This window comes from Schistocerca piceifrons, chromosome 4, assembly GCF_021461385.2.
Source record: "Schistocerca piceifrons isolate TAMUIC-IGC-003096 chromosome 4, iqSchPice1.1, whole genome shotgun sequence".
In the NCBI taxonomy this organism is placed as follows: domain Eukaryota; kingdom Metazoa; phylum Arthropoda; class Insecta; order Orthoptera; family Acrididae; genus Schistocerca; species Schistocerca piceifrons.
The window spans coordinates 570,514,893-570,659,071 of record NC_060141.1 but is presented as its reverse complement, the minus strand read 5'-3'; positions in this window follow the sequence as shown (position 1 = coordinate 570,659,071).

The window sequence follows — 144,179 nt, the reverse complement described above, 5'->3', positions numbered from 1 at the left end:
AACTTATTTCAGCATCGCGAAAGTTTAAGATTGCTTTGTATTCATTCAAAAAGTCTACTCCCAGTATAATATCCGTCGACAATAATGGAACAATGAATTGGTTTGTTGGCGTACATGTACACTTTTTCCAACGATTGCACCTTCTAATTTATTCTTACGTAACCGAAGTGTGGGGCAATCGTTCGATTTGTTGCATTTGCTAAAGGCTGTTTCACTAATTACTGAAATGGGACTGCCAGAGTCAAGTACTGCTGTGAATTTTACGTCATTTACTGTAATGTGAATCACAGGATATGCAATGATGTTATGTTTTACGTCGTGTTCCTGGAGTAAGATGTCTTCCATTTTTACGTAATTACTAGCTACGGCAGCTGCGTCGTCAGTTTCATATGTATGTGTTGTGGCTGCCAGCGGTATGAGTCATTGCCTATTGTCTCTTTGTTGGCGCGCGTCGTTATTGGGATTTGGAGACCTAACTTCTACAAATTCACCTTGTCGAGAGGGCCCTGATCTGGTTGAATCCCGCCAGTTCTGAAGCAATTCAGGTCTGTCGTTACGATCATGTCGTGTGTCGTCATGTCGGTAGATTCCATAGTTTCTTTCTTGTCGGTCACTTGGTGGAGAATTTCTCCCTGAATCGTAACTGCGCGCTGGACCGTTGCGTCTAAAGTTATTCTGTCTCCCCTGATAATATTTATTTTGGTTCCTATATTGTCTGTTTCTCTGATTGTTTCTGTGATAGTCATTACCGTGGAGAGATGATCTTTCCCTGTAATTATTATTAATCTGCCAACGGTTGTCATACGGGTGGTGTCTGTTTTGGTCACGATTTGTGTTGTGAGAATAGCCTTGTCGCGTCCAGTTATTATTTCTTTCATCGCGGAATTGCGACGGATGTGACCTGTAATTGTTGTGTTCCTGTTTTCGCGTTCCGCGATTGTCAGTGTCAATTTCTAATTCTTGTAAGAGTCCCTGAAAAGCTTCAATGTCGTCTTTGCAACATCCTGCCAAAATAACATGTCGTAAATGTTCAGGCAATTTGATTAAGCAAATGCGGATGAGTTCTGAGGGGCTGTATGGGTTTGACAGGTACTGATTCTTGTGCAACATGTCTTCAAAATATTTCACAAGACTGGAAAATTCAGATTGTTCGAAATGTTTCATCATTATGATGCTATGTTTTACTCGGTCTTGTGTAGCTTGAGACCAATATGCTGAGAGGAAGGCATGATAAAATTCTCCTTCACTGTGACAATCGTGAATGACCAATCACATTCTTTCAGCTGGTTCATTCTCTAAATAGCCACACATAAATTCTAATCTGTGCTCTAATGACCAGTTGGGAGGAAAACAATGAGAGAATTGATGGAGCCACGCTTGTGGATGAATGTCGTTGCCAGAATTCTTAAACGTTTTGAATTTACGTGTAGTAATGAACAGCTTACAGTCAAAATCATCATGTCGGCGAGTCGCATGTCGGTCATTGTTACGTCGTGTCAGCGGTTCCACCTCAAAATTCGGTGCACATTGCCAATTTCATTCATAACTTCCGAAATGCCCTGTGTTATTATTTTGTGGCTGTTCTGTATTTCTATGTCCCTCTTCCCGTATTGGGAAGCGAATGTCCTCTGAAATACGTAATTCTTGTATTACCTGTGTCAGCTGATCTTGTACTTCCCGGATTTCTCTTTGGTGTTGCGTATTAATTTGATTCTGATTTTGTTTGAATTTCCTAATTTGTTCGCACTCTTCTGTGTCATTAAAGACTACCGGTTTTGTGTTGTTCAGATTATCATCTACCTTCGTAGATAAATTATTTAGCTGATCCGAAAGTTCAACTACTTTCTCTGATAATGAACTAATTTCCTCCATGTGTCTTTCTGAACCAATTTTCAGAGTATCTACTGTGTCCTTTAAGTTTTCCTGAGTTTTTGCAAGTTGCGTAACCAAATCGGTAGATGCAACTGAGTCAATTTTAGCTTGCAAGATCTCATGATTTTCATGAACAATAGTTTGCAGTTCTTTCATGTCTGCTTCGTGATTCTGTAATGCATTTTCATGCCGCGAAAAAATAGGTTGAAAATGCTCACAAATTTGTGTTTTTACGTCATTACAGACTTTTTGACATTTCGATTCAATGTTATGTAACTCAGTAGTTAAATCTTCACGTGTTTGTTCAAGTGTGGTGTCTAACTTCCGAAGATTTTGTTCCATTGTGTCTAACTTTTGAAGCTTTTGCTGTGTTTGTCTCTGGTGTTGTTCCATTGTGTCTAACTTTTGAAGCTTTTGTCCCATTTGTTGCATTAATTGTAATAACAATGCACTGGTGTCTGAAACATGTTCCTCAGTGCTTTTCGGCAGTGAATTTGCACCGGCAACATTCACATTTTGACAAGCGGAAAATGTGTCTTGACTCATTTGAGAAAACGGTGAGAACCCAAAACCTGAGTCTACAGTATTTGCAATATTGTGTTCTGTCATTCTCGATTCCTGAGGCGACCTGTTGCCGACCGATCGATCGATAATGCTTCCCTGTTCACTACCTGTTTCACTGTCTACACCATTATTTGACGCCCGCTCCATTTCCCTATGCACAGTTACCAAACTACTACTTTGAATATTAGTTAATTCATTACATGGTGGTGCTAACACACTGCTTTCGTCTTCACTGTCATTTCTCAGTTTACTTTGGAGCCTAGTATTACGTTTTTCACACGCCATTATTGTCACAATATTTCACACGACAACACAGAAAAACACAATTTGAAGAGCAAAAATAAGAGAACACATTAACATAGCACTGAAAATAATATCTAGTTAATTTCAGCTGCGAAATACTTGGTGCAAATCTACATGCGTGCCACACCTTTTTTACTGTACAACAATGAAAGGCTGCAACTACAAAGGAAATTCTCTCTATAATTACGCGCTAGCAATAAATAATAGCTACACTAATTACACAAACTACAAGAAGAAAATCAGAAGATTCCAGTGAGGTATCCTTGGCTAAGGGTCGACATATGAAACGTCCCCTTTGATAAATTATACATGACTGTGCTTAAACTGACACACAATATTTTTTAGCGCAACGCAATCTGACTTTCAAAAATCCCTACAAAAGAATGGCCCTGACTAACATTAACCTATACCTTTCACAAATCACTTACCTCACCAAAAATCTTCGTTATTCGAACTACTGCAATACAGCGAGCGCCACTACTGCTAGCTAAATAAAAGATTCAAACTACTGAAGGCACTAACTACTAATAGGCATAGTTAGCAAATGAAAGATTTTGATAGAGAACAAACAATGTATTTACCTCAATAGTGTTCAAAAGTCATAATGTATATAGCAGTTCATGACATCCAGTCTTACAAATTTCAAAACTCCGCCATCTCTCTCCCCACATCCACCACTGCTGGCGGCTCACCTCCAACTGCGCAACGCTACGCGCTGTTCACATCCAGCTGCCGCTGCCCAACACTACAATGGCAGACAACAATGCAAACTAGCCACAGACTGCACACAGCACAGCCAGTGATTTTCATACAGAGCGCTACGTAACGTTGCCAATAAGAAAACATAAACAGCCTACTTACACATGTATTACCATCGTTTGCGTGGCGATGCATTAACTTATACATACTGCCATCTACAATATGCCATTCTTTTATGGGGTAACTACCCAGGCGCCAAAAAAAATTTCACTTGGCAGAAAAAGCAATTAGACGTATTTATGGAATCACTGACAACAAGACCACATGTTCAAATGGTTCAAATGGCTCTGAGCACTATGGGACTTAACATCTGAGGCCAGGATTCGACCCTGCTACCGTAGCGGTCGCGCGGTTCCAGACTGTAGCGCCTAGAACCGCTCAGCCACAAAGGCCGGCAGACCTCATGTAGACCTTATTTTAAAGACTTAAAATTTCTCTCAGTCCCATCTCTTTACATGTATTGTTGGCTATTAAACATAAAAGAAAACTTAAACCACTACACTATAAGGAAATCTGTTCATCAACATAATACTCAACAAACAAATATGATTGATATACCCACAACCAGGTTTAAGAAAACCCAATCTAGCTATGAATTCGTACAGGCTCAATTGGTTTCGCTGGATACTTTCAAAACTAAAACCAAAGTGTGGATGAAGGAAAATACCTTTTGTAGTATGGAAGAATTTCAGAATAGTTGTAAAGATGACCTCATTTATCGATAAGTTAAGGCTTACTGTCATGTATAGATGTGGCTGTAGAGGCAACTGTAAGCTGATAAGATACAACACTGCTCTATTTTTTACCATCTAATATTTTGTTATATGAAACATAATGTACAAATAGCTATAATTCTTCTTACGACATCGATTGCAAGTTAATGCTGACAAATTAAAGGCTTACTGTTATGTATAGATATGGGCGCAGAGGCAGTTATAAGCTAATAGGGAACAACACTGCTATATTTTTATCATGTAATGTTTTGGTACGTAAAACATGATGTACAAAAGAAACTTCCTGGCAGATTAAAACTGTGTGCCGGACCGAGACTCGAACTCGGGACCTTTGCCTTTCGCGGGCAAGTGCTCTAATGTACGAAATTCTTCTGACGACATCGACTGCATGTTAATGCTGAAAGATGGATAGTAAATAAATAAATAAATATTCCAGTATAACGTATGAAGGACAGTGTTCAATGACCTCACTGCAGAGGCACAAATCAGTACCGCTCAAGACTCCCAGTTGATATCTACCGCTGACAACGTGTACCGCCCGCTTACTGTCAGACATTATGTTCACCCTTCAGGAAAAGAGTTACTGTGCGGCAAGGGAGGCCTAAAGCTGGCTCAAGGCGGTTACTCGCACTACGACACTTCTTCCCCATCTTGTGACGTCATAAATAGCTGAGCTCGAAAACAGTATGTTTGTTGACAGCGGCCGGGTTATCTTGAGCTTATTAATTCCTTCTGGTAGACTTCCACAGTGTCGGCTCCCGAGAGATGTTCGCCCTTCGAAACGTCTCCGCAAAGGAGAGGAGCTTTGTTTACCACGGCGAGAGGTCAGACAAGGACGAGCGCCGCTAGAGAGCTGTGTGGCAGCCCTACCCGGCGGCGTCTTTACCTGCTCTCCCCTCATCTCTAGCGGCCCGTAAGCTTCTTTTTAAGTGAGGCACCCTATCTGCTGTTCTTTGAGTATTTGTGAAACGCCCATATTGACAGTTCAGTCACCAACTGCATTAATACTTAGCAGATTACCGCGAAGTTAGGAACGACAGGTTCAAAAATGGCTCTGAGCACTATGGGACTCAACATCTGAGATCATCAGTCCCCTAGAACTTAGAACCACTTAAACCTAACTAACCTTACGACATCACACACATCCATGCCCGAGGCAGGATTCGAACCTGCGACCTCAGCGGTCACGCGGTTCCAGACTGAAGCGCCTGGAACCACTCGGCCACACTCGCCGGCGAACGACGGGTGCCCATTACTACACCAGCAGCATAAAATGTCTTTTCCCTGACAAAAATTTTTTATATAATTTCTAGATGGTGTTAAAGAACTGGTACATACAAGAGCTGCAGCTACATTTTCGCTAGCGCTGAGTGACATGTCTTCAGTAAATGAAAGACTTCATCTTTTACAAGTGTTCTCCAATTTAGATTGTAGAGAATTTTGGCAACAGTCTCCTGGACACTAGTGATCAGTTTAACTGTTCCCCGATAATATTACGTAGGGGCTTCAGAAAGTGAGGAAAGTAACGCATTTAGTCCCACGCTAAGATCACTGTGCAACAGGTTCAAATCGTTCAAATGGCTCTAAGCACTATGGGACTTAACATCTGAGGTCATCAGTCCCCTAGACTTAGAACTGCTTAAACCTAACTAACCTAAGGACATCACACACATCCATGCCCGAGGCAGGATTCGAACCTGAGACCGTAGCAGCAACGCGGTTCCGGACTGGAGGGCCTAGAACCGCTCGGCTACAGCGGCCGGCTGTGCAACAGGAGTAGCGCATTGTTAGAAGAGAGTACATTTTAGGAAGAGCGATTATCGCAGAAAAAATCGGTTTTCGGTTATACAGTTTCTTTAAACTCCAGTTTAATCGGACTGTTAAACCCGTTTAAAATAATCGCTTTCTGAAATAATCGATTTTCGATTTTTTATTCCTATTATTTCCTGTAATAACGTTAAAATCGAACAAACATTGAAATATTTTTACTACCTCAGTTCCATGACACATAGAATCAAAAGGCAAATAAAAGTAACAAATAAAAGAAAACTTAGAACGTCCACCATTCGCTGTTTTTTTTCTGAAACTTAAATGTGGTTGTCGCCTACAGAAAATCACTAGTAACCTTGTACTGATTCCAATTTTTTGACACTCTACTCAAAAATCATGTTGTAATCGGGAATCATACTACTATTTGGAAATTACGAATAGTCAGTGCTAAAGAGTTAAAACTGAGGTCCAATAACTCCATTTTTGGTGTTAATTTGTCCGTTTTCAAGCTCTTAAAGTAGATAAAGGCACGTTGTGTAGACGCAGGCTGCCTATCAGCAACTTTATTGTAAACTATGACTGAACTATTAAGTTTTGAGTTCTCTCCTTGTATTATGTCGCAAGTTTTTGTTGTGGCTCCTCCAGTTTCTGACCTTTTAAAGCAAATGAGGCATTGTACTTCACTGACACCGCACTTTTAAAATACTTCCAATCTAGAGATGGTGCCATTCTGTAATACAACTGATGTCTGTCGGCGACGGTGAGAAATTTCGATATAGACCAGATGGGGTGAGTCTTACACACTGCATGTGCACGCCGCACCATCCAATAGGCCACGCCACATCGTAAGAGGCACATTATGGTCTCAACAACGCTGTACCAGTTCTTATGCCACATGTTGTTTGCTCTTTTCTGTCGGCATTGTTACTAAAATAGCACTGGTCGCTTTTCCCATTGTCTATAATAACGCAATATTTCAAAGCAATGCTAATTTAAAGAATAAAAATTGCCTGTTCTTTAAAAATGTTTCTTTAAAAACCAAAAATGTTAGGACTGCTACTATGGATAATTTATAATTCTGTTTTTTACCCGGTTATTAGAAAAAAATAAAAACACTTGTTATAACCGAGATCGATTAAATAACGAAAAACAGCGGTTGTGCGGAACTAAAATACCGGTATCGGTTTTAGCCGGTCGGTTTTTCTTAACCCTAGCAGATGTACCGGGTTACCAGCAGACTCAGTCCTGCTGCGGTACGTATAATAGGTGCGTCACAACGTACTGGAGAGATAGCACAGCAATTGGAAACCCTTTGCGACTCACTCTGAGAATAGCCGGACGATACCAGACCGAAATATCAGTGGAAGAAATTTTATTTGCACGGCTGCATGCCCGAAATTTAATAGACTCTTCATTACGCGGCGAGAAGTTGTAAATGCACAACTGGGAACCTGTTGAAAAGTTGAAATACTAGCGCCAGCACCATTGTTGTAGGTGAAACAAAAAAACAATACTCCTGGAAAATTAAGCAAAGGCACGGTTCACCTGGGCGATGTTGCAAATCTTCACACGCCGCGCGCACAACGCAAGCTTTGTTTAATCGTTTTCTATGGCTGCTTAGGAAGCATCCACCGTACATTTCAGATCTTTCACAATGTGATTTCCATATTTTTGGCAAGCTGTGGTAGGAGAAATAGATACTTCCAATAGTGAGGACGTTACACAGCGTTTATCGAATGGCTCCGTAGAAAAGGAGAGGACGCTTATCGTCGAGGGATTACCGTTGTTTACAGAAAGTTGGTGAGTATGTTGAAAAGTAGTGTCATATATCTGTGTCACTTGGAAGTGTGGCGTAGCATTCTTGGTCTACCATCGGATTGTATTGTATTATACTGGGGATCTAGAAACGATGGAGAGGCTCAGTCCCACCATAGCCCTCAGTGGTTCACAACCCCACAACAGGCCACAGCAGTCCACCCACCCCACCGCCCTCCACACGGAACCCAGGGTTATTGTGCAGTTCGGCCCCCAGTGGACCCCCCCCCCCTTCCCTCCCGGGAACGTCTCATACCAGACGAGTGTAACCCCAAATGTTTGCGTGGTAGAGTAATGTTCGTGTGTGTGTGTGTGTACGTGGAAACGGTGTTTGCGCAGCAATCCCCAACACAGTGTAACTCAGGCGGAATAATGATAACCAGACCGCATTCGCCGATGCAGATGGAAAACCGCCTAAAACCCATCCACAGGCTGGCCGGCACACCGGACCTCGACACTAATCCGCCGGACAGATTCGTGCCGGGAACAGGCACGCCTCCCGCTCTGGAAGCAGCGTGTTAGGCCGCGCGGCTAGCAGGGTGGGCTGGTCTACCACAATAATAACATAATTTCCGAAGTCCCCTCGTACATGCTCGAACAGTACTCCATGCAAAACTTTTTAGCTGCTATTGACTACGCAGGCGAACTGCACTGGGAGTGTGCTGACAACGAACAGAGGCATGGTTTTCGGTTTGGATGCAACTTGATTACTGGCAGGCGACTCGTGTCAGCTGTCTTCCATTGACAGAGCACTCGAGATCTGCTACGTGTTTACATTTAGTCAGGTGTTCTGCTTTACACGTGTTAACTTTTAAGGCCAGTTAGCAATCGCAGGACCAGACTTACATCCGACAGAGGTAAAGCTATAGACCTCACCATACCTTTTTTAAATAATGCATTCACATAAAATAATTGGTCGTTCGGAAACAACCTAAAGTTTCAGTCTAAGCCTTTTCCCAAAAGAAATTATTATTATTTTTTTCTCGAAACTTAAGAATTTCTGTTTTTTTGAAGGTTTGAGATAAGGCTACAAACTCACTATGGCAGTTGGTGCAGTGCATCCTTCTGAAAAGCAACGGTAAAGAAGTAACAGATTCTACAAGTCGCTCTGTCTCTTGCAACGATTCTTGTCTTTTAACGCTATCGAGGCAGGTGCCGATTAATGGATGTATGGGTGGAATAGATTCAAATGGTTCAAATGGCTCTGAGCACTATGGGACTTAACTGCTGAGGTCATCAGTCCCCTAGAACTTAGAACTACTTAAACCTAACTAAACTAAGGACATCACACACATCCATGCCCGAGGCAGGATTCGAATCTGCGACCGTAGCGGTCGCTTGGTTACAGACTGTAGCGCCTAGAACCGCTCGGTCACCCCAGCCTTCGCTGAAATAGAACCTTACACAAATTTCCCCACTCCAGTTGGCGTATAGTAAAGACAGTTTGACAGTGTTGATAACAAACCTAAACAAGGCTTTGATTCCGAAGTATAAAACTTGATCGGAAGGGAGTACAATCAAAATTATTAGAAATATCAAAAATTTATCAGAAATGGAAAAAACAGAAATAATAACGAGCCCACACTGGAATAAAAACAATGATAGAAATGTAGACACAGTAGTACAATGATTCTACATAGTCCTGTCTACAGCACGATTTATTTATACTCCACATTAACTTTTGCCGAATCACACCCTCAGAATACGTGATAAGAATGGAAAAAATGAGGATAAGGTGCAAGAAACTGCATATACAAAACTTACGAGAGTACAATAACACATACCCAAAATAACATACATGTGCACGAATAGTACGTATCAATGCCATCTGCAAGCATTCACTTACTAATGACAATTCCGTGTGTCTCTATGACCTGACGCAATTCATTCACTTGGAAATCACTTCGGCGACTTCTGCGTCCCTAACTAATCCCAGCAATTATGCCGTGGAAAAGCGGCCCACAGTTTAATGTGGAAGCCAAACCACGTGTCGTTCCTGGGGAATCTTCACATCACTAGTTGGCTGTGAGGAGGTGGGGAGGGGGAGAACGCTGGGTTAGAAGCAGGCTGAAATATTCCGCTATCCGACCAGCGTGAGCTCTCACAACCTTTCGGTTTCCAGGCGCACGCTTAGCCAGTAAAAACCACCAGGCTTAAAAGAAGGCTTGATGTGACCCGCCACGAATTCCTCATCTGTGTCAACCTCTTCATCTTAGAGTAGCATTTGCAATGTACGTCCTCAGTTATTAGCTGGATGTATTCCAATCTCTGTTATCCACAAATTGATCTAGTAACAAGGAATTCTGAATTATCTATAAACTAGAAAATAATTTTTTCTTGCTCCAGCTGTTGTTAAGCGTATTAACGCTAAAATAAGAGTAAACTCAATTATTAAGGTGTGAAATGATGAATGACAAAATATAATCATGTGAAGTATGACACAAGAACATTCCACGGAACAGGCTAGCAAAAACAAAGATTCTCATCATGACTCTTGCCAAAACACAATGTTTAATTTGGAGTGATATAAACTGCGATCTAGACGTACCTGTGTATAATAAGTACATTTATTTTCCTCGCTGACTATTCGTGTTTTATGTCCTTCATTGAATAATGCAATCATTCGAAACCTGAGACGCAAAAGGGGAACGCTAATAACGCACGATGATCGTTCTAAAAGTAACAAAAGTTTTTGTTTCTCCAGATATTTTTATTCAAGATAATGAAAGAAAACTTATTTTACAACATATTTTGATATATAGCAATTTTTCTGGTAGTCACCGTTCAAATTGAAACAGATGTTGTAGCGCTCCACATGTTTTTGTACGCCTTCTACATTGTCAGTTGCCACCAAGTTGTTCAACCAGTCACGAACGTCATCTTTCAGTTTCTTTGTAAGCTGACTGCTATGTTTGCACATTTGCCAGCTTCCGTCGATTCAGTTTATTCCTTGTGGATTGCTTGTGACTAATTGTTGCTCTTATCTCTGTATCCGCTCATCAACTTTCGCTGCAGTGTCTGCTACAGTAGTGTAGTTGCTGAAGTTACGTGGAGCGTGAGCGACTTAAACCAATGAGTTGGCTAGGCACGCAGACGTTGGACATGCATTAAAAGTTTCGAAGAAGAACAAAGCTGAATCTTCTTCCCACTCCGTTCATGACTTTGGTAGAGCTAGGATGTACTTTCTTATAGTGTGAAACTGTGTGCTAGTTTTTTTTATTATTAATTTTATTGTACTTCAATTCCTCATCTGGGGCGGGCTGGCAGCAGCATATGCGCTGCTCTTCAGCTGAAAGACGTGAATTATACACTAGAAGACATTTAAAATTACAAAGGAGAAAATATGGCGTATAAGAAGGGGGAACATATTGGAAGAGAACAGACAAAAAATGTGTGACTGTAAAATGGAGATAAAAACCTTAAAATGTATTGCACACAAAAAAATTTCACACTGGGACAGTTAAAAAGAACACAAGGCGAATTATGGCTGGAGCATAAAAGTAGCGATGGACGGCGTAGCACATAACGATCACTGACAGTAACACTATGTACAAGTCGAGCACACAATTAAAATCACAGCTCTGGACGCACAGGAGTACAGCACCAAACACAACACTCACATAGCACACTGATGACGATGAGCAAACACAGGATCTGCCAGGGGCATGGAGATGAGGGAGAAGGGAAGGAGGGAGGGAGGGAGGGAAGGATGCAGGGGGGGCAGATGGGCAGGGGCGCATCGAAGTGGGATTGAGAGAGAAGGATGTGGGAGGGACACAGTTGAGGGAAGTTCAACATCTGGGAGGGAGAGGTGCTGGAAATTGCCCTGATGAAGGAGATGGAGGGTGTGGAGGTGGAGGGAGGGAGGGATACAGCGATAGAGGCGCGGCAATTGGCGGGGGGGGGGGGGAGGGGGGAGTGGAGAGAAAGGAGAAGACCAGGGGATGGGGGAGGGGATCAAGCCTGTGGACAGTGTAAAGCAGGAGGAGATGTTCTAGGGAAAGGAGGAGGTGGGGTAAGGGGATGACCTCATACAGGAGTCGTGTGGGAGAAGGAAGGTGGATACGGAAGGCAAGGTGGAGCGCATGGTGTTCAAGGATTTGGAGGGCCTTGTAAAGTGGGTTGGTGTAGAGACCCAAGCAATGCTGGCATAACAGAGGATAGGACAGATGAGGGATTTGTACATGTGGAGGATGGTGGAAGCATGCAATCCCCATGTCTGGCCAGACAGGGGTTTCAGGAGGCAGAGGTGGAAATGGGCTTTCTGCTGGATGGTCAGGAAGTGGGGGTCCAGGTGAGGTGACGGTCGAGGGTGAGGCCAAGGTATCTCAGGGTGGGATGTGAGCCAGATCGGACAATCATAAATAGTGAGGTAGAAATAATGGAGACGGAAGGAGCGGGTGGTGCGGCCTATAATGATTGTCTGGGTTTTGGAGTGGTTGAGACGCAGGAACCACTGGTTCCAAGTGGTGAACTGATCAAGGTGGGTTTGGAGGGTGCGTAGGGACAGTTGAAGGGTAGGTGTGCTAGTGAAAGTGGGTGCATTTACAAAGGCTGAGGAAGAGAGAGAGGTAGAGATATATGCAGAATGTAACGGCTGTAAGTGCAGATACACTGCCGAAAAAAATAATTAGACTTGAGAAGACGACATCGATTTTGTTCCGATAACGGCATAAGCCACCTGTGGGAGGTACTGATAATGGTTTCAATGTCGTTCGCCAGCAGACAGTGTAGTGGCATAGTTACCAGAGCGCCATCTGTGTCTGCCCTTTAATACGACATGCACACAGCCAGAATGCTCAGTGCATGAGAAGCACTTGTGCTTCCTACAGCCACCTGAGCGAGTTTGAAAGGAATCAAATTATGGCCTTCCTAGTCTCGGGACTGTACTTTCAGAGAATAGCCACATAGGTTGGACGTCTTTCAGTTATGCAATGACATTGGTATCAGTGGTCACGTGAACATGCTCACACCCAGAGGCGAGGTTCCGGACATCCACGCAGCACAGACGCCCGCCAGGATCGTCGTCTTGTAAGGGCAGCAGTGTCAGATCTTACAGCTACCACAGCACAGATAAGAGGGCTTGTGAGTCCAGTCGTGTCGACACTAACTGTTCCAAAGTGGTTATTACTGGGGGGACTACGGACACGCGCGCCTCTAGACCGTCGGCCAATCACGCCATAGCATCGACATGCACAACTTTACTGGTGCTATCAGGGGATCACTTGGAAGACGGAATGGCGTGCAGTGGTGGTAGCAGATTCTGCTTGCACGCAAGTCATGATGGTTTGCACATACAGCGTAAACCTGGGATGCACTCTCTCAAAGAGTTCATCTGTCCAAAACGCACAGGCCCCCTCCAGGCCTCATATTCTGGAGTATAATACGCTACAACTCTCGTTTACCTTTGGTGTTTATGGAGGTTAAACCAACCTGCGCTCCGAATATGCATAATGTTGTTAGACCTATTCTTTCGCCGTTTTTACAACAGGAAGATGATATGTTGTTCCAACAGGATAATGCTCGCCCATACACTGCCTGTGAAACTCACTGTGTTCTGCAAGAGATGCAGCAGCTTCCCTGGGCAGCGCGATCTTCGGACTTGTCTCCAATTGAGCATGTGTGGGACATGATGTGATGAGAAGTGACTCATGTGACTCATCAACCAACAACTCTTACAGAACTATGTGGACAGTTCGAGCAGGCGTGGCATAACATATCCCAGGACAGTATTCGCCATCTGAACAATCGAATGGCTGCCAGCATTAATGCCTGTATTGCCATCTGTGGGGGTACACCACATACTAATATGGGTATTTCAGCATGGGTTGATACTTGGTACCTTAGAAACGCTTATGCTATTGTTCTGTAAATGTATTCATTTTATGTACGGCAAGTGCAGTGTTGCATAGACAAAAATTGAGTGAATTGGAAACCACTAAATGGTAGTACTAATTTTTTTTTTTTTTTTGGCAGTGTGTTTTTATATAAGGTAACTTCATATGTACACACGTCTGTTGGTTGTTTTCTTCTCTGTGTCGAACAGTCTTGTCACAAATTTTAACCAGATGTTTTCTGTAAAGTAGTAACTGGACCACTAAGTGGACTACCCTTCTTAGTACAGACTAAACGTTATGGGGTCCACGCGTCCGCACTTGAAAACCTGACCTGCTGTGTGGGAGAAAAGAAACATTAATGACTTGCTCTTGCCGCATGTACTTGGAGTACTACATAACCTAAAAGCATGCGACTTGTAATAGCTGTAAGTATTAGTCCGCAAATGACGTAAATACTGATGTAATGGTGTTCAGTACATCGTCCTTAGTCTCCAATAGAAATATCTGAACTTATACCCGTTACGCAATGTATGTATATGAAAACAGCAATGGTTTGTATGTGTTAGATATTTTATTAAAATATAGAGCCACTAATGCGATGAACCTGGATAAAAAGGCAACATCTAAGCGTAAAAAATTGACGAGCGAGCCATGTTGGCTTGTCAAGAATTATCTGGCTCAAGCATTGAATGTTGTGGCACAGTGGCTCTCGCGAATGCGATTCACTGGGGCAGTTTCTGTTATGTTTATGAACTGCAGTTATTTCGTGATCGGTTTCAACAAGTCGGTATTTCATTTGCTAAACAGGTTCTGCATCTTAAGTGAATTTCAAATGTACGTTGAAGAACTGTTCAGTGTGAGGGTCTTTTGGTTCAAATGGCTCTGAGCACTATGGGACTTAACATCTATGGTCATCAGTCCCCTAGAACTTAGAACTACTTAAACCTAACTAACCTAACGACATCACACAACACCCAGCCATCACGAGGCAGAGAAAATCCCTGACTCCGCCGGGAATTGAACCCGGGAACCCGGGCGTGGGAAGCGAGAACGCTACCGCACGACCACGAGATGTGGGCGAGGGTCTTTTGAGGGCAATACGTGTTGCATGTAACTTTAATGTGTGGTCTATGTAAAACTCTTGTGTTATTGAGGAACAATAATAATTGCAACATTAACACTAATCTTATACGTTTGTTTCAGATTCATACCCTTCATAAATTCCATTAAAAGAGTGCAAGTTAGCCGCGCGGGTTAGCTGCGTGGTCTCAGACTCGTTGCTACGGTTCGTGCGGCTACCCCCGTCGGAGATTCGAGACCTCCCTCGGGCACGGGTGTGTGTGTGTGTTGTCCTTAGCGTAAGTTAGTTTAAGTTAGATTAAGTGGTGTGTAAGCCTAGGGACCGATGACCTCAGCAGTTTGGTTCCATAGGAACTTACCACAAATTTCCAAATTTCCAAGAAGTACAAGTTTCTTGAGAGAATAGATGGGAGCAATCACAAGGCGTTGCACAAATACTTTATGCGGAAGAAGCTTTACTAAATATATTCGTGTGTAATTCATCAATGTTTCAATCAGCATCACTTCTGCCCGTAATGAATATTCAGAGGTAAGCCGCCCTTTGCATAAATAGGTTACTTCCAGATCACTAAATATAACTTTGCCTCGAGATAGAATAGGCATTGTGTTTACATGTTTTGTGATGCTGTGATATTACAAGGTCACCATGGCGAAGTCTAACAACTTTATACAGTAAGTGAATGCACAATCTATAACTTTCTATTCACAGAAAGCTAAATGTTATTAGGAAGATTCAGTTTGGTTTCGGTAAAGAGAAAGTTAACTAGTGGACAATATTAAATTATTTCAGGTGTCAAATATAACGTCTGTTGCGCTATTTCAGTATCGTTGTCTGAAGATCCTGAATCGACGATAGTCATATTGCATTAAACAAATGTATGTAGGATTTATTAATTTTCATAAGAGCAATCTTATGTGGGACTTAGAATACTGGTACAACAGATATAAAACTTAAATTTTTTATTCATTTACGTAGCAAAGTGAACTAATACGTCATTTGTTCTAGTCTGATGGACATTCTCCCAGAGCAATAAAAGAACACACAGTTGTGGCCGAACGAGAGATATTTTGCATGGTCACACCATAAACGAAAATACAGTATTACGAGGCTTGTGGCAATAGTTTTACATTCGTAAGAACGTAATGAGACATTTTGCTAGAAAAACTTTGTAATATCTCTTTATATTCGATGAATTATTCTGATACAATTCTGCCCTTGAATGACATTTACTAATTTTCTATCTTCATACTCGCAGAATCCATGCGCAAAGTAGTTTCATATAATAGCTATGCCATGAGCGCATAATTATTCTTTGTAGTACTCTCTCTGGTGGTTGTTAGAAAAAAGCTTCGGAGATTGTCTTCGTGCCGATTAGCCTGAGCTTGGTTTGAAGAACTGTAATCTGATTATTGAGATTTATGACAGAAGATAACTGATACGAAATTGTACGATTAAAAGGGATATATATATATATATATATATTGCTCCTTCATACAAAAGGTGTGTATTTGACATTTGAGAATTAATGATATTCATCGATATATTGCGTAGTTATTAATCAGAAGGGAACTTCCGAAAGACTGGATACGAACCTGCATTTAATAATCCAAGAACTCCATTACTTCTTCGGAAGGTTAAACTTCATCAAAGCCAAATATCCGCTTGATCTGAGGTTTCCCGACTGATTATGCAACGCTCCCAAAATTACGAGGCATTTTATTTGTACAGATTAGCAGACTGCCGCAAAGCACGAGCCTGCAGAGAAGAAGAATCATCGCCTGATTTCATTCTAACAAGTAAAATTTCTGAATCATTTTGAGTGACTGAGCTATGACTGTGTTTCCTGTTATGAATGATTGATTGCTCGAACGAATTGAAAACTACATAATTACATAGATAGCAGGAAAAATTACAACTTCTCCTAATTTCTGACTGATCTTATGCGTAATAGATTTGCCGCTAGATTAGAGGAGGGAAAGTTGACCTGATAATTCAGCCTGAAAACCTGGGAGTAAAAAACCGCAGAAGATAACAGCAGTTCGAGCTGCGCAAGAAACACCAGCGGAAACAATGAACAGTGGGTAAACGCCCGATTGGTTTACGGAGGTGCGAGTGGTAAACAAATACCACTCACTCTTCTCCCTGCTGCCACTACAGCACGCTCCCAGCGGCTGTTTCTTTTAACTGTTTTTCTTTAGTGTCTGAGTTCCTCCGGCAGCGTCGTCATTACGGGCTAAGCCTTAGCTGAGTTTCGAAATCGCCTGATAATCACCCACCCAAGGTTTCCCTTAAATCATCATCGCAGCCTTCTGCAGTTAACGAGTTTACAGAAACTCAAGGCACAGTGGCGATTATCGTGGTTCAGCGCACAATGGCTGTCTTGTTTTATTCTCTCCCTTTTCTCGATTTCATTGTCATTTATTCTCTGTCCACACGTTAAGGACAACATAGTTTAACGCGTCACTTAGTCACAAAACTGTGGTTACTTCGGGGAGGATGTAGGAGGCAATGAAACCTGAAAGAAACTCTAAAATTATTAAAAGTATCAATAAGAAATGTTCACAGTTGCAGATGGACCTGTCTTCTGAGATCTCACGACAGAACCCCTCGTCAAGCTAATGGAAAGAAAAGCTGATGTAGACAATGTTATGTACACTGGTGATCAGCCAACTCAAAGAGATGTTCCCATTGATAATACGAGTACTGGAGCTAATGAAAATGAAATGTCGTCTGGCGACGGTCTCCCGTCGAGTAGACCGTTCACCTGGTTGCAAATCTTTGAGGTTGAAGTCACTTCGGCGACTTGCGCGTCGATGAGGATGATATGATGATGAAGACGGCACGACAGCCAGTTCCCGAGCAGAGAAAATCTGCGACCTAGCCAGGAATCGAACCCAGGCCCCTCGCATGTCATTCTGCTGCGCTGATCACTTTTTTATCTCATTTTGTTCGTTATTGCGCGTTGTATTTCTTCGGGGCCGGCGTCCTATGACGACACTCGTTCAAGTTCATCGTTGATCCTTTTTTTTTTAGGCGAACAGTGGACCCAATAAGAACTGGTAACAAGGCACACGAAATAGGCTTGAATCACTTACAAGTGCAGTCACCCGCCACCACTCACGTAAGTCAAATTACATGCGGAATACATTACTTGCGCACTGTCGAGAAAACTTAACGCTTAAGTTACGAAAGTTAAAAGATGTTTAACTTTATTGCATGATGTCGCTTCCCCCATTGTCACCTACGAGCTCCTGCAGTTGCCTCTAGATGGATCTGCTCTCATTCTGCTCTGGTTCGTTCGACAGCAGAAACCATCTATCGTCTGTTTATGTACTCGAAAATTTATCGACATGCCAAAATAAAGCGCTCAGCCTTCAACTAAATAAACAGTATGAAGTCATCCACATGAGTCCTACAATAAATTTCGATTACAGGACATACCACACAAATCTAAAGGCTGTAAGTTCAAGTCCGCAGCTCGTGGTCTCGCGGTCGCGTTCTCGCTTCCCGAGCACGGGGTCCCGGATTCGATTCCCGGCGGGGTCAGGATTTTCACCTGCCTCGAGATGATTGGGTGTTTGTATTGCCCTCATCATTTCATTATCATTCATGAAAGTGGCGAGATTGGACTGAGCAAAGGTTGGGAATTTGTACGGGCGCTGATAACCGCGCAGTTGAACGCTCCACAAACCAAACATCATCATATAAATTCAACGAAGTACTTACGGATTACAGTACGAATAACAAAACGGAAAGATCACATGGATAATGTTGCGGAGATGGCAAGCCAAAGACTGCGGTTTATTGTCAGAACACTTGGAAAATACACAGGCGTACTAAAGAGGCTGCTTACACCATCTTTGTCCGCCATCTTGTGCACTATTGCCGTGCGGTGTGGGATCCGCAGCAGATGGGACTGATACAGGATATCTAAAAGGTTCAATGAAGGGCAACTCGTTTTGTATTATCGTGGAAGAGGAGAGAGAGTCACACGGGCATGATGCGTGACTTGGGGTGCGTTTTTGTTGCGGCAGGATCTTCTTGTGAAATTTCAATCACCAACTTACTCCTCGAGTTGCGAAAATATTCTGTTGGCACCGACCTACTCAGGGACAAATGATTATCATGACAAAATAAGAGAAATCAGAGATCGCACAGAAAGATTTAAGTGCTCGGTTTTCCTGCGCACTGTTCGAAAGTGGAATGGTACAGAAATAGCTTGAAGGTGGTTCAATGAACAGCCTGCCAGGCACTTGCAGAGTCATCAAGTAGCCATAGAAGTAAAATACTTTGGAGTGGCCAAATGTTTTTAAACCATGTGATAGTAATGTAAGTCTATCATTAAGTAATTTCTTGTAATCACTTATTTATAAGTAAAGTAAGAAACTGTCATCGAACTGATGTAAGTGTGTGGTCTTGCTGACGTTCATATTACTGCAGTGCAGTCAATATTATAAGGGTAATTTTTATTTCACTATGACTATAATAATTTGGTGCTTTAGTCATTGGGTGTAAATATTACGGGGAAATGGAAATACAGAATTTATTTTTGCCTTTAGAGATTTAAAGCTGCTCTTGACCCTGACTAAAATCCTACGTAAATACAATAGTGTTCGTATTGGCGCAGTCACTAAGTAATGACTGCTCTGTACACTAGTACAATCATTCATGCAGAACTACGTATCGCACCGGTAATGGAAACGTTATATTTAACCTGTGATCTATCAGAGTCTTGACAACTGGTAAAAATAAAAAGGAGAACTGTTGAGACAAAAAGCTTACTTTCCAATTTACCTTCGGTGTGTTGTAGATGGCATCCAAGTGCTTAACATAAGAATTTAGAAATTGTACTCTTCGGAATGCGATACGTAAGTATTGTAATGATGGTACTGTCTCCAGTTACCAGATGTCGCAATGTTACTTGTAATTAAAAGCGAGCCGGCACGGCATATCAAATATGTCGAAGTTTTTTGTATAGAACCAGAAATGGGGCTCAAAAGTAATTAAAAATGATTTTAAATCCGAAAATGGTTTTAAATACAAAAATGATTTTAGTTGTCGGCAGACAGACCCTTGTTAGCGTACTGGGTGCACCCAAAAGATTACTACGAGATACTGAATTCCGTACCCAACACTTGTGGATCCGTTTTTTCTTCGCCAACGTCCGTATAAGCTCTTCAGCCAAAAAGCTATGCAACCGTGTTAACTCACGGAGAGAAGCGAATTTCACCCGAAACTTACTGGTAACTTTCCTTCGAAACTTACTGGAAAACTTCGGGTAACACTAGCTTTTCCCTACACATAAGTTCGCTTAACGCCATCTTGAAAGTCGCATAAGTAACAGTTCCAATTTCGGCATATGGTAAGCTAACTTGCATGTTCGGGTAGTGGCGGGAGTATGCACTTGCAAATAATTCTTTCCTGTGGAAACCCGGCTTAATGCTCATGTTAACCTGGATTAAGGGGCTGTATTCTGGTTTCCCGCAAGAAGCTGTCTCAGCTAGGGCTACCTCGGGACCCACGAGAAAGGCAGGCTGCAGCAAATACGTCACAGCACGTGACATGGGACCCAGAGAAATAGAGGACCCACACAACGCACTTGTGACGTCACACTAGTGTCGGACGTTCTGACAGAGCGGTTCTAGGCGCTTCAGTCCGGAACTGCGCTGCTGATACGGTCGCAGGTTCGAATGCTGCCTCGAGCATGGATGTGTGTGATGTCCTTAGGTTAGTTAGGTTTAAGTAGATCTAAGTCTAGGGGACTGATGACCTCAGATGTTAAGTTCCATAGTGCTTAGAGCCATTTGAACCATTTGAACGTCACACTAGTTCACGTTGCCCGCCATAATTCGAAAACAATAGGCTCCATGCAGGAGCCACTAGGAATCAGTATGTTAATGAAAAGTTACCCACTAAACGTCTTAACTTTGTTGTGTACTATCGAGAGCTCGCACGCGTTTAAACAAGCAGTAAAAAATTACTAAACTCGTGTTAAACTGTTACTCGCTACCCATGAGAGGTGACTGCTGGCACTCGTCAGACCTGCAATGTCACGTGCTGTGACGTATGTGCTGCAGCCTGTCTTCCTAGTCAGCTTCAGTGTGACACTATATATCTTACAAATACCAGAAGCTGTCTTTGGTGGGGAGCGAGAAACAATTTCAGATGAGTTTAATAATTTTTCGCTGTGCAATTAATTGGATGCAAGCTCTCGATTAGCACATGAAAAAGTTAATACCTATAGTGCATACATTTTCATTGACATATTGATTTCCTTTGGGGCCTGCACGAAGTTGTGGGTTCGTGAAGTATGGAGGGTAAGTCAACTAGTGTGATATCCCAAGTTCGTCTCAGGCCCTAGTGTGATATCCCATGTTCGTTTCAGGGCCCTTATTTCTTGTGAGCCCTGGGGCTACCATCTGTGATGTCACTTAGTAGACACAATGACAAACCTATCATGGTCACTAGTTGCATTCTCCAAGTGGAATTGGTTTCTTGCGCAGATAGTGGTGTGTTTTAGGTCCTTGTCTAGTGAATACTGAACTGCCTGTAAAATAAATAAGAGCAGGCATAATTCTATCATTTCTCGTTGCAACAAGATTGCCTATGAAACGCAGGATATTATGTACCATCGTTTCTCGAAAATCATTATCGTTCAGTACCCATGGGTATCTCGGTGTAAGCAAGTGGATAAAATAAATCTTTGTAGCATAAGGATATTCTCAGAAAATTTCCTCCTCAACGACTGCCTGTAAATAAGAAAAAAAAAAATGTTCAAATGTGTGTGAAATCTTATGGGACTTAACTGCTAAGGTCATCAGTCCCTAAGCTTACCCACTACTTAACCTAAATTATCCTAAGGACAAACATACACACCCATGCCCGAGGGAGGACTCGAACCTCCGCGGGACTAGCCGCACAGTCCATGTCTGCTGCGCCACGAGACCGCTCGGCTAACCCCGCGCGGCTGTAAATAAGACACAGGCATTGAAAGCTGTACTTTCTCAGAAAATACATAATTGCGAGATAACACGTAGAATTCTGTACGAGGTCGTAGCAATGCAGGACATAAGGCGAAAAATTAATTTCTCACCGATATTAAGGTGGCATTAACAAATAAAGAAACACTTTCCTAAGTTAAATCACTGTTTTTATTGTTACTTGTGTGTGCCTCATGAACATTAGTTATGCTGTTTTTGAACATGTTACTGATGTATATTAACGAGAATCCGTAAATAACTCATTGCCATTTACCTTTACTTTAGGTAATCACAGAAAGAGAACATCACTTGGATATTAGATCTGCGTAAAAAAAGAAAAGAAATGCCTGAACGACATTATATCATTATTTCCATTACGAATGAAAACACGCACAAGACTGGTGTAATATTCTACTATATTTATTACTTATTTCATAAGCCAGGTTTTTGGCTGTTACGCCATCATCAGGTACGAAGATAAAAATATCGTGCAATGAAATTTTGCTGGCTCAAAGATTTTAAACTAGTGCACCTACAGCTTAAGTCCATATCCAAAGATGAAAACTATTAATGTTAGATATTTCAGTGTAAATATGATGTAATATTATTTATCTAAGATAAAATACGTGACACATTAACTAATGAACTCTCTTACAAATTACAACAATAAAAAAATAAACAAATTTAGTTTGTATATCACAGCTGCTTCACTTAGCTGCTTAACCTCAATAGCATATCTTATGTGTTTGTAATTTAGGACCGCGCGACTGCTACGGTCGCAGGTTCGAATCCTGCCTCGGGCGTGGATGTATGTGATGTCCTCAGGTTAGTTAGGTTTAAGTAGTTCTAAGTTCTAGGGGACTGATGACCATAGATGTTAAGTCCCATAGTGCTCAGAGCCATTTTGTAATTTAGGACCTATTAAAGACAAGATTATTTTATTCAGCCTCACATTTGAAATAAGTCACCAAAGTTTACTGTTCAATTTATTTCCTTCTACGAACAACTGTTGTAATTTGTATAGATATTTCGTTAGTTAATGTGTCACATATTTTATCTTAGTTAAGTAATCTTACAGCGCATGTACACTGAAATAATACGTCTTGTTTTATTCCTACATCTAATGTTAAAATTTTTTATCTCTGGAAATGGAGATACTCTGCAGATTCACTAGTTTAAAATCTTTGATCCAACAAAATTTCACTGCACAACATAATTTATCTCTGCACCTGATAATGGCGTAACGGCCGAAAACTGGTTTGTCAAACAAATAGAAAATATTGTAGAATATTACACCAGTATTGTGTGTGTTTTCATTCATAATGTATAAAATATTCTACCTAGAACCGATGGAAGAGATAATCAATGCGACGTTATATTCGTTAAATATGGCAATTACCGCTTATGGTTGTCAATTTTCATTTATTGCAATTGCAATTTCAAGCATTCCTTATTTTCAAGTAAATATCACAAATGCATACCGGCATGATACAAATTCGAAATTGCAATCGGACATCAAATTAGCGTTCTAAAATGCTAGAAGATTTAGTTGTCTTGCTGCAATCATAACCAAACAAACTACCAAAAACGTTTTAAAATATTCTCCCGGTTTTTAAATTGAGATCGCATGCCGGCCGCGGTGGACGAGCGGTTCTAGGCGCTTCATTCCGGAACCGCGCGACTACTACGGTCGCAGGTTCGAATCCTGTATCGGGCATGGATGTGTGTGATGTCCTTAGGTTGTTTTCTTCACAGCTCGTGCAGAGTGGCGTAAAAGTAATTGTGCATTATTCTCACACATTGGTGTAAACCTCCACTAATATTCTGATACGTCTCTGAAATACGAAACTCAACAGAAGCCTCAGATCTTGTATTCCCTTTTCTTTTTCACGCCCATGGCGTCTGGCAAGACGAGTCCTTCGTCTAGTAATTGGTCTTTTAGCAGTTTCAACAACAGATGCATTACAGAATATCCATACTATTCCGTCACGATGTGCAGGGTTTGAGAAATATGTTTTATTTGAGGAAAGCTGAAACTACTTCAATGCATTAAATTCTTCGCTCTCATGTTTCAAGCAAGAGCTAAAGTGCGTAATTCAACTCCTTTCGATTTTTTTATGATTCTTCCTAAGTGCTCAGCAGTTATTGTGTCGTAATACCTTGGCTGCTTCCCCGTTCCAAATAAGATGAGGGCCATCGTCACCTAAGATATTACGCCAGCAGATGTAACTCACTCGACTACTAATATTCATTTCATCATAGTTAAGAACAGATACCTCATCGAAGATTTTAAACAGTTCTGCTCATGTTCTTATTAACGTTGTTATCTTTTTACTACATACAGATTGGATTGCTTTTCGTTGGGGTGTTGAATGGGACGGCAAAGGATACTTTTGTCTTCTCAAATAATTGTATGGTTTGGGAGAAACTGATCTTGGTGTAAGTACTTAATACCTTACCAGGAGATCAAACGCAGATTACGGTAACTTTCTCTTTTCATTCAGTTATGCGCCAATTTAATCTGTAATAATTGTAGAAACAGAAGCAAAGCGAACTAGGTTCCAAATACGGATTTCAACAGTTCAACATTTCTCACTGTAGATGTGGTACGAACTGATTGTCCTTGGCTTCAAATGCAAGAACATTGACAGTTCACTGGTAAGTCAAACAATAAACCGGCAGCCTGCTCCAAAGGAAACTGCGGTTCGGTACACAATTACGGTGATTTCATCACCTGACTGACTGACCATATTGCTACAGTTCGAGCATATTTTCGCAACTTTCCACGAAGAAAGAATTTCGAAGTCCAAAATGGTAATGGAAATATTCATACATTCTCAGTTCGATAAAATTCATATAAAAAAGTAATTTTCTATTATGCGGGGACAAGGACTATCATTCGTATCAGTCGTCTGAAAGCTAGTTGGGTGGCTATTAATAAGAAAGCAGGAAGGAGAATCCAGCTCTGTACTGCGTCTCTTTTAGCATTCACAAATTTAACATCTGGTGGTAATATGGTTGGAACCAACGACTTTTTTTCTGTAGGCATATCTAATGTGAAACATTACTGTGGTGGAAACGGTAGTTTGCTGATGTGATAATTGTTTTCATCAGAGAACATAGCAACTAAGTGGGACGTTAAGGCTGTATGTGCAACATTCTGCTGATTTGAGCAGTCTCACTGTTTCCTATCATACTCCCAGCGTCACTGATTATGACACAGTTTTTTTAAAATGTGGCAGGGCTAAAAGGTTTAACTCTTTATGATCAGTACGGGAAATACCCCAGGAAAAACATGGGCTACTGCTTAGCGCAACGGAAAACGCAAGTCTGCAGCACTACTATTTCCGTGGTGACGTCAGTGACCATTGGCCAAGGCAGAGTACCAGCCAAGAGTAGTCTACCTGTTCAATTTCTACCTGCCTTGCAACCGGACATCTACCGCAATCTTTGGGCTACTACCTTGTGCGATGGTGGCCTATCAGTGTGCTACATTCACATCGACAGTCACACGCGCGCACCAATAATTCGTTCAGCGTCAGAGAAATACTCTGCGTTGAGAATTGTGCTGGTGAGACTCTCTAGGGTGTAGGCAGACCATTGCAAACAATTCCAAGTACATAATTATGACAATATACCCAATACTCCAACTAAAACACCGTACAGTCGATACCTGACTGTAATCGCGGCATGCCGTCCGTAGTATGGGACGCATTCCAGCTTTAACATAACATGACCAGTATCCCACACATGTTAAAAGAACAGGCTACAGTTCAGGTAGAGAGTTGTTTGAAGTGTAAGGACAACTAAAATCTAGAGCAGGTAGCCTTAATTTGTGCGTTATTAGATCAATTTTGACAGAAGAATTCATGTCAGCTTGACCTATATAACAATTTAAGAGATTTCTAGAAGTGAAAAAATATACAAAGGGTGTTCAAGCATAGGTACAGATATTAAGATAATTACTACCTTAATTTGTACCCACTTCAGTGTGTTAGTTGTTTTCCCTCTGCATCTAACAGTCTTCCCGCAAATACATCACATAATTTACTCTCTGATGTTTTCTGCACAGTCGTAACTGAGTCACAAAGTGGACTACATCTATCGATAAGGACTCTACATTTTGTGTCTACACGTGCACACATCAACACCTGACCTGCTGCCCAGGGGAAATAAACATTAATGGCCACATGTACATGGAGGTACTAACCAGACTAAAAACGTACTACTTTTAATACCCATAATTATTAGTCTGCAGATGAAGTAAATTCTGATGTAACGTTCGCCATTACACTGACCTCAGTCGTCAACATAAATATCTGCACTTATACCTCTCTTCCTGAAGGCCCCTTGAATCCAGTGCATCGGTAAGGTGGTCTTCCACGTTTTCATCTGGAGTTCATTCGTAGCTTCTAATTGGCAATCGGTTATCATCCATTCGTTGGAGGTGACCATTGCAAGATAATATTTCGTTACCTATTGCATCGAGAATAGTACCTTTTTCTCCTATAATTTTCCGTATTCTTTCATTTCTGATGTGTTTCAGTCTGGAAATGCGATACGTTCTTCGCCAAAACTCCATTTCAAGAGACATCAGTTTACACTACTGGCCATTAAAATTGCTACACCACGAAGATGACGCGCTGCAGACGCGAAATTTAACCGACAGGAAGTAGATACTGTGATATGCAAATGATTAGCTTTTCAGAGCATTCACACAAGGTTGGCGCCGGTGGCGACACCTACAACGTGCTGACATGAGGAAAGTTTCCAATCGGTTTCTCATACACAAACAGCAGTTGACCGGTGTTGCCTGGAGAAACGTTGTTGTGATGCCTCGTGTAAGGAGGAGAAATGCGTACCATCATGTTTCCGACTTTGATAAAGGTCGGATCGTAGCCTATCGTGATTGCGGTTTATCGTATCGCGACATTGCTGCTCGCGTTGGTCGAGATCCAATGGCTGTTAGCAGAATATGGAATCGGTGGGTTCAGGAGGGTAATATGAAACGCCGTGCTGGATCCCAACGGCCTCGTATCACTAGCAGTCGAGATGACAGGAATCTTATCCGCATGGCTGTAGCGGATCGTGCAGCCACGTCTCGATCCCTGAGTCAACGGATGGGGACGTTTGCAAGGCAACAACCATCTGCACGAACAGTTCGACGACGTTTGCAGCAGCATGGACTATCAGCTCAGAGACCATGGCTGCGGTCACCCTTGACACTGCATCACAGACAGGAGCGCCTGCGATGGTGGACTCCACGACGAACCTGGGTGCACGAATGGCAAAACGTGATTTTTTCGGATGAATCCAGGCTCTGTTTACAGCATCATGATGGTCGCATCCGTGTTTGGCGTCATCGCGTTGAACGCACATTGGACGCGTGCATTCGTCATCGCCATACTGAGGTATCACCCGGAGTGATGGTATGGAGTGCCATTGGTTACACGTCTCGGTCACCTCTTGTTCGCATTGACGGCACTTTGAACAGTCGACGTTACATTTCAGATGTGTTAAGACCCGTGGCTCTACTCTTCATTAGATCCCTGCGAAACCCTACATTTCAGCAGGATAATGCACGACCGCATGTTGCAGGTCCTGTACGGGCCTTTCTGGATACAGAAAATGTTCGACTGCTGCCTTGGTCAGCACATTCTCCAGATCTCTCACCAACTGAAAACGTCTGGTCAATGGTGGCCGAGCAACTGGCTCGTCACAATACGCCAGTCGCTACTCTTGATGAACTGTGGTATCGTGTTGAAGCTGCATAGGCAGCTGTACCTGAACACGCCATCTAAGCTCTGTTTGACTCAATGCCCAGGCGTCGTATCAAGGCCGTTATTATGGCCAGAGGTGGCTGTTCTGGGTACTGGTTTCTCAGGATCTATGCACCCAAATTGCGTGAAAATGTAATCACATGGCAGTTCTAGTATAATATATTTGTCGAATGAATACGCGTTTTTCATCTGCATTTCTTCTTGGTGTAGCAATTTTAATGGCCAGTAGTGTATTTTGCGTGGAGAAGAGTTAACAACGCAACAAAGTAACGAAAAGGCGATGAGTAGGATATAAAGGTGCGCTTCCTACTGCGCAGCGTCTTACGAAACGAGGAGTAGGACCCGCCAAGTAGGCCGAGTGAAGCGGGAGCGCCAGGTAGAGGAAGTGAAGTGTTCAGAGGCGGGACCACGTATATGGAGCTCATGCCTCCGAAGTTTAGTGCTTACATAGTCGACAATGCATACATCACCAACATGGAGCAGAAGGACTGTTCCCATATCTCGTGACGACCAGCCGAATGTGGGTGTACAGTACTCAGGAGAAGACAACTGTTAGTGGTGGACTGGTGTTGTTCCCACACAGGCTTTTAGAGGCTGTGCAATGCAAGTGAGGATTGTTTCAGTATCAAATACCACTAATTATGTTTAGTAGATAGTGATCGATAGTTTTCAGAGATTAACGCCCTAATGTGAACACACGAGCTGCTTTGTAAAACTATCTTAATTATAAGACTTAGCCTTGATCTTTACTCATCATCGTCCGGCCGATCTAAGTAGACATCAAAGACAGTGTAGCCGGCTGAAGTGGCCGTGCGGTTCTAGGCGCTGCAGTCTGGAACCGCGTGACCGCTACGGTCGCAGGTTCGAATCCTGCCTCGGGCATGGATGTGTGTGATGTCCTTAGGTTAGTTAGGTTTAACTAGTTCTAAGTTCTAGGGGACTAATGACCTCAGAAGTTGAGTCCCATAGTGCTCAGAGCCATTTGAACAATTTGAACCAAAGACAGTGTAAACACATCGCACGTCTAAGAGTGCAGCGTATTTACGAGTGAAACAGTACTTTCAAAATTGTTGAGGCTTTCGCGGCCACTTGTTGACGTATAGTCTGTTGGCTTTGGTTGCCTAAATTTATAGGCTATTTGTGGTCTCACATGGCCCTGCACGGTGTGCTTCTCCTCGAACCATAAAAGGAAGGGGGGAGGGGGAAGAGGAGAGTACATAGAAATGGACGTTAACCGATTTACTCACATTCCTCTTCGACCGACGTTTGTTTCATGGCTTTCCTGGCGTCTCGCCAGTACGAGTGGCTGGCACCGTCAAGAGTTTGTCCTCCATTGCTGGTGGCGGATTGGAATGGAGTTCGCGGCTGCAGGTTATCTGTACTTATCGCGCCCATGTCTGAGGGCGTTTTCCTTGGTTGCGTTGGTCGTTGGCGCTGTAGTCCTCCCCATAGCTACCTGCAAGTGATGGATCGTCCAGCCATTCCAACAGTAGCAAAGTCTGTGTTGGAACGCCTGGACATATCATCAGAAGCAAGATCGTCAAAAGTAATAAAATTCGTCGACACGTAGTGTTCTCGTCGAGGAGAAAAGATACCACGTCCGCTCAAGGAAGCCATAGAAATCCACAAAAATGGCAATAGTACCAACAAGAAAGAAGAAACCCTCAAGGTAAACGGATCCTGGATTCCCGTGCTGCAGCGAACAGCTGTTGCAGGTAACAGAGGGAGATCCAGAGCGATAAGTATCATGGAAAAGCCCTCAGTAGTTGGAGCTATAGGAACACCTAACCTCCGGCCGCTAGCTCGACTGGAGCCCGCCAACAGCCGTGGAGGGTGAAGCTCTGACAATTCCAGCCACTCGTACTGGTGAAACGTCATAAAAGTAGCTCCCAAATAAGCTAATTAGCAATACGTTAACAATATACTGCAAGACCATCGTAACAGTATTTACTTACTAGAGTAACCTTGTGACATAAACGTTAATTCTAATGAAACATCACAAAAATATGGACCAACAACAGAAAATCGTTCAATTTTTTTTATGTACTTCTCCTCTTCTTTCAGATGTCTGTTCCATTTTTGTGGTGTTTCAAGGAGAAGCATACCCTGCAGCGCCATGTGGGAGAAGAAATAGCCTTGAAATTTAGGCATCTAGTTGTATGGCGAGACGTATATCCTGAGAGAAAACTGTGGCTGAAGGGAAAGAATCGCAGGTGCCGGCCTATATACCGGATGGTTATATGTAATTAAACTGACGGTGTTCAAGTGCTGCAGTGCGGGCTGTATACATTGCATGATGCACAAACATCGTCGGTATGTCTATTAATTGACGCGCTCGTGGAGTATGCTGAAAAAATAATGGTTCCACTTTCTGCCACCAGCTAAAATTATGGCGCTGTAAGGTCTCAGAACGTAGTGTGGATGCAGGAAAAGCAGAGGAACGATCAGATAACGGTGGCCCCGGCACATGTATTGGATTTGTTTACAAGGCATATGTATTTAGATATGGTTACAAGCCACATGTTTTCAATATCTCTTTAACTCCACTTTCATCTAGGATAGTTGCAGGACCTCGGCTGCTCATTTTAAAATGTCAAATCGGAAACATCTTCAGCCATCTATTTTTCCTACTTATATTTTATTTTGCTACCAGTTTCGGCATTACATTACGCCATCTTCAGGGCCCTTGACTGATGTGTAGGGAGAATCCCTCTTGCACAACTGAAACAGGGACGAGTGTACTGTCACTGGTATTCGTAGATTTTCTAACAACGCGATCCATTCGATGAGCGCTTCTAGCCCGTCTGCAAGTGATGATTGAAGGGATCGCATTGCTACAACATCTACAGATACCAGTGACAATATATTGGCCCCTATTTTGACTATATAAGACGTGGGATTCTTCCTACATGGGGGGCCTGACGATGGCGTAATGTAACGCCGAAGCTAGTAGCCAAATGAAATAAAATTCGAAATGTAGACGGCTGAAAGTTTTTTTTTTTATTTGACATTTTATACTGTCATTATGGTCACTGGACTCCGTCAGTTGCACGTAGCATATCCAGTGTATCCAAAGTGATATGTCAGTTGTACGCTATCCGTCAGATCAGGATGAGTCCGAATACATGGCTCATAGACATGATCTTACAGTTTTCCCCACAACCAGAAGTCACATGGATTTAGGTCAGAGGATCTGGAGGGCCACATATCTTGAAATTGCCTAGAGATGATGCTGTCATTAACGAAGGTTTCTGAAAGCAAAACTTTCACCTGCCAAGCGACGTGAGGTGTCGCCCGATCTTGCATGAACAGTGGTGTGGACATATTCTGAAAATCGCAGTGATACCAGTGTAAAATGCGCCGCAAAATCTTTTGAACTGTTGATCAGGGAAGAGACATTTCCCATGACACAGCTTGAGCACTGGCTGCAGTTTTGAGGCAAGTGCTGCATAGTCGGCTATAGCTACAGCAACTTCATCAAAAACTGCTATGGGAATGGGCCGCCTGCCTCTTCTTGTTGCACCAACCAATTCACCCATTTCTTGATCGTATACTTTACCCCATTTATTGATATGGGCCTCTTCGCAGCATTTTCTGTTGGCGGTATTCCCACAGTGCAGCGCTGCTATTGCTGCTGTTCTGATAAAACAACTTTACCAGCAGTGCACAGTCTTTCTTCTGAATAGCCAGTGCGTTCTATATGGAAAATTTCAACCCTCTTAACCCTTTACACAAATAGACCCTTTACAAAAGAGTGACAAACAGCGTACTGGCATCAAAACCGAAAACATTTCACATTCTGAAACTTCCTGGCAGATTAAAACTGTGTGCCCGACCGAGACTCGAACTCGGGACCTTTGCCTTTCGCGGGCAAGTGCTCTACCAACTGAGCTACCGAAGCACGACTCACACTCAGTACCCACAGCTTTACTTCTGCCAGTACCTCGTCTCCTACCTTCCAAACTTTACAGAAGCTCTCCTGCGAACCTTGCAGAACTAGCACTCCTGAAAGAAAGGATATTGCGGAGACATGGCTTAGCCACAGCCTGGGGGATGTTCCCAGAATGAGATTTTCACTCTGCAGCGGAGTGTGCGCTGATATGAAACTTCCTGGCAGATTAAAACTGTGTGCCCGACCCGACCGGAGTTCGAGTCTCGGTCGGGCACACAGTTTTAATCTGCCAGGAAGTTTCATATCAGCGCACACTCCGCTGCAGAGTGAAAATCTCATTCTGGATTTCACATTCTGACTGTTTACAGTGCCAATTTTCATCTGGTGGCAGAAAGTGGATTATAATTTTTTCCGAATGTTCCATGAGCGCACCGATTAATGGACATACTTCTGATGTTTCAGCGTCCTGTAATGTGTACAGTCCGCGTTGCAGGACTTGGAATGCTGTCAGGACAATTGTAAGTAAAGCTCGTGCAGAAGAACGTGTTACAGGCGCCCGTCCTGAGCGCTAGACGAGTCCACCCTTTGTTCTGAAGGGGTGGCCGCCTCAGTTGACTTTCGCCTGCCGATCTGCACACTTCGAGTTTTTCATTATTCTCTCTTTACCATATAGCAAGGCACCACAGTGTTCGTGCATCACAGGTGTAGGGAAAATGCTTCATTATCAGCCACTTGCAATTGTAAGCAATACCATTGAATTTATATTAGAAGAGGCAAACAGAAAGGCAAACATGAGAAAGTTGCAGGAACTGCCAGCTATTCCGCTTGTTAAATAAATAGAACAGGTGAGGAGGGGAAGGCATAGCTGCAAGTATTTCCTAAGACTTCACTACTTCCGAAAGACGCAGAAGAAGTAGAAAATTTTATTTGTAGATCATATTACTGAAAAGGTTGTCAGGAGACTGATACGTAACTGCCACATGAGCCATGTTCTTTACTTTACATATTCAGTATCGTAGTTAGCAATTTTGTTTGCAATATTAGATTTTTACCCCTTTTTGCTTCAGGAAATTTTCTTCTGCCAGCACATGCGGACATGATTTGCTTTGTTTATGAAGTTCAAACACAGTGTGGGAGCGAGAATCAGCAACTTGGGCTACTAAACTTTATTTTCTCTTCAGTTTCTGTCACAGTTACGTTCAAATATTTTTATTTTTGGTGACCACTTTCGCACTACATTGTCCATTCTCAAACCTACATTGTAAATGGCTGGTTCAAATGGCTCTGAGCACTATGGCACTTAACATCTGAGGTCATCAGTCGCCTAGAACTCAGAACTACTTAAACCTAACTAACCTAAAGACATCACACACATCCATGCCCGAGGCAGGATTCTAACCTGCGACCGTAGCGGTCACGCGGTTCCAGACTGAAGCGCCTAGAACCGCTCCGCCACACCGGCCGGCTCATTGTAAATGTTAACGGAAATTTCCACCAGTGCACACACATAAAATATCCATAAATGATGTTTTTATATGTACAGAATAGTAACGCTTATTCAGATCCAGTTACTGAACTAAAACAAGTAATGTAAACTCTCTCCATCCTCCAACACTTACAACGAAAGCTGTGGTTTGAGAAAGGACAATGTAGTCTGAAACTGGTCACAAATAAAAATCTTTGAATGCAATTGTGAAAAAATATAAAATTAGCAAAAAATAAATAAAATAAAATAGAATGATTGGCTTCAGTTTATTCTTTGTTTATAAACATTTCTTTTTCGTTGCTCTATTAAGATACTGGTGGCTTTGAACGTTTATTTTTGTCTAATTATTGATTGTACTGACGTATTCCATTCATATGGTCCTTTGCAGATTACCTAACTGTAGTTTACAAGTTGTAGAAACACACATTTGTGCAGTGGCTTCAACTGTTGCCTCTTCCATTCCACTTCGTCTGCACAGCTAGGGCCCAAGTTAGTTTGTACGCACTATAGTAAGGTAGGTCGTTGATAATGAGTGACACAGAAGAAACGATGATTTTAAGATGATCTCTGGCAGGCGACATGGCCGGAGGACGACATCAAACAAATCTGAAATTTGATGCTTGAAACAACAGCTCTTCGGTGGCAGTGATGTGTCACCAACCTCATATCCCCTCCTACCTTTCCTGCCTCCCTTAGCTTTTGATACCCTTTAATTAAATTCACATATTTTTACCGGTATTGATAACCTAACACTTGTTTCGACACAAATGAAAAATAACACTGCACATAACACTCTTTCAGTTTTACGCAACATTTATGTTAGATTTACGTGCTTATGAGTTGTATAATATAGCGACAGAGCTACAAGCGCCAAACCATGATTCCATATATTTATCTCTGATCCACGTCAGTAGCCAGATATCCTGTATTACAACTCCTGTAACAATAAATAAAATGATCGCACATTGCAAGCACTCACTTATGCTGAATCACTCAAGACGTGCTTCCTTCCGCCACACCCTCGCTTTAATTTAGAAAGTGGATGTGAGCGGCTTGGGTGAAAGGATGTACCTTGACGCCTTGGCAGCGTCATGGTCGTCGGAGTACAAAATTTGTCGGATGGAGATAAGGTGGCCTCATTGGAAGAATCGTTCCGGCAATTAAGGATAACCGCGTACAACTTAATCAGGATGGCCAAGGATACGTGTCTAATACCCACATCGCAGCATAACCTCACATAATTGGGGATGAGAATGGTAGGGGAATACTAGCGGAGAGAGGGGTGAGGGGAGGTTGGAGGATGGGCGATTTAGTAATTGTCATGAACAAATGGATCACGCAGTCTTTGTTCTACCTTCGATTAACGTATTTCTATACACGATGCTTAAATGGCGAGGCAGGTCGCTGTTCATCCAAATACGCCAAGAAAAGATCTGGAAAAACACATACTAACTAATCTACGTCTGCATGTACAAACATTATCCACAGTTACAATACGGATTATGGCGGTGGGTACCTTGTATCACTGCTCCTCATTTCCTTTTCTGTCCACTCACAAACGGAACGAGGAAAAAACGACTATCTATATGTTTCCGTGGGAGTCCTGATTTCTCTTGTCTTCGTGGTCCTTACGCAAAATGCAAGTTGGCGGAAGACTAATCGTTCTGCACCCTACGGCAGATGCTGGTTCTCCAAAATTTCTCAGGAGTGTTTCGCGACATAATCGACTTCCTCCGTCCAGGGATTCCAACTTGAGGTCACTGAGCATTTCCGTAAAGATGTCGGGTTGACTGGACCTACCGATAAGAAATCTAGCAGCGTTCCACTGAATTTGTTCGATGTCTCCCTTTATACCAACCTGGTAAGGATCCCAAACACTCGAACGGCACTCAAAAGTGGATCACACGTCGTCTACTTTATAGATGAGCTTCACTTTCCTAGAACCTTCCCAATAAACCAAGATTACAAGTCGCATTCCGTACTACAGACCTTATGTGCTCGTTCCACTTCATATCGCTCTAGAACCTTAGGCGAAGATGTTTAATCGACATGCAGCGGACTGGCAGTCGTTTATTCGGTGCCAGGATCGGATTCGGACCTGGCCCACTTCCGAATCACGTAAGCCTGAGAGATCCTCTACGAGACATTCCACTCATCCGTAACTGTAGCTGCAGCAGTTATCATGACGTAGTAACCAGAATTAACAGGTGCTACTGTCGACTACCGTATCCTGGCCATAACTACTCATAATTCTGTACGGTGTTTTGCTAATGACCTCGGCCTGTCGAGGCGCTGATCAGTGAAAATTGAACCCAGTTGCCATCTCGACAGTAGGTCAATGACAAAGTGTGTGCGTGCCAGGATTTCCTCGTCAGACAACTAAGTGACCTGATATGAAAATTGCCCCACAAGTCATATGGCCGCCGAAACGGCGTAGCGGCTAAAGACACAGCAGCTGCTGCGACAGATGTGTTCCACAGGCCGATACTTGCTTACGAAACCTCTTTTCTTATTCATTACATTTAAATTACAGATCCTGAACATTGCGTACTTGGTAATACGCATTACTGTGCCTCATCCAGCGGATATTTTGAAATTTGTGGTAAGTTTCTATGGGACCAAACTGCTGAGGTCATCGGTCCCCTGTCTTACATACTACTTAATCTAACTTAAACTAACTTATGTTAAGGATAACACATACATACACCCATGCCCGAGGGAGGACTTGAACCTCCGACGGGGGGCAGCCGCGCAAACCGTTGCTCCAGCGGATACTTCAGATCTAAATGGCAGAGTAGTGGAGCCCTTAGGGCCCATTTTCACACTATTTTTGGTCACGTTAAAAGTTAATGCAATGACCACAAGGCCGTTAATTTTTATTTTTAATTTTTTATTTACAGGATTGTTACTGAATCTTGTCCTGCATATTTGTAACAGGTTTCAATTAACTAACATAACTTGAGTAAATGCTTAGAACTTAAGCTAGTTTTAACAACAGAAATTGTGCGAGACGATATGTATCTATCACATCGTTCAACAAGAAGACATACTGAGCGCGACACGTACTACATGTGTGACAAAAGTAATGAGACTGATTTTTTATCTACCAAAGATTTTATTTCTTCAAACAACAATGTTGTCCCTTCAAAGTAGTTCCCTTCGGTAGCTATACACCGGCGGAGTCGTTCTCAGTCTAGGTAGTGGCTCTGAAAGTCTTCAACTGGTAGCGCCTTTAACATGTCGGTGACAGTGTTTTGGATGTTCTCCAGAGTCCCAAAATGGCGCCCTTTTAAGACAGCTTTCAATTTCTGGAAAAGAAAAATGTCACAAGGGCTCAGACCAGGTGAATAGAGGGACTGTGATACAACAGGAATGCCTTTTGAGGTCAAAAATTCCGTGAGGGAAATGGTCACGAGACATGGGGCAGCAGTGTCTGGTCTCATTCTATTCATCCTTCTCCTGAGCCTTTCAAGAACAGCTTTGTAAAACAATTGATTGACAGTTTGTTCTTGGGGAACCAATTCCTTACACACTAAATGCCTACTGCCAAAAAAGCAAATCAGCATTGATTTGATCTTTGATTTGCTGACAAGTCTTCAACGTGCTCTCGGCCTTCCAAAAACGATTGTGGATTCGCCAAGTTTAACACAAAACTTGACGGCATAAAGTTACTCTAAACTCCGCTGTTCCATTTTCGTAACACACACGGTAAACCAGTCAACACGGCTGTTGGATTTAAGCAGTAACCCCTCACCTTTACAGGTTAAGAAACACCTCACACAAACAGTTACAAACACGAAAATGTACAATATAAAAGTTGGCACGATTCCTAGACTAATTTCTTACACGAATTAGGATGAGACGACATGTGCAGCTTGCACATCTGCTGATGGATGAAGATAGTGGTAAATCCAGAAAGAGTACGAACCGCCATAAAACGGAAAGAAGGCAAAAAACGTCGATCTGGACAGCATCCTTAGTTTGGGCGTCCATCATTTCATTGTCGATGATTCTACTACGGGCTTTAATCCAAAGCTTAACCGCTTTTAATTTTCAGGCTGGTGTAGCCTGTAAGGTAAATGATTGTAAATATTATTACTGAAAACTTTCAAAGCAATGATGAAAATTATGAATCTACAAGTACCAATACTATTTCTCAGAGCACTTTTTCCCTTGTGTTAGTAGTAGTCAGTTGACATGGGAGTCTGACAGCTGCTCTGCATAGCGCATTGGACTTTGACAATATATATTAACTAAATTCAAGGCCAGGCAGGTGAACTTGGCATTTCCTTGGCGGTCCCGCGCCACAGCAGCATCATTAACAGTGGTACCGGGAACATGTAGGTAGTGTGGTACAGTCTCCGTCGGAGTCTGCAAGCTAGTTCATTCAGATCTCGCAGTTGAGTCATTCCAGTCGAAACCACGTCCGTGATGTTGCTACGTTGTGACTGCATTTATGAAACCTCAGATGAGTAGTCTGATGTCTTACAGAAGGCAACCATTTTTGTGATTGGGGGGGGGGGGGAGGAAGGCGGACTGAGCTAGTGACTGAGACTGAGTGAGGCGCTATGGCTAGCGGTAACGATCTAAATACTTGTGGATGGGTGGGTGTTGGCAGTGCGTTGCTTGCGAGTCTGTCTTTGGTCTCTCTCCTGATAAGCGCGCTTGATCCAGCGCCTACTATCGATTTGCTTGCTACATCTTTGCCGACCGGTATGGTGGCGACAGCAAACCAGCACAGTCCGTATGCAGTGTATGTCGCTATTTCAATGTCGTTATGACTTATATTGTGTGCTCTCCTCCCCCTTGTTTGCTTGTCAAGCTACTATATCGGCTCGAATTATTCAAAATTAAAGATTGTATGGTAAGAGCTTAGCTCTGCAGTGCTTAGAGCTGTTTATGAAATCAACACTGAGGTCTTACAGCATGCGAGTGATCGCCCATTATGCTTAAGAGACTGATTGGCAACCACTGCCATTTATAGGGGAAAAGTGATCCATATAAAGACAGAACATGATGGGGCATTGCAACTTGAACAACAATAATGCACTCTGGTGCCGTTATGTCACAGAGAATTGCAACTTTAATCATTTACATACCAGCCGATGGTGTGTACCTGTGCAAAGTTACATTCACATTCGACCACATCTTTCACGTGCTTCAATCTTTTTGTCAGGGATCGTAATTGTTTTTGTGGTCTCTATTCGGAGAAATTGATCTGGTGCGCAGCCATACCCCATTACATCCTCTGCAAGCCAGTTCATCTCTATGTAGCTACTCCAACCTATATGTACTCTAACCTCTATATCAAACATTTGTCTGCATCTATGCACAGAAAAATTACAGTGGACGCGAGCATTTCTTTACTTTCTACTGGCCTCAGAACACTACACTATACTTCACAGTACAGTAGGTCCTCTGTATCACCAAGGACTTCGATTCCTTTGAAGACACCGCAGTCAGTTGCATGCCTTATCCTCACCCAACGAAATGTGCTGCATGCCTCATCCATACCCAATGCAATGTGCTGAAAACTCTGACGACCTCGCCGTAGACAGGAGGATAAACTTTCATCAGTCCTCCTTCCCTAAATTCCTGTTACAAGTACAAACGCAGACGGAACACTGTTGCAAGAGCCCAACTCTGACCCATTCTTGTCGCTGTTTTTGTTCCCTATAGTCTGGTCGCGCTAACGACTGAAGCAGACAGAACGCCTCTGAGGACTGACACCACAAAAAGCTTGACAGGTGAGTCGCAGGCGAGAGCGGAAGTCGGCGTCGAAGGCCTCCTTCCTTGGAGTGGAAATCACGTCCGGCGAGTGTGGCAGTTAGCTGCCCGCCTACCCGCCTGTCATTGGATTCCAGGGGAGACGGAGCGGCCTCTCACTAGTCGGCGCGGCGATCTGCGTGGCACCAGAGAGCACACAGCACCGCTGTGCGCGCTGCACCGCGGCCTTGTACGACATTTCGTCGCGATCGCCGCGCTGGACACGGCAGAGGTCGCCGACAGCGTGGCAGAGATCTGTCATCCGTCCGTTAACACATCGAGGAACAGACTTTCCAGAGGTGCGGGCTACAGCTGATGAAACGAGTTTCTTGCTGTGCCGAACTCCAATATTAATTTGTAAATACGCGCTAAGTTAAAAAAAAAGGACACACCATGAAGGAAGTATCTGAATGGGAAGGAAATCGGTAGATGTGATGTATACAGGGTGTTACAAAAAGGTACGGCCAAACTTTCAGGAAACATTCCTCACACACAAATAATGAAAAGATGTTATGTGGACATGTGTCCGGAAACGCTTAATTTCCATGTTAGAGCTCATTTTAGTTTCGTCAGTATGTTCTTCCACCTACGCTCAATGGAGCACGTTATTATGATTTCACACGGGGTACTCCACCTGTGCTGCTAGAACATGTGCCTTTACAAGTACGACACAACATGTGGTTCATGCACGATGGAGCTTCTCAACAACAGATTCGGTGACCGATGGATTGGTAGAGGCGGACCAATTCCATGGCCTCCACGCTCTCCTGACCTCAACCCTCTTGACTTTCATTTATGGGGGCATTTGGAAGCTCTTGTCTACGCAACCCCGGTACCAAATGTAGAGACTCTTCGTGCTCGTATTGTGGACGGCTGTGATACAATACGCCATTCTCCAGGGCTGCATCAGCGCATCAGGGATTCCATGCGACGGAGGGTGGATGCATGTATCCTCGCTAACGGAGGATATTTTGAACATTTCCTGTAACAAAGTGTTTGAAGTCACGCTGGTACGTTCTGTTGCTGTGTGTTTCCATTCCATGATTAATGTGATTTGAAGAGAAGTAATAAAATGAGCTCTAGCATGGAAAGTAAGCGTTTCCGGACACATCTCCACATAACACATTTTCTTTCTTTGTGTGTGAGGAATGTTTCGTGAAAGTTTGGCCGTACCTTTTTGTAACACCCTGTATGTACAGGCAAACAGATGATTACAAATTTTAGGAACATTGGGTCATTTCTTCTAAAGAAAGAGCTTCAAAAAATTGAGCAATCGATAACACGCTGGTCCACCACTGGCCCTTACACAAATAGGGTTGGCATAGATTGATACAGTTCTTGGATGTCACCGCGAGGGATATAGTGCGAAATTCTGTTCAAGTAGAGAGTTCGATCGTCTAAATCCCAAGATGGTCAGACAGTCCTACTCATAATGCTCCAAATGGCCTCAATTTGGGAGAGATCCGGCGACCTTGCTGGCCAAAGTAGGGTTTGGCAAGCACGAAGATAAGCAGTAGAAACAACAGCCGTGTGCGGGCGGCAATTATCTTGCTTAAATGTAAGCCCAGCATGGCTTGCCAGGAAGAGCAACAAAACGGGGCGTAGAATATCATCGACGCACCGCTGTGCTGTAAGGGTGCCACGGATGACAATTAGAGGGATAGTATTATGAAATGAAATGGCATCCCAGAGCATCACTTACGTTTTTCGGACCGTATGGCAGGATATAGTCAGGTTGGTAACCCACCACTGTCCAGGGCTTCTTCACTGACGGCCTCGGTCCAGAATCTCATTAAGTGGAGTAGAACTATCTTTAGTAATCTGTTCCGCTTGAAAAAGAGCCACCATGACCAGTGATGACGTGTCTGGAGACGACCTGGACAGTGGTGGGATACCAAGCTGACTCTCACCCGCAATATGGCCCAGCAACTGGGAGTGATATTCTAGAGTGTCATTTCATTGCATAGAACGACCTCTTTGGTTGTCATCCGCTGCACTCTTACAACACAGCGGCACGTCGACGATATTTACACCTCGTTTTGTTGCCCCTCATGGCAAGCTATCCTGGGCTTACATTTCAGCAAGATAATGCTCACTCTCACACGGAGAGAGTTTTCATTGTTTGTCTTCGTGCTTCGCAAACCCTACCTTGGCCAGCAAGGTCGCTGGATCTCTCCGAGTTGAGAACATTTGGAGCATTATGGGCAGGACCCTCCAACCAGCTCGGGATTTTGACGATCCAACGCGCCAGCTGTATAAATTTACCACGATATCCCTCAGAAAGGCATCCAACAAATCTGTCAAACAATGCCTAGCCTAATAATAGCTTCCATATGGACCAGAGGTGGACCAATCCGTTTCTGGCTTGCTCAATACGTGAAACTCTTCCTCTTGAATAAATCATCCATTTTTTCTGAAATTGCAATAATTTGTTTGTCTGTACATGTACATCATGCCTGTCTATTTCCGCCCCATTCGGAGAATTCCTTCGTGGTGCGTCGTCTTTTTTATCTTAGAGTGTATTAAGATAGTAGGTGCACCTGGACTGGAAGAATCAGCCAGAACATACGTGCAGTCTCTGTCGATGCTCGGAGGGCACCATCAGTCACAATCTGTTGCCATGGACTCCCAAAGTGAGACATCTCAAGACATATAACTCACTCTCCAACGTGAAACAGAAATCAGCGCTTGACACAACATATTAAGAAAGTTAAGAAGCACAAACTGGGGAACTTCGTCACATGTTCGTAAAACCATTGCTTTGGCCATGTGCTGTTCTGCAGCCTCCTCTGTTTAATATTTATCAGCTCATGCCAAGACTATGGACCCTACTCTGAACGAAGCTTACAGGCTGATTACAGGGTGCTTCAAACCTACTCTTGCTAATAAAGGTTTTTCGATGGAAATCCTTAGAACAAGGTTTGATGAAATCGAGGAGTGGGGTGTTTTGGAGGTCCCTTAACCACCTAATAAATAGTGTTGGTAGGACGAATTTCTTCTTTAAACTGAGAGGGTTTTCATATTGTTGGATAGCAAGTGCATATGTGGAGAATAACAAACTCTGAAACAGACTAGCGCCTTCTTCATCCATTTACCTGTTCAATGTATGACCTTATGATTGCAAACTATAGTGCCCTAGATGTGGCTCAATTCTGGACAAACATCATTTGATTTGCAAATTTGGTCGATGGTATTTCTGAATGTTATTTTTTTCGTAAGTATGTATATACTATGTGTAGTGGCTGAGATAGGCTTCTGACATGGGTAAATATAATATAAGCTCCTGCATGTCTGGGGACACAACATCGAACGTACCAAATACCATGCTGAATTCTACCGCTGCCAAATATGTGTCATAGAAAACGGTCAACCGACCACCGATTGTCGAAACCCTTCAAACTGTTCGCATTATAAATCCAACTATTTTCTCAAGCTATGTCCAAATCTCATCAAATGGTTCAAATGGCTCTGAGCACTGTGGGACTTAATATCGGAGGTCATCAGTCCGCCGGAACTTAGAACTACTTAAACCTAACTAACCGAAGGACATCACACACATCCATGCCCGAGACAGGATTCGAACCTGCGACCGTAGCAGTAGCGCGGTTTCGGACTGAAGCGCCTAGAACCGCTCGGTCACCTTAGTCGGCCCAAATCTCATCCACTCGCCACCCCCGCTGCCCGTACATGTAACCTAGCCCAAGCCACCAATTCCTCAAAGCTCAAAGATCAACTTCCATTGTCAAAGTCAAAGTTAACAATTTCAATCAAGCCTGTAGATAACTCACTCTACCCTCAACAACTCCCTGCACCAGCCTCCCATAGCTGAAGACTCCATCATGTTCAAGACCATAACCTCAGAATGGCCACACAGACTACATGAAATTTCCCTTGCTGACTGCTCTTTTTTCCAACTAAACACCCAAGCCATGTATTCCTCTTACCAAGTCCACTTTGTTTTCACTTGCCTCGATACCGTAATTTAAATCCACACCAGAGAACCACCCACTGTAAACCCTTTTTATCCTGAAATCATGGTGCAACAAGGGTACAACACACGTATTCATAACATCTACAACTTACCAGATACCAAAACCCTGTTTATGCACACCCTCTCCCAACATGATATCGGTGGTTTAATACTGAATGAAATCTTCCTGCAATTCCATCATAACTAGCTCTTTACACTCATGAAGTAATGAGTCCTGTGGACAGGAGATATCAACATGATATCAACATGATATCGGTGGTTTAATACTGAATGAAATCTTCCTGCAATTCCATCATAACTAGCTCTTTACACTCATGAAGTAATGAGTCCTGTGGACAGGAGATATCAAATTGAGTCCATATTTTAGATTTGCAAAAGGCTTTCGACACCGTTCCTCCCAAGCGACTTCTAACCAAACTATAGGCCTATGGAATATCGCCTCACTCCTGCGACTGGATTCGTGATTTCATGTCAGAAAGGTCACAGTTCGTAGTAATAGGCGGAAAGTCATCTAGTAAAACAGAAGTAATATCCGGCGTTCGCCAAGGAAGTGTTATAGGCGCCCTATTGTTCCTGACCTACATTAACGACACAGTAGACAATCTGAGTAGCCGCCTTAGATTGTTTGCAGATGATGCTGTCATTTACCGTCTTGTAAAGTCATCATATGATCAAAACGACTTGCAAAACGATTTAGATAAGGTGTCTGTATGGTGCGGAGAGTGCCAATTGACCGTGAATAAAGAAAAGTGTGAAGTTATTCACGCGAGTACTAAAATAAACCCGATAAATTTCGATTACGCGATAAGTCACACAAATCTGAAGGCTGTAAATTCAACTAAATACTTAGGGATTACAATTCCAAATAACCTACATTGGAACAATCACATAGATAATGTTGTGGGTAGAGCAAACCAAAGACTGCGATTCATTGGCAGAACACTTAGAAGGTGCAACATGTCTACTAAAGAGACTGCTTACACCACGCTTGTCCGCCCTTTTCTCAGGGCTGACGAATGAAATCGAAAAAGTACAAGGAAGAGCAGCTTATTTTGTATTATCGCGAATTAGGCGAGATAGTGTCACAGACATGATACGTAAACTGGAGTGGCAATCATTAAAACAAAGGCGGTTTTCGTTATGATGGGATCTTCTCATGAAATTTCAGTCACCAGTTTTCTCCTCCGATTGTGAAAACATTCTGTTGGCACCCACCTGCATAGGAAGAAATGATCATCACAATAAAATAAGAGAAACTGGGGTCGCACAGAAAATTTTAAGTGCTCGTTTTTCCCGCGCGTCTTTCCGGAGTGGAACGGTAGAGAGACAGCTTGAAGGTGGTTCATTGAACCCTCTGCCAGGCACTTTCTTGTGAATTGCAGAGTAATCACGTAGATGTAGATGTAGACCCTTTCCAAACCTCATCTTATATCCTATACAATACACACAACCCATTCTCCATGGCAAGAGGTGGAGTTGCTCTTGGACACCACAAGAACTTCCCTGTAAAGGTACAAACCCTTTCGTAGTACTCTTGCCAAACACCATCTTTGTGAAAACCATAACTATTATCTGTGCCACCATATACACCCGACCCGATCACACCATCGTTTATGATTTCCTCACCCTTATAGACCAAAACTTTTCCACCTAAATTATTGCTGCTTCTAACACTACAATGAAAACCACCAAGTACTGCCATCCTGCAGCAGACTTTTTTCAAACACCACAGTTCAACAAATATCAACCAAACCCCTTTATACCCACTGCTCCACATCCTCTACCCCTCCTTCATGAACTTCTTAACTTATACCGGTTTTCCTGCAGACCCACCAGAGATTACAACAACACAGTGGAAAACTATTAAACGCAAAGAAAGGTCAAGATTGGCGCCGAAAATGGACCAACCTCAACACCATGCTACCCATCAAGAACTGCAAAGTCTTTTACCATACTCCCTCCTACCACCTCCTGCACCTCTTACCTGGCAAACTAAGCAAATACAACCAAATTCCAATCTATGTACGCGACGCCTTCACAAACCCTGATGACCCCACTCGACTACTTCTTATTCCCAACAGTCCATGACTATATCAATGCCTCTCTCCTACCTTTCGCTCCTAGATTCCAGTCTGTAAACAACATACTACAGTAGAGCTTAACACTCCAGTTACAATGTAAGACACCAAATTGGTACCCCCTGAAAAACATAACACCACTCTCAGTCACAACCACAGACATCTGAATGAATGTCCCCTCTCCTTCGTAGCATCTTAACCATCCGTCACACAGGTTTCTGTCCTGAACCGCGAAAAACGTCTCCACCTGCTTTTCCCTCAAACCTAACAAACCTAAAAGTGATGTCTTTTCCTGCTGTCCCATCGGCTTCACCTTAGTGTTTAGCTGGTTCCTCGAGAGCACTATTCGCAATGCATTCATAAACACCTATAAAAAGATGTACCCATCATTGTCAGACAATCTGGTTTCTGTCCCAACTTCTCTTCCAATGAGCAACTCCTGTACTTCACCCATCTCACATCCGAACAAATTAACAGTCGCGAATCCGCCATTTTTGTGTCCCTTGATCACAAAAAGCATCTCGTCGTGCATGCCATTACAAGCCCTTTTCGAACTCCAGTCTCTTGACTTGTCCTTTCTGTGTCGTCATCAACAGTACCAACTCCTGTATGCTCCTTCCCACTGCTGTTGTGCCCCAAGAATCTGTCCTCTCGTTACTCTTCTATGTTCCATACACAGCTTATACGCCAAGGGCACCTCCTTCCACAAATCTCCTCGAGTATGTCAGTGATAAGGCCTTCCTAGTCGTCTATCAACGGCCTTGCCTCACCAGTAACACCGGTTCCCGTCAGATCACCAAAGTTAAGCACTGTCGGACTGGGCTAGCTCTTGCATGGGTGACCATCCAGTATGCCGAGCACTTTTGGCAAGCGGGGTGCACTCAGCCCTTGTGAGGCAAACTGAGAAACCACTTGATTGAGAAGCAGCGGCTCTGGTCTCGTAAACTAACATATGGCTGAGAGAGCAGTGTGCTGACCACATGCCCCTCCATATCCGCATCCGGTGACACTTGTGGGCTGAGGATGACACGGCGCCTGGAGGGTACTGTTGGGACTTCATGACCTGTTTGGGCGGAGCTTAGTTTAACTCCTAACCCTGTGCCCTACCCTTCAGGAATTCCAACCATCCCTCCAGATCCGTATCAGCCAATTCATCTCCTAGTGTAATCAGTAGCTCCTCAAAATAGACCCTTCAAAAATCCAGACAATAATTACGGGACGAACCACCCACAGCTTCCGTCTCCATAACTTTCACCATACGATTTATGCCCATACTACACAATTAGCTAATACACTAAAATACCTTACACAAACGCTTGATCACCATCGACATGGAAATCCCATCTACTAACCACTCAGTAGAATGCCTGCAACAGGATAGACCTAATAACCAGTCGAAAGTGGGGTTGCACCTTACCACAGTCCTGCACAGTTACAAATCTCTGATCTGACCCATCCTGTGCTATTCAAAGGCAGAACAGATTTCCACCACTCCAAAATGCTATTAAGCGCTACAGATTTTGGATGCCAGCTCCATGCCTAGCCTTTCATATTCACTTACACCCGCCCCTTTACACGAATCCCCTTTCCATATTGAACAACTATGAATATTCTGCATTACCCACGATTTTGACACTAACCACACTATATTCCCCCCCCCCCCCTCCCCTTTGATCCTGGTACTCCCCTGCGATTGTAGCAACACATTCCGCCAACATGAGTACACTCACTACCAGCCCTACCAGAACCCGCCTCTCCTCCTAAGTCAGTGCTGCCGTCCTCACCATTGTGCTCCAGCCATATCCTAAGACTTGGTTCGCAACCTCTCTCTCATCACTCTCCCAAATCCCTCAACCAAAAGCCCACCCACATAAAAAACATACTACACACCAGCCAAAAGCTTACATGTCCTATAATACGCCTATCCTGGCTTGCTACATAAATTCATCACTTCATTCTTCTCTGTGTCATTGCTTTAAAAAATCAACAAATCATATTTTTATCTTGTGACCAATAAAGCTTACCATCTGCACTTTTTTTGCGAAAACATTCATTTCCTTTCAGAAAGCATTTTAAAAAATTACTGTGTTTAAAAATTTCTTAAATCGTTAAGCTGAAGAGCGGCATATTGTTGGATCAAGGACACAAAGTAACACTAAAGAAAAAAAGAAGAGAGAAGTTGATTACACAGGTAGCTAAAGGTTCAACATAAATGGCAAAGAGGAAATGTGACCAACGGCTGCAAGTAACTGTGAACATATTCCCACAAATCAGAATTGCACTTCTGTATAGAACGCTCTGTTTATACAGACACCATTGACAGTGGTCAATGTGAGTCCAGCTGCCAGATCCATTCTACAAAATGCCAACACCTGAGTTACGCAACCATGGAAGGCTAGTCTTCATTTTGCAATCTATCTTTTGTGGTAATTGCTGACAATCGGCACGTGTCTTCAAAGAATTACAGCGTTCATACTTCTGGAATGCAGCGCAGAGTGAGCTGCATACAGTGGAAGGTGAATACCGACTGACCTCAGGAGATCGGAGGTACAAAAAATTCACAGAAGTGGACCAATCACTGACCCCTGTGGTACTCCTGCATCGATATGGCAGACACTGGATACGCCCTCCTGCACACACACAGTATAGATGTCAGATATTTATAATTAAGGAGGCCACTGTACCTTCCTCCAGGGAGCAGGTGCTGAGGTTTGATTAGCATCAATGGCGTGGGAGGTGGGTGTGAAACTGTGCAGAAATCAAAACGAAAGTAGTTCGAAATACTGTATGTTCCATTAACCCACACCGAGCGAGGTGGCGCAGTGGTTAGCACACTGGACTCGCATTCGGGAGGACGACGGTTCAATCCCGTCTCCAGCCATCCTGATTTAGGTTTTCCGTGATTTCCCTAAATCGTTTCAGGCAAATGCCGGGATGGTTCCTTTGAAAGGGCACGGCCGATTTCCTTCATAATCCTTCCCTAACCCGAGCTTGCGCTCCGTCTCTAATGACCTCGTTGTCGACGGGACGTTAAACACTACCCACCACCACCACCATTAACCCACATTCCTTCTTCATTTTCCCACTTTAAGGATCTGAAAACTTCCTCCAGGATATCTATGAATAATTCTGCTGATCTGAGAACCTCCTCGCTTGACCACTGTTTCTATTCTGAATTAATCACTATCCTGATGAAGTCTGATGGAAGTTGCAGTATTAACATTAATACTCGTCAGCATATTACAGCACCCCCTGGTCAAGGGTGGGGCGGTGATGAATCAGGATGGTGTGAGCAGCTGATGGAGCCGAGATAGGAGCCCAGATGGCTCTGGAAAAAGGCAGGTGCAGATGTAACAAGTTCTTTTATTGACACATCTGCACTTCTCGGTACGGTGAGTCAGTGGTTGGCTGGCCGCTGAATTCTGCTGAGCTGGCTGTCCACACACACAGTGTTGCAGACATGGTACTACACCGCACTGGCAGCATCGTAAGCAGGCTGTGCGAACACATTACAAGCGGTGTGCGAACTCGACGCTGCTGTGCCCACTACGGCCCCTGGCGTCGTCAGGTGGCGTCACGGTGGGGAATGCCTACCATGGTGATACACCCATCCGGTGGTGGCAGATGGCAGTTGGTGCACATGAGAAGCAACCTTCTGCACATAACTGTTGACCTGCCATGGCGCTGCAGTCATGGACTGTGCAGCTGGTCCCGGCGGAGGTTCGAGTCCTCCCTCAGGCATGGGTGTGTGTGTTTGTCCTTATGATAATTTAGGTTAAGTAGTGTGTAAGCTTAGGGACTGATGACCTTAGCAGTTAAGCCCTATAAGATTTCACACACATTTGAACATTTTTTGAATCTGCCATGGCCTGGAATTGGTGACCTCTGCTGACAGGTCCATGTGGCATCCGCATCCAGCACAGACCAATCGTCCCGGTTAGGCTGTGAGGCTCGAAAGAATTCTATAACAAAAATGGCTATTGTTTACAGTCAGTAGCGACGTGCTTACAGTGTATATGCGCCGCTACAATTCATGTGTCCAACTTTGAACATGGCTGACGTTTGCAGCAACTGTATACACAAATTTGAAAAATATGTAAAAATCTGCCAACTGGTTGCATAGGTTTTCTGTATACCATGACCAGGTTTTGTCACCTCTAAGGATGACCTCATCAGAAGGTAAAATTACCTTACCTTGGTTTCGTCACCTCTAAGGGTGAATTCATCAGAAGGTAATTACCTTACCTTCTGATGAAGTCACCTGAGAGGTGACGAAACCTCGTCAAGGTATATAGAAAACCTATGCAACCGGTTGGCAGCTTTTTACATATTTTTCAAATTCACGTGTCCTAAAACAGCGCTGTGACTGTCAGTGTGGTTATCTGCCTTGCTCCTTGCTGCACTGGTCGTTCAAGTAGTTACAGTACCGCTGAGTTCGCTGCCTTGAAACATTACGCTGGCCTTGTTGAACTGTTACAGTGACAACATCCCGCACTTACCCGCCATCACTGCTGCTGCAATGCACTGCTCAGACTCATACTAATATGCCCATATACGGTCGTTACGCTGAGATGCCAAAATAGAATGAGTCAATGCCTCCATTAATTCATTCATTCATCGTGTTCCGTAGATCCCACCACAAGAACGAGAACCTCCTGGGTTGTGGAACGAGTCGAGGTATACGGTGACAAAAGACGAAGAATCACAGAAACTTAATCTGTATATTGTATCAACAATAAACTATCAATGTACTTCTTAATGCTATTCACACATAAGCCATCTGAATTTAATACAGTAAATCAGTAAGAAAGCTGCTACTTTGAAAAAAAAAAATGCTGCCTTCTTAGTTTTACTATACATCTGCTGTTTGTCTGCTATTAGTAGCTAAATACTTACTTCATTAAACTCATATTTATCAAATAAAATGTTTTTTTACATCTATAAATACTAAGTCATATTCTAGTACATGATTACTTGTCATGTCACGCAGCTTTATAACAAATATTGCTACTTGAAAAGAATTGTACATAAAATGAATTTTCAATCCCTGAATCTAGATATTTGGATAATTTGCGAAGAGTGGCTAATGAGGTATGATTTTAATTTTCTTTTGAATGCATAGGGGTTCTGTTTCATTTTCTGTTGAATAAATACTTCATGTATTTGAGGAGCACTGTCCCAGAGGATAACCCAAAATTCTTGTCTTTAGAGTGTGATGCTTCTAAGGGCTAAACTACGTCCTAAACTGAGCTTCTTAAATAGTTTATTCATGTTTTAACTCCAATTTAACTTGTTATCTAGCTGGATTCATAGGAATTTTATATAACTACCTTTCTGTCAGGATATGATCATCAATGTGCACTTCTGGTTCTAAAAGGTCTTTGTTTCAAACTGCATGATATGAGTCCTTGTGAGGTTAGGACTTAAACTGTTACCTGTGAACCACTTGAAGGTCTATTCAGCTACCACCTAAGCTGTTTCTGCTAGGATTCAGTTTCGATGCTTAGTTAGTCTAATGCTTTCTCCGGCTGTCTGAAACCCAGACAATGTCGTAATTCTTCATCATTGCTCTGTTTCACAGTTTTGCTCACGGCTTGCAGATGTTCCACTGTGCCACTTTCACTCTTAATGCCAGCTCGTCCCGTTACCTGTTCAAAACCCATGTTTATTCATGCTGTTGAGTATTATTTTGGTGAATATCTTGCACAATATAGAACAAAGGCTGATAGATCTGTATTTTTTATGCCTTGCCTACATCTTTTCTACTGAAACAGAACAGTTACACTATTGACACCGTTTTGAAGAACTGTCTTACTCTACACACAACCTGCAAACAGTTTCGCATATCCGTTTCGTATTAACCAGCCTCTAGTTCACTTAACTGATTAAATGTGGTCTCTAGCTAATACAAGTTTCTGTTTTGTCTTCTTTATACCCATGTTCTCTTAAATTATTTTTCTTATCAAAGGTGTCACGCATATTATCTCATCCTCTCTAAGATATGGAAACTCCCGTTCAGGATATGGACACGTTATTTCATAGATTTGCATGATTTCTATGGAAGGTTTATAGTTTATTTTTTAAATAAGTTTTGATATTCTGTCCAATATTCCATCAATATCTTGCAATTGTTTTTACTTCTATATTTACTTCTATATTTACCAGTCCGGAACCGCGAGGCTGCTACGGTCGCAGATTCGAATCCTGCCTCGGGCATGGATGTGTGTGATGTCCTTAGGTTAGTTAGGTTTGAGTAGTTCTAAGTTCTAGGGGACTAATGAAAGCCCCATAGTGCTCAGAGCCATTTGAACCATTTGTCTCAAGGAGCGCTTGATTTCAAAAATTTTTGGTGCTGCAAAGCACCTCTTCAACCGTACCAACACTCTAACACTCTAGCTCTCCACTCTCCCCCCCCCCCCTCCTTCCCCTCCCCCTCCCCCAACCAATCGCAATTTTAGATTTTCGAAAACCTGTGATAAAACTTACAATGAGGAATCATTTTTCATAAAATACTTTTCTGAAAATGAAAATTTAAAAATATTACGCCTTATAATCAAAATAATAAATACGCAAGATTTAACGTAAACAACAGCAGCTACCGCCTGTCCCCATGTCAGGATCACTTTGCTCGATAGTTCTGCTCTATGCATATCGGCACGAGTCAATAGTTTTTGTGACAATGACGTAATGTTTTCAACTATTGTCAGCCGCAGCGTTGAAAAATTTGCGTTGTAGCTGCTCGGTGAACATGTGTCCACTAGTAATAAATAATGCATTTAGGAATGAACGACGATGAAGCTTAACCTCTCATGAGTTTACTGTATACACACACACACACACACACACACACACACACACACACACACACACACACACACGCACGCACGCACGCATCACGTTGTTCACGCCTTCTCACGTTCACTGGCGCCGGCGCAGTGGCAAATAATAGCTACGTTGCGATTTAATACAGGTGTACTATTTTAAACCTACAGTGCCGATTTGTTTCAAAAAGTAACAAAAAAATCACTGGGAGGTGCCGGAATGTCATTTCGGCGCGTTCAAACAGAAACTAAGCTCTGCTACGAAGCCACAGTTAATTTAGTAATGAAAGTGAGTGTTGAGGATAAAATGCTTAATTACAGAACGCAGATTCAGATGAGTATAGGATGCAATAGAAATAAAGAGACTTCCTCAAGGTAGACTAAATTGGCGCGACATATTAAACCGTCTTCAGACTGAAGACCAAACAACAACAACAACATAACTCTTTTTTTGATAACATTGAAACCCTGCTGATAGTAAATACTGGTGAGCCAAAACATTATGACCACTGGTTTAATAGCTTGTATATCCTTCTCTGGAACGAAATACGTCACTGATTCTGCACATCAGAGATCCGACAGTTTGTTGGTAGGTTTGTGGAGTTATGTGGCATTAGATGTCTACGCATGGGTCATGTAATTCGAATAAATAAGGGTGCTGATTTGAATACGAGGTGATGGCGCCCGATAGCTAGCCAGATGGGTTTCCTAGGATTTACATCAGGCGAATTTGGTCGCTGAGACACCGACGTAAGTTCACCATAATGCTCCTCAAACCACGGTTCTGGCTCCGAGACACGGAAATTACATTTCTGAAAGATGACGCCGCCATCGAGGAAGAGATCAAGCGTGGAGGGATGCAGGTGGTTCGCAGGTGTTAGCGTGTCTTCGATTACTACCTCACGTCCCATGCACGCGCAGGAAAATATCTCCCACAGCATAACACTGCACCCACAAGTCTGCGTCCGTGGCGCGCTGCACGTTTCGAGCCGCCGTTTACCTCGATGACAACATTTGTGGAGACGGCCATCTACCTAGTGTAGCAAAAATTTGATTCACCTGAAGAGCCGACACGTTTCCATTGATTGACGGTCGAATGCCGATGGTCCCGTGCCCACTGAAGTCATAACAGACGAATGGGAACACGTAGGGGTAGTCTGCTGCAGAGCACCATGTTCAACAATGTATCATGAGTGGTGTGCTTTGAAACACTTGTGCGGACACCAACATTGTGTTCTTTTGACAAAGAGATGCCACAGATCACCATCTAGCTTACTTTACAGAGCAGACAAGCCTCAGAACTCCACGTTCTGTGAAGAGTCGAGGACGTCCAACCATCTGACGCCTAGTGGTAGTTTCACTGTCCTTCTACCTCTTTCCTTAGACGCTCACGATAGTAGCACGTGAACATTCGACCAGCTTCGTCGTTTTCGATATACTCGTTCACAGGCTTTGCGGCATAGTAATCTACCGTTTGGCAAAGTCCGTTATTTCAATTGATTTCACTATTTGCAGCCCATATCTTCACTAGGATGATCCCCCGTCTGTTTCTTCTCCGCTTATATACTTTTGCTGCAGCACCCAATGCTTTATCGCCACCAGGCGGCATCCAACGTCGCGGCGGCAGTGGTCATAAAGTTCTGGCTCATCAGTGTATTTTAACAGATTGAAAAGTTAACTGTTTCAGTCGCTCAGAAAAGGAAATTGTGTTCAGAAGTGTTGTTTTTGAGTACTGAAGATATTGTTCCTGAACGAAAGAAAATGCGTATGGCAACAATACTTTGTTGTCGATTACATTCTAATGGAACCTCTTTCAGTAAAGTGTTCACATATTATCTAACAATACGTTCATCACTCAAATGAACAATAAAGCAAATGTCGTGTGGCAGTCCCTCAGATTTGGCGGAACTTAGGCAACTTGTATGTATGTCAACTGTAGCTGTTTTTCCCATTGTTCCTAGTTTGAGCTCAAGAGACTGACTGCGTTACTTGTAGTCTGTACCATCCAATCCCCGTGCTATTGTTACCTGCTCTGCCACGCTGTCATCATAGTCGCAGCCAGAGGTGTTACTGACGGCGACTTTCAAGGGAGACCACACTCGGCTCCACTCTTTGCGCTGTTAGCAACGCCAGACAATTAGACGCCTTCACCAAGCTGTTCCGTATGTACTATGGCTGAGGGCCAGAACAAAGAAGTTAGTTAAACCTATCTACTGTCTTCCTGACGTCTCATTTCACTCTCCACAGGTGACAATCCGTGGGTCATCTAACTATAACATTCTGACACACAGGACTGATTTTTTAAAGTGTACGCTGTAGCACATGGTCCATACAAGTTCCCCTGCCTAGATCCGTATTACACAGGGTGATTCAAAAAGAATACCACAACTTTAGGAATTTAAAACTCTGCAACGACAAAAAGCAGAGCTAAGCACTATCTGTCGGCGAATTAAGGGAGCTATAAAGTTTCATTTAGTTGTACATTTGTTCGCCATTTCAGCCAATAAAGTTTTTGGTCCCTTTTTCTTCGAAGGTGCTACTGTAACTGGACTACAGTATCTGGAGATGTTAGAGAATTGGCTGTTCCCTCAGCTCGAACAAGAAGCACAACAATTCATATTTCAGCAGGATGGAGCGCCACCACATTGGCACTTATCTGTCCGTAACTACCTGAACGTCAACTACCCGAGGCGATGGATCGGCCGCCAGGGAGCCCGTGACAGAGCACTTCATCACTGGCCTCCAAGAAGCCCTGATCTTGCCCCTGCGATTTTTTCTTATGGGGGTATGTTAAGGATATGGTGTTTCGGCCACCTCTCCCAGCCACCATTGATGATTTGAAACGAGAAATAACAGCAGCTATCCAAACTGTTACGCCTGATATGCTACAGAGAGTGTGGAACGAGTTGGAGTATCGGGTTGATATTGCTCGTGTGTCTGGTGGGGGCCATGTTGAACATCTCTGAACTTGTTTTTCAGTGAAAAAAAAACCTTTTTAAATACTCTTTGTAATGGTGTATAACAGAAGGTTATATTATGTTTCTTTCATTAAATACACATTTTTAAAGTTGTGGTATTCTTTTTGAATCACCCTGTATTTGTTACCTGTGTGTGGTACTGTGTATTAAATTGAATTGAGTGACCGTGCACTACTTCTGCACCAGAACCTAATCTGAAACTATGAATATAGTGTGTAGCAGCAGTAAGAAGCGTATAAAACTGTGTGACATTGTTGTCTAGGGTACACCAACAGATATGTGCAGCCTTCTAACTTTTTCTTCATTGTCGTTGCCATTTTTCCCTTGCTGAGTGTTAGTGTTACACATCAGGCAAATTGTTTCTCACATGGGTGTCTGTGATGAGTACATACAGAAAATATCGTATTTGTTGATAACAATGAGGATCAAGGATAGCAAATAACCTGCTGTGAGGTGCCTTCAGATGGACCGTCAATTTTAACATAAAAAAAAAATTGGCTCCAAGCACTATGGGACTTAACATCTGAGATCATCAGTCCCCTAGACTTAGAACCAAGTAAACCTAACTAACGTAAGAACATCACACACATCCATGCCCGATGCAGGATTCGAACCTGGGACCGTAGCAGCCGCGTGGTTCTGGACTGAAGCGGCTAGAACCGCTCGGTCACCGCGGCCGGCTAACATCCACATTCATGTCGAAATTGATCACTAGAGGGAGAAAAGACCTGACTGTAGGGAACAGATATGTGGATACGACGAAAAATGACCAGAACATGCTGGATGGAAAGTGAAATTGTTTTAAAATTTCAACTGGAATAAATGTAGATGTGCAATGGTAGAAATAGACATAAAGACAATAAAATTTATGGGACACTAGCAACCTGCCCCACCTTTGAAGGGTAGCACTAAGTATGTGTAGCGAGACAATGTTTTTGGTGTAGTGTTAATTTTGTTTACAAGCCATTGCACAGAGTTATGATTAAAATTCGGAGAGCGACGTTAGGCAGCTGAATATCTTCATTTTCACATACACTCTTAGAAAAAAGAAAAACGACGCTCCACGCAGGAATTACCCGAATGAGACAGAAATCGCGTAAATATATACGTATAGACAAAAAATGATAACAGTTCCAGAAAAACTGGATGAATTATTTAAGAGAAACAGCTTCGAAAATTGAGCAAGTCAGTAACACGTTGGTCCACCTCTGTTCCTTAAGCAAGCAGCTATCGGCTGGTTCAAATGGCTTTGAACACTATGAGACTTAACATCTGAGGTCATCAGTCCCCTAGAACTTAGAACTACTTAAACCTAACTAACCTAAGGACATCACACACATCCATGCCCGAGGCAGGATTCGAACCTGCGACCGTAGCAGTCGTGCGGTTCCGGACTGAAGGGCCTAGAACCGCTCGGTCACCGCGGCCGGCCAAGCAGTTATTCGGAATGGCATTGCTTGATAGAATTGTTGGAAGTCCTGAGGGATATCGCGCCAAACTCGAAAAAATTGGGACTTTAGATAGTCGAAATCCGGTTCTGGTTGGAGGGTCCTGCCCATAATGCTCAAAACGTTCTCAATTGGAGAGAGATGTGGAGTCCTTGCTGGCCAGGGTAGGGTACAGCAAGCATGAAGACAAGCAGAAGCAGACCTCGCCGTATGTGGCCGGGCATTATCTTGCTGAAATGTGAACCCAGGATGGCTTGTCATGAAGGGCAACAAAACAGGACGTAGAATATCATTGGCGTATTGCTGTGCTTAAGCGTGCCACGAATGACAACCAATGGGGTAGCCCGTGGTTCTTGGGCAGTATGAGGGGCGACAGACAGGTTGGTATCTTACTGCTGGGGGTGGTGTCGTCAGAAACTTTTTTATTGGTCATCGGAGATCAGTTCGAATCTGGACTCATCACTGGATAAAATTCTACTCCAGTCAATGCAATTCCAGGCCGAACGCGTTTCTGGAGACGCACTAGACAGTGGTGGAATACCAACCTGCCATACCTCCCAACAACTAGGACTGCTGTCAGGCTGCCATTTCATTTAATGGCAGGACTCATCTAGTTGTCATATGCGGCACACTTCACAGCGGCACGTGGTCGATATTTTATGCTCAGTTTTGTTGCCATTCATGGCGACCCATCTTACGTTTGCATTTCAGCATATCGAGAGTTTTTACTGCTTGCCAAATACTATCTCAGCCGGGAAGGTCGCCAGATCTCTTCCCAGTTGTGAACGTTTGAAGCGTTATGGGCAGGGCCCTCCGACCAGATCTGGATTTCGACGATCTAACGCATCAATGAATATCTGTCCCATATTTAATTGCCATTTCGAGTGACGTCTCATGGTAATGATGGGAGCTCTGAGCTACTGTGACGTCTGGTCTACCTGACTGGAGCTCCAGTTCGGCACGAACTGTGGCCAATTCCCAGCGCCCGACAGCGGCGTCAGTACAGCGCAGTCTACCCCACTGCAGTGAGTTAGGCGATAGCTACTGCCACTTGCCGGCCACCGCACTCAAGGACCAGTCACATTTTAAGTGTGACCATTGCCCACTTTTTCCTTAACGCCCATTAAATATTAACTGTAGACTAAAAAATCTGTGGTTATCAATTTGATATCTGGAACATCGCTCATTGCAGGTCGTTTATGAGGTCAGCGACAGCTCCCTCCCAGTAGCAGTATCTTGCACCCGCCTGACACTGAGAACAGGTGGCCTCATGCATATCTCCTGTGCAGTATGCATGATTCCAAAGAGTTGTGCCATTCACTGCCAGATGCCAATGGCGTCATTTTTAGAGCTGTCGCTCACTTAAATTCATCGTAGTTGAAGCAATGTGCACAGAATATATGTAAATTACTTACACAAATCCTCCTCATGAATCCGCCTATCTATTAGTAGAGCTACTTGTCTGTGGCTGGACGACTTGTCTGGCTCAACAGTAATTTTGCCAACGGGGCACTGCGTAGAATTATGGTGAAAATACAGATATCAACGTTAGGTAACTGAATATCATCGCTACCATATAGCAAACAATCTGAGCAGCACACTCCAGGAAACTTCTCAGGAGGCAGGAATATTATCTATCCCATATTTAATTAGCATTTGCAATTACATCTCGCGGCAACGCTGAGACTAGGAGCTATTGCTCCATCTGGTCCGCCAACCGCAGCACGAGTTCAGTGCGAGCCACAGCCACTTGCCAGCCTCCCGAGTGCAGTGCCAGCCAGTGTGGTGCACTGGGTCCAACCGTAGCCGAGTTTCGTGCGAGTTATGGCGCCAGCGTGGCGTGGACTACATTTTCTGTGTGCCCTTTCCCCACATTTCCCAGCGTTGCAACGCTACAAAGCACCCTAAGCCACCTAACATCAGTAAGGTGCACCCTCTGCCAATAAACGTCGGTATGAAGCATCCTCTACCGCGCATCATTTGTATGAAACACTCTCTGTCACGCTCATTCGGTATGCAGCTGCCTCCTCCTTGCAACACGGTATAAAGCAGCCTCTGCCACGCAACACCGGTATGCAGCACAAACTGCCTCGCAAAATTAATAAGTATCGTCTCCCATGCAGCATTGGTACAAAGGATCCTTTACCACACAACATTGGTATGAAACAGCCTGTGTCACACATTAATGCGGAGAACCTTTTGCAACGTAAATTTGGTGGGACGCGACCTCTGCCATGCGACATTGGTATGAAGCACCTCCTGCCACCTCCACCACCACACAACACCGGCACGGTGCACCCTGTGCCATGTACCCGATATATAGCATCCTCCACAAACCCCCTGCAATTTGAAATCACTACTGAGAAGCACTTTCTGCCACGCACAGTCAGTGCGTAGTAACCTCCTACACGCAACATGGTAGGAACATGGTAGGAACACCAGTACGAAGCACCTTCTGCCACACAACATTGGCACGAAGTACCCTCTACCAGACAACACTCTTACAAAGCAACCTCAGCTACCGAAAACTGATAAGAAGCACCCTCTGCCACCCAACATCGGCACAAAGTATCCTTCATGACTGTAAGTACAAAGCCCTCTGTGCCATGTAATACAGACACTGAATACCGTACGAGCAACTGCGATTCCAAGAGTTCTGTCATTCGCACTAGAGGATCATGGCATCGTTTTCACAGCGAATTTGCACGAATTATTTATAATTATATACACAACCCTTCCACGTACATCATTCTATCTATTACTGAAAACCTTATCAAAATATTTGCAGTAGTTTCTGAGATTAGCCCGAACATACGGACAAGTTCGTTTCATTGCATTTCAATTAAAATATGCACTACTGCCCATTAAAAGTGCTACACCACGAAGATGACGTGCTACAGATGCGAAATTTAACCAACAGGAAGAAGATGCTGTGATATGGAAATGATTAGTTTTTCAGAGCATTCACACAAGGTTGGCACCGGTGGTGACACCTACAACATGTTGACACGAGGAAAGTTTCCAACCGATTTCTCATACACAAAAAGCAGTTGACCGTCGTTGCCTGGTGAAACGTCGTTGTGATGCCTCGTGTAAGGAGAAGAAATGCGTACCATCACGTTACCGACTTTGATAAAGGACGGATTGTAGCCTATCGCGATTGCTGTTCATCGTATCGCGACATTGCTGCTTGCGTTGGTCGAGATCCAATGACTGTTAGCATAATATGGAATCGGTGCTATCAGGAGTGTAATATGGAACGCCATGCTGGATCCCAACGGCCTCGTATCACTAGCAGTCGAGATGACAAAAAAATGGTTCAAATGGCTCTGAGCACTATGGGACTTAACTACTGAGGTCATCAGTCCCCTAGAACTTAGAACTACTTAAACCTAACTAACCTAAGGACATCACACACATCCATGCCTGAGGCAGGATTCGAACCTGCGACCGTAGCGGTCACGCGGTTCCAAACTGACGCGCTTAGAACCGCACGGCCACACCGGCCGGCAGTCGAGATGACAGGCGTCTTATCTGCATAGTTGTAACGGATCGTGCAGCCACGTCTCGATCCCTGAGTCAACAGATGGGGACGTTTGCAAGACAACAAACATCTGCACGAACAGTTGGACGACATTTGCAGCAGCATGGTCTATCAGCTCTGAGACCGTGGCTGCGGTTACCCTTGACGCTGCATCACAGACGGGAGCGCCTGCAACGGTGTACTGAACGACGAACCTGGGTGCAGGAATGGCAAAACGTCGTTTTTTTCGGATGAATCCAGGTTCTGTTTACAGCATCATGATGGTCGCATCCGTTTTGGTGACATCGCGGTGAACGCACATTGGAAGCGTGTATTCGTCATCGCCATACTGGCTATCACCCGGCGTGAAGGTATGGGGTGCCATTGGTTACACGTCTCGGTCACCTCCTGTTCGCATTGTCGGCACTTTGAACAGTGGACGTTACATTTCAGATGTGTTACGACCCGTGGCTCTACCCTTCATTCGATCCCTGCGAAACCCTACATTTCAGCAGGATAATGCACGACAGCATGTTGCAGGTCCTGCATGGGCCTTTCTGGATACAGAAAATGTTCTACTGCTGCCCTGGCCAGCACATTCACCAGATCTCTCACCAATTGAAAACGTCTGGTCAATGGTGGCCGAGCAACTGGCTCGTCACAAAACGCCAGTCACTACTCTTGATGAACTGTGGTATCGTGTTGAAACTGCATGGACAGCTGAACCTGTACACGCCATCCAAGCTCTGTTTGACTCAAGGCCCAGGCGTATCAAGGCCGTTATTACGGCCAGAGGTGGTTGTTCTGGGTACTGATTTCTCAGGATCTATTCACCCAAACTGCGTGAAAATGTAATCACATGTCAGTTCTAGTATAATATATTTGTCCAATGAGTATCCGTTTATCATCTGCATTTCTTCTTGGTGTAGCAATTTTAATGGCCAGTAGTGTAGATGTAGAAACACTTGTCCTCATCTATGTGTACACTATGTGATCAAAAGTATCCGGACACCTGGCTTGGCGCCTTCCATCAGTACTGCTGGAATTCAATTTGGTGTTGGCCCATTCTTATCGTTGATGACAGCTCCCACTCTCGCAGGCATACGTACAATCTGGTGCTGGAAGGTTTCTTGGGGAATGGCAGCTCATTCTTCACGGAGTGCTGCACTGAGCAGAGGAATCGATATCGGTCGGTGAGGCCCGGCACGAAGTCGGCGTTCCAAAACATCCCATGGTTTTCTATAGGATTCGGGTCAGGGCATTGTGCAGGCCGGTCTATTACAGGGATGTTACTGACATTTAACCACTCCGCCACAGGCTGTGCATTATGAACAGGTGCTCGATCGTGTTGGAAGATGCAATCGTCATCCCCGAACTGCTCTTCAACAGTGGGAAGCAAGAAGGTGGTTAAAACATCAATGGAGGCCTGTGGTGTGATAGTGCCACGCAAAAAAACAAGTGGTGCAAGCCCCCTTCAGGAAAAACATGACCACACCATAACACCACCGCCTCCAAATTTTACTGTTGCACTACACACGTGGCAGATGACGTTCTTCTGGCATTCGCCATACCCACACCGTGCCATCGGATCGCCACATTGTATACCGTGATTCGTCACTCCACACAGCGTTTTTCCACTGTTCAGTCGTCCAATGTTTACGCTCCTTACACGAAGCGTGGCGTCGTTTGACATTTACCAGCGTGATGTGCGGCTTATGAGGAGCCGCTCGGCCATGAAATACAAGTTTTCTCACCTCCCGCCTAACTGTCATAGTACTTGCAGTGGATCCTTATGCAGTTTGGAATTTCTGTGTAATGGTCTGGATAGATGCCTGCCTATTACACATTACGACCCTCTTCAACTGTCGGCGGTCTGTCAGTTAACAGACGAGGTCGGCCTGTTCGCTTTTGTGCTGCACGTGTCTCTTCACGTTCCCACTTCACTATCACATCGGAAGCAGTGGACCTAGGGATGTTTAGGAGTGTGGAAATCTCGCGTACAGACATATGTCACAAGTGACAACTAATCACCTGACCACGTTCGAAGTCCGTGAGTTCCGCGGAGCGCCCCATTCTGCTCTGTCAGGATGTCTAATGACTGGCAGTAGGTGTCAGCACAATGCAACTAATATAAAAAACGTATGTTTTTGGGGGTGTCCGGATACTTTTGATCACATAGTGTATCATGATGATGATCATCATTGGTTGTCAGTCGCTGACGAGTATAACGTCTTCTTTGGCAGCACAGGAGCAATTGGTTCTGCGTCCTTCTATGGGTACATAGATCAGTCGTTACTGGCAAACTCTTTCACTGTTTTGACGAACATTCACACCAACCGCAGGATGCTGCTTCTTCGAGTTATGCGTACTAGCTACTGAGGGAACCGCACATTTTGTTATATTGATTGATTATATGCAAACGCTCTGTACGTGTGATCTTTTTTTGGTACGTTTACAACGCGAGTGGATGTGTATCTCATTTGCTTACTTGTAGTTAGCGTGAAAAACAGCAATAAAAATCAGTGCGCTGTTAGGAGACCTCCGGAAGAACACGAGAATCGTTTGTTTGCACGCTGCCGCCTCGTCTGTTGACACCTTCCCGTGATATTGCTGGCGCGTACACAGTCTATTCCTGACTCTGCTCGTCCGTGGCCCACTTTCAGCGAGTTCCGTCCTCAGCGTAACGCACATAGTAGTATACACACGCAACAGATAAGACAACTGACCCTTGTGTAAATGACAAAGCAGTTACCACACACGAAACCAGATATGTGGTAGCACGTGGCTCCACAGCTATGTGCGGGTAGAGGTGCTTGAGACGGGTGGGAAGGGGGGGGGGGGGGGGGGAGACAGCCGAAGAGGACCTGACGACAGGCACGCTCCGGGATGAGCCGCTGACGTCAGCAGCAGCGAGCAAAACAGAGCAGCCCGGAGGGGCGAGCGTGAATTAGTGGCTAACGGAGCCAGATAAACAGCCCCTCGCGGCCCTGGTCGGGAGTTAGCTCTCGTCACCTCAAGGGCGCCTGTCGGAGCGTCACCGCACCGCGCTCCAAACAAGTGGATCCCACGCAACCGGCCACACGAGTGGTCACGTAGGCGCAAACACGTGGTTATCGCCGGCGCACGCGGGCCCGCGCCGTTTCGGCGGTGGGCGGGTCTTCTCAAGGAGCGCAAACACAGGAACCACTTCCGTAAACAGCGCCCCCGGTGGAGGGGCACTGACCTTACTGCAGGGAGGCACGAGCGGCTCTTTGCTGCGGCGCAACAACAAGTCGATACGCCCGCTTATCGGCTGTCTTACCAAACAGCGGGCTTCGCCGGCAGTAATTTCGCTCCTTGTGGGATGGCGCAACAGGTGGGGACACTTCCGTCCACGGCCAGGGCGCTAGCGAAGGAGCACCTTGTTTTTCCTGTTTACAGTTAAACACCTTATCCATATTAGTGTCAACACACGTAGACCTTCAACTTATAAAAAGAACTAGCCTCGTATTGGCAACCAAACGAAATTGCAGAAACGCCTGTCCCGACACATGTACGGCTGATACGTTTCAGTATCTGACTTGATTTGACAGTAGTTATGGCAAACACAAGTACCTAGGATGCGCTCTCCAGAATGTGAGAGAAATTTAAATTTCGAACACTTTCACGTCAAAGTGGAAGCGCTTCGTCGCTGGTGTCTTTAAGGGGACAACCGTGGTTCAGGTCGAAAAAAATCGATTTTCGGTTTTCATCATATTTCGATAGATTAAGGTTTTATTGAAGTATTCGGAAAAGGATTTTGCTGAAAACAATTTTTTTGAGCGTTTAAAGAGCATTTTCCTACCACGTGTGTTTATGTGCCACTCCCACTTTTCTGTCACTCATTTTTCTGCATATATTTTAAATCTTTATATCCCCTACATTGCACGTTAGGGATTTTTTTTTACTCCCGAGTGTGTTGGCTATCCTTGGAATGCAACGGTCGGTATCCTTTTGTTTCCGCTGTTTGTAAACAACACGCTTTCAAACACGCGGTTAGTTTTGTTCCAGTATGACTGAAAACTTGCAGGTATACTATGGGCAGGCAATTAGAAGAAATAAAGAAAATCTGGAGGCAATGAATAGAGATGTTTTGGCCATATTATTCCATAAGTCCCCTACTGATGATAAGCCATGTGATGGATTGTGTCCATCTGAAGAAAATTCGTGGTGAAAATACAATAGGGCTTAGGCAACTGGAGAATCTTATTCTCACCAGCATTCTCTTCCTGCTGCTGTTATTACAGCAATTAAAACTATTTTCAGAGACTTGGCTCTTCCTGACCTTCTAAGGAAATATCTGCATGGGCAGACACAGAACTCAAATGAATGTTTCAACAGCATAATTTGGAACCGCCTTCCTAAAACTGTATTTGTAGGCATGCATATAATGAAACTAGGAGTTCATGATGCTTTTATTACATTCAATTGTGGTAATATTAGAAAGCGTTGGGTACCGAAGAAGCTGGGAATTAATGCTGGTGAAAATATGATCATTGGGCTGCAACATTGCGATATAATGAGGATAGCCGATGCAGACAGGTCTGCATCTAATATGGCAAAGAAAGCAAGACAAACATCCAGGAAGGTGAAAAAGAAGCTAGAAGGCCTGCTAGAGGCCAAAGAAGGGCCATCAAATGCAGCAGGACAGTTTTAATTAACTGTAAGTAACAAATTTCAAAAGTTTTTTCTTTAAAGTCAGTTTACCGCAAATTAAAATTTTCAGTACATATGTCCCATTATATCAGAAACTATCATAGATACATGAATGACATTTTCAGAGACTCTACATAACAAAAAAGCCACCTCTGATACTACATTCATTAATATTCCCCCATTAGGAAGTTCACAAAAAAATATTTTCTGCAGAAAAAAACTTAATATTTTTTGTTAATAAATTAAAAAAAGTATTTCTTAAAACTTACAAAACGGATAAAGTAGATTTTAGTACAGTTGACTCTATTAGCATCATGAAACATACACTAAATATATTAAGGTCCTGCATCAAATAGTTTTTTCAGAAATGGGTAAAATTCTTGCCCAAATTAACATTGGTTAGATAGGCAGGGTGTGGTCCCCTTACTGACAATTAAGTGGAAAAAGGGCTATGAATATACAAAATGATTCAACTGCCTCCATGTGGGGCTTTATGCAACCCGTAACGCCTTCTGGTACCACACACAAGATTTTCATACTCCATCACTCTCTACGTTCAAACTATTAGTCGTAAAATAAATGAACAGGACCTTTTTGTAGGAAACTTAATGTAGTTAAATTTTTTACTGGCATATGTTTCCTCTAGAGACCCTATTTTTCGAATTACTCAAGAAAACATGCTTTTATTGAATATTTCGAAAAGCGTAGCCTCCAGTGAAAACGTATCTCAGTACATACTTTAACTACATTAAGTTTCCTACAAAAAGGTCCCGTTTCCCGTTCGTTTTTTTCTGAAGATGTAATGGTTTGCTTGTAGCTAGTGAGGGAATCTGAAAATCTCGAGTCTGGTTTTGAAGTTGTGAGTTGCATAAAACTCATAGGTAGGGGCACCTGAATTACCCTGTACATATTCAATAATTAATCTGTTCCAGCTCTTCTTCCAAAATTGTCTTTGTACATTCTTTTAACGGAATAGTCTACATGGACTCTGACACCAATATCATTAGAAGGGATCTAAGATAGTTTTCGGAAAACACATGCAGAACGTCCGAAATGCAGGCAGATGCCCAATTTCACACAACATCTCACTTTTAGATGCATGTTACCTCAAAATATCTTCTTAAGTTAGTGCCTACTCACCACTCAGAATGTCTTGTTAAGTTAGTGCCTACCCACCAAATCAGTCGTGGTCGAGATCTCACACAGGCTATATTTATTTTTATATAATGCGCTAATTTTAGGGTAATTAGAAAGAATATTTTCATCAATAACCACAAAAACGAACATGTTTGCTACTGTTGTTCGCTTTTATAAATCCAAGACAGCACATTTTGGTTTGTCGTAAGTTTTGTACCGCATTCTTTGCGTAATAGAGCATTAGGTGCCCGCAACATTCATTTTTTGTAGGGTGGTAATGGTACACGCCTCAAATTGGGAGAATAAGTTCCTCTTTAACAAACTTCCTACGACACTATAAGCAAATGCCTGATTGGTTCCCTACGTGGCCTCGAGAGGTTTCTCGCAAAACGTTATAAAAGATCAAGAACTATTAAAGAGTCACTCTGGTAATGAAGTTTATCACCTGAGAAAAAGATAACACGAAACATAGAATCCACAACAACAAACACAAAGAAAGAAATAGAAAATAAATAGTGACTTAAATAAGAGTCTGTTGAATACCTGAATGCTAACGCTAACTCTCATATGTTCTTTTTGATTAAAGCTTGTCTTGTTGCGCTCATAATCTATGTACTTGATTAAGATTTTCTTGTAATTAATTTGACAGGGTGATAGTTACACGACAGGTTCCTAACGTTACGATAGAACTCTCTACTCTGGACTAAGAGCTTCATACCAACATGAATTGATTCACGAAGAGGCCGAAAGTCTGGACGAATATTCTCTCAAGCTATTCCAATGTTTTTGGTGTGGAGGATCTCATCCCACGAAGAGATCCTCCTAACACGCCCCATAATGGACAGACTGGGTGAAGGAATTCGAAAGTAAAATTCTATGTACCGACTTGACAGAAAATCCTAGGAAGTTCTGGTCTTAAGTTAAATCAGTAAGTGGCTCGAAACAGCATATCCAGACACTACGGGATGATGATGGCATTGAAACAGAGGATGACACGCGTATAGCTGAAATACTAAACACCTTTTTCCAAAGCTGTTTCACAGAGGAAGACCGCACTGCAGTTCCTTCTCTAAATCCTCGCACAAACGAAAAAATGGCTGACATCGAAATAAGTGTCCAAGGAATAGAAAAGCAACTGGAATCACTCAATAGAGGAAAGTCCACTGGACCTGATGGGATACCAATTCGATTCTACACAGAGTACGCGAAAGAACTTGCCCCCCTTCTAACAGCCGTGTACCGCAAGTCTCTAGAGGAACGGAGGGTTGCAAATGATTGGAAAAGAGCACAGGTAGTCCCAGTCTTCAAGAAGGGTCGTCGAGCAGATGCGCAAAACTATAGACCTATACCTCTGACGTCGATCTCTTGTAGAATTTTAGAACATGTCTTTTGCTCGCGTATCATGTCATTTCTGGAAACCCAGAATCTACTATGTAGGAATCAACATGGATTCCGGAAACAGCGATCGTGTGAGACCCAACTCGCTTTATTTGTTCATGAGACCCAGAAAATATTAGATACAGGCTCCCAGGTAGATGCTATTTTTCTTGACTTCCGGAAGGCGTTCGATACAGTTCCGCACTGTCGCCTGATAAACAAAGTAAGAGCCTACGGAATATCAGACCAGCTGTGTGGCTGGATTGAAGAGTTTTTAGCAAACAGAACACAGCATGTTGTTATCAATGGGGAGACGTCTACAGACGTTAAAGTAACCTCTGGCGTGCCACAGGGGAGTGTTATGGGACCATTGCTTTTCACAATATATATAAATGACCTAGTAGATAGTGTCGGAAGTTCCATGCGGCTTTTCGCGGATGATGCTGTAGTATACAGAGAAGTTGCAGCATTAGAAAATTGTAGCGAAATGCAGGAAGATCTGCAGCGGATAGGCACTTGGTGCAGGGAGTGGCAACTGACCCTTAACATAGACAAATGTAATGTATTGCGAATACATAGAAAGAAGGATCCTTTATTGTACGATTATATGATAGCGGAACAAACACTGGTAGCAGTTACTTCTGTAAAATATCTGGGAGTATGCGTGCGGAACGATTTGAAGTGGAATGATCATATAAAATTAATTGTTGGTAAGGCGGGTACCAGGTTGAGATTCATTGGGAGAGTGCTTAGAAAATGTAGTCCATCAACAAAGGAGGTGGCTTACAAAACACTCGTTCGACCTATACTTGAGTATTGCTCATCAGTGTGGGATCCGTACCAGATCGGTCTGACGGAGGAGATAGAGAAGATCCAACGAACAGCGGCGCGTTTCGTCACAGGGTTATTTGGTAACCGTGATAGCGTTACGGAGATGTTTAATAAACTCAAGTGGCAGACTCTGCAAGAGAGGCGCTCTGCATCGCGGTGTAGCTTGCTCGCCAGGTTTCGAGAGGGTGCGTTTCTGGATGAGGTATCGAATATATTGCTTCCCCCTACTTATACCTCCCGAGGAGATCACGAATGTAAAATTAGAGAGATTAGAGCGCGCACGGAGGCTTTCAGACAGTCGTTCTTCCCGCGAACCATACGCGACTGGAACAGGAAAGGGAGGTAATGACAGTGGCACATAAAGTGCCCTCCGCCACACACCGTTGGGTGGCTTGCGGAGTATCAATGTAGATGTAGATGTAGATGTACCCTGTGTGCTCTCAAACGCTCGTCGAACTTTGCCTCCCATACGAGTCGGCTGGAATATTCCGACTGCACGAAGTTGACAAACTTGAATCCAAACAGCCCTTCACAGTTGACATTAAAAACTAGTTAAAGGAGAAAATCAGATAACTAATCCACGCCATAAAAGAAAGAAATGTACAAAAGGACTGCCTGCCTGAGCAGTGAATCTGTGGCTGGCGTGGCCTTTATAAGTGACCCGTCACTGAAACGAGTTAATTGTCCCAGGAGGCGCCGATAATAAGAATGGAGCTCACAGTCGCCTTACAAAACAAGTAACCGATTTTAAAATACGGAGACGTGTCTTTTCTGCATCCCCTCAAGGTCATTCATGTGTAACTGTTTGCATTTTTATAAATCGTTGTCATCGGTTAGACGTTATTTGGCAAAAAACGAAACATTTGCTTGAAACACTGTTCATTGCCTGACAAAAAAAGTAAAGCATCCACGTGGAGAGGGGAAAACGTAGTGGAACTTCATGGGTTGAGAAGGTACGTGATGTTATTTCACTATTTACAAAATCGAGTCAAATTTCAGAAGAATTTGGTAGTATGAGCGCTTTATGACGTTGGACCCTCTGCCCCCTCCCCCCGCCCCGCCCCTTTTGTACTGGATGGATGAATCCACTGATTCGGTTGCCAGTGGTGTTATGAAACTAATGTATCCCCTTCTGATGCAAACTGACCCACAGCTGTCGTAATTGGTCTGTCATATACCGTATACTGGTACTGGGAGGTAGTTGAGGTGGTCACACCAATGTTCTGCCGGAGACAGATCTGAGGATCTTGTTGAACACAGTGTAAGGTGTCAGATTTTAGCACCTTGCATGATATTTATTCAGAAAATAATACGTGACAAATACCACGCGGGCAGAGATAGCCATTTGACAGAAAGATACTAGTGTCAACATATCAAGATTAATACTGGTACGTAAGATTTTAGAACCGTGCATATTACCATTGGGAAGGTGGCTTGGACGGACACAGGAAAGAGTTGTTTGTGATGTCGAAAAGCGAGGTGGCCGGCAGCTGGCCGGTATTTCACACGGCGGCTGCTTTGTCGGTTGAGTGGCACTTGTGACCACAGGGTATATTGGGGGAGCCTGAGACCTCACAGGTGGAAGAAGAGAGAGAGGGCGTGCGTGCGGGACAGAGAGAGACTGGTTCCCGCCGAAGTGGCTAACGGGACACAAATACGGCGCGCCCATGAAAGGTGGGAGATCCGCGCGAAATTTTAGAGTCCTGACTGGCAGAAAAGCGTAGGAATACATGTGAGAGGAACGGCAAAATTTGGCGATAACAAGAACCACGCGAAAATTCAGAGTCCTGATTGGGCAAAAAACGCGTATGGATACATGTGCGAGGAGCGACAAAGTTTTGCGGCAACGAGATGGGGACTCTGGTGTCGGTGGTGGTGCGAGGCGTACGCTGAGGGTCTGCTCCGCAAGAGCTCGCACAGGGGAACGGCGACATGAGGCTGGTGCCTGGGACGACTGTCGTAATCTACGTGCGGAATTATGGTGATATTAGGAGCAAACAGCTGGCAAAGTAGGCCATTGTAATTTAAAGTGCGTACGCGTTCCGCTAGCTCTTTGCTTGAGCTCTCTGACACTGTGTCCGTCTAGGTGAAACTTCAGTAAAACCACTTGCTTGGCCAGTATTAACCTATGAAAGTTAAGGAAAGGCACGATTGGCGATAGAGCCTCCATTGTGCCAATAGTAGGATAGTTAGTTTAGGGAATTAATTTGATTCTAATGTTTTAGGTTAGGAAAATTGCTCATACTGTTTTTAATGAATAAATATAAGATTTAATAACAGGCCATAATCAAAGCGTTATCACTTCCGTAGGTACCAAATTACTGATAGCATAAGAGTTTTATTAATAAAATAAATTATCATATTAATTCGATGCAAACGACACTGCGGGTATATTCGCTGCGTTAAACAGAGCCAATAAGTCAGATAGCAGTAATGAACTCTTAAAGTTTCATTGACATTATACCCCCCTACGTTGCAACAGGAGTACCTCGACATGACGCTTCTCAAATAACGATGCCAGCAGTCACACCTCGTGCCTTTCGAAAACACTGGAAGAGTGGGACCTCTCTGCAGGTCGCCGCCATATTCGCCGAGGATCGTCATCTGGGGCGGTGCCGAACCACCATTCATCGCTGAAAGCAATGCGACGCCGTTCATCAGCAGTCCTTGTTTTCCGGTCACGGCACCATTCCAAGGACAGCCGATGGCGTTGCGATGTTGACGGCAGCCCTCATATAGGACGAAAAATCCATAGTCTGACTGCACCTAGTCTCCGACCAATGGTGCGGGGTGACAGTTTTACAAAGAGTCCATTACTTATTCCCGTATGCATGCGCAGATGTGAAGGGGTTACGATATGCTTGGCCACAAAACGGCGGTCCTTTCTTGTGGCTGTCAAACGTGGTCGACCGGAACGATGAAGACGAGAGTACCTGTCCTCAAGTTCCCATGCAGTCCAACACTGGTCAACTGTCACTTCGTAATAAAAATGGTTCAAATGGCTCTGAGCACTATGGGACTTAACATCTAAGGTCATCAGTCCCCTAGACTTAGAAGTACTTAAACCTAACTAACCTAAGGACATCACACACATCCATGCCCGAGGCAGGACTCGAACCTGTGACCGTAGCAGCAGCGCGGTTCCAGATTGAAGCGCCTAGAACTTCTCGGCCACAGCGGGCGGCACTTCGTAGTACCCCACATATCTGGATACTGCACGTTTCTACCAGCTGGTCAAATGGAGACAAATGATGAGGCCCCTTTCAAACTCTGACAGGTGCTGACAACGTTGTCTCATACGAATACGCGGCATTTCTGTGTCCTTCCAAGTGATCACTCAGCATATGGCGCTGTTCATCCCCCTTACATACCCTACCAAGCCTGGCAACAACACTAAACATGAACAATAAAAGCAAGTCTTCCGGTCCCGGCTATACACCAATTAAGTTACTTTCAATTAGGTTCCTTTCAGAGTATGCTGATGCAAAAGCTCCTTACTTAATAGTCGTATATAACCGCTCGCTCGACGAAAGATTCGTACCCAAAGACTGCAAAGTTGCATAGGTCACACCAATATTCAAGAAAGGCAATAGGAGTAATCCACTATATTGCAGGCTCATATCATTAACGTCGATATGCAGCAGGATTCTGGGACATACAGGGTGGCGCAATAAATGTGTTACCAATTGTTTCTTTCACAATTTACGACGCACATTAGATATCCCGCTGGGATCTCTACAGCAGTGCCAGCAGAGCTTGGAAAAACAAATGAGTTACGAAATGAAGTGTAATTCACGATACTGCCGCTAGGAGACTAGTAAGCAGCACTGGCTGACAATGGAAGACTGACAACACAGCAACTATCGGCAATTGTGTTACTTTTTTATGAAACGAAAACCCTTGTTGTGACTCAGAGGCGTTTTCGACAACAGTTTAACTCACTATGGGTCCCTTGCAAGAAGACCATCCACAGGTTGTACGATAAATTTGTACAGGAAGGAACAGTATTGGAAGCGAAGCGACCTCGTCCTAAGGCTGTTTGTTCGCCAGAGAATATTGAAGCGGTATGAGTTGCTGTACAGAGAAGTCCCGGAAAGTCGTGTAGAAAGGCAGCAGTGCAACTGGGAATATTCAGACGCTCAGTTCAACGGATTCTTAAAAGTGACCTCCCTATGTAACCATACAAGATGACCTGTGCACAGAAGCTCACCGAAGAACACAAGCAGCAGAGACAACTGTTTGCTCAGTGGCCGCAGGATAGGGAAGAAACTCTCAACAACGTTTGGTTTTCAGACGAGGCGCATTTTCATTTAGACGGTGTGGTTAACAAACAAAATGTACGCTTTTGGGCCACTGAAAACCCACAAGTCATGAACTACAACATTATGCTCCGAGGGCTACAGCGTGGGCAGCAATTTCCAGTCGCGGATTTATTGGACCCTTTTTCTTTGAAGAAACTGTGAACAGCGAGCGTTATTTGAGCATGCTTCGCAATAGCTTCATTCCACAGCTTCTTGCTACTGCCTTGCCCTTCAAAACGCAGTGGTTCTGCAGGATGGAGCAAGGCCACATACTGCAAACACTGTGTTGGAGTTTTTACACAAGCATTTCGACATGCGGATCATTTCACTGAGGTTCCCAGGTCGCTTCAATGTCGGACAAAATTGGCCGCCCAATAGTCCAGACCTCAATCCATGTGACTTTTTTCTTTGGGGGTACCTAAAGGAAAAAATTTTCCCTAAACGTCCACGTGATTTAATGGAGCTCAGAAGACTTATTCTTCAAGCTTGCAGTGAAATTACGGAAGACATTTGCCATAGGGTAATCACTAACTTCAGTGTTCGTTTGAAGGAAGTTAGAACAAATCTCCATGGACGGCTCTTCTTTGTAGTATACGTTCCTTTCAGATGGTATTGACAATAAAGTTTATATTCAAACACATTTCGTGCGCCACCCTGTATGTCGTATTCGAGCATTATGAATTCCTCGAAGAGAACGGTCTATTGAGACACAGTCAACACGGATTTAAAAAACATCGTTCTTGTGAAACACAACTATCCCTTTACTCACACGAAGTGTTGAGTGCTGTTGACAAGGGATTTCAAATTTATTCCATATTTATAGATTTCCAGAAGCCTTTTGACACTGCACCTCACAAGCAGCTTGTAACAAAGTTGCGTGCGTATGGAATATCGTCTCAGTTATGAGACTGGATTCGTGATTTCCTGACGGAAGTAAACGAGGAAAACAGAAGCGATTTCTGGCGTTCGACAAGGTAGTGATATAGGCCCTCTGTTGTTCCTTAACTATATAAAAGATTTAGGAGACATTGTGAGCAGCCGTCTTGGGTTGTTTGTAGATCACGCTGTCGTTTATCGTCTAGTAAAATCGTCAGAAGATCAAAGCAAACTGAAAAACGATTTAGGAAAGATATCTGTGTGGTGGGAAAATTGACAGTATGTCGCCATTGACATCAATACTAAAAGGAATCCATTAAACTTCGGTTACACTATAAATCGATCAAATCTAAAGGCCGTACATTCAACTATATACCTAGGAATTACAATTACGAACAACTTAAATTGGAAATAACACATACAAAATGTTGTGGGGAAGACGAAGGAAAGACTACGATTTATTGGCAGAACACTGAGAAGATGCAACAGATCTACAATAGAGACTGCCTAAGGCCTACAATTAGCCGTCTGTGAAGTAGGCAGAATACTTCGTTTCTTTGGCAGAATACTTAGAAAACGCAGTCAGTCTACAAAGGAGACTGCTTACAAACAATTTGTACGTCCCATCTGAGAACATTGCTGAGGTTTATGGGACCAATACCAGATAGGGCAGACAGTGAACATTGAACGTATACAAAAAAGAGCTGCACGAATGGCAACAGGTTTGTTTGAATTATAAGACAGCATCACGGAAATACTGAAAAACCTGGCTTGGGAGACGCTGGAAGACAACTGTCGCTTACTCCGCGATAGTCTACTTGCAAAGTTTCGGGAACTACCAGTAAGTGAGAAATCTAAAGATATTCTTCGTCCTCACTATGTATTTCTGGCATGGGGACCGTTAAGGCAAAATTAGAGTGATAAATGCAGCATGCAGAGATGCAATTAAGGAACCTTTGTTCCCGCGCACCATACACGAATGGAACGGGAAATGAAATGATCGTATGGCGTAATTGGTCGGGAGATAACAACCGGGGTCTTTTTATCTGAGACCACTTCGATGATGATGACATAATGATGTCGACAACGCAACAGCCAGTCTGCGAACGGACAAAATCTCCAATCCAGCCGAGAATCGAACCTGGGCCCCTCGGGTGGTAGTCGGCTGCACCGACCCCTTATCTACGGAGACGCAGAATCGAAAGGGAGGAAACCCTATAAGTAGTACGACACTAATTACCCTCTGTCACGCATTTCACATGGTTTTCACATGCAGATGTAGATATTCGAAATAATAGAGCAGCCGCGCCTTATAATAAATTGATTACAGTGCTGAATTCAAGCTCACTACGGCATCATTGGCAATAAAACAGCAGATGCTGCTCGTAAGGACCAAACTACATTGACTTGTCTAAATGCAGCAAAACTTTGTCAACGGATTGTCTTCAGAACATTAAGGTACGGTCCAACTGTCTACTTAAGAGCTGATACTGTACGCAAATCGTATCCGAGCATCTATTTGCTCGCATTACTGTGAGATATATAACCAAACTGGTATAATAACAATTGTTCGGCTACAGTCTACCATGCAAATTTGTATAAACATTTTTACCATCTACATAGGTCGCATAGTCTCCGCTGCGTTTGTTGCATGGTCGAAACTTACACATCTTTTTTCTGTATGCAAAGGCAAATTAAGGCCTCTACGTAACCTTACTGCAATTAGCAAATTCCATATTTCCTAATTCCTGAAATTAGCAAATTCCCCCATATCTGTCAAGACTTCGCTTCCGATTAATGCCGTTGCTGTAGACAGACATGTGAGTTTATCGAAAAGACGTGTACACAGTGTGGCCTTGCAGGAAAGGTCAATTTTCAGGGATATGACAGGAACGATCATTCGAAACAATAAAGTCTAGTAAACATGCACTCTAAAATGCATACCTTAAGACCTATGGGCACATTATCGTCTTCGCAACTGTGAAACACATCTCCTCTACTGCAAGCTTTTTGGTTTACATGTTTCTGGGGGAAGTACACTCCTGGAAATGAAAAAAAAAACACATTGACACCGGTGTGTCAGACCCACCATACTTGCTCCGGACACTGCGAGAGGGCTGTACAAGCAATGATCACACGCACGGCACAGCGGACACACCAGGAACCGCGGTGTTGGCCGTCGAATGGCGCTAGCTGCGCAGCATTCGTGCACCGCCGCCGTCAGTGTCAGCCAGTTTGCCGTGACATACGGAGCTCCATCGCAGTCTTTAACACTGGTAGCATGCCGCGACAGCGTGGACGTGAACCGTATGTGCAGTTGACGGACTTTGAGCGAGGGCGTATAGTGGGCATGCGGGAGGCCGGGTGGACGTACCGCCGAATTGCTCAACACGTGGGGCGTGAGGTCTCCACAGTACATCGATGTTGTCGCCAGTGGTCGGCGGAAGGTGCACGTGCCCGTCGACCAGGGACCGGACCGCAGCGACACATGGATGCACGCCAAGACCGTAGGATCCTACGCAGTGCCGTAGGGGACCGCACCGCCACTTCCCAGCAAATTAGGGACACTGTTGCTCCTGGGGTATCGGCGAGGACCATTCGCAACCGTCTCCATGAAGCTGGGCTACGGTCCCGCACACCGTTAGGCCGTCTTCCGCTCACGCCCCAACATCGTGCAGCCCGCCTCCAGTGGTGTCGCGACAGGCGTGAATGGAGGGACGAATGGAGACGTGTCGTCTTCAGCGATGAGAGTCGCTTCTGCCTTGGTGCCAATGATGGTCGTATGCGTGTTTGGCGCCGTGCAGGTGAGCGCCACAATCAGGACTGCATACGACCGAGGCACACAGGGCCAACACCCGGCATCATGGTGTGGGGAGCGATCTGCTACACTGGCCGTACACCACTGGTGATCGTCGAGGGGACACTGAATAGTGCACGGTACATCCAAACCGTCATCGAACCCATCGTTCTACCATTCCTAGACCGGCAAGGGAACTTGCTGTTCCAACAGGACAATGCACGTCCGCGTGTATCCCGTGCCACCCAACGTGCTCTAGAAGGTGTAAGTCAACTACCCTGGCCAGCAAGATCTCCGGATCTGTCCCCCATTGAGCATGTTTGGGACTGGATGAAGCGTCGTCTCACGCGGTCTGCACGTCCAGCACGAACGCTGGTCCAACTGAGGCGCCAGGTGGAAATGGCATGGCAAGCCGTTCCACAGGACTACATCCAGCATCTCTACGATCGTCTCCATGGGAGAATAGCAGCCTGCATTGCTGCGAAAGGTGGATATACACTGTACTAGTGCCGACATTGTGCATGCTCTGTTGCCTGTGTCTATGTGCCTGTGGTTCTGTCAGTGTGATCATGTGATGTATCTGACCCCAGGAATGTGTCAATAAAGTTTCCCCTTCCTGGGACAATGAATTCACGGTGTTCTTATTTCAATTTCCAGGAGTGTAGTATGCACCAAAATACGAAAAAATGTCCAGTAAATATGCACTCCAAATTCGTACTTTAAGAGCTATGGGCGCCTGTTCAGCAGAAGAGGAGTGTTTCACATTATCGAAAATGTACAAGTGCTGATAGCTCTTAAGGTTTGTATTTTAGAATTGTTGTTTACCGGACTTTTTTTTCTTGTTCTCGTACATACTATCACGTCTAAAAGTTGCCTATCCTTCTAAAATCTTAGCAACAATAGAACCGGTACATACATTCCACTACCGCAGATATCAGAACGATTTTCGCTTATAACAATCGACGCGATTGTTTCCGGACCAGGGTCCCTTAGCTTCAGACGGGTACTTTTCTCCATCGTGTCTGAAATTTTGTAACGTCATCACGGAATCATCCTATCCAGTGGCCGTTGTTACGTATGAAGGACTGAATCATAACGCTGTATTTTTAATGTATTGTTTGTGTAACGTTATAATTTTGCAATTCCCGGGGATGAATAACGGAATACGAAAGAAAGTCATTCCCGATCGGATTTTCAGCTCGAAAGGCACTGCACCACGTAGCGTCTGATAGGAGCACATGTATCTGACCTTCTGCTTACGAAGCGACATCTCCTGGATTAAATGCTGATGCACTGGTACTCAGTGTGTGGCCCTGAATACTTCTTTCTGGTAGTCACGGTCACAATGGTGTAGTATCCACGCTGAACCACTGTGCTGTCCTTGGTAGCTGCCCCTGTTAATGCCCACAGTGTAACTTCTGCACGCCCGACTCTGAATGTTAAGGGATGTTGAACGTGTACTGAGACAAGTTGAAGGCACGCGTGACGCAAGCCGCTGCTAGAGGTTCCAAGCCGACACTAGTACCAGAGGTGCCACAATTGTAAGATTTCCTTACAGGACGTATCACAAGCGCCAAGCTGGAGTGTGCGCCAGTGACGTCCAATTTCAACATTCGTGTACAGTGCCTATCACAATAAGTGATCAGTGGAAGTGTGCGAGGGACTAGGGGGAGACGGGGTAGCTTCAAATGATATGTACCGGCACTGTGTGTACACACTGCCGGACGTGAATAGCGCCTGAAGGATGAAACCATCTCCAGTTTTAGTTAACAAGTTTTGCTCTTCTTGGTATCAGCTGTCTCGTCTGTTTAAGCTAAATGGAAACAAAAAATGACACAGATCCGTGCATTGACAGTTCGATGAAAGCTGTTTAATTTCGCTACTATTACTTCACTATGTAACATATTTGTCCCGTCAGTATTATGATCATACCTCAGACTCATATTTCCCAGCGCTGCAGCAGCAATTTTGTGAGTCACCCGAGGTCGGAAGCTAACCTAGGTCACGGTTTCAAGCCGTTATGATGTAGCCGCTGCATGGTTTTCCTCACACGTTTCATGCAAATTCAGAGTGTTCCTACGAAAAGGGCAAGTCATATTTCGCCCCCCCCCCTCCTCCGATATCTCCCTCCTCCCCCCACCTCCCTCCCTCACACCTTCTTCAACTCCCTTAGTCGGTACATTGAACTGTTATCTTCCTTTCCCTAACTTTCGAAACCTTTTCTTTATGAATTCTCTGAAGCGTCTGTCGCTACCTAACACATGTAAATACGACATGTTTGTAACATCGGCTTTTTGCTGTAGAGCACTTCCACCACAAAACGCTTTCACAGCAACCAAAAGCAGCTACTAACTCGTATCGTCACAGATTAAATGAAATTAGAAACATAAATAGCCGTCTGACGATAAACATGTCGGTTCGAAATCTGTAACGAAGCTACTCATTTTTAACAAATAAGATTATTAACAGTGACTGGTTGCTGTTTTTACTTTTTTATAAGAATTAAGTGAATGTTGTAGGACAACTTTGTGCTCTGTCCTATGGAAAAGCGTATGCTACACTCGATAATGGTCATTATCAACTTGATCATACTTCTAGGGATACTATTTGGCAGGGTTTTCGCCTGTCTACGCCTGTTTACGGAGAAAATGAGTGGAATGAACTTCGGGGGTACAGACGCGCCCTGAGAGCAGCGTCTCCTGTTGCAGTCAAAACTGCGTACACCGTAGAGCCCGATCGCACACGACCACGTGAAGTACTACGCAGAGATGGCAGGATGCCATTAAGCTATATACAAGGATCGTCGATTTCTTTCCAGAAGCGACAAGAGACCAAGAAAAAAAGTCGTTGCACGACTCGAAGATGCGGACCCTGCTGAAGAACGAAAACCCCAAATGCTTAAGAAGAATCTACATTGCTGGCTAGGAAAATTTTTCTATTGTGCTTATATAGGAAAAATACATATTAACGTGGTGAACTGGGGATATACAGCGTGGACAGTTTCGTACGCTGAGCTGTAGCCTCTGTCAGCGTTAATAGCTCCAACTTAGTTTGGCACCGAGACGAACTGAGCTTTATGACAGATATGGACATGTCAATCCATGCTGCCTGTCTATTACGTCAAAGACTGCTAATCGTAATAGCTGACGAGGGAGTGTGTGTGTGTCTCTCAGCAACTCATGACCAGATGTTTTGGGTGCGTAAGAGATCTGCAGAACGTGCTGGCCAGGACAAAGGCCGAACACCTTCTGTAGAAAAATAGCTCCAGATAGCGGGGGCAACATGCGGTTTTGCGTATGCCGTTGAAATACTGGGTGGTTATAACTAAAGAGCAGGTGCTCAGGGAGGTCCACCGTGGGCTGTAATTATGGTAGAGCAGCGAAGCTTGGTACATATGCTAATGTGTTAATGAGGAACCGATTTACGCTGTAAAAAATTAGTTCCAGTTTTGGCAACCAGGTGCGAATCTGGCAGTGTACACTGTTTGTGTGATGGTATGACATTCACTCTGTCATTTTACAAGCCATAATGTGAGTGAACAGAACGGCTGTCGAGAAGACAAACGGCGAGCTATTAGTGAAACCGTTTTATGCGAACGGCAACAATTACAGTGCTGCATCCAGAGAGTGAAAGGTCTGAGGAGAGGTTCGATTCATTAAATTCATTAAAAAATATGATAATGAAATTCGAAAACATATGTGAGCTTGGTTTGGCATCTGGACGACGAAGGCATCCTACCCTGGTGGAAGTTACTGACGAGGTTGCTCTTGCTGCAACTGACTATGCAGCACATGCTCCGGGTAGTGGTAATGCTCGTGTAGTGTCACGAGAGTTATTCATCCCGTGGTCAACAGTATGGAAACTTTCGCAGTCTATTTTACACAGGTACCCGTACAATATCCAGACGGTGTGACAACTGAAACCTCATGATCCGCATTGAATTGCTCTTCGGTTTCTGGCACGGATCGAAGTTGATGACCTGTTTGTTTTTTGTTTTTTCCAAACAGGCCTTGGAAGGCCCAACGGTACCGACCGACCGGCGTGTCATCCTCAGCCCACAGGCATCACTGGATGCGGATATGGAGGGGTATGTGGTCAGCACACCGCTGTCCCGGCCGTATGTCAGTTTACGAGACCGGAGCCGCTACTTCTCAATCAAGTAGCTCCTCAGTTTGCCTCACAAGGGCTGAGTGCTCCCCGCTTGCCAACAGCGCTCGGCAGACCGGTTGGTTGATGACCTGTCTACGGAGTGACGAGACACATTTTACACTATACGTGCAGTGAACACGCAGAATCGACGAATTTGGGGTACTGTTAAACCCTGTGTTGTGCACGAAGAGCCACTGCGACTGTGTGGTTTGGATTCACATGCACCTTTATTCTCGGTCCGTTCATTCTCAGAAGAGAATACACTCGAAGGACCTGTAGGGTGTACCTACACTCGGAGGACCTGTAGGGTGTACCATGACGTCTGCACGTTATCGGCACGTCCTTGTACAACATGTGATTCCTGCTGTGGAAGAGAGAAAATGTGTGCAACAACTCTTGTCGCTCGACCAGTGAGAGATCTGCTTAATGCAACCTTTGACGAACATGTTATGTCCGAAAGTTTTCCAGATGTGTGACCTCCAGTATCACCTGATTTGAATCCAGATATCTAAAAGAACGCTTTTACCAGGGACACGTCTGATCTGAAGGCCAGAATACAGGGACACGTTACTCAGATTCCACTGAAAGTGCTGCGAACAGCCGCACGGAGTGGCCGCGTGGTTTGAGGCATCGTGTCACGGACTGCGCGGCCCCTCCCGTCGGAGGTTCGAGTCCTGCCCCGGGCATGGGTGTGTGTGTGTTGTCCTTAGTATAAGTTAGTGTAAGTAGTGTGTATGGCTAGGGACTGAACTGTGTAACTCTAGGGACCCATGACCTAAGCAGCTTGGTCCCTTAGAACTCAGACATGTTTGAACATTTTGCTGCGAACAACTGTCGGTCACGTCGTTCTATGGATGCGCAGGCGCTCGTCGACGTCTCCGGTGCTCATATTGAACAAATTGTGCAAGCGATGGTTAATAATAAAATCAACCGTATGCCTTTCTAACTTGTTTGATCTTTCCTGCACACCTCCACTACCTAATCCATTACATATGGAAACATTTCTATATGTCTTTCTTGCATTTACAGCGCCAGAATTGCACCTGGTGGCCAACATTGGAACTAATTTTTTCCAGCGTAAATGGGTTCCGCATTATCGCGTTACAGTATCTGCCAAGTGTAGCTGCCATGCGAGAATTACAGCCAACCCTGTATATCGCCACGGAGACCTCGAAGACCGGGCACAGTCATTGGCAGTAACACGTGAGAAATGCAACAGCTGCTGTCGAAATTACCGAATATGCGAACCAAACATGACCATGCACCCAAATGGAAAAACATACGCATCATATGACAGTGACGAATGCAGTGTAGCAACGTTCGTTCTATTCACAGGCTCCACACAAGGATACGTCCATTGTAATCCTGAACAAGATGGAGAACAATTTCAGGAGAAACAACAGTAAAGACTTTTTCGGGACATTCGAAAAGAGTCTGACTGATACATGGACAAAGAACTGTTTATAAGAGATAAGAAAGGTGAAGTGGCCGTAAATGGGAAAGAGAACTGCGGGATACTCGCTAAGTACTTTCATGTCCCGCTGAACTGCGAAGCACCTGAAGATTACCTGGAATTGGGGACCCACACAGAATGGAGAGAGATTGACCTCTTCCAACCAGGGATGACGTCCCACTAGCCATAAGCGATCTAAAAAACAATAAGGCAACTGGAGGAGACGGCATAGCAGACGAGATGATAAAGTGGGGAGGCGACGAGGAGGTAGCCAATGTCACCAGTTTCCTCCCACATTTGGAGGACGAGAACTTACCAGAGGGATGAAAGACTGCGAGCATAGTGTCAACACATGAGATGGGGGACAAGAAGGATGCAAGCAACTACAAAGGAATATCACTACGAGACGTCTGTTACAAGATGCTGTCGAAACTCCTCTTGAAGATATTAGAAGAACAGATAGAAAGCACTGTTGTAGACTATCAAGCGGGAATTATGTTAGAGAAGAGGACGCACAGTAGATATATTCACCCTGAAACAAGTGACAGAACGTGGGGTCTTAAAGAACAAAAAGAGGGTAATAACCTTCGAGGACTTCACGAAGGCATATGGCACCACTGACAGATAACCTCTTCGAAAGATGCTGAAGAATAACGGACTAGACGACTCTGCACAAGAACTAATAATGGAAATTGCGACAGACATAAACGCAAGGTGAGATTCAGAAGGACACTGTCAGAAGAGTTTGAGATCAAGACCGGTGTAAAACAGGCTGAGTGATTGTCACCAGTTTTGTTCAACATAGCACTGGACAAATTTATCCAATAGCGAAGAGCAATAAACGAGAAAATTGGAGCACCAAAGACGCACGTGAGGGTCAAAATGGATAGTAGTTCCGAAGTGAAGTACCTAGCTTTTGCGGACGACATGGCGATAGTACGTGAAAAGAAGAAGACGCATAAATGTGCCTCAACAACTTCAGCAAGAGCATGAAGGAGGTGACTAATAATCTTCTGCAGTAATAAAAAACGGATTGTCTGTTATTGGGAATTCGAAGACGCTAGATGTGACCGCGCGAAAGCAGGACAAATTTAAATACCTATGAGAATATATAATAGGAAGAAACAGGAGCAATGAGGTAATAATAGACAGGATGAAGAAGATGACGAAAGACTTCTGCATGACCGCACATATATACAATAAAAATAATATACATACAGACGCAAAGATCGGATGCCACAATGTAACAGTGACAAATGAGTTACAATATGCGGTCGAGACGATAACAGTATGGAAAAATGGAGCTGAACAAAAGAAGAGAGAAAAGTACTGAGGAAAACGGTAGGCCCTAAAAGAGGTGGTGAGAGACGGATGCGAAGACCTAGAGAAGAACTGTGCTTTGGAATGAGGACGATATCAGGAAGAATCAGACTGTTAATGGGCAGGATTTGGCAGTGCGAGACACAGGGGCGAGGTTTGATTCTAAAAAGGGTCTTATTTATGTAATAATATGAAATGATATTCGTGGTACAGTTTAACGTTATTTGCAGTTGCGGTCTTTTATACACGAAATGCCAACAGCTTATGCCAGCAGAGTTATAAGAGAGATAGGATTACACCACTGTTATACGAATACCTAACGTAGTATTGTTCGTCTCACAGTAAGGAGGATTTCCTAAAGAATGCCTAGTAATAATCGAAGTGAGACGTAGGCCTCTTCACATAACAACAATTTTTCACAGTCTGCAGTCTGTGCACCTAAAATTTTCTGAAATTCTGGGAACTGTTGATAGCAGTACTTGCGTAATAACTCGTCGTGAGTAACGACGCAGTTTTTCTCTGAGTAAGCTGGCCACTACGGCCGTGTTTAAACACACTAGTAAAGTAGGCAGCAGTGGCCGCCAATAATGAAAATCTCCGTCTGAAATTAATTCTGCCAATACTCAGAGAGGGAATGTCAGTTTTTACATAAATGAACTCACATATCAATTTAACAAACGTAAGTTATATTTTAAAGAAATAATACATGATTTCCATCAGTACAGACCCTTTATCAACCGTGGAAAATAATAGGATCCAGATATTACAGTCTGCGCAGAGATAAGACACAAAGCAGAAAGACCACATAGAAGGCTGTAGTCTCTACATTACAAAAGAGACAATTTTCGTCAAGTATACTTTGGTTTGATCAAATTTTCCATTTGCAAACTCCGATAAAATTCCTATGTCCCATGTCCGTTTTTTGCGTCATTTTGACACAGTTCACTTATATTTTGGACCAAATTTTTTCAGGAGACGTTACAGAGGGCAAGAGGAAAGACAGGAACTTAGTGGGTTGTTGAACTGCGAAAGGATTGGTTGGAATTGGCTATCGAGATGGAAGGGGAGGAAAATTAGAGAAGCAAGTACACGCGGACCCATGTGTCAGAAATCGACGACAGAGAAGGGCACGGAAAAAGGATGAAGAGAGAGCAGCGGAGGAGGGGAAAAAAATGGGTACTGAAAATTCGAAGGAAGAGTGAGAGAGAAGAGCGGAAAGGACGAACAGGTTCTGGCTCGAGAAGAAGGATGTGCAGTCTACATCTACATTTCCACCTACGTGGATACTCTGCAAATCACATTAAGTGCCTGGCAGAGGGTTCATTGAGCCATATTCATAATAATTCTGTATTATTCCAGTCTCGTACAGCGCGCGGAAAAAAACTAACAGGTATATCTTTCCGTGCGAGTTCTGATTTCCCTTATTTTATTATGCTATTCGTTTCTCCCTATGGCGTCAACAAAATATTTTCACGTTCGGAGGAGAAAATTGGTGATTGAAATTTCATGAGAAGATGCTGCCGCAACGAAAAACTCGTTGGTTTTAATGTCGTCATCCCAAATCCTGTATCACTTCAGTGACTCTCTCTACTCTATTTCGTAATAATACAAAACGTGCCGCCCTTCTTTGAACTTTCTCGATGTAATCTGTTAATCAAATCTGGAAAGGATCCCACACGGCGCAGCAGTACTCCAAAAGAGGACGACAAGCGTAGATTTGTTACATTTTCTAAGCGTCCTGCCAATAAAACGCAGTCTTTGGTTAGCCTCCAGCACAACATTTTCTTTGTTTTCCTTCCAATTTAATTAGTTCGTAATTGTAATTCCTAGGTATATAGCTGAACTTTTGGCCTTCAGATTTGACTGATTCAACGTGTAATCGAAATTTAACGAATTTCTTTTAGCACAGATATGGATAACCTCACACTTTTCGTTATTTAGGATCAATTGCCAATTTTCCCCCCACAGAGATCTCTTTTCTAAATCGTTTTGCAATTTGTTTTGATCTTCTGATGACTTTATTAGTCGATGAACGACAGTACCATATGTCCTAAATCGTTTATGTATATGAGGAACAGCAGAGGGCCTAAAACACTACTTGGGGAGCGCCAGCAATCGCTTCTGTTTTACTCGATGACATTCCGTCAGTTACTACAAACTGTGACCTCCCTGACAGGAAATCGCGAATCCAGTCACATAACTGAGTCGATATTCCATAACGAAGCAATTTTAGTTCAAGCCGCTTGTGTGGTACAGTGCCAAAAGCCTTCTGGAAATCTAGTAATACGGAATCGATTTGAAATGCCTTTTCAACAGTATTTCAACGCTTCATGTGAGTAAACAGATAGTTGTGTTTTACTAGAACGATGTTTGCTAAATCCTGGTGACTGTATGTCAATTGTCCATGGAGAGGATTCTACACAGGTCGTTACGCAAAAAGAAGAAGGCTCAAGTGGCTCTGGGCACTATTCGACTTCACATCTGTGGTCATCAGTCCCCTAGAGCTTAGAACTACTTAAACCTAACTAACCTAAGGGCATCACACACATCCATGCCCCAGGCAGGATTCGAACCTGCGACCATAGCAGCCGCGCGGTTCCGGACTGAAGCGCCTAGAACCGCTCGGTCACCGCAGCCGGCGAAGAAGAAGGAGCAGGGGAAGAGGGAGAGGTTACTCTGACTGAGGGGGCGTGGTGGGTATAGCGACAGTTGGCTCATTTTCGTGTGAGCGCTGCCTCTTCTAATGGGTGACCTTCTCTGTTTCTTTTTCTTTCCGTGTAGGGAAAATACCTGTCCCTCGCAACAAGAAACACGGTGGTAGTGAGAAACAAAGCAGCAGAGGCCGGCGGCGGGGAAGCACGCAGCCGGTGTGTCAGCGCGGCTGGGCGGAAGGAAGGCCACGAGCGCTGGCCGGCTCAGGGAACTCCGCGCCGGCCGGCGCGGTGACTCGGCGCGTCGCGTCGCACCGCTGTGCGAGTTGAGCCGCGCCGCGCCGGTTAGAGCCGGTTCTGTTGAGGCAGCGGCAGCGGCAGGGGCGGGGCGTGCGCGTGTGCCAAGAGAAGCGGCGGACCGGCTGCCCGCAGCGGGTCAGGGCTGCAGCTGGCGGCGGCCGGCTTGTTGTTCGGCCCTGGGAGGCGGGCGCGCGCGGGCCCTGTTGACTGCGGCGGGGCGAGCAGGGCTGCGCGCGCACCCAAGGGCACGCCGGCCTGCGTGCCTCACGCAGCAGCTTCCGGCAGACGCTCTGCGCACTCAGTACGGCTGTTGATAAAATGTCTATAAAATTTCCCCCGATATATCGATATCAAAACGGCAATATCGAGTGCCGATATATTTATTTTATGTTATATTTTTTTCCAATTTTCAGTTAATATATGAAGTTGTTCTTTTAAAATTGTAGGACATAATTTTTTTCTGTGTAGGAGTCTTACTACTTTTTGAGTTTCCATCACGTCCAATCTTTCTCTCTGACTGTGTAAAGCAAGTATATGTGGCACAAAAGAACATCTGGAACCGCGCGACCGCTACGGTCGCAGGTTCGAATCCTGCCTCGGGCATGTGATGTCCTTAGGTTAGTTAGGTTTAAGTAGTTCTAAGTTCTAGGGGACTGATGACCTCAGAAGTTAAGTCCCACAGTGCTCAGAGCCATTTGAACCATATGAACAAAAGAACAACTCCAATTGCACTAGGGGGGGGGGGGGGTTGAGTGGGACGGGCGTGGCAGCCACACCAGCTGCGTTAAAAACACAACTACTGTGTCATTTCTTAACATTGACATTCGTCAAAAACAGTTCCTGAAAATGACGAACAAAAATCTAAATATAAGAACGTAGGCTTCCGCGGGCGGTGTCATAGTGATTCAAATTCTTCTGGGTATTATGCCTCGTCATTGCTAAAAACTAACAGTAATAAAAAACTAAAAACAACGTTTCGGCCGAATTGCAACGGCCCTCCTCAGTCGTGCCCTCAGGAAGGCCGTTGCAGTTCGGCCGAAAGGTCGTTTTTAGTTTATTATTACTGTTAGTTTTTAGCAATGACGCGGCATAATACCCAGAAGAATTTTAATCACCAACAATCTAAATCACAGGATCGGTTGTTGTGGTGGTCGGAAGCGTTGAGGGGAAAATGTGACATAATGGGCGCTCGGCGCTATCAGCAGAAACTGCAACATTTACCTTCAACGCGCAGTTTTGGCACTACAACTTGACATCAAGTGTCCCGGACAAATCCGACATGTGACGAAACCGAACGATGGAGCCATCAGACGCCGTTTATTGTGACACTTACATGCAGTTACCACTGTTAACAAAGTAGTTACCGCCAAGCGCAAACGTGCTTCGTTTTCCTTCCGGATCTTGCTCTACGGGGGATAGGCAGGCTGCTAGCTTCTTGATTTACTGAATATCTAATAATAAATCAATACTTAATTATACAGCTCTGAAACCGATAGTATATTTACGATGTGCAGTCGATATTTTTATAGGCAGATACGTCGATATTTTTTCCGCATATATAGTGATGTATTGACACTTTTTGATATATCGAGAGCCGATAACGATATTTTTTAAAAATCGATATATCGGATTTCCGATATTTTCAAAAGTATCAACAGTCCCAGTAGTCATCTACAGAGAGTTTCCCTCTTCTCTCCCCTGTATGTGCACCTAAGCTGTATTACATGGGGTGCACCACAATTAGTAGCGAAAACTGCCATGGATGAATATACCATACTCTAGGGTTGCTACATAAGTTGGCGGCGTTTTTCCGTTACCTTGAATAAACACGACAGAGACATTCAAAAGTGTTCAAATGTGGGTGAAATCTTATGGGACTTAACTGCTAAGGTCACGAGTCCCTAAGCTTACACACTACTTAACCTAAATTAGCCTAAGGACAAACACGCACACCCATGCCCGAGGGAGGACTCGAACAACCGCCGGGACCAGCCGACAGAGACATTACTCATAGGTAATATACTCTGTTACACTATTAACAACAATCCGACAACGCCGGGGTAACTTCTCCATCCCGCGACTGTAAAAAATCACGTGCCTTTGAGGCGAAGGACTCCTCGAGCTACGTATGTTCGGAACGCATTTTCATTCGGAAAGAAAGTTCCTTCAAGGTTGTTCGACAGAGAGCGGGAACGGTGACAACTTGAGTGCGCAAGATCAGGTCAATAAGGTGGGTGCGGAATGACTTTCCAACCAAACTCCTGAATAATGTTTTCTGTCAGCTTATCAAAAAATGGTTCAAATGGCTCTGAGCACTATGCGACTTAACTTCTGAGGTCATCAGTCGCCTAGAACTTAGAACTAATTAAACCTAACTAACCTAAGGACATCACACACATCCATGCCCGAGGCAGGATTCGAACCTGCGACCGTAGCGGTCACGCGGTTTCAGACTGAAGCGCCTTTAACCGCACGGCCACTGTCAGCTTATCAGAATGCGGGCGATCGTTATCGTGGAGCAACATCACTTCAGGCAGCTTCCTGGTCGTTGTTCTTGGTTCTTGGATTGCGACAGCAAGATGGCTCAGTTGTTGACAATAAATATCAGTAGTGATTCTTACACATCGGGGAAACAATTGTACTAGACCACACCGTCGCTGTTCCATCCTGTAAAATTTTTTTGTTTATTTACAGACGCAATCTCATTCTTATGACACAGTCATAGCCGGTTTCGGCCATACAATGACCATCTTCAGATTCTAAAGGCGGCATACACTGAACACAGGTTCATGCGTTGTTCCATCCATTTGTGGATGCGCGCACGCCTTTGTACGGGGAGGTGCTGCCCCGTTTGGGCTCAACCAATCCTTTATTTTCCTTGTATAAACGTAAAGACACCAACTTTCGTCACCAGTAACAATACAGGATAGTAATGGTCGGTGTTGTTCACGAGGCAATTCAGGTCGAGCAAGCGGAGATGCACATATGACCACCCGCTGATTTTTATGATTTTGGCTTAGAGCATGCGGTATACATACACTTGATTTTTGAACCTTCCCCATTGCATGCAAATGTCGCACGATGGTGGAATGATCACATTTCACCACATTTACCAACCCTCGAGTACACTGACGTCGATTGTTGTGGATTAATTCGTTTAAACGATCTTCATCAAACCCCGAATGTCTTCCTGAAACTGGACAGTCACTAACGTCAAAACGATCCTCTTTAAAACAAGAAAAGCATTTTCTTGCCGTGCTCTGTCCAACGGCATTACTCGTGCTCAGGGAGCAAATGTTTCTGGCTGCCTGCGCCTTTGCCACACATTTATTGAACTCAAACAGAAGAATTCGTCTGAAATGTTCCTGTTTCTCCTCTCGGCATTCCATTTTCTAGCATCAACAGCTCCACTACTATCTCCAAATGGCAAAACGACAATATGGAAACTCAAACAGCGACACTAAACTACAAAAATAAAGTGACAGTCGATAGTAAACCAATAAAATCCGGGATACCAACATGCAAAACAAAAACGCTACGAAATTATGCGTCAGGCCAACAGAAGCAGAACCGTTCTAGTAAACATGACTCCACAAATGAACCGTTTGCGAGATAGTTGCAAATACATCTTTACACTTGCCGCTGATTTTAGTTTGGAATATTATCTCAGTTAGTATAAATGTATTTGAAATATGAACTTTTCCGTTACGGTCCCATTTAACTGGGCTCAAATTTCACCTGTTCCCTTATTTAAAAAGAAATTAAATACTTTTAATTTGAAACTTCCTGGCAGATTAAAACTGTGTGCCGGACCGAGACTCGAACTCGGGACCTTTGCCTTTCGGGGGCAAGTGCTCTACTTTTAATTTCATTTAAAAAGGTGGTAGCCCACAGCTCATATACATTTGAAGAACGTCACAATTTACGTCCAAGAGCTGCTGATAAAATTTCTTTATTGAACAACTGGCTTTGGTCCACAGACCATGATCAGGTTCCCATATACCAACGGATCAGCTCTCCCTTGTATACAGGAACCTCACAATGATCTCTGGACCGACCTGGTTGCTCAATAAAGAAATTTTATCAGCAGCTCTTGGACGTAAATCATGATATTCTTCAGATACTATAATATTGCTTCAGCACGATTATTTTTACAGTTTACTGCACACTGTTACCGGTTAAAAGAGGCAGTCCCCGTTGGATGCACTGTTTTCTGCAGTGCCTTACAAATTCTTTCAAACAATCTAGGATCATCTCATAAAGTTTGACAAGACTGTGCATCTCGCTGATCCAGTTCACCAGCCTCATGACGGGTGTGCTGTACTTCTGAGGTGATTCCAGAGACACAAATCCAGAGGATAGAGATCACGTGATCTTGGAAGCCAAAGGAGAGGCCGTGCTCGACCTATCCTTCTTGTGCATTAGATGTGTTTCACTAGCAGCAATGTATGCCGGGTCCCATCTTGCATGTACCTCATTCTCCAACTCTGTGCTGCCGCTGTGGCCGAGCGGTTCTAGGCGCTTCAGTCCGGAACCGCGCTGCTGCTACGGTCGCAGATTCGAATCCTGCCTCGGGCATAGATGTGTGTGATGTCCTTAGGTTAGTTAGGTTTAAGTAGTTCTAAGTCTAGGGAACTGATGACCTCAGTGTTAAGTTCCATAGTGCTTAAGGGGCTCCGGAAAGGCTCAAAATCATGAAAAGTTCAATTTTTACTTTTTTGCGTTTTCTGAATCTGCAGACTATTACCTTTTAAGAGATATATAATTTATTCAATTCCGAAGACTACAACTATTTTTAAATTTTTTTTGAAATGTGTTCTACATGGGCGTGACCCACTGTGGCGCTGTTAAACTGCTGCCAAATGGTGTTATTATTAACGTCCGTGTTCATCAGGTACATTTTAGTGATGTAAGATAAAGTATGTGTTGTGGCTAACCTGTGATGGTTCAATATATATCGCTGGTGTGATTGTCGATTGTTTCATGTTTATTTACTCTGTCGTTATCTCGAAAATATTCGTAATTAATTCTGTTTCTTGAGTCTCTGTTTTGTTGAAGTATAATAATGAGTAAAAGTAAAGTTATTAGAAATCCTCTGAAGGCTTTTAAGAAAAGGGTAAATGTTGGAAAGCCAAAGGTATGTGTTATTACTGTAAACAATAAAGGCGATAACCAAGTGAGTGAACCTAACCTCTCTAAGTACACCTGCCCATAGCAGTCAAAGTGGGAAAGAAAATACTTCACAGAAGAAGCTTGGTTCAATGAGTGAAAACTATTAATGTTTTATGGGCGAATCGGATGTGAATGAAATATTTGATATGTCGGTTCTCAAAGGATTTTTTTCAAATTGTGTAAGATGTATTCATTGTAGTGAAGTTGGTCTGGAACTCTCCATAATAAAGGACGTAGGACTTGCTAGTGAAATACAACTGAAATGTGATAAGTGTTCATACATGACCACCTTTTGGAACAGTGTTGCAGTAACTGCAACTGAAGAAAATGGTAGCAAAATCTACGAACACAACAACGAGCGATGCTTGCTTTAGACAAGGAACGCCTTCGGGCTGCAGACAGGGCTGTAAAGAGTCTAGAAATACAAGCAAGAGTAAACAGGAGGAGGAACAAGAGGAAGCTGGAGGAGGAGTTTGCAGAGGATGAAGATAATCCATCCTATGGACCGTGAATGCACTAAAAAGTTAATCCAATCTTTGTCGCTCGATTCCCAAAACTTTTATTTTCTCATACTAATTACATGTTTTCTAAGGATCTTCCAAACATATTTGTTTCAAACTTTCAGTAAATGTTACACAGTACCTTCTGCATAATTTAACACAGCCTTTTTCCAAAAAACTGTATATTTTTGAATATATAAATAAAAAATTGCAAAAAAATGTTGTGAATTTTCATTACAATTGAAAAAAAATCATCTTTAATAACTGAACTAAAATTTTGTAAAATCCCTGTGTTAAGTTGTAGCCCATATTCCAATAAATAATCTGTAAAAAGTTCAACTTCCTACCTCAAATACTTTGTGAGGAAAGATGTAATTTATAAGCGTTATTTTAACATTGCAAGTGTAGGGCGTTCCGGAGCCCCTTAAAGCCATTTGAACGATCCAACTCTGTGCAAGGGGAACAGCCTCTAGCAGCCCTGAACGCCCGATTAAATGGGCAGTAAATCGAAAAGTTCACATTTCAAATACGTTTGTAATAACTGGGACAGTATTTGATACTGATGTCAGCCGTTGCCCGTAGCCACGTACTGCCAGTCGTCTCGCTAACGGCTCGTTTGCGGACCCGTCTTTACTAGGACGGTTTTGTTTCTACTATTGTATACTTTCAGCCACATCAGTTTCCGATATTAATTACGATGCACCCTGTACACTCAAACTTTCATTCGGATGTGCAACATGTGATTGATCGAATATCTCCATCTTCACTTACATCTGTACGTCGCAAGTCACCAAGTAGTGTGTGGCGCAAGTTACATGATGAACCACTATCTTCTCCCCCTTCTCTTCCCCCATCACCGCCGGGCCTCACAGGTCTTCTTACAAACGACTTGATTTCTGGCGTGCAATGGCAAAAACCGTATTTCTTCTCCCACAGTTTGTCGGCTCACTCTGAAGATGGCCGAAAGGTATACGGTTAAAATCGTCTTATTTTGCCTTTTTCCGTTTCACGTACGGTCTACGGTGTAGGCATTGTTGTATGTGGGTTTTGGCAATGTCAGTGACAGATAGTGGCCTAAATCTTTAAGTGTGAGAGTGTTTGCGAAATGTTTGCGTAGCGTTTATCTGAGGTGGGATGTGGCTAGTAGTCCAGCGCTTACCTAGCAGGATGTGCGAAACCGCCTGCCTCGCAAGCGCTCGTCGTTAATCCACGAGGTGATTCGTTCTGGGGCAAACTCGCCTCTCCGTATTCCGGATGGAGCGGTTTAACGTGTTCGGCTAACTGGGCGTTCGGCTTTCTCGACAAGTGTATACGGTCGAAATATTAGGAGAAGAAACATGGTTTCTGCGGTTGCACTGCCGTTGTACATTACATCAATTTTACAATCGCTTCATGACCAACAGGTATATCTCGCTCGTAGAAAACCTCATGTGTTCTACGCTGAATGTTCCGAAATTGGGCTGTAATATTACCGCGCTTGTGCAAGCATCGATATACAGGGTGTCCCAGGAAGAATTGTCGGTATTCGCCGGCCGTCGTGGCCGAGCGGTTCTAGGCGCTTCGATCCGGAAACGCACTGCTGCTACGGTCGCAGGTTCGAATCCAGACTCGGCATGGATGTGCGTGATGTTCAAATGGTTCAAATGGCTTTGAGCACTATGGGACTAAACATCTGAGGTCATCAGTCCCCTAGAAATTAGAACTACTTAAACCTAACTAACCGAAGGACATCATACACATCCATGCCCCAGGCAGGATTCGAACCTGCGACCGTAACAGTCGCGCGGTTCCGGACTGGAGCGCCTAGAACCGCTCGGCCACGTGTGTGATGTCCTTAGGTTAGTTAGGTTTAAGTAGTTCTAAGTCTACGGGACTGATGACCTCAGATGTTACGTCCCATAGTGCTTACAGCCATTTCAACGAATTGTCGGTATTCAGCGATATGTCGAGAACGATCTTTCGAAGCAAAAAAGTATTGTGAACCAATTCCAATTTAAGAGCTTTGGGCATTTCTTTGTCCTCTATACTGTGAAATAAATCTAATCCACTGCAAGGTCTTCGCTTCCCACATTTCGGGAGGACGTAGTATGGAGCAAAGCAAGAAAAAGAATTGTCTAGTGAACATCGGGTTTACAACGCATATATTATGAGCTTTGAACACCTGTTAAGTAGAAGAGACGTGTTTCACAGTAGCTCTCAGGATATTACCTTTACAGTCCATGTTTACTGGACATCTTTTTTTTTGGTCCACACTACCATCTCTTAAAATATGGGAAACAAAGAGTTGCACCAGAAGAGACTTGTTTCGCAGTATCGAAAATGAAGAAGTGCTCAAGGACGATGAGATGTACATTTTAGAGTCCATGTTTCATAGACATTTTTGTCTCGAATGATTGTTCCCGTTATATAGCTAAACATTGACTATTTCTCCTGGGACACTCTGTATATAACATTCTTGATCAGGGGCAACTGACGAAGATGATGAAAGGGATCGTCGTTAGCTTGAGGTTTTATCGAGATTTGTATCTTAGAAGAAAGATTAAGCAAAGGCAAACCTACGTTTCTAGCATTTGTAGACTTAGAGAAAGCTTTTACAATGTTGACTGGAATACTCTCTTTCAAATTCTAAAGGTGGCAGGGGTAAAATACAGGGAGCGAAAGGCTATTTACAATTTGTACAGAAAGCAGATGGCAGTTATAAGAGTCGAGGGGCATGAAAGGGAAGCAGTGGTTGGGAAGGGAGTGAGACAGGGTTGTAGCCTGTCCCCGATGTTATTCAATCTGTATATTGAGCAAGCAGTAAAGGAAACAAAAGAAAAATTCGGAGTAGGTATTAAAATCCATGGAGAAGAAACAAAAACTTTGAGGTTCGCCGATGGCATTGTAATTCTGGCAGAGACAGCAAAGGACTTGGAAGAGCAGTTGAACGGAATGGACAGTGTCTTGAAAGGAGGATATAAGATGGGTGATGCTGAGGGAATCAGATTAGGAAATGAGTAGTAAAGGAGTTTTGCTATTTGGGGAGCAAAATAACTGATGATGCTCGAAGTAGAGAGGATATAAAATGTAGACTGGCAATGGCAAGGAAAGCGTTTCTGAAGAAGAGAAATTTGTTAACATTGAGTATAGATTTAAGTGTCATGAAGTCGTTTCTGAAAGTATTTGTATGGAGTGTAGCCATGTATGGAAGTGAAACATGGACGATAAATAGTTTGGACAAGAAGAGAATAGAAGCTTTCGAAATGTGGTGCTACAGAAGAATGCTGAGAATTAGATAGGTAGATCACATAACTAATGAGGAGGCATTGAATAGAATTGGGGAGAAGAGGAGTTTGTGGCACAACTTGACAAGAAGAAGGGACCGGTTGGTAGGACATATTCTGAGGCATGAAGGGATCACAAATTTAGCATTGGAGGGCAGCGTGGAGGTTAAAATCGTAGAGGGAGACCAAGAGATGAATACACTAAACAGATACAGAAGGATGTAGGCTGCAGTAGGTACTGGAAGATGAAGGAGCTTGCACAGGATAGAGTAGTATGGAGAGCTGCATCAAACCAGTCTCAGGACTGAGGACAACAGCAACAACAACTCTTCAAGTGAAACAAAAGTTTTCAGAGTCCAAAAGCGTGTAATACGTATTACTTGTGGAGTAAATTCACGGACGTCCTGTAGAAACCTCTTCAAAGAATTGGTTATACTAACTACTGCCTCTCAGTATATTTATTCCTTAATGAAATTTGTCCTAAATAATAAATCTCTTTTTACAACAAACAGCTCAGTTCGTACATACAATACCAGGAACAAAAATGATCTGCACATGGACTTAAAAGCACTTACTTTAGTTTAAAAAGGGGTCCACTACTCAGGAACACTCATCTTCAATAATTAGCCAGCAAACATAAAAAATTTAGTTACAAATAAAGATCAGTTTAAAAAGAGCCTGAAAGACTTACTAGTGGCCAACTCCTTCTATTCCACTGACGAATTTTTTTATAGAAACAAATGATGTATTGTATATACTCATACTATTAGTATTGTGATTTCAGCTTTAAAAAATTGACATGTTTCACATCCACGAGGATCTCCTCAGCACGGATCTGTGGAACGAAAAAGTAATCTAGTCTAATCTCTAATGTACAGGGAGAGCGTAAATAAGTATAGTCGGACGTATGTTAGAATACGGCAAGTCCTCGGTCTTCTCTTTTGGACCGTATCTGCGAAGCTAGTTTCGTGCCGCTTCCTCGCAAAACGAGATAAGCCGGTTGGACGGCAGAGGTGTAAATACAGCAGGTCTCTCGCCACACAAACAACCTTCTTGACAAATCGGAAGCAGAAATAGCTTCCGCGGGTCCTTTCCGTCGAACCCGATACCGTTGGCTCAGCCCACATCAAAACAGTCCCGCCACCGGAAATAGCGACCGTGAGGCGGCGTTCGAGGCCGGCGGCCGTCGCTGGCTGGCAGCGACACGGGGCGTGCGAGCCGACTGCAGATAAGCCACAGGCTCTGATGAGCCGGGGCGGGGTAGGGGGGGGGGGGGGGGGGGGAAGGATCGGCGAGCGGTATCGCCCGACCCGGAGGGCGAAGGCCGGCCGGCCGGCGAGGCGAGGAGAGCTGCTCGTAAACAAGTGGGCCGTGAGCGGATGTGGAGGAAGGAAGGACTCGCTGTTGTCTTCCGCGTGGCCGCGGCCTCGGCGCGACCTCTGCCACGCGTGGCCTCGCCGGCCCGGCTCGCAGCTAGTCTGGATAACCGCCGCGGCAAGTGGCGGGCGCTCCGGGACACAATTGGACACTTCCGGGCGGTCCGCGCCGCGCCGAGCCACGCGGCACGTAACCCGCCGCTTCGTAGCAGCGCTGATTGCCTGCGTTAACTAGCGCTCCAGTCCGCGGGCGCTGTTATAGACAGCTCTGTCATAGTTGCTAGCCTGTCCTTACGCCTTACGGGCATCCGTGGTCGAACGGAAATACGCGCTATATATACACCTTATTGAGTCTTGTGCCATAGGAATCGAGGGAGAGGGTGTTGTTTGGTGGCCGGTATCCTCTTTCTACAACGCAACTGCACACATTTATTAAGGGGAGTAGGAAGTCAAACGGACCGACTTGGAGCAGGAGAGGCACCACAGGACAAGACAAGATTGTCGAAAAATAATAGAAAAGACTAAAGACCTGCACACCATTGTCTGTGAGGGACCGCGAAAACGCAAGCCACTCGTGGCAGTATACCACGTACCAGATACACTTAACGACGAAGAGTTTCTTGAAAGCCTTTACGAGCAGAATCTAAGCGGTGACACCACGAAAGAAGACTCCGACAGAGAGGTCAAAAGAAGATTCAGAACAGGGCCTAAGGGAAGGGGTTTCAGTCACTAGATACTGGAGGTCAGCCCACACCTGTACAGAGTCCTTACAAGGACACAGAGAGTCTACATAGACTTCGAATCACTTTCTGTGAAGTACTATACAGTAGTAAACCAGTGTTTTAAGTGTTGCGACCTAGGACATACGACTAAAACCTGCAGAAAAGCCGACGTCACGTGTGCCAAGTGCAGCAACCAAGGACACAAGCGCAGTGAGTGCAGGTCCGCGGTTTTTCGTCTGTATCCCCTGCAAATACAGAGGCCGCGTCTGCAATAAAACAAAAGGAGGTGATTGTCATACCTATAAACAGTTTCATGACCGGCTCCTGAACAGTATAGACTATGGCAGCTAAAATCAGCACACACACAAGAAACGCGAACGCCCAAAGCCAATCACCCAAAACACATAAATACAAATCACCGTCAACATTACAGAGAAGCTACCAAAGAGCAATTCCCTGGAGAAGACAAGTGAATCTTCTGCCGAAGAATTACGTCGATAATGAACCCTTCCCGCCCCTAACACACTCAACGACGTTACAGGATAGCTGTATTAATACGATAGAATATATAGATGAAATGACAATCTGTGGCTCCATCCACTATGAGGTGGCAAAGCAAATTAAAAGACAATTACACCACTGGATAAACTTCCAAATAACATTAACGCAGAGGATAGATGAGTTGGAAGATGAGATTACATATATTGTGCACAAGAAAATGTACAAACAAAAGCGACATACTCCCTCACAATTTCTCCCAGCCGAAGTATATCACACCAAACATGCACAGGATGAACACAAACGAGAATCATCATCACATGGAAAGCCCTACGACACACGTAAATGTGAACAGTACATCAAACCAATCAAATTTGTCTCGGGAGCACTCTTCACCCCGGGAAAAAGGAACAAGGAGCAGACAGGCACGCAATCCCTGAATCAAAACGCATCGAAACACTCAGGCCACAGACCAATACAAAACTCAAAACTACCGGACCCAGACTTATAAAAGTAGACCTATTAGATGAGGACAAATCTGAGGGAGAGACATGTGACATTTGCAACGATGTCAACGTGCATCTAGCAACAACCTCCACTCCAAACATAAAGAAAGACAACATAACACATACAGTCAGTCCCATACAAATCACTACCACAAATCACTACCATCGTCGACACCACGACAGCAAGCACCACCAACATCAGTGAAAAACGTGTGAAGGCAAACAGCATTGAAGAAGCGTGTGACAAAACGAAAAGTAACCGTGTGACATCCCAAAGAGGTCTTAAAATGTCCCCCAATCAGCGGCCAACACCAAGCCGCAATCCGTCTAGTACCACCTCAGAGACCGCAACAGAAACCAGCACCAACAGCAAGCCAGCTGCACCTAATTATGATAATTTAGAACTTAACTTACTTTTAAGTAGGCTAGAGAAAAAAGAGATACTGCAGACAGTGCAGCGGATGCTACTTAGATTGTGCCATCCAAAGGGAGATTCTCTCTGTTTTCCAGTAACTGAGCAAACAGACAGAATCATCCTAAAGACAGAAAATATTCCTGCATCAGCAGAGCCGCTGCTCGATCTCATGCTACAGGTCTGCCTGCGCAGGTCAGAATCTTTCGACTTGCACAAAATATATATAGATCATGTAAGAGCACACGGACGAACATATTTCGATTACTTACAGACTGGCAGTAAATGCTTTGTACACGTAAAACACCCAGAACATATAGACAAAAAATGAATATCTTACAACATAATACAAAAAACAGTACGACAGTCAGCGCGGAAATCCCTAAAATAGCACAAGACTTGCAGGCAGACATCATGTGCTTACAAGAACCTTATAATAGAAATGGCCTACTGATACGTCTACCAAAACATGCTACCACAATAACATGCAGCAATGACTGTAACGCTGCAATAGTAATTCTAAATAGAACTTATAACATAATTAAGGTAACACAGTTATGCAATCAACACTTGGTTACCATAGTGATAACTAACGGGAACGTCACATGGGTTATTGCATCCATGTACGCCCAATACAGCCATCAAATACAGCCGTACGCAGACTACATGAGAGACCTAGTAATGTATGCCAGAGGCAAAAAATTAGTGATAAGTGCTGACATTAATTCCAGATCGACCCTCTGGAACTCAGACAGAACAGATGACAGAGGACACATAATCACCGATCTACTACAAGAAACACAATTACATGTAATGAATACGGAAGGACCTATACCAACATATGCAGGGTTCGAAAGTACGAGCAGTAATATCGACTTCACGCTAGCAAATAATGCAGCAATGACACACGTAACAAACTGGACTGTACACGACAACATAACCAGTAGTGATCATAATGTCATCAGTAACTCACACTGAGAACACAATGACCAAATCACACACCAGACACTTGCTGTTGCACAAAGCAGGCTGGAACAAATTACGGAAATTATCCAACGACACGATCTAGAAAGCATGAATGGAAGTATCGATTATAGAGCACACAAGTTAACACAGGTAACAACATGCACAAAGCACTTCAATACCGACAGCAAAGAACACAAATTGCTAACCAGTACCATGGACCAACGAACTCACGAGACTCAAACAAGACGCAAGACGCAAGCGAAAATTATATCAAAAGGCGATAGCAGATAGGGACAGACGAATAAGACTTGAAGCATATAGGCATGCACAAGACTTATATAGACAGACCCTATACAACACGCGTAGACAACAATGGGAGCTACTTGTAACAACACATACAGAGCAAAATATATGGGGGGAACCATACAAAATATTGACAGAGAAGATAAAAACCCCACTAGTTCTGGGAACGCTAAGGCAGGATGACGGCACGATGACGAGGGGATGGAGGAATACAGCGGAGTTTCTGCTGTATAAACTGCTCCCTGACGACGTTATCAATACAGACACACAATATCATGCAACACTAAGAGAAAACCTACACTCACCATACAACACTGCAACTGTCACCTGTGGCCGGCCATTGTGGCCGTGCGGTTCTAGGCTCTTCAGTCTGGAACCGCGTGACCGCTACGGTCGCAGGTTCGAATCCTGCCTCGGGCATGGATGTGTGTGGTGTACTTAGGTTAGTTAGGTTTACGTAGTTCTCAGTTCTAGGGGACTGATGACCACAGATGTTAAGTCCCATAGTGCTCAGAACCATTTGAACCATTTTGAACTGTCACCTGTCCTTTTGCGCAAGAAGAGATTGCGCTAGCAATCTCAGAGCTCAAAAACAAAAAAGCACCTGGAGCAGATTGTATCCACTCGGAAACACTGAAAAAACTAGCACCGCAGATCACCCCGTTCCTAACAACGTTACTGAACGATGCCTTACGGCTGGGCAGGGTACCTACAGTATGAAAAACCTCCAAAGCAGTCACTATTAAGAAATAAGCGGACAGGTATCCTTCAGATCCAAAGACTTACAGGCCAATATGCCTAATAAACACCCTAGCAAAGATTCAGAGAAGCTACTGTGTAAGTGCCTGCAAACACACAGCTCAGGGGTATGAGCCAACACCAGTTCGGCTTCAGATCTGGCAGATCAATAGATGATGCCATCAACCAGGCCCTGCACATAGTTAACACCACAAAGCAGAAATACGCCATGGCAATAATGATTGACATTGCCGGCGCATTTGATAATCTTAGGTGGCCCGCACTGTTTCAAACGCTAAGACATCTTGAGGTACCGCAGTCACTGTCCAACAGTTTTCTAGACTACTGTAAAGACCGAGTAGTCGAATGGCGGATGGACAGCCGGAAAGTAATTAAAAGAATTACAAAAGTCTGTCCTCAAGGGTCGATCTGCGGCCCCATCTTCTGGGACATAACAATCGAACCCCTCCTACAACTTCTGGATGGGGACGACAGGTCAGACGGAATTGTCGCCTACGCAGATGACCTATTAATTGTAGTCCCTGCAAACAACAGAGCACAGTTAGAAGAGAAAGCCAGTGGAATACTACAAACAATTACTCAGTGGTGTCACAACAACAAACTCAGGATAGCCGAAAACAAAACAACATACACTTTACTGAAAGGATCACTCCAAAGGAATCCTTCGGTTAAAATTGGGGACACAAACATCAAACGAGTACGCATTACGCGCTATCTTGGAGTACACATAGAAGAAAAATTGAACTTCCACGAACACATAAGGCTAACAACAGACAAAGCAGAAAAAATACTACACAAACTGGTGTGGCAAAATTCAAAACAACACAGACTACCTCTACCAGTCATACGTATATACCACTGTGCGCTCTTCGAATCAGTTCTCAGCTTCGCAGCTAGCACGTTGGCACATAGACTGAACGTGGTCACCAACAAAGCATCCGTCAGACGAGGGCAGAGAAGTGTCCTACTTAGGCTATCTGGAGCCTTCGGTACCACCTCAGCGGATGCACTGTGTGTGGTGCTCGGAATATGCCCCATAGATATCACGATCAAATACAGAGCTGCAAGGTACTGGTTAAAGGTGGGGAGACTAGACAAGGTATACTCAATAACCGGTGTGCCCATAGAGACGATACGTCATCTTAAAAGTTGGCGTTTGGATACATGGCAAGGTGAGTGGGATGTAAGTGATAAGGGTCGTAGACTGCACGACTTCCTCCCTGACATAAGGGGGCGGTTGAGAATGAGACATATCCCAGCCGAGGTATGGTACATTTCTTAATGGGACACGGACCTCATCCCACGCACTTAAACCGCCTGAGTCTGAGGCAGACACCTACATGCACATGCGGGGAAGAAGGTTCCCCAGAACACACTGTCTTTTTCTGCGGGCAATACGAGAACAATAGACATACACTACACTTAGATTACACAGATACAGGCATAGATATATACACAGCAATAAGAGACGAAGAACAATGGGCACAATTAAACGCACTGACAAACAGTATTTCAAAAACAACACATGAAGAGTATATGCGGACACGACATTACAGACATGCCTATGTGCAGCGTAACAACAATCTCCAGAGGATGGACAGCGATACCCACAGTGACAACGAAAATAATGACAATGGGGAGGAACAGGAGGAGGAAGCTGAGATGTGACAGTAAATAAGCAAAAGTGCTGGCAATCTAGCCAAGAAAACACCAATGCTGTACATGGATCGTCACCTAAAGTAGTCAATACACAGGATTAGTAATAAATAGGATAAGCAACATAATTTCTCTACTAATAACCATTTGTGTGTGAGGGAGTGTGTGTGTGTGTGTGTGTGTGTGTGTGTGTGTGTGACTGGCGGGCAACGGCTCGAAGAAAACATTCCGAGGTATACACCGTCAGTCACATTCGGTGATGGTACTTATAAATCTCTCATCTATCCTACTTCTTTTTATATTCTTCTTAAAAAACAACAAAATTTTATTTATATTTCAACCTTAAATTATTGTTATTTTGAAAAGTATCATTCTGTGTAAATGTTGTAGATAAAACAAAAGGAAAGAAAACTGTAAAAAGATGAAAAACGAAAATTGTAAGATTTACGTCCTGTTTTAAACATCAGGTAACAGGTCTATAATTTGGCAATAAATAAATGAATAAATAAATAAAACCACAGGACATTTTAATTTCCACTGTCTATACTTTTACAGATCAATTCATAAAACTTTAACAGCATGACCAGGAAGTATTCAGGATTCATACTCATAGCAGTGGAGGCTCAAAAACGTAACAAAACACATTTTTTTTACATGTGAAATATTTCATCATTTTTTCACTTACTACTGGCTGCATTTGTTGCTATAGGTACACTTTTCTTCCTAAGTAAGAGAGATTCTTCGATGACTTTTGCACAGCATACAAACCATAGTTACAGGTGTATGAAACTCTAGAAGTTATTTAATTTACGAAAAAATGAATGAACTGTTACATTTTAAATTTCATGTTTACAAAAAATTCAAGTTTTATAGTTAATTATCTCAATTTTTTCCACAGTTTTTTAATAGATTTGGAAAATTCTAGAGTTTCATACACCTGTAACTACTGTTTGTATGCTATGAAAAATTCATCGAAGAATCTCTCTTACTTAGGAAGAAAAGTGTACCTATAGCAGCAACAAATGCAGCCAGTAATAAGTGAAAAAATGATGAAATTTCACATGTAAAAAATAGGTATTTTGCTACGTTTTTGAACTTCCACTGCGATGAGTGTGAGTCCTCAATCCTTCCTGGTCATAGTGACAAAGTTTTATGAATTTATTTGTAAAAGTATAGACAGTAGAAATTAAAATGCCCTGTGGTGACTCTCCTGCTCCAAGTCGGCCCGTTTGACGTCCTATCCCCCCCCCGTTAACAGGGTTCTTTATTTACATAAACTGGAAGCTACTTATCTTAAGAGAGTCCCTGTGTTGTGGTGCAAGCTCTTCCGTAACAGTCCACGTTAGACTCACTGAAGTACAAGTTCTTCTATAAACACTATTCCGGTCGCTATACACTCTCGTAGCCGGTGATGTGAACTGACGGATGCCAACTAGGATAGTGATTGAGCTAGTGACTGTGCGGCTGCGCTAGTGACTGAGAGTGACAGTATGTTAGAACATCGCTGCCCAGCACTAGGACGAGAAAGAGCACTCCGACTTCAGGCCACAAGTGGCCCATCGGAACCATCCGACCGCCGTGTCATCCTCAGTTGAGGATGCGGATAGGAGGGGCGTGTGGTCAGCACACCGCTCTCCCGGTCGCTACGATGGTTTTCTTTGACCGGTGCCGCTGCTATTCGGTCGAGTAGCTCCTCAGTTGGTATCACGAGGCTGAGTGCACCCCGAAAAATGGCAACAGCGCATGGCAGCCTGGATGGTCACCCATCCAAGTACCGGCCACGCCCGACTGCGCTTAACGTGGGTGATGTGACGGGAACCGGTGTATCCACTGAGAGGGCGAGAAACAGGCACAACCTTAATCTTATTTTTGTCAGAACCTGTTGTAGGTTTTGAAAACATAGCGATAACTGCCATGTGCACAAGCCTGTTTCTCCTGGGAGCGGGCAAAATTGATGTTTTTGTGCCGTTGCAAACAAACTGGTTGGACTTGGCCTTTTTTCCCACACGTGTAACACATTGTGTTACATGATGGGCATTCCTGTCTTTTGTGGCGAGCAAAACACCCAGGACAAGACTTCACTAAGTTCACAGATCTGTTTACCTGTCTACAAGGCTGTCCGCGCGGCTGTGTACGCGCTCGTTGTTGTGACTGCTCGGGCCGGCCGCGAGCAAGGGGCGACTCGACTCGACAAATCCGGGCCTGGTCATACTTTCCGGCAGCTGTGGCACCCGAATCATATTGCTCTAAGACTTGAAATACTAGGGGAAGTGATGAATCAGATTACTTTAACATCTGTTCCCGTATTCTGCTATCTGGGACACTGATTGTTATTGCGAACCTAATCATTAAATTACTGTGAAAATTGTCACAACTACACTGAAATATACACTTCCTAGTCATGCCCGTTAATTCTGTGTACCACTGACGGTATGTCCGTTCCGGCTTTTTCTGCAAGCGAAAAAACTGATATCTGGCTGCAGCTACTTGGACTTGCTGGTCGTAATATGGAGTTAATGCAGCCATTACAGATCAGTTCGTAGGGAGACGCCGTTGGGAACATTGTTAACCCGACAATGGGGACTCCGCAATAGAAAGAAAGTATTGTTGTTATACAGTGCCTTGAACACGTTGAACTTGTCGATGTGCTTGGATCTGAATCAGGTATTCGAGCCACTCCTCTTCCGTGTCTTTAAACTGCCGGAACGGTCGTATGGTGGTCGCCGGCACATGCTGGGCTGATAGGTTGGTCTGTTGTGCGACCGACGCAGCTTGTGCAGCCAGGAGCTGTTGTACCGTCGTCAGCAAGGTAGCAATTTGTTGGAAATTTGAAAGTTTGTGGTAAGTTCCTACGAGACGAAACTGCTGAGGTCATCGGACCCTATTTAATCTAACTTAAACTAACTTATGCTAAGGACAACACACACACCTATGCCCGAAGGAGGACTCGAACCTCCGACGGGGGAAGCCGCGCGAACCGTAGCAAGGCGCCTCAGACCACGCGGCTAGCAATTTGTTGGTTCTGAAACTGAAAAACTTGCGTTAGATCGTTCATATTGGCCGTCTGCGGCTGTGGCGCGAGGGCAGGGGGTGGAACGGGTGGGGTAGCCATGGTTTACACAAATACATTATAGCAAAAAAGCAACGCGCCACGAATACCCTCTCGACCGCAAGTATTTACATCACCGCCGTTGACCGGAGGGTTGTCTCAGACAGTCTCTCAGTCACTAGCGTACTCGCTCAGTCACTAGCTGAGTCACTGACGCACCAACTCGGACTCCAGCTTGGCGTATGTCATTCATCGTATAACGACACTTGTACTTCAGAAGCAGTGAGGCTAAGGTGGACTATTAAGGAAGAACTTGCACCACAACACATGAACTGCCTTAAAGATAAGTAGCATCCTGTTCATGTAATTAAAGAATCGTGTTAATACACGTGTGCAGTTGTCTTGTAGAAAGAAGATACTGACCACCAAACAAGCTCCTCTCCCTTGATTCTTACGGTACAAAACTCTACAGTGGCGATAAGGACACTACACACCCCATATCCTAAGGGCTCCAAAATGATTTAGTCGGGCAGTAATTCAGCACTGTATGTGGTAAACGGTATAAGTGGCAGGATAGCACATATTCACGTTTTGCTTTCAAACCGTTCTGTATACTGGTGCTAATGCTGGAGGAAAAATACAAGTGTTTGGTCATTACTACACTACTGGCCATTAAAATTGTTACACCAAGAAGAAATGCAGATGATAAACGGGTATTCATTGGACATTTTCACGCAATTTGGGTCCATAGAACCTTAGAAATCAGTACCCAGAACAACCACCTCTGGCCGTAATAACGGCCTTGATACGCCTGGGCATTGAGTCAAACAGAGCTTGGATAGCGTGTACAGGTACAGCTGCCCATGGAGCTTCAACACGATACCACAGTTCATCAAGAGTAGTGACTGGCGCATTGTGGCGAGCCAGTTGCTCGGCCACCGTTGGCCAGACGTTTTCAATTGGTGAGAGATTTGGAGAATGTGCTGGCCAGGGCAGCAGTCGAACATTTTCTGTATCCAGAAAGGCTCGTGCAGGACCTGCAACATGCGGTGGTGTATTATCCTGCTGACATGTAGGGTTTCGCAGGGATCGAATGAAGGGTAGAGCCACAGGTCGTAACACATCTGAAATGTAACGTCCACTGTTCAAAGTGCCGTCAGTGCGAACAAGGGTGACCGAGACGTGTAACCAGTGGCACCCCATACCATCACGCCGGGTGATACGCCAGTATGGCGATGACGAATACACGCTTCCAATGTGCATTCACCACGATGTCGCCAAACACGAATGCGACCATCATGATGCTGTAAACAGAACCTGGGTTCATCCGACAAAATGACGTTTTGCCACTCTTGCACCCAGGTTCGTCGTTGAGTACACCATCGCAGGCGCTCCTGTCTGTGATGCAGCGTCAAGGGTAACCTCAGCCATGGTCTCCGAGCTGATAGTCCATGCTGTTGCACACGCCGTCGAACTGTTCGTGCAGATGGTTGTTGTCTTGCAAACGTCCCCATCTGCTGACTCAGGGATCGAGACGTGGTTGCACGATCCGTTACAGCCATGCGGATAAGATGCCTGTCATCTCGACTGCTATTGATACGAGGCCGTTGGGATCCAGCACGGCGTTCCGTATTACCCTCCTGAACCCACCGATTCCATATTCTGCTAACAGTCATTGGATCTGGACCAACGCGAGCAGCAATGTCGCGATTCGATAAACCGCAATCGCGATAGGCTACAATCAGACCTTTATCAAAGTAGGAAACGTGATGGTACGCATTTCTCCTCCTTACACGAGGCATCACAACAACGTTTCACGAGGCAACGCCGGTCAACTGCTGTTTGTGTATGAAAAATCGGTTGGAAACTTTCCTCATGTCAGCACTTTGTAAGTGTCGCCAACGGCGCCAACCTTGTGTGAATGGTCTTCTTCCTGTGGGTTAAATTTCGCGTCTGTGGAACGTCATCTTCATGGTGCAGCAATGTTAATGGCCAGTAGTGTATTTAGTTCTCTGGCTTGTCCAAAGATGGCACCTGAAATATTTCCGTGATACTTTCCATGGAAACTGACATAAGGGCCATCTGCACGGACTGTTATTGTAGTGGCCTTTATACATTGTGTTCTCTGTACTTTACACATGAACATATACAGTCATGTGCTTCAGTTGGTTAGTTTATTACATTATCATATTAACATGGAGCTAAATACAAAAGATAATACTGTTAGGAAGACAGTGGCTACTAGAAAAGTTTTGAGAGGTCATTTGAACGGCTTACATTACATCAACAGGGAAAATAAACCAGCAAAAATTGCAGTACGACAGACATCTATAGTCTTTATTGCGAATTAGACTTGAAAATCTTGTAATATTGAAAAATGCATAAGAATATTTATTTTATATAATACAGGTGATATTTCTAGACCTTTTGTTGTGAGTGCAGTAGCAGATCTGTACATCAGTACATCGAAATTCAAGCTGACCCAACTCTCTTCAATTAAAGTGAGGAATTCCTACAAAATTCTACTCAAGAAAACCTTCAGTGGCTTTAAGGAATGGAATGCTTATTCAGTCTTCAAGAAAGGTTATACAGTGCAAAATGTGACGCATCTAGAGAATCTTTCTCAGTGAAATCCGTCACCTCAGACAAAAGAAAAATCTTCTGTCTATGCTACCTTACATGGATGACAAATACTACATGTTTTGCAGAAACATTTGTCAGCGAGGCAATCGAATTAAACAGAGTAAGGGAGTTAAATTTCGAAAGAATTAACTTTTCCTTTTTCCACATCTGTTATTTTAAAAGTTTTCGCCGGCCGCTGTGGCCGAGCGGTTCTGGACGCTTCAGTCCGGAACCGCGCTGCTGCTACGGTCGAATCCTGCCTCGGTCATGGATGTGTGTATGTCCTTTGATTAGTTAAGTTTAAGTAGTTCTAAGTCTAGTGGACTGATGACCTCAGATGTTAAGTCCCATAGTGCTTAGAGCTATTTGAACTATTTAAAAGTTTTCCTTTCCAGTACTACACAGAACAATCATTAATGGCAAACAATGGCTACAAAACATTTGAAGTTTCTTTTCATTTGCTGAAAAAATAGCAGTTAGCACTTATACCATTTCCCACAAACACTCCTCAGTCATGTCTAACATTAAGAAGCCGGCCAAATGCGTGTAGGACCCGCACTCTGAGGGTGCCGTACAAACTCAGTTATGTAGTCAGGTTTTCATGAGCGAGTTTACGAGTATAAAAATAAGTAACGTAACTGGCCGGATCTTTGACTGCACTGGCTTAGAAGCTTAGATTTCTTACACCACCAAGTAACTGTGGACTACAGTATTTGACATAAATTTCAACTTCATATCTCTACTGGTTCCTGAAAAGGGGGTGTTAGCAGTCGGACCGATATACAGACAGACAAGAAATGTGATATAATTACAAATTCACAGTTTTCGGATGTTATTTTTCCTTTGCTTATAATATGAAACTTTGCTTCTTGCCAAATTTCATGACAGTAGGCCAACAGAAGGCAACGGCCTTGCCGCAGTGGTTAAAGCGGTTCCCGTGAGATCACCGAAGTTAAGCGCTGTCGGGCGTGGTCGGCACTTCAATGGGTGACCATCCAGGCTGACATGCGCTGTTGCCATTTTTCGGGGTGCACTCAGTCTCGTGATGCCAATTGAGGAGCTACTCACCGATTAGTAGCGGCTTCGGTCAAGATTACCACCATAACGGCCGGGAGAGCGGTGTGCTGACCCCACGCCCCTTCTAGCCGCATCCTCCACGGAGGATGACGCGGCGGTCGGATGGTCCCAGTATGCCACTCGTGGCCTGACGACGGAGGGCTTTAGGTCAACAGAAAGTGCCCGACATATATTTGAGGAGTGAATTTGAAAATACCAAAATATCTAAGATACGTTGCGGTATCTTTTGATTGCACTGACTTAGAAGCTCAAACGTTTTACACCGCCAAGGACCATAGGCCTTAATAATTCACATTAATTTCAAGTTCGTACCTCTACCCGTTCCTGAGAAAAAGGGGTCTTAACGGATGGATACTAAACTGATCGTGTAAGGGTTCCGTTTTTACCGACTCTGGTACGGAACTCTAGAGCGAATATTTGTTTGTGTTTCTTCCATCCATCCCTGTATCATTCATCCGAGTATGATGAAATTTTGGTGATTTGTTGTACTCGTTCGTATGAAGGTTTCTGTTGAGGTATGAACCACCTAGTCCCCATAGGGGTAAAGGTGAAATGGGCGCGACTTGAAAGCCTAGCTGCGAAGCAGTTTCAAATTTTATGTGTACATTAGTTGTGTAATTATTTGTATAAAAATATTGTGTGGGCAATATATTCAATCACCCGTAGAGACGGAGGTAGGGGTAAGAAGAACTGACATGGAAAAAAATTCGATAACGGCCGTTATCAGTAGCAGATCGATAGTTTTGGGGTCTAGACATTGGTTATACTCATGATGACGTTTCACTCCTAGAACTGCGAAGACAGTGACGTGTCAGCATATCTCTGTAACGCCAGAAGAAATTTCTACCAAAACTGGCAAACGTATCATTTGCTGTCTGGAAAAATTTACTGTGGCAGTAGGATACCGCTAGGACCCATACAGGTGAAGGTGGGAGTGAAAAGACGTGATTAGAACCATAACACCTGCAGAAATTTTATACCAAATTTGTTATATGCCGGACTCATTATGTACATAAAAATACTGAAGGAGAAAGATGTCCCTGCTGCCGCTAGGAGTGGAGCTGACTCGGAATACTTTAAAGGCATGAAGCGCAATGTATTCCTTATTTGCGTTGTTCAGTCCATCGACCACTTGGTGAGGATGGGCAGTGCAGTGAGCCAATAATTTTGCAGCGTCTTTCAAAGCCAAAACATCATTCCACGCGGTTCAATATCACGGATTCATTTAATGATTTCTGTAGAGCACCGTGGTGAAAAACAGCGGAGAATCAGTTGCCAAGGACAGCCCTTTTTCTCCTAACTGGCAGAAGTACAAGTTTACATAGAATTCAAGTGAAACTGCAGGTCAAAATTTGCTGGATATACGGATGATATGTATGCACGAATGTGTATGAAATTTGTCAAATGTGTTGTGTCGGCTGTTGTGGAAGTCAGCACCGACACAAACAAGGAAGGAGAGAAGTTGCGAGGGCCGGCGGCAGCAATCCAAAATGATCTGTATGTTAGACTTTCAAATTAATAGAACTATTTCTAAAGAGGAAAGAAATATAAGTTCTCCTTACGAATGCCTTGCCGTCCTTCCTGTGCCTCCCACATGCAATTACTTTTCTCTACTACTACTACTACTACTACTAATCGCAGAAGGCAGACTTAGTGTCGTCTTCCTATTACTCAGTACTGATGTTCTCGAAGTCTGCGACCGATCTGGACCCGACCAGCGATGGCCGGCTCTTTACGTCAGCGTTGACAGAGATCACTGAACTCTATCTTCTTGGAGCTGTGGCGCCGCCTGCTCTTTCCATTGGCGCCCGGGTCTGCGCCTTCTCGATGCCGTTTCGCGGAGTTGCGCTGGTCGCTGTACAGTCGATGGTTTAGGACTGCACAACGTGTATGTGAAATAAATGGGGATATGTGTGAAACATATGTGACATAATTTTATCCGGGCAAAGCCCCAACAAAAAAAACTAGTTGTTAATACGAGGGTAAGTCAATTATTATCCGCAATCTAATTATAATTTTGTTTATTTTGGTAGTACTGTAGTTTTACGTTGATGACGCATGCTTTGTGTATTTGTTGTTATATCTTTGCAATTTTCAAGCAGCTACGTTAGTTTCGTTATTTCTGCCGTGCTGTTAATCAAGGCTCCGCTGTCTATTTGCACCAAAGAAGAGCAAAGTTCAGTGATCCGCTTTTTGTGGTCGGAAGGAATATCAGGGACTGAAATTCATCGTAGACTTTCGGTACAGTACAGGAACAGTGTTTTCCACAACGGAGTGTCTACAAATGGATTGAAAACTTCCGAAATGGTCGTACAAGTGTTACGCACGATGAAGGAGCCGGACGACCGTTTACCGCCACAAATGAAGAAACCATTGAGCGTTCACGTGAAATGATTCTCAGACGAAGTGGCACACCGTCTGCAAATTAGTCACGGTTCTGCCTACGAAATCATCCACAACAGACTTGGATTTCATAAAGTTTGTGCAAGATGGGTCCCAAAACAACTCTCACGGTGTATGTAGGCTGTTTAGGTTTGTATGTTGGTAACGCCACGTAACACTCTGTATGAAAATCACTGACTGTGATGCGTGCAATCTGAGGCTGGTTGGCATTGTTGGAATATTCGCCATTGTAGTGTTGGGCAGTTGGATGTGAACAGCGCGTAGAGTTGCGCAGTTGGAGGTGAGCCGCCAGCAGTGATGGATGTGGAGAGAGAGAAGCCAGAGTTTTGAGATGTTATTATGAGCGGACGAGCTGGACGTGTGTCCGTCAGAAAAAGGAAATTTGCCAAACTGGATGTCACAAATTATACATATATATGATGACTTTTGAACATTATTAAGGTAAATTCATTGTTTGTTCTCCATCAAAATCTTTCGCTTGCTAACTATGCCTATCAGTAGTTAGTGCCTTCAGTAGTTAGAATCTTTCATTTAGCTGGCAGTATTGGCGCTCACTGTATTGCAGTAGTTCGAGTAACGAAGATTTTTATGAGGTAAGTGATTCATGAAAGGCATAGGTTATTGTTAGTCAGGGGCATTCTTTTGTAGGGATTATTGAAAAATATTGTGTGTCAGTTTACTGTTGATCAGAATAAGTAAAGAGAGAAATGTCTGAGTATGTTCAATTGTTTGAAAATCAAAGAACATAAGAGGTTTACCAGCATTGTCATTCTTAATTTTTCAAAGGGAACGTTTCAACAGTAGCAAAAACAAATGCGCTTGGATATCTGCAAAAAAACATTTGGAGCGCTATGGTAACGAAGGGAACAACTTCTTAGACAGGATCATTGCTGGTAACGAAACGTGGATCCATCATTACGAGCCGGAGAGTAAACGGCAGGGTGTGGAATGGAAACATCCAAATTCGCCGTGCAAGAAAAAGTTCAAGACCCAACCGCCCGCAGGAAAACTGATGCTTGCGGTTTTTTGGGACGCACAAGGTCCAGAACTGGGACATTATGTGGAGAGGGGCACAACAATAAACAATGTACTTTATAGTGAGATGCTTCTGCCAGGCTAACGCCTGCAATTCGAACAAACGCCGAGGACTGCTGTCAAAAAGGTGTTGTGTTGCTGCACGACAATGCCCGTTCGCATACTGCTGCCCACACTGCTGAAACGCTCCAGAAACTGAAATTTGAAGTACTGGATTATTCTCCATATAGTCCCGATCTTGCCTCTTCTGACTATCACTTGTTTGGTCCACTCAAACAGGCATTAAGGGGCCATCGATTTGCCTCGGACGAAGCAGTGAAAGAAGCCGTGCATTTCTGGCTCGCAGTTCACCCGAGAAACTTCTTTTATGAGGGAATCAGGAAGCTTATACAACGATGGACCAAGTGCGTTGAAACGCAAGGAGACTACCCCGGAAAATGATGTTCTTGTAAGTTTCCTATCTGATTACAATAAAATTGTATAATTACTTTGCAGATAATAATTGACTTACCCTCGTATTTACAGACATTTTTTCTCAGTTTCTACTTCAGTCATGTTTATCAACACGACAAGAATAAATGTTAACTGACTTTTGCAACTGATGTTTCTTTCGTTTTCAATTATACATATTTAACCTCCTTTTATTAGGAATAAAATTAAAGAAAAATGTTAAACAATACATGTTTACATATTTCATTATGAGACACGTAGTGTTTCCTGGCAGCACGTTGTTGTTGTCTTACTATTCATAACTACAGGACTGTGATTACACTTTAAGTTTCCTGTGTTTTAGTCTACCTACTGACTGTTTCGCACTTCGCAGCCACCAAAACAAAAAAATTAAAAAACACATACACACATACAGAGGGAGAGGGAGAGAAAGAGTGAGGGAATGCCGTCACTATCACATTACCCATCGAACCATCCTTTCTCCCCACCCGAACAATCCGCTCCTCTGCTAACCTCCTTTGATAATGCTGCAGCAAGGTCAAGTTTACTCCGTAGCAAGCAAGATTATGTCTAGTAATATTCCTAATTGTGACGTACAGTCAGATGGAAACTTATATTGTGTTCATCTGGTCGCTACACAAGAGGCAAGGGGTACACGAAAAGAACTGCAAACATAAAACTAAATGGTAGATCAGAGTCCTACAACTTTATATAGTAAGATAACTTCCGTGTGCTACCAAGGAGTTCGACGTGTGTCATAACAAAATATGTATAGTTAAGCAGTTACCGTTTATTTAATAGATCATTGACGACGAATAGATAAAACATGTTTGGTAGAAATAACAAACATTCAGTTCCAAAACGCGGCTAATATTTTTTGTTGTTGTTGTTGTTGTCTTCAGTCCTGAGACTGGTTTGATGCAGCTTTCCATGCTACTCTATCCTGTGCAAGCTTCTTCATCTCCCAGTACCCACTGCAACCTACATCCTTCTGAATCTGCTTAGTGTATTGATCTCTTGGTCTCCCTCTACGATTTTTACCCTCCACACTGCCCTCCAATGCTAAATTTGTGATCCCTTGATGCCTCAAAACATGTCCTACCAACCGATCCCTTCTTCTAGTCAAGTTGTGCCACGAACTTCTCTTCTCCCCAATCCTATTCAACACCTCCTCATTAGTTACGTGATCTACCCACCTTATCTTCAGCATTCTTCTGTAGCACCACATTTCGAAAGCTTCTATTCTCTTCTTGTCCAAACTGGTTATCGTCCATGTTTCACTTCCATACATGGCTACACTCCATACAAATACTTTCAGAAACGACTTCCTGACACTTAAATCTATACTCGATGTTAACAAATTTCTCTTCTTCAGAAACGATTTCCTTGCCATTGCCAGTCTACATTTTATATCCCCTCTACTTCGACCATCACCAGTTATTTTGCTCCCTAAATAGCAAAACTCCTTTACTACTTTAAGTGTCTCATTTCCTAATCTAATCCCCTCAGCATCACCCGACTTAATTCGACTACATTCCATTATCCTCGTTTTGGTTTAGTTGATGTTCATCTTATATCCTTCTTTCAAGACACTGTCCATTCCATTCAACTGCTCTTCCAAGTCCTTTGCTGTCTCTGACAGAATTACAATGTCATCGGCGAACCTCAAAGTTTTGACTTCTTCTCCATGAATTTTAGTACCTACTCTGAATTTTTCTTTTGTTTCCTTTACTGCTTGCTCAATATACAGATTGAATAATACCGGGGAGAGGCTACAACCCTGTCTCACTCCTTTCCCAACCACTGCTTCCCTTTCATGCCCCTCGACTCTTATAACTGCCATCTGGTTTCTGTACAAATTGTAAATAGCCTTTCGCTCCCTGTATTTTACCCCTGCCACCTTCAGAATATGAAAGAGAGTATTCCAGTTAACGTTGTCAAAAGCTTTCTCTTTTTTGTTATCCACTCGATAAAAGTAAATCTAGTAATAATTATATAATACTCCACAGAAGTAAAGTGGAAATGGATGGTCTAGTAGTATCCCCCACCCTAACTCACTGGCACGCCAATGCCCATGGGTAAACCCCCTATGTTAAGTGACTCCGGTCTCTCTTACCACTTCCTGGCTCTATAACCCAGGTCAGTATCCGACGCCTCTGCTATGGCGTTCGACTCGGAAGTAGGCTGTTCGAGTCCTGGTGGCAGAAGAAATTTTCACCGAGTGGTTTTGAGCTGTAAGCAGACGAGAGGTGGTGGTCTAAAGGACCTTACATCTGGTAAGTGCCCTGTTCGCGCTTGTCCCACATAGTGAGTGTATGTGATACTGCGGTTGGGGGGGGGGGGGGGTGGTACACGTTAAGCTCGACGGCCCGTTCCCGTTGGTGCTACTTGTGCGGAGTAGGCTAAGTACTGGGACTGTGTACATCCCTCCATTACAGGCACCTGCACTTAACAGATACACTAATGGTACATCTCACACACGCTGCAAGGAAAGATGCCATTGCATTGTGCCTTGAGGAAGAAACCCATTTCGACTAAGCGAACGAACGTACTTTAAGGGTCTCCCAGCGAGCCATATCACACGACTCCTTTCTCTTACCACTCACTCTTATCTTCTGATATGTCTGTAGGTCTTCCTAAAAGAAAGACGGATGTTATGTTCGTTAAAGTGCATGCAGTAGGAAGAAACTGTAGCACTACCTCCAGTTTTGGAGTTTTGGTTTTGCGCTAGCAATCTCAGACAAAAAGATACTTCATACTCATTGCTCTGTTACGTAATTTCGTTTACGAATTACAAATTGTTCGTTGTGCTACATTTACTTTTAAAGCCAGCTTGTTTCTTTGTATCTAATAGTTTCTGTCTGTACTTGGTTATAATTTTAGAACTATCTTGTACAACACGGAGAGGAAAATGATACGTCTGAAACCTTTTCATGTCTCATCATCTCCTTTATTGTGAAGTAGAATCATTGTATCTCCATTCCAATTTTTCAAATTTTTTTCCCTCACAAACATTTTGTAAATAAGTTTTAAGGTTATCTTTGTGTTATAATGCCTCCAGCTTTTACCATTCCTACTTAAATGCCACCATCATGGCACCTATCAGGTGTTCTTACCACGAATGGCACAACGTCTCGGATAATTTCATTATTTACTATTCTCGCTCATCTCTTCAACTATATGAACAGTTGAAGATGTCTTGGAATCTTTGTATTATTTCTCTTGCTGTTAGTTTGGTACCATCTGCCATCCTGAATGATAAAATGTGATGTCTACCCAACAGAAGTTCTTGTTTCTCCTTCCTCATACTCTTATTATTTTCAGTAGTTTCTCTGTTTCCGGTACATATTCTGACATCCTCTCGAGGACATTTACTAATAGTTTTTCTTGATTTTCTTTTTTTAAGATTCAGTGTACCCTTTCTTGTTCCTAATATTGTGTGCTTGAAACTCTCGCCTTCTCATTCTCGTTGCGATTTTCTTTTCTTACTTTTCTTTGTACTTACAGAATGTTTTGATATTTCCGGACTTTAGAAGAAGGTGGCATATTCCACTTTTGCTGGAAATAATGTATTAGTTCACAACCAGTTTGAGCCTTGCAGTCCATTCTCAAGGGCTTCTGCAATATCAGACTATTCCATATGTACTAAAATGGCATTGTCTTTAGATTTATGTCTCCTGTTTGTGTTGGTGAAGCTGCCATTTCAACTCATAAGGCATAGTTTTCTATTGCAGAATCAAAGAATCACTGTAGAATGGCCTAGAAGGCTGAAACTAATTTTGGACAAATAAAAATAGGGAAAGCCATCTTATTTTAATAAATTCATTGCTTTGATACCCGCTATGAAGAAAGTTTAAGGAAATATCTTTCGTCAGTAATTGCCTCTTTACCTACGTCTGCAATCCCTTCATGAACTGGTTGCTTAATTTAATCTTGTCTGCCTCCCTAATCCTGACTATATTCTCATAGTTCTCATTAAAATCTAATATTTTCTTTCTGCGTCTAACTATAGTTGTAATTCTCTACAACAGCAGGGAGAGAAGGCCGATAGGCATGTAGTCTTTTATATATTTTCTGTCTCCTTTCTTGTGAAGTAGACTGACTTCCTGAGTGATGAGACAATTTCTTTGTAGGTTTTTATCTATTTTCGCCCTTGCCTTCCGCATCATGTATCCATATAGAACTGACGATACCATACTGTCATCCTTAACTGTTGCAACAAACACTCCCCTGTTGATGTCATATTATGTCAATACGTACCGCACTAAATTACTAGCGTGATGTTTACCAGCTTTGAATGCAATATGTAGAATCAACGGGATGCATTCCATGTTTCCAGACTTTCGAGAATCTTTTTGTCTTTATGTCACCGACATCTTTTAAAGAACTACTTTCGAATGAGATCGTTAATTATGTGTCCAATTTAACTGATAATTTCCTTACACCGAGAGCAAGCACGTCATCCTGAATTCATCTACAGACACAGAGGTAATGTATGAAGAGTACCTCAGGGATGTGAAATATGACCTTTAACATTCACGCTACACGGAATGATCTAGTGTTACTTGCAGCCACAGATTATTGGCAGAAAGAGGCTTCATCTGATAAAAACTGAAGCAACGTCCTTGAGACAGAAAAGCTTCTGTTCACAGATCATGTCGGTTTTAGAAAGCATAGTTCGTGCGAAACTCGCCTTGCCTTTTTCTCACACGACATCCTACGACCCGTGGATGAAGGGCAACAGGGAAATTCCATACTCCTAGATTGCCGGGATGCGATGGCACGGTGCCCCACTGCAGACTGTTATGGAAGATATGAGCATATAGTATACATTCCCAGATGTGTGAGTGGCTCCGAGACTTGTTAAGTGATAGAAGCCAGTACGATGTCCTCGAGTGCGAGTGTTCATTAGAGACAAGGGTATCGTCAGGAGTGCCCCGAGAAGATTGTGATGGGACTGTTATTATGCTCTGTGTACGTAAACGATCTGATGACAGGATGAGAAGCAATGTGCAGGTGTCTGCTGATGATGGTAAGGTATAGGCGAAGCACACGAATTGCGTCGCGATTCAATACTTCGGTCTCAAGTCGACTTCGCTCCAAGAGACTAACGCGGCTACGGTCACCGGATGGACGTTCTCCTAGGAGTCAAGTTGCTTGTAGGCTGTAGTGACTGTAGAAGCATACAAGATGACCCAGACAAAATTCCTAGTTGATGTGATGAATGGCAGCTTGCTGCAAATGAGAAAAAATATAAATTAATGCCGATGAGTAGGATAAACAATGCCATAGTGTTCGAACACAGCATTAGTAGTGGTATGCTTGACACACTCTGATTAAATACCTAGGCGCAATGTTACAATGCGATTTGAAATGGAACGAGCTCGTGAGAAGTATGTTAGGGAAGACGGATGGTCGACTTCGGCTTACTGGAAAAATTTTGGAAAAGTTTGGTTCATCTGTAAAAAAGACCGCATACTGAATAGTAGAACGATCCGTTCTTGAGTACTGCTCGAGTGTTTGGGATCTGCACCAGGTCGTTTGAAAGGAAGACATTGAACCAATTCCGATTTGCTACCGGTAGGTTCGATCAACGCGTGAGTACTACGGAGACGCTTCGTGATCTCAAGTGGGAATGCCTGGAGGAAGGCGACGTTCTTTCCGCGGAGCACTAGTAAGAAAATTGAGAAAACTGGCATCTGAAGTTGGCTGAACGACGATTCTACTGCCGCCAACGTACGTTTCTCGCAAGGTAAAAGAAGATAAGAGAAATTAGGGCTCATACGGAAGCATACAGACAGTCGTTTCCCCTCGTTCCATTTACGAGTGAATGACTGATTGCGGTGTAAGGTACCCTCCGCCACGCACCATACGCTCGCTTGCTCTGAGTGTATATGGATGTAGGTGTAGAACGATCACATAGACTCCGTTACAAGTAAACAGTGTGCTACGGTGCTTTGAAAGTGGCAGGACGTTCATTTTCCAAATATCGGCGGTTGTCTGGGACGTTACCCGGCTGCCTTCCCGTAAATTGTTTGAGCTACATGTATACTGCTTCTGACGTACTGCTTCCTGACTGCTCTCAGATTCTTTTTGGATTTGAAATTGTCACCAGCGGCTAACACTCGTTGCTAGTGTTAATGCAAGAAGGACTTGATACTAACTTTCGTTTCCATCCTGGTGTTTTACCAGTGGAGAGATGATTTTGTTTTAAATATAGCTTTCTAACACGAAGGTGCCTAAGAATCTGTCTATGACGTACTTCCTCTATATACCGTTACAGATCCGGAACGTAAGTCGATGGTGTCGTCCAGAAGTTAGTATCCAAGGAACCGTTGTTTCCTCAGAATGATGAAGTGGTATTCGCGGTGTCATCCTGCTTTTATACTTGACATCCGATTCCCAGTCCGCCTCGATAGCTGAGTGGCAGCCGGCACGGTAGCTCAGCGTGTTTCGTCTGAGCGCTATTCGCCCTCTGTAATAAAAAACTGAGTAAAGGAATCAACGATCAACTTGAACGGATGTCTTGTGACGTCCGCCCAGCCCAAACGCAACGAACAGTACCGGTGGTCAGCGTGACGGATTGCCGTCCTAAGGGCCCGGGTTCGATTCCCGGCTGGGTCGGGGATTTTTTTCCGCTCAGGGACTGGGTGTTGTGCTGTCTTCATCATCATTTCATCCCCACCCGGCGCGCAGGTCGCCCAATGTGGCGTCGAATGTAATGAGACCTGTACCAAGGCGGCCGGACCTGCCCCGCAAGGGGCCTCGCGGCCAATGACGCCAAACGCTCATTTCCATTTTTCCATCGGATTCCCAGACGAGCAGACGATTTACCGGCGGCGCCCTGCGGAGCTTGCTGGGGGGCGGCCTTGAGAGTAGTCTACTGCTGGTGCAGAGGCGGCGGGTTGCCGTCTGCAGACGCCGAGAGGTCGCGCGGAGGAGGGCAAACACTCGCCTGCACGGCTGCACGGATGCACGCGAGCCCACACAGAGGCCGTTTGCTTTAAGCCAGCTCTCTTCAACGTCGCGCCGACCCCCACAGCCAGACATACTTAGTAGCAACTAGCTAAAACGACCGAGGGCAGCTGTGCGATGACTGTGCAGCTTAGCGCCTTCGGTCAGTGCACTGTTTTTTTTTCTATTTTTAGAAGACAGAATTTCTGAAAATAAAAAATCCATGTCTACTATCTTAAGGCTCACTGAAATAGACTGTAAGTAGGTTGTTTAGGTTTTTATGTTGGTAACGCCATGTAGCGCTCTGTATGAAAATCACTGACTGTGCTGTGTGCAGTCTGTGGCTGGTTGGACTCATATTCGATTGTGTAGTGTTGGACAGTTGGATTTGAACAGCGCGTAGCGTTCGGCAGTTGTAGGTGAGCCGCCAGCAGTGGTGGATGTGGGGAGAGAGATGCCAGAGCTTTGAGCGGACGATCTGGACGTGTGTCCGTCACAAAAAGGAAATTTGTTTAATTGACTTATGAACATTATTAAGGTAAATACGTTGTTTGTTCTCTATCAAAATCTTTCATTTGCCAACTATGCCTATCAGTAGTTAGTGCCTTCTGTAGTTAGAATATTTCTTTAAGCTGGCACTATTGGCGCTCGCTTTATTGCAGTAGTTCGAGTTACGAACATTTTTGTGAGGTAAGTCATTTATGAAAGGTATAGGTTATTGACAGTCAGGGCCATTCTTTTGTGGGGATTATTGAAAGTCAGATTGCGTTGCGCTAAAAATATTGTGTGTCAGTTTAGTGATGATCAGAATAAATAAAGAGAATACTGTTTGAGTACGTTGAGTTTTGCTCAGCTGTTTGCAAATCAAATAACGTAGAAGTTTACTATCACAGTCGTTCATAATTTTTCAAAGGGGACATTTCAACGCAATTCCGTAACTACAGATGATAACGATGTTGATTTTAGGGGGTTGAGCGGCATGTTTTCTATCCGTAGATAAAAAAAACTATGACACACTACCATAGGTCCTTTTGAGTCTATCCAGTCTGTGGAAGGTTTCAAAATCAGCTGGAATAAATGCAAAATAATAAAAGAAATTCAAACATTACACACTCGACAGGTACCAGTAGGAGTCGCTCACTAAGGATTACTTACAAACTAAATTCTGTCAACGTAGACATTTCATCTATTCCGGGAATCAAGGATCTCGACGATTTTTGCCTGTTATTGACATTGCTACTGGCAAGACATCGGTCCCGAGATTGTTTTAATTTTAAGTTTGAAGTTAGATAACAAATGATTAAAAAAAAACATTTTTTTCTGTGATATAATTAAAAATTAACAATTTTTTGATATTTTTCCTTTCCTTGTGCCATGAAATCTTGTCTCTTGACAAATTTCAAGGTTCTAGGCTACGGGATGTACCCTAAAAGTTTTACTGAGTGATATGGCAAGTATCAAAATATGTGACACGCACTGAAGCACCAAAGAAACTGGTATACGCATGCATATTGAAATGCAGAGATACGTAAACACTCAGAATACGGCGCCGCGGTCGGCAACGCCTATATAAGACAACAAGTGTCTGGCGCACTTGTTAGATCGGTAACTGCTGCTGCAATGCCAGGTTATACAGATTTAAGTGAGTTTGAACATGGTGTTATAGTCGGCACACGAGCGATGGAACACGGCATCTCCGAGGTAGCAATGAAGAGGGGATTTTCCCGTACAGTATCACGAGTGTACTGTGAATATCAGTAATCTGGTAAAACATCAAATCTCCGACATCACTGCAGCCGGAAAAAGATCCTGCAGGAACGAGACCAACGACGACTGAAGAGAATCGTTCAGCGTGACAGAAGTGCAACCGTTCCGCAAATCCGGAAGATGCAAAAAGAGGCGATCGCCTAGTACTTGGATTCAGAGGATTGCATCATTAATGACTGAGAAAGAATTAGAGACACTCTGTAATCATTGGTGCTGGTATAATGTGTAAACATTTTAAACCAGAGATATATTCACGATGATACCGTGATGATACTACAAACTTTCAGGTATGATGAAGAAGGTTAAATCCTGGTCCAGAAACAAAACAATGTTCAAATGTGTGTGAAATCTTACGGGACTTAACTGCCAAGGTCATCAGTCCCTAAGCTTACACGTTACTGAAGCTAAATTATCCTAAGGACAAACACACACACCCATGCCCGAGGGAGGACTCGAACCTTCGCCGGGTCCAGAAACGACCGAGTCGAAAGTTATATGAGAAAATCGTTCGTGTAACTCTTCCACTGCATGCTGCTTTCTTTCCATATTTTGCGAGGATGTAATAAGGTACAAAACAAGAAAAAAATTGTCTAACAAAGAAGGGCTTTACAATACATACATCAAGAGCGATGAGCACTTGTTCAGTAGTGGAGACGTGTTTCACAGTAGCAAACATGAACTAGTGTTTATAGCTCTTAAAGTATGCACTTTAGAGCCCATGTCTACTGGATATTCGTTTTGTGATTTTGTCCACACCACCTTCTCTCAAAATATGGAAAGCAAAGAGCTTGCAGCAGAAGTAGTCCGCTGTCAGAGGTATCAGAATGATTTTCGCTTGTAACTTTCGACCCTGTCGGTTCCGGACCCTGGTCTCCTGCCTCAAACTGATATACTTACTCCTCCCCACCATCCATAAAAGTCTGTAACATCACCACAGCCGGCCAGAGTGGCCGAGCGGTTCTAGGCGCTTCTGTCTGGAACCGCGCGACCGCTACGGTCGCAGGTTCGAATCCTGCCTCGGGCATGGACGTGTGTGATGTCCTTAGGTTAGTTGCGTTTAAGTAGTTCTAAGTTCTAGGGGACTGATGACCTCCTATGTTAAGTCCCATAGTGCTCAGAGCCATTTTTGAACATCATCACAGAAGCACGCTGCACAGCGGCATGTTCACCAGCGCTCTTGCTGACTAAGAATTTATACATTAAATGAAACACACAATGTCGTTCTCCTCAAGCAATCTTACAGTGACTGTGTCCCATGAACAAATTCACAGACTGCCAGAAAACGTCTGCCAGTACAATGTTTAGGAGAATAAGGAAGACCAGTCGTGCTGGGAGAGACAATCTTCCCAGCTCTACAGTTCGCGAAAACAAGCTGTCCTTGTTACGTCAGACATCGCTCCACGGCATTCCCGTTTATGGATTGGAAACTAATGTTGAAGGAAGCATGGTGTTATGAACGACGAGGAGCAGTTAGCGTATGATACAGCTTGAAGGGAAAAATAAAAGAGCAAGTCTACCATGAATATAGTTCTACAATACGTGGGGGAAAAAGACTACAGTGTGCATCAATTAGGACGTAAATAGATGAATGATTTTTTGATGGAAATTGTTTCGCCTGCAGAGGATTCAATTTACTGAACGTGAAAAATAACTTTCGATGTCATTTGGGGCTTACAAAGAAAACAAGATACGAAGGGTGAAGTAAAAAGGCGTCATTTAGTGTTTCCTGAATATTGTTTTATGTGTTAGCATGTGTATATTTTGTCGAGCAAGTATATGTTGATATACTGATATGTTTGTATGACATTTTTCCTATTCTTTCAGATCTCAATAGTGTGAAAATATACCATACAATCTTTGTCAAGAACATGCAGTATGAATTTTACTTTGCTCATTAATAAAGTTCTCTTTTCTAGTTGCTTAATTCTGTCAATATAGTGCTTTAAAGATTTCATGTTTTAGTCCCGACGTACAAAGAAAAATAACCATTCTTCACATACGACACCCAGTCCAGGAACAAAAAGCCAAGGGCACTGCTGAAGACTCACTTGCCACGAGCAGTCGACTGAGACAAGGAAGTCGCTTGTGTAAACTGAAGGTCGGGTACGTCGAGCATCTTTCCTCACGTTCTTCTCCATTTTAGCCACATTACTGTGCAACGAATTATCCTGTAACATGCAACACAATCCAAAACCACTCTGCATTCAAGAAGAGATTAAAGCTTTATCAGTTATTAGCGGCGTAGCTTTCCTCTCGGCATATCACAGCTGGTTTCTTTCTGGCCAACAGGGAACCAGTGGCTCTGTCACGTTATGAACTGTCTGTGGTTTTTTCATACCTTTCTAATTTTGTTTTATTCCTTACAGTTCATCTGCTTCTCCTACCCTGCTATTCGTCGCTCCTTCTCTGCCCTGACAATTCTTTTTCCACTTTGACGCCTACTACAATGTTCAAATGGTTCAAATGGCTCCAAGCACTACGTGAATTATCATCTGAGGTCATCAGTCCCCAAGAGTTAGAACTACTTAAACATAACCATCCTAATGACAGCACACACATCCATGCCCGAGGCGGATTCGAATCTGCGACCGTAGCAGCGCGGTTCCGGACGGAAGCGCCTGGAACCTCTCGGCTACAGCGGCCGGCTACTACAATGTTACCAAATGTTTCTGTTATATGCCATTACTCTCGGTCGACAAGAACAAAGACGGAAGTTTCTTAAATCCTGTATATTCACTACCGTAAGTATTTTCAAATTATTATTATTATTATTATGTTGTTATTATTACGATTCTTATACACTCCCTGACAAAGAAAGTGGAGCACTCGGATGACGTGGTCGGAGTAGCATTTCTCTGTGACAGGTGGAACGGCCACCAGTGTATACTAATGTTGTTACCAAATGTGGTAGGGTGTGTACAGATGTTTATCAATTACTGTGAAGGACAGGGAAATGCTGCGTTCTCGTTTGATACAGCGCTATCATCATCTGACAGACATACTCGTATCTGCCGTCAAGATTCCGGGCCGGCCGGTGTGGCCGTGCGGTTAAAGGCGCTTCAGTCTGGAACCGCGTGATCGCTACGGTCGCAGGTTCGAATCCTGCCTCGGGCATGGATGTGTGTGATGTCCTTAGGTTAGTTAGGTTTAATTAGTTCTAAGTTCTAGGCGAAAGATGACCTCAGAAGTTAAGTCCCATAGTGCTCAGAGCCAAGATTCCGGTCGACAACGTCTGACCACCACAAGGTAGTATTGTGCACCAAGCACATCGTAACTCCTTCGCCACTCCGCATGCCATCCGAAAACAAGTAATGGACTCGCTTCGCACTATCGGACAGAGAGTGTAGCAGCCGGATTAGGAAATTGTAGCGCAGGCATACACTGCCATTAAAATCACAACACAAACAAACTGCGTTTGGACTCGTGCCGTGACTGGAAAGCATGGCTGCTGATGAATTGCGTCGCATTGTCTTCAGTGGTAAATCACAGTTATGGACTACCATTGTTGGCCATCATCGGCGAGTACGCGGCGACTTGGGCTCAAATGGCTCTAAGCACTATGGGACTTAACATCTGAGACCATCAGTCCCCTAGACTTAGAACTAAGTAAACCTAACTAACCTAAGGACATCACGCACATCCATGCCCGAGGCAGGATTCGAACCTGCGACCGTAGCAGCCCCGTGGTTCCGGACTGAGGCGCCTAGAACCGCTCGGCCACAGCGGCCGGCCAGCGATTTGGGGAGAGGTCCTGTTCTTCCAATGTTCTGCAGAGGCACTAGTGTTATCCTGGCGTTAAAATGCAGGGAGGCATCGGGTATGACTTCAGATTGCGTCTGTCGTTGATCGAGGGAATTCTGACCGTACAGCAGTACATCACGGACAAAAATGGTTCAAATGGTTCTGAGCACTATGCGACTTAACTACTGAGGTCATCAGTCACCTAAAACTTAGAACTAATTAAACCTAACTAACCTAAGGACATCACATACATCCATGCCCGAGGTAGGATTCGAACCTGCGACCGTAGCGGTCGCTCGGTTCCAGACTGTAGCGCCTAGAACCGCACGGCCACTCCGGCCGGCACACCACGGACACCCTGAATCCTTATGTCTAAGACTACCTCTCATGCGACTGTGTTATGATGTCATCTTTCAACAGGACAATCTTCAGCACACATGGCACGTGTCACTATAAACTATCTCTGTGATGTTGAAGTTCTCCTGTGGTCAGCAGGCTTCCGTAATCCGTCCCAGACGAACGTTTCTGAGAGCAGCTCGTACATCAACTCCGTCGCACTCACTCTACCCAGAGTAGGAAGGACCAGTTACAACTGTTGTGGGCTACCTTGCAACAGGAGAATGCATAACGGCCTTTCACACTCGTCCCAACAAATTGGGTGTAACGTCATACTGAGAATAGGAGTCATCCTGCAAAATTCTTTGTTATTTCCTCTTCCAGTAATAGCTGCTTTAATTTTCTTGTCAGATATTGTATACTGTTCCTGTGGGGGAGAATTGGGTAATATCTTACTGATTTATGGACAGCCCTGCAGGATTCATGGTGTCAGTTCCCTCCAGCACTACTTCAGACATTAGTCAAGTCCATGCCACTTCGTGTTGCGGGACTTCTGCGCTCCCGCGGGGGCCCTACACGATATTAGGCAGGTGAACAGTTTCTTCGACTCTTCACTGTATCAATCTTCTATAGCTGAAAACTTTCCAGAACCACAAGATGAATTAGTAGGTGCTCCTGGGACTTTAGAAATGATATGGGACACATTGATCTCTGTTCCTGAAACTTCTGGTACGCCATCGTCATTCTCTGTGTCACCAAAGCTTGTGACGCTGAAACGTCCCCTTTTTGAAGAATTATACATGACTGTACTTAACCTGACACACAATATTTTTAGCGCAACGCAATCTGACTTTCAAAAATCCCTACAAAAGAATGGCCCTGACTAACATTAACCTATACCTTTCACAAATCACTTACCTCACCAAAAATCTTCGTTACTCGAACTACTGCAAAACAGCGAGCGCCACTACTGCCAGCTAAATAAAAGATTCAAACTACGGAAGGCACTAACTACTGATAGGCATAGTTAGGAAATGAAAGATTTTAGTAGAGAACAAACAATGTATTTACCTTAATAGTCATATTATATATAGCAGTTCATGACAGTCTTACAAATTTCAAAACTCCGCCATCTCTCTCCCCACATCCATCACTGCTGGCGGCTCACCTTCAACTGCGCAACGCTATGCTTTGTTAACATCCAGCTGCCGCTGCCCAACACTGCAATGACAGACAACAATGCAAACTAGCCACAGACTGCACACAGCACAGCCAGTGATTTTCATACAGAGCGCTACGTAACGTTGCCAATAAGAAAACATAAACAGCCTACTTACATAGCCCCCATGCTCCCCACAAAAAATTTTACAAATTGTTTTGGGCAGTGGCCAATAATGATTTGATAAAATTTTCCTTAATTACAATAACAAAGAAATCAAATGCACACACTTATTGATACACTGTTGGTCAAAAGCTAAAATTTTCTCACAGTCCATAAAGACAGTCCTGATCGTTCATCACAGTAAAATAGCAGTGTTTTTCTCAAAGTCTGAGCAGTAAAAGAAAATGCACACGGAAGTAGTGGATTTCCATGCAGTCTTGAAGAAGTAGTGTTGTCCTTCCAACGGAAAGACAGTGCTGACTCTTGACATGCTGACAGGTAATGGGCCACAACAGAGCAAACCCACAGCAGAGTCAATCGAAGTTTTGAAGAATATTGGTAGGTAGGTCATCACAGAGCAGACCCACTGTAGTCCTGGTAGAGATTATGGTATTGGTGGGCCACCAAAGATGCAGACCCACTATAGCCCTAGTAGAGATAATGGTATTGGTGAGTCAGCAAACGTGTAGACCCACTGTAGTCCTTGTAGAGACGGCCAGCAGCCATCTGTTGCGACTGTGCAGGTGCACAATCACCATCGAAGAGTCTTGCGGAGAATATAGCAAGTCCACAAACCACCACTTGTCCACTCACGAAATTTTTGGAATTGTCCTTAGAACCAACAATGCTGTTATCCAGTCCCTTGCTGAGTCATTAACACACGTGCAAACACTATCAGTCCCTACTTCTTACATATTGTCCATATACTATGACCAACAGAAACGTGTGCAATGAAATGTAACTTACAAGTTGCTTAATTTGATGAACTGGTGTCAATTACAATTGTATAACATGAGAATACAATAACAAAGGTACAAAATACATCACTAAAGAACATAACAATACAGATAACATTTGTAGTACAGGCTTTACAAAAGAATCGAACTAACATATACATCAGTGTTACAGGAATTATGACATAAGCAAATACATAAAATATCAGAATAACTTTCGAAACATCAACTTAACATATGAGCAACAGAACAGAACAAATAAATAATGTCTAAACATCTTTACAAAGTAAGTAACATGTTATTAGAAAAATTCTACAACATAAATCTTATTAGCTAAACACATAAAGACAGGAAAAAGACAAATACACAAGGATACATAAACACAAAGCAGAATAACACAGGAGAAAAGGACAGGGTTTGTTTTCAGTGTAACATTTGGTACTGCAGTCCAACCCAAAACTTCATTCCATAGATCTTTAGTCTTATTTCAACATTGGTTTCCACCAAAAAAATCCTACCCAATCATGCTTTCTGTATTCTGTTCACATATTTCTTACCTCATTATTTATTTTCCATTATTGTACCTCATCATTTATTTCCAAGAAAATCCTACCTAAACCTGCTGTCCCTAAACCCTACTTTTTTGTTCATATTCTCTTTCAAAATACTTTTTTGGCCAAACTATTTTCTTATAGCTTCTCAATGCATTTCTTCCAATTCATCACAACTCATTCTCTTATATAGTCTACCCCCTCTTAAGCTAACTTAAAGCTACTGAGCTGAGATGCTAAACTAAGGGACGAGGCAATGCAGCAGCACAAAACAATTAACACAAACATCAATGACAAAAAATTCAAATTGGCAAAGCAATTGCAATATTGCAACTAATATAAGGCACTGTGCAGCAAACAAGAAAATTAATTCGTAGTAAAACTGGCTTAAAAGAGTAATACAAAGTGAAATTTAGTAACACTATGCCTAGCAAACAGCAGCAGAAAATGAAATAACTTATACCTAAACATGACATAGCTCAAGCAGAGAAAAACATTACACTAAAGACAATAATGCAGACAAGGGAAATGTATATTCACATCTTCCACAAGAAGTTATTCTACAAAAAAAAATTACCAAGTAGTTGAAAAGAAAATTATGAATGCAGTTCCTGTGGAGATATATGTCTTTTTGTGCTCCTTCATTTTTTTGAAAAAATTATTATTTACTCAATCTGTAGACAGAAAGTATTTATATTAGTACATCTATAAAATTTTGTTTTAACCAATGCTGCAGTGCAGCTAGAAACTAGATATTAAACAAAATGAGCAAATATGTACACAGGAAGGCATGAAACATCATTCATTAGCCATATGGCATTTCATAATGCAGTAAACAGTCTTGCAACTAGCAAGGCAATAGATGTGAAATGTTTCTCATCATTTCATTAGGCATTTTAGTAAACATCATAAATTACGAGCTCCACACTGTAATCATATGTTTTCAAGTTTGAGCGTGTCGTATTTGCGATGCTTTCTACAAAGGAATGTCAATAGCGAGGATAATGGCCTCCTTTTTTTTTTACACCTAATGGCTTTCTTTTGTCAGACGTCTACCTCTCAGCTGGGTGCCCACGATGCATTTCGTGCAGGTGGTCACTTACCTTTCTTGCTGAAATATTTACGACGGCAGTTCCCGCCACAGTGACAGTCTCATATAAAAATATTAAAATATTTCACAGGTCAAGAATTTGCGTTACAAATCTGTAGAAACAAAATCCTATTGATATAACAGTGTCCAAAAAGATTTTCGCCGGCATTGTAATACATTCACGCTTTTACATACATTTCATAACTCTTAAAGTACGATTCTTGGTTTTCAACAACCTTTTTCACAAACCAGAGTCCCTAACCACTACTCATTATTCCTTACCTTATTCGTCGACACTTCTTCAATATTTCATCATTACAGATACGTAGCATAATCAAATAACTCATATAGCATCAGCTTACTGATCACAAATATACCGCAACAGCATAATACACATAGTCATCGTAATAATAACATCATAACACCTCAGTCAACTCTCAAAATCGTTGTAGCTTCCTCCAGTAATTTCAAAACCTAAAAAAAATTCTCTGCTCATGTCAAAAGTGTCATCTGCCTCAAACGTACTTTAAAAATCGTGATCCCATACCAAATATATCATTCAAAGCTCTCATAGTATCACAATGGTTCTGAAAAAATATGAACAGTTTACAAAGTACAGACAAAATACAGTTTCATAAGTGTGAAGTTATCCAACTGTGTAATTGCGTAAACATCTGTCACTGATGTAGTAAAAAGAATGTTTGTTTCTCTGTCAAATAATCAGATAGCTGTGTAATTCTGTGTTAGAGAAATGTGGTACCCATGTGTAAAGTTGTTTAAGCAAATACCATATTAGCTAGGGCTCCTTGTGCTTGCCAAACACATGGTACACAAAGTAAGCGTGTACCCCCCTGAGGATTAATGTAATTATACCCTCAGCTGTTACAGATTACAGCAATGGAATGAAATGTATCACGGAAAATCTTTGTATCATTGTACTTCAAATATCTTTAAAAATAAATGATTTAAGTACAAAATTAATCACTCAAATACGTGTACTGTAGCGCTAAATGTGCGTCTTGCTGTAAGATAATCTCTGTGGAAGTGTCGTAGTTATTTTCCTCCGAAAGCTAAGTTCTGCAGAAGCCAATGTACTTACCTCATGATACACCAAATTTCAAGTAAACCAAAATGTTGCATTAAAATCTCATTTGCAGTACTGGTAAATGTTCTAAGTATGTGAGCCTTATAGTCGTTACGTAATCGTGCAACTAACAAGCAAGAATTTACAAATAACAACACTGTGTCGTCTGTTCACTATAATAATGTATTCGTAATTTCTGTTGAAATAAGTTCTCTTGGTCCTTGATTGGATATTTAACTTCAAACATTGTTGCATAGTAACAGTTTTTAAGTCTGACAATGCAAACTAGAAATGTGAAGTGAAAAGTTTTATGGCAAAGGACAAAGTTAAAAAGCAGATTATCTTTCAATAAACGGTTTTTCATGTGAAATGTGGTGTAAACCTTTACTCTTCCTAGTACGCAGACTTTCAACTGAAAAGCAATTGTCATGTTTTATACGTCGGTAAGGAATGCTAAATCTTTTCTCAAGGTTAGCGTCTGTGTTATTTTTCTCTGAGCCAGCCGGCGCAGGTGGCTGCCTGCGGTGCGAGTCATTGTCTGTGCCTTTATTGGCGTGCGTCGTTATTGGGATTAGGAGACCTAGCTTCTGCAAATTCACGTTGTCGAAAGTGCCCTGCTCTGTTTGAATCCCGCCAGTTATGATGAAATTCAGGTCTGTCGTTATGATTATCTCGTCTGTCGTCATGTCGGTAGATTTCATAATTTTTTTCTTGTCGGTCATGTGGTGGAGAATTTCTTCCTGAATCGTAACTGAGCGCTGAACTGTTGCGTCTGAAGATATTCTGTCTCCCTTAATAATAATTGTTTTGGTACCCATATTGTCTGTTTCTATGGTTATCTCTGTCATATTCATTACTACGGAAATGCGATCTTTCTCTGTAACTATTATTCTGCCAACGGTTGTCATAAGGGTGGCGTCTGTTTTGGTCACGATTTGCGTTGTAAGAATAGACTTGTCGTGTCCAGTTATTGTTTCTGTCGTCACGGAATTGTGACGGATGTGACCTGTAGTGATTGTTTTCCTGTTTTCGCATCCGGCGACTGTCTGTGTCAATTTCTAATTCTTGTAAGAGTCCTTGAAAAGCTTCAATGTCGTCCTTGCAACGTCCTGCTAAAATAATATTTCGTAAATGTTCAGGCAATTTGAGTAAGCAAATGCGGATGAGTTCTGAGGGGCTGTATGGGTTTGAAAGATGCTGATTCTTATGCAACATGTCTTCAAAATATTTGACAAGACTGGAAAATTCAGATTGTTCAAAGTGTTTCATCATGATGATGCTATGTTTTACTCGGTCTTGTGTAGCTTGAGACCAATATGCTGAGAGGAAGGCATGGTAAAATTCTCCTTCACTGTGACAATCGTGAATGACCGATCACATTCTTACAGCTGGTTCATTCTCTAAATAGCCACACATAAATTCTAATCTGTATTCTAACGACCAGTTGGGAGGAAAACAATGAGAGAATTGATGGAGCCATGCTTGTGGATGAATGTCGTTGGCAGAATTCTTAAACGTTTTGAATTTACTTGTAGTAATGAACAGCTTATAGTCAAAATCATCATGTCGGCGAGTCGCATATCGGTCATTGTTAGGTCGTGTCGGCCGTTCCATCTCAAAATTCGGTGCACATTGCCAATTTCTTTCATAACTTCCGAAATGCCCTGTGTTATTATTTTGCGGCTTTTCCGTATTTCTAAGTCCCTCTTCCCGTGTTGGAGCGCGAGTGTCCTCTGAAATTTGTAATTTTTGTATTACTTGTGCCAACTGATCTTGTACTTCCCGGATTTCTCTTTTGTACTGTATATTGATTTCATTTTGATTGAATTTCCTAATTTCTTCACACTCTTCTGTGTCATTAAAGACTACCGGTTTTGTGTCATTCAGATTATCATCTACCTTCGTAGATAAATTAGTGAACTGATCCGAAAGTTCGGCTACTTTCTCCAATAGTGTACTTATTTCCTCAGTGTGTTTTTGTGAACCAAGTTTCAGAGTATCTACTGTGTCCTTTAAGTTTTCCTGAGTTTTTGCAAGTTGCGTAACCGAATCGGTAGATGCAACTGAGTCAAATTTAGCTTGCAAGGTCTCATGATTTTCATGAACAATTGTTTGCAGTTCTTTTATGGCTGTTTCGTGATTCTGAATGCATTTTCATGCCGTGAAAAAATAAGTTGAAAATGCTCACAAATTTGTGTTTTTACGTCATTACAGACTTTTTGACATTTCGATTCAATGTTATGTAACTCAGTAGTTAAATCTTCACGTGTTTGTTCAAGAGTTTGTTCCAATGAGTCTAACTTTTGAAGCTGTTGCTGTGTTTGTCTCTGATTTTGTTCCATCATGTCTAACTTTTGAAGCTTTTGCTGTGTTTGTCCCATTTGTTGTATTAATTGTAATAACAATGCATTGGTGTCTGACACATGTTCCTCAGTGCTTTTTGGCAGTGAATTTCCACCGGCAACATTCACATTTTGACAAGCGGAAAATGTGTCTTGACTCATTTGAGAAAACGGTGAGAACCCAAAACCTGAGTCTACAGTATTTTCAATATTGTGTTCTGTCATTCCCGATTCCTGAGGCGAGCTGTTGCCGACCGATCGATCGATAATGCTTCCCTGTTCACTACCTGTGCCACTGTCTACACCATTATTTGACGCCCGCTCCATTTCCCTATGCACAGTTACCAAATTACTACTTTGAACATTAGTAAATTCATTACTCGGAGGCACTGATAAGCTACGCTCATCGTCACTATTATTTCTCAGTTTACTTTGGAGCCTAGTGTTACGTTTTTCACACGCCATTATTGTCACAATATTTCACACGATAACACAGAAAAGCACAATTTGAAGAGCAAAATAAGATAACACATTAACATAGAAATGGAAATAATGTCTACTTAAATACTTGGTGCAAATCTACATGCATGTCACAACTGTTTTACTGTACAACAATGAAATACTGCAACTACAAAGGAGATTCTCTCTACAATTACGTGCTAGCAATAAACAAAATCTACGCTAATTACACAAACTACAAGGAAAAAATCAGAAGATTCCAGTGAGGTATCCTGGCAGGGTCGCCATATGAAACGTCCCCTTTTTGAAGAATTATACATGACTGTACTTAACCTGACACACAATATTTTTAGCGCAACGCAATCTGACTTTCAAAAATCCTTACAAAAGAATGGCCCTGACTAACACTAACCCATACCTTTCACAAATCACTTACCTCACCAAAAATCTTCGTTACTCGAACTACTGCAAAACAGCGAGCGCCACTACTGCCAGCTAAATAAAAGATTCAAACTACGGAAGGCACTAACTACTGATAGGCATAGTTAGGAAATGAAAGATTTTAGTAGAGAACAAACAATGTATTTACCTTAATAGTCATATTATATATAGTAGTTCATGACAGTCTTACAAATTTCTAAACTCCGCCATCTCTCTCCCCACATCCATCACTGCTGGCGGCTCACCTTCAACTGCGCAATGCTATGCGCTGTTAACATCCAGCTGCCGCTGCCCAACACTACAATGGCAGACAACAATGCAAACTAGCCACAGACTGCACACAGCACAGCCAGTGATTTTCATACACAGCGCTACATAACGTTGCCAATAAGAAAACATAAACAGCCTACTTACAACGCGTACTGCAAAGGTTGATTTGGTAGGAAGCGCAAAGAAAATCACCAATAAGAGAAAGGTCATGGAATAAAACCTCTCCACACTAAAACTATTTTGAAGCTGAAGAAAAAGCAGGAAATACAAAGAAGAAAAGAAAAACTCAAAATGAAAACTTTTATGAGGAAGAACCAAAAGGGCCAACCGAAGAGAAGGCGATGAAGGAGTAAATAACAGACGTAAAACACTAGAAAGATAAAAAAAAAAACAAGATTCTTCGATTCATCAGGCGAAGAAGGACCAGACGAAGCATGCATATTTTGTACTATTGTATATTCATAGTCGTGGTTGCTCTTATGAACAATATTTCGGCCGGCCCGTGTGGCCGAGCGGTTCTAGGCGCTTCAGTCTGGAATCGAGCGACCGCTACGGTCGCAGGATCGAATCCTGCCTCAGGCATGGACGTGTGTGATGTCCCTAGGTTATTTAGGTTTAAGTAGTTCAAAGTTCTAGGTGACTGTTGACCTCAGATGTTAAGTCCCATAGTGCTCAGAGCCATTTAAACCATTTTTGACAACTTTCCTTTATTCATGTAATATTTTGAAAACTTTTAAATTCTTTGTCAAAAACCAGTTTTGGTATTTAAAACAGATGTATGATCTCCCTGAATAGTATCTTTAAGGATTTTTGTATGTTTTCGTGTATTTTTTGCAGTAGAATAAAACTTTTTTCCTTGTCTTAAAGTTTTTTTTTCCATTTATTGAAATAGGTATTTCATTTTACCCCAGGGGTGGGGTAAAACGGTTATTTTGTACCTAACGAGGTTATTGTTTATGCCGCGACATTTATTTTAATCTCAAACCACGCTAGTATCGTGCTTTTGAATATCGACCTGTAAAAGTAATTTATATGCTTTAAATTTAAGGTACACGATTTTGCATTACTTTGCCCTACTATAAAAACTGTAATGTTGATTCACTAAGGATGTCAAGTTAGATCACGGCCCTGATCATGTCGAGCGTTATAAATGCACTAATAAATAAATGGAAGGTGCTTAAAGTTGACAGGTCTGTTGCGCAAGAACCCTTCCCCAAACCATTCACTGCCACAACAAGTTATCGGTAACAACAAGCGAGACGCCGGCAGCACCTCCAGCCGGGCCACCAGCGCTGTGGCGCCCTTGTCCTTCCTGACGCTCCAGCGCTCCTACAGATCTCCAGCCTGGAGCCCCGAGTCCAGCGGAGCGCGGAGCAGCCGGTAAACACCGGTCGCGCCGCCCTCCCACGCGCCCGAGCGTGTCCAGCAGAAGGGGAGGCGACAGAAGAAATACTGGCTGTGGCAGCGGCAGCGGCGGCCTACGTTATGCAACGGCGCGCCTTCCGCCCGCATAACAATCCTGCGTCCCAAGGCCCGCCACAGTCAAGTTCACGCCGAGTTCCCAGCTGTTGCCGGCGTGGCTCTCTCGAGTTTACGACACTGTTTGTGCCGTACTCTCAAGGACGTTTGCACAGAAATTGCAGACGGAAAGAGATATATTCGATAAACTGAGTCGAAGTACGTCCCCGATGCATCTGTTTAAGAGAAAATGCAGTACCTGCTGGTTCCTCAGCTGTGGGGAGAAGTAAAACAAGTACACACACATGTGAACTGGACCGATGACCTCGCTGTTTGGTCTCTTCCCCCAGACCAACCAACCACGTGAGCTGTTACTTCGAGCTGTTGTGCGGTCCAGATCAGCTGACTGTCGCTCTTTTTCAGCCTCCTGTTACACTGTCAAAACAGTAATGATGTTTCTGCATAACACACGGCTTCTGTTGCGTTGGTGTGTAAATTCGCAGCTTTTTTTTCGTAACTTCAATAAACACAACATTTCCCAGTAACAGAGACTTTAGTCTTCAATAATATGTTCTTCTTCCTATTGGCAACAGTCTGCCAACAATGGGGAAACTTTCAGATTCCGCGACTGTAGTAAAAAATGGGGAAACTTTTACATTCAGCGACTGTAGTAACCAATGCTTTTAAAGCGAAGAATTCGTCGAGCCACATTCGGAGCGCGGAAAGGAAAGGAAGTTCCTTGAAGGTAATTCGATAGAGAGCGGAAAAGATGAAAATCTGAAGGCGCAAGGTTAGGTGAATAACATGGTTGCTGAATGACTTTCCAAACTAACTTCTGCACAGTGTCTTCTATCAGTCTAGCAGATCGCGGGCGGGTGTTGTTGTGGAGTAGTATCGCTCCATGCTGTCTTTTGGTCGCTGTTCTTGGACTGCGTCTCCAAAATCTCTCAGTTGTCGACAATAAATGTCAGCAGTTATGGTTACGCCTCGTGGAAGCAATTTGTAGCACACCACACCGTCGCTGTTCCACTAGATGCAGGTCGTCTTGCGGGGAGTTGCTGCTTTGTTTGGGATCAGACATTCCTTTCGTTAACATAAACACACCATTTCTCGTCACCAGGAACGGTACAGGGTACGAATGGTTGGTGTTGTTCACGAGCCAATTGATAACAAGCAAGCGGAGATGCACAAATGGCCACCAATGGTCGGTGTTGTTCACAAACCAATTGGTAACGAACAAACAGAGATGTACAAATGACCATCTGCTGATTTTTGTGATTTTACTTAAAGCGTACCGTAGCCATACACCTGAATTTTGAACCTTCCCCACTGCATGCAAATGTTGCCCGATGTTGGAATGATCACAGTTCGTCAGATTTGCCAATTCTCGAGTACACCGACGTGGATCATTGTGGTCTAATGCATTTAAAAAATGTTCATCAAATCTCGAAGGTATTCCTGAACGTGGAGAGTCATTAATGTCAAACGATCCTCCTTACAACGAGAAAACCATTTTCTTGCCGTGCTCTGTCCAATGGCATTACCCCATTCACCTGAAGGTAGGCCAGCTACACTAGAGAGGTGTCGAAGGGGTTGCATAACTCTTAGGCGCTGGAACATCAGTTAGCTACTTGAAGCGTCGCCGAGACCGAGGATGAGGTCTCGGAGCGCCAAGCTTTTCACCATTACAGAGGAAGGTTGTAGGTACCTTTGAGGCAAATTTTCAACTTACGTGTTGCAATAGGGTAACATTTCTAACGTGATCAAGAAAGTTGCGCGGGTGGCACCGAGTGCGTTGCCAAACTCGAGGATCTTAGAGGAGCCCTTTGCTGATTTATTCACGCAAAAGCTAATGTTGCATCCTCGCGTTATCACACCGCAGGGGGGGGGGGGGGGGGGCGCAAAATAGGAGGATTGAAAAAGTATGAGTACCCTTTTATGTTCCGTATCACGTTCAAAGTTCGTCGAATGGTTTTGAAAGGACCCCTAGAGGTTTCCGTCTCTACACGAGAGCAAAAACTGCTGTCGCGCTGCGCTTCAAAGGGGTACGATAGCGTTCAATGTGGATGCAGCTCACCAATATCCATAGAGCACGGTTTGCCAAACTGTTTTCTGCATAACACTGGTTTTCCGAGGGAAGTAAATAAGTGCTCCACGAAAAACGGTTAATAACATGGCGGTTTCTTGTTCGACATTTTGATGACACTATTTTTCAAAATTTTATTGTGCTTTCTGTCTTATAAGTTATATTTTAAAATTGGTGAAATTACTGAATGAAACAAGTTTTTTTTCTCATTTTTAAAATTTTATTGACTTCCAAACTAGACAAGGTGTACCATCAAAGTACAGGGATTCTCAAAGTGCTCCTTCGGAGTAAAAGTTTGGGACTACTGACTTAGATAAGGGTTGAAACGTCCGAGTGTGTCAGAGTGTCAAAGATTGTCAAGAACTTCTCATCGCACTACGAAATGTCGTTTTCAACCACGACATGTGTGGGATTCAACGCCCCAAGGGAACGGGCGGTTTCATTGACGGCCTTTATGCCACCCCTGAGGTCTTTTCTTGTCGACTCTGAGTGGTGCTCTGCCTGAAATGTTTTCCTCGCCCTCCCATAAGAAAACCGTGTGATTTCAACGCTGCGTGTCGCAGTTCTGACCTCCATCGCACAGACGTCAATAGAAGGGCTGAAGTGTGGGTAAGAGGGGCTGTTACGACCTTCTCATAGAATGGCAAGTCGAAAGTGATGTTGGAAAGAATTTTGGTGAAATTTTGTGCCAATGAGACATCATTAACCCATCTTACATCTCGCATGAACTTTTCACTAACGAAATATTAAATGGTCTGAGTAACCGAAAGTCACTCGTTGGGATTTTTTGTGATCTCTTAAAGGCTTTTGATTGTGTAAATCATGGAATACTTCTAGATAAGCTCAAGTACTGTGGTATGAGTGGGACAGCGCTCAAATGGTTTAAATCATACCTAACTGGAAGAGTGCAGAAAGTTGAAATAAGCAGTTCACACAGTATGCAAAAAACTGGTGATTTCTCAAACTGGGGAACAATCAAGAATGGGATGCCGCAAGGTTCGGTCTTGGGTCCTCTGCTGTTCTTAATATATATCAATGACTTCCCAATCTATATCCACGAAGATGCAAAGCTGGTACTTTTTGCCAATAATACAAGTATAGGTATCACACCCGACAGACAAGAATTAACTGGTGAAATTGTAAACGATGTTTTTCAGAAAATCATTAAGTGGTTCTCTGCAAATGGGCTCTCATTAAACTTCGACAAAACACAGTATATACAGGCCCACACAGTAAATGGAATGACACCATTAATAAATATAGACTTCGATCAGAAATCGGTAGCTAAGTTAGAATATTCAAAATTTCTAGGTGTATGCATTGATGAGCGGTTGAATTGGAAAAAACACACGGAAGATTTGCTGAAACGTTTGAGTTCAGTTACTTATGCTATTAGGGTCATTGCAAATTTTGGCGATATTCATCTTAGTAAATTAGCTTACCACGTCTATTTTCATTCTCTGCTTTCGTATGGCATCATATTCTGGGGTAACTCATCACTGAGTAAAAGAGTGTTCATTGCACAAAAGCGTGTAATCAGAATAATTGCTGGAGCTCAAACTGCAGACACTTATTTAAAGAGCTAGAGATCTTTACTGTAGCCTCACAATATATATATTCACTTATGAAATTTGTTATTAACAATCCGAAAGAATTCAGAAGTAATAGCAGTGTACATGGATACAATACTAGGAGAAAGGATGATCTTCACTACTCAAGGTTAAATTTAACTTTGGCTCAGAAGGGGGTAAATTATGCTGCCACAAAAGTCTTTGGTCAGTTACCTAATAGCATCAAAAGTCTGACAGATATCCATATAGCATTTAAAATGAAATTAAAAGAATTTCTTAATGGCAACTCCTTCTACTCACTAGACTAATTTTTGGATATAGTAAGTGGGTAATTTCCCCCTCCCCCCCCCCCCAAAAAAAAAAATATTAAGTGTCATGTAATATTTTGTGTAATGTAATATCTTGTACAGGCACCTTTCATTAAGCTGACACGTTCCACATCATTATGAAGTGTCGTATTCATGATCTATGGAACAAGTACTAATCTAATCTAATCAGCCGTGGCCTTTTTCTCGCATCTGTCGACACCTTTCTGTTTGAAGCGTCGCCTGCGCCCGAGGGTGCCGTCGCAAGACGCCATGTTTTTCCACCATTACACAGGAAGGTTTTAGGCACATTTGAGGCAAATTTCAGACTTATACGTCGCCATTGGAGGCAATTACGGGGTTTCAATAAGCTGATCCTTTAGTTTTGTTGTGCGGTGTATATTTGCCGGACAGGTCTCGTCGCTAAACACGTCCAACGCTGACTCTGTCGATACCCTCGAAAGCTCGACATTAGACGACACAGGAACGGCATTCGTTACTATGATAGCAGGCCGGATCGCCGAGGGCGACAACGAGGAAAATGCCGCTCGCCTCTACACGGACAACTGTGACGCACATTCTTGTTTGCTGGAGCTACGAATCAAATAATACACTGTTTGAGCCTCTCAGCTTAGGGTGGCTTCAGCTCAAACGAGTCCCTTTCGAAAACACTTCTTATTGAGCTGACAAGGCTACTGATAAAGACGTTGTGACCCTAGACTCACAATCCTCTCTTTCTGACATTGTTTTTTCCGTGCTATCTTAATTGGGAAGCAGAGCGAGGTTACACGATAATTAAGCAAGGTCATCTTGTCACCATTTCCGGTCATCCTGTTCTTGCCGGGTGCATAACACCTTTTATCTGAGAGGTTTTCAAAATAGCCAGCATCGGAAACGTTAGTGTAATTTTCCTCAATGTGGCAACAGGCGCGTATGCCGATGGTTGTAACTTCGCCACAGACTGAAGCTGTACCAACGTATCCATTCCAGTCTATTATCCGATCCGTATTTATTGCACAATTGTGGGTGTTCTTTAATAATATATTATTATTATTATTTCAATGCTTTTTAAATGCTTCCTTCACCTGCATGCAACATATCAGGAATCCCTGTCTGATCCTCCGTGAGGCTCCTTTGGGTTCGTAAATCATCGTGTAGCTTCATCACATCTTTCTTCTCGTCTTCCACTTCGTTGTCTTCCAGAGAGCACTGTTCCACATGACCGCTTACCACCTCCAGTCCTCCCCTTTCCCCAGATTTCCACGTGAATCAGTTCTTTTCTTTCCCGTTCTTTCCTCTTTACACATTCGTTTCTGACTACGTTGGATATATTTCCTAAGCTTTCAGCTTCCAAACTGTGAAGATATTCCCAGTCGAAAACTCCAGTGTGAAGTCTGTAGCCAGGTTCTTCAAGAACTGTAACAGAACCGATTCCTCCATAGAGTATTTATTTCAGTGGTACATAAACTAAAATTGTACTTTTACAAGATTACCGTTTTCCCTAACACTTTCCCTTGTTCAGGAAGATTTTACCTTTATACAGAAACCCGTTACGTTTCGTATAAGATCAAGAGTGAAGAACCTTAGATTCCAAGAGAATTTTAATTTTAATATTCGTCCTGATCATCATCATCATCATCATCGTCAACAATAACAAGAATAGGGATTAGCCTTGTGATGATAATCTGTCTTCAAAGATTTCAGAACTGGAATTTAAATCTTTTTTGTAGTCTTTATTACGCTTCCAACTGGATTTGTATTTATACTTTATCTTTGGACATCTATTACTCGCCAATCTTCAGCACGATTTATGCGTATTATCAGACGTGTTTCAATTTCTTCCAGTAAACACTTTACAGCTAATCTGAGACTTATGTCTAGTTTTGCAAACGATCACTTGTTGTGTATCTTAAGATCGAGTGCAGAATCGTTCTTTCTGCTGTCTAGATGGTTGCTTTTTGTTTTTCTATCACGGTCCGGCACTCTGTTCCATAAACGATTGTAGGGACCGCCGTGGTTCTACAGAATTTTATCAGAGATTCAACACCGGCATTACCATCTACGGCAGTTTTACTTGTGCTGTATAAACTATAGAACGATTTAATTTAATTCTTAATCTGTGTGGCCTTATTGCCTGTAGTTGCTTTACAGTTGTTGAGCGTATTTTCGCCCCAATTCATACAACTACAAAAATGCGTGTTTTTTACCAGAAGCGTTTCGTTTTAGTGAGGTAAAACATCATCAGTGGTCTGTAATTAAGTTATCTACGTTTTGATTTGCTTTAAGATCTAAAAACAGATCGTTAACAATATGTGGGTTTTTACTTACGGCGATTTCCGCTTGACTTCTCTCCTACATCGGGGAATGTCGTCTGCTAGTATATCGTTGACGTTTTCCTTCTTTAGACATTGATAGTTGTGGTATATTTTTTAGTTTCTCTGCAGCACCATGCATTTATTTACGTTTTTCGAAGCACTCTTTTTCGCACACCACTGTTTTCTGTTTGTTTTGATAGTTCTAAGTATGTATTATAGTTTGTCTTTGACTTATATTCTTTTTTGCGTTTTTCTATGTGAGTAATTCTATTTCATTATTTTGCTGTGTATTTATATACTGTGTAATAGTAGGAATAGTGATGGAGTTTTTTATATGTACATAACACTAGATGAAAACATAAACAGCTCTTAAAAATTGGTCTATGACACTTAGCTGGCATTCATCGCGAATCTCTTGCCCAGTCCCGAGCGACTGGAAAAAAGCGCAGGTGACGCCTGTATATACGAAGGGTAGAAGGACGGATCCTCAAAATTACAGACCAATATCCTTAACATCGGTTTGTTGCAGGATTCTCGAACATATTCTCAGTTCGAATATAATGAATTTCCTTGAGACAGAGAAGTTGCTGTCCATGCATCAGCACGGCTTTAGAAAGCATCGCTCCTGCGAAAAGCAACTCGCCCTTTTTTCACATGATATCTTGCGAACCATGGATGAAGGGTATCAGACGGATGCCAAATTCTTTGACTTCCGGATAGCGTTTGATTCGGTGCCCCATTGCAGACTCCTAACTGAGGTACGAGCATATAGGATTGGTTCCCAAATATGTGAGTGGCTCAAAGACTTCTTAAGTAATAGAACCCAGTACGTTGTCCTCGATGGTAAGTGTTCATCGGAGGTGATGGTATCATCTGGAGTGCCCCAGGGAAGTGTGGTAGGTCCGCTGTTGTTTTCTATCTACATAAATGATCTTTTGGATAGGGTGGATAGCAATGTGCGGTTGTTTGCTGATGATGCTGTGGTGTACGGGAAGGTGTCGTCGTTGAGTGACTGTAGGAGGATACAAGATGACTTGGACAGGATTTGTGATTGGTGTAAAGAATGGCAGCTAACTCTAAATATAGATAAATGTAAATTAATGCAGATGGATACGAAAAATAATCCCGTAATGTTTGAATACTCCATTGGTAGTGCAGCGCTTGACACAGTCACCTCGATTAAATATTGGGGCGTAACATTGCAGAGCGATATGAAGTGGGACAAGCATGTATGGCAGTTGTGGGGAAGGTGGATAGTCGTCTTCGGTTCATTGGTAGAATTTTGGGAAGATATGGTTCATCTGTAAAGGAGACCGCTTATAAAACACTAATACGACCTATTCTTGAGTACTGCTCGAGCGTTTGGGATCCCTATCAGATCGGATTGAGGGAGGACATAGAAGCAATTCAGAGGCGAGCTGCTAGATTTGTTACTGGTAGGTTTGATCATCACGCGAGTGTTACGGAAATGCTTCAGGAACTTGGGTGGGAGGCTCTAGAGGAAAGGAGGCGTTCTTTTCGTGAATCACTACTGAGGAAATTTAGAGAACCAGCGTTTGAGGCTGACTGCAGTACAATTTTACTGCCGCCAACTTATATTTCGCGGAAAGACCATAAAGATAAGATAAGTGAGATTAGGGTTCGTACAGAGGCATATAGGCAGTCATTTTTCCCTCGTTCTGTTTGGGAGTGGAATAGGGAGAGAAGATGCTAGTTGTGGTACGAGGCACCCTTCGCCACGCACCGTATGGTGGATTGCGGAGTATGTATGTAGATGTAGATGTAGTGTGGACTCACCAGGAAATGAACAACAGATAGAAAATCTCGTTATAGATTCTGACTATATTCTCACTATAGAAGAAAGAAATGACAACAGTCATGTAAACACAGGCCTACCTAGTGAGTTAATAAAAGTAGAAATTAAAGCATAGCTACACAGATGAAAAAAGAAGACAATAAATCAAAAAATATTTGTGATTAAACAAAACTAGCAAAATTAAAGAAAAACTGCAAGCGGATTACATCATTATAACAAAATCCGACAAAGAGCAATAGTGTAATCCTCATCAAAACAAAAGAATACACAGAAAAAGAGAAGAATTTATCAGAAAAAACAACATAAAAAATTTAAAATCAGTCCCAGCTAACAGATTTCAAATACAAGTTAAAATCACTCAAAAACATAGAGCATAAATTTACAGACAGATAGAAACAGAGGCTCGTACAAGAAAGTCCTCTAGCCCAACTTGTGCCAAAAAGCTCCATCGCTATTGTTTCCCTACTCTTACACATTATGTAAATAAACAGCAACACAATTAAAATAGAATTACACATATACAAAAAAGAAAGAAAAAGAATATTGGTCAAAGACAAACTAGTGGTAAGGTTATGTTGGCAACACTACAAAACACAAACCACAATACACACTCAGAAGTACAAAAACAAACAGAAAATAGTTGTGTGCGGAAAAGTGTGCTGTGAAAAATACAAAAAATGCATAGTGCTGCAGGGAAACCAAAAATTAGACCACAACTATTAGTATCTAAAGAAGAACATCAATGACGTGTTAGCAGACAACATTTCACGATCTAGGCTAGAAATCAAGCGGAAATCATCATAAGTCAAAATCAACATATTGCTATCGAACTATTTTTCGAACTTAAAGCAAATAAAAATGTAAATATCTTAATTACAGACCACTGATGATGCTTTACCTCAATAAAACGAAACGCGTCTGGCGTAAAAACACACATTTTTGTAGTTGCAACGACAGAACGAAAATACCCTCAAGGATTCAATTTTGGAGTTGATATCACTGAAATTAAGTAAGCTTAAACTATAACCTAAATTCTAATAAACACTGTTTGCTAAAAGTCTGTCTCCAGTTAAGATTTTTGCATTTTTTCGCTATCTCTTTGTGAATTATTGTATCTGAAACTTATGTGCAAGTATTTCGAAATGACGTGTTTTTGTTGTTGAAGTATCTTTTTGGGGTAACTTTTATAAATCATCTTCTGATTTTGATATAGTTACTTGGACATCTGCAGAGTAACTTCATCTTCGGTAACGCTTTATTATATTTTAGAGTTAAGTACTCTCTTCGGTTGTGAATACTCAAGGCAAAAATTTTCATTTTGAAGAGCATTTTAAATTTAAAGACAAAAGATTTTAACTTACCAAA